Here is a 134,233-nt window from a genome sequence, read left to right on the forward strand (position 1 = left end):
AAGAAAAAACTGCATTATCAGCTTCACGGGCTGGAGTGATGGGGCAATGTTTCTATTGACCAATTCTTGCAAACGGGTCGTTCAATTGTATTATTGCACTGATTAACTTTATTCAATGCTCTGGGCGTGAGGAATAAAAAACTCTGCATTGTCAGCTTCACAGGCTGGAGTGATGGGGCAATGTTTCTATTGACCAATTCTTGCGAACGGGTCGTTCTATTGTATTATTGCACTGATTAACTTCTTCTTCTTCAATGTTGATTTAAAGGGTTCCTTCTACCGGGCACTTCCCGATTTGAAGTGCTTGGGTTCTCTGGTTTTCGCTTTCTGAAGACGAAGTTGCTCCTGGCTTTCCAAACTTGCCAAACGGTACTGGCCAGAAAATCGAAGCTTACTGAGGTATGACTGAAATTAAGCAACCAATCTTCCATTCGGGTCGGGCCTTTGAGGTATATATAATTCGAATCTTCAGTGCAGGGTCCGTCCATACTCGACTGGTCCAGGGGCAGAGCAAGTTTCTACAAATCGCAGGTAACATCTCCGACTATGTTTATCTTTAGTAAAACTCCCTTAGTGGGTAGTGCATTTTGACAAATACCCCAAGAGAAAATTTTGATTTTTTGGGTCTTGTATTAGTCCTCCAGATCCGTTTTCCATAACTCTCGGGGAATGATCTGGTAGGGCGTAGAGGCTGAGATTCTACTTTGCTGTTCAATCTCCTCCCTGATTTTGATGTACCCGCCCGTGACTGTGGACTCCCCTGACTTGGTGTTGGTCCAAACCAACTTGCCCTCTTTTATCTGTGAATCCCGTGGGATTGTGAGGATTTCATTGGTAATCTGCTCAGGTTCGTTAGAGGCTGTTCATTCCAGCTGATGTTTCTCTATCGGTAAAATCAGAGACCTTTTTCGGTTCATCTCTGTTTGCCGGATCCCCAATTACTCCTCTAGGGCAGCCACCTTACTTCCTTGATACTGAATTTTTTTTCTATTTCCTACTGTGCATCTCAAAGAAGGATTGATTGCTTCTCTACCTATCAGATGACTTTGCCAACCCCACGAAGATTGATGTCCCTTTCCAGCAGCCCTTAAATCACCATGAGGAAAATAAAGGCCTTTTGCTAATTGGCACAATGCATAACCCACGCTTGTTTTCCCAACATCCCCTCGTTGAAGGAAATTAAATGCCGAAAACCGAAATCAATATCGCCCTTTGCTAGTTTAGGAATCTCCAATCGTTTCCAATGCAAACCAGGTTTTTGTTCACTGCTTCTCCCCCAGAAATCTGCTATCCTTTTTTGCGATGTTCCATCAAATAGAAACTGGATTTTTAAAAACTGACATGGCATATTGAGGAAGTGCTTAATGAGAACTTCTTGGTACTTGGTGGTTACCTGGCCCTGTACTTGTAGACACCACAGTTTTCGTGAAATGTCAAAATTTTGACACGAGGCTTAACTTTTCCTGCCAGTCCCTATTGGTTTATTAGTTGTCTTGTTATCTTTGTGGAGAAATTTAACTGTCCTGTAAGGCGTTTTTACATTGCATTTATGCATGTCCGGTGACTTTCAGCTTCATAGAGCTCAGAAATCTGCTTTTACTGAATCGGTGCGAGTCTGGTGCTTCATTTTCTCTGCGACTGGTTGCAATGGAAGGGTGCGACTATGAAGTGTTTTTGAACTTTAGAGGACTGGACACGCGCAAGGGCATCACCGATTATCTCTACACCCGTCTCAGAGAAGCAGGGGTCCGTACATATAGAGACAATGAAAATCTCCACACCGGTGAAGAGATCGGCCCGGATCTCTTGGGAGCGATTGAGCAATCGAAGATCTCCATACCCATCTTGTCCAAAAGTTATGCTTCCAGTAAATGGTGTCTTATGGAGCTGACTAAGATGGTGGAGTGTAGGAAAAGGAAGGGGCAGATAATCATGCCCATTTTCTACTATGTCGAACCATCCGAGCTTCGATACCAAACCGGGTGTTGTGGCGAGGCCTTGCTTGTGCACAAAAATAGGAAGCGAGTGGACGATGAGACCATCGGAAAGTGGAGAGCTGCTCTCAATGTGGTCGGAGGGTTAAAGGGATGGAACATAGAAAACGTGGCTAACAGGTTCCTAATTATCTTATCGTGTCTCTCTTTCTTATCAACCTAACAACAATCCGTTGCAGTTGTGTGATTGTGTCATTGAAATGAGCAGACATATTATCATTCGTCAGAATTAACTTATGTGGTGTGCTGCAAATGAATGGATCACGGTTCAAATCACTTGAGACGTGTACTATATGCTAATGATAAAGTTTTTCTTGAGAAGGAGAAGCTTGTTTACACATCAAAAGTACCCCTAGACCTCATCAGCCCCCTTTTTCTTATTCGCAAGATGTAGTGATCACCTACTATACTTTGATGGTTGCATCACTGTTCGAGTACTGCACAAGGTTTGAGCACTGCCTAGCAAGTCCAAAATTTTGTTCCTTCTGTTGAATGAATTTAGTATTTATCATTAGCATTTCCTGTTGCATCCTCTGGCTTCCAGAGACTGCTATCAATTCCTGATGTCATATATTTCGACTTGTCTATTCTAACTTACTTTTCTACTTTGCCTTGGCCTTTCTCATTGTTTTTTGGGTAGGCACGAAGGACAACTAGTTACACAGGTCGTTACCATGGTTTTAAGTGAGCTGAAGAAGGCTTATTTGGAGGTCTGTGACTTCTTTGTTGGTATTGACGAGAGTGAAAGAGGTGTTGGGGAAGATAGACAGCGGTGGGGATGATGTAAAGACTGTGGGAATCCACGGAATGGGTGGCATCGGAAAAACTATTCTTGCCAAGGTAGTCTACAACCAGCTTTCTCAGGAGTTTGCTTACACTTGTTTCCTTGGTGGTGTTAGAGATATTTCAAACTCGAAAGGACTTGTGTATTTGCAAAACCGACTAATTTCAGATCTCTCAAATCAGACACTTCCAAGTGTTGATGACGTTGAGAAGGGAATGAGGACAATCAAAGAGAGGTTTTCTAGTAAGAAAGTTCTTATTCTTCTTGACGACGTTGATAACGAGAGTCAACTAATTGCACTTTTGGGGAGGCGATGTTGCTTTGGTCATGGAAGTCGGATACTTATAACCACAAGAGATGCAATGGTTCTCCGTGCATGCGAAGTAAAATTGACTTATTTAGTTGAGGGAATGGATTTCTATAGATCCCTTCAGCTATTTAGCAAGCATGCTTTCGGAAGAGATCACCCTCCAATTGAAAAATTGGAACAATCCAGAGAAATTGTGAAGATTGCCCAAGGTCTTCCGTTGCTTCTTGAGGTTATGGGTTCTACTTTATATTCACGTGGACAAACAAAAGAAATGTGGGATGATTACTTGAGGAAGTTGAAAAAAGGAGACATCAAGGGAGTCAGAAGTAAATTGATGATAAGTTATGAAGGACTAGATCCTAGTCGGAGGTAAATATTCCTTGATATAGCTTGTTTTTTTTATGGATATGATAAGAGTACGGTAATGTACATGTGGGAAGACTGTGGTTTATGCCCAACGGAAGGTCTTGAAACTCTTGAGTTGATGTCTTTGATTAAAATTGGAGAAGATAATAAGTTGTGGATGCATGATCAGTTGAAAGAACTTGGTATAGAAATAGTTCTTCAAGAAAGTCATGGGGAATTAGATAAGCGTAGTAGGTTGTGGAATCACAGCGAAGCATTGGACATTCTACGAAGGGAAAAGGTAAATCTTGGGTCCGATTTCCTTTGTGCACGATAAACCACATTTTAGTAATCGCGGGCACTCTCCCCTCAATGAAAACAATCACAATTTTTCCTACATACACGGTTTTAAAATCTCCACATATCTCACAAACATTTCTTAGATTTCTAAATTTAAATTTTCAAAACCGATGTGAGAGCAAACTTAAACATCTTTAGATACGCCAAATTATCTTCATACTAACTTTGCCTTAAATTCGAAGGAGAACCCACATTTTTCTCTTAATTAGCTAACCGCCTCCTTCTTTTTCATTAATTTTCTTGTTTGCTCATTTAGAGAAATGAGAAGCTCGAAGCCCTTTGTTTGAAGTTTGAGGATCGGTCGGAGTATCGTTTCACTCTTGAAGGATTTGCGGTGCTACCAAATGTAAGGTTCCTTGGTGTTGATAGCGAACCCCTTGCTTATGACGAAGTCGACCGTATTCGCTCCCAAGCTACACTTCTTTGGCATAACTTGACCACGTCGCCCAAGGACTTTTTATTGCGCGACCAACTCCTTCCAAATTTAAGATGGCTCTCTTGGCATAATTTCCCCCGGCGAGTACTCAAGATAAGAAAATTTTCAGCATTTAATTTAGTCATTCTTGATTTTTCAAGGAGTAAAATCACTCACGATTGGGACGGGTGGAAACATATCGAGGTACCCTCGGCTCTAGATAAGTTTTCTTATTGGTGTATGTGTTTCTTGGTGTGAAAAATTTGCTGACGTTTGTCTTACCGTGTTGCAGAGAGCAGAAAGATTGAAAGTTCTTAACCTTTCGGGGTGTAATCACTTGATCAAGACTCCCGATTTCTCCGGATTCTTAAAGTTGGAGAGATTGATTCTCGAAAAGTGTGAAAGATTGGCTGAAATCGACTCGTCAATTGGTCTATTGGAGCACTTGGTTTTCTTGAACTTGAACTTCTGTAGTGAGCTCCGCCTTCTACCACAAGCGTTGGGTGGACTGCCGGCTCTCACAGAACTTCTCCTCGATGGGACTTCCATACGAGAAATTCCTGATTGGTGGGGCATGGAGAACCCGGAGAATCCTCATGTTCGGATTTCGTCATCAACAAGAGCTGGGGATTCACTCAATTGTCTAACTTCATTGTTGACGCTTTCATTGGATCGTACAGAAATTACTCACCTACCCAACTCCATTGGAGCGCCGACAAACCTTGAAAGCTTATCTTTGAATGAATGCTCGAAAATGGGCGGACTTCCCCACTCCATTAATGAATTACGATCATTGACTCGGTTGGATCTATTGGAAACCGGAATCACAGAGCTCCCCGACTCTATGGTAAGTCTAGAGAATGCGAAAGAGTTGAAATTATCGTGGTTCTCGATCGAAGCGTCATGGTGTCTCTCCGCCCTGCCTAAACTTCCCGTAAGCTTGACTTCTCTGACAATCATGCATCCAAATTTGACAACAATTCCCGATCTTTCAAGCCCGATCAATCTGAAACGACTGTTATTGGCGACGGACTTACCTGTTATCTCTAGCCCATCTGAGTTGGTGCCACCGCAAGATCCCATGCTTTGGTGGATTGGGAGGCTATACAAATTGGAAGTCTTGACGCCGATGATCCCACGCATGACTAACCTGTCTCCCGAGCTAAGTGCACTTCCTCACTTGAAGTCTCTTCATCTTTATAGATGCGAGGCTGCGGGATGTATTCCGCAGATTCCCTCGAGCGTCTCAAAGTTTCATGTCGTAAAGTGTCCGTCGCTCACCACACTTGATATCTCCAATTTGAGGAACCTGTCGGAACTCTATGTCATTGCTACACCTATGGTGGATCTCTTTGGGCGTGAAATTTTAGACAATCTGCTTGCATGGAAGATACAAACAAGTGAGGACTACATTGACCCGGAAATGGAAGATAGTTTGGGGCGAATGTTGGCTGAACAGCACGGGTTCGCAAAATTTTTGGCCCGGTTCTAGATTTGCCTCTGTCAAGCCGAAAGATTATGAGTTTGATCTCAAGGATACAATTCGAAAATTGTATTAGAAGATATCCTACATGCCTGGATTTTTCGATACACTTGAAAGATTTTCTCTCTCTATTCTCTTTGACGAACCATGCAAATGAACAAGTGAAGATAAATTACATGATGCGTTAAGTAAGTAAAGAGCGCGCGAGATTGAGCCACGTGAAATTGGACCTAACAATAATCCAATAGTTATAAACTCATCTGGAAATTTTGTCGAAACGTAAGATATTCTGCATAGTTTTAATAGACATTACAATTTACATACATAATGGCAGGTAAATACAACTAAATGCAACTTAGAGTCTCATCGGTTTTCCATTTATGAGATTTGTTTAAGATCTTCAATTTTGTATGTATTAATTGCATTCTCTAAAGATAAATATTTCAATTGGTTTTTCGCCGGACCAAAAGATATACCCGTCCATACGTGTTCGTCTATGCAACGTACAAACATATCTCTGGTAGATACATAAAAGTGAGTAAAGCTCTCGTGATGTTACACCACATGGTGTATGTTCACGTCCGAGCTTTACCCCATGCTTTGGTTTTGAAGGTCACTTCAACATATGGCTCGTGATTTTTCAATAATAAGGAACAAATTGAGGGATTGACGAGTTTTATGATTAAAAAATTGTTTGTCGTTCAATTGCAATTTCTTATATACGAACTTAGCCGATAACAATCTTAAGACAAAATTCTCTACCTTTTTCTTGAAATAATATTCTGTTTCAATTACGTTCGGTTCTGTTCGTATAATGATCTGAATTCGGTGCGTATTCTTATGCGTTGTTCTTTGAGCTGTCTATCAAATATTTATCACGCCGTTCGGAAATCTTGTATATTCCATAGTCGAAATTCTGTGACTTTGTTCATATAGTTATTTCATAGTATATACATTCTGTTTTATAGATTTTGTGATAGAAATGGCATCAACATCGATAGCGCCTACACATATTCCGTCGGTTTCGACTCATGGAGAAAAGCCGGAAAAGTTCAATGGAACTGATTTCAAGAGATGGCAACGGAAGATGTTGTTCTATCTCACGACTTTGAATCTGGCAAGGTTCCTCAATGAGGATGCTCCTAAGTTGGATGAAGGAGAGGTAGACAAGGAAAGGTTTGCTGCAGTAGATGCGTGGAAGCATTCTGACTTTACGTGTCGTAACTACATCCTTAATGGTCTCGACAATTCCCTCTACAATGTATATAGTCCGCTGAAAACGGCTAAGGAATTATGGGAAAGTCTTGACAAGAAGTACAAGACAGAAGACTTTGGATTGAAGAAATTCATCGTCGGTAAATTTCTGGACTTCAAGATGGTAGATCATAAAACCCTCTTAAGTCAAGTTCGGGAACTTCAAGTGATCATGCATGACATTCATCTTTGAAGGTATGATTTTAAGTGAATCATTTCAAGTGGCCGCTTTCATTGAAAAAGCGCCACCGTCTTGGAGAGATTTCAAAAATTATCTCAAACACAAGAGAAAGGAATTGTCACTTGAAGACTTGATTGTTCGATTGAGGATTGAGGAAGACAATAGACTCTCTCGAGAAGAAAGTTGGCAAGAATCTGGAGAATTCAAGGGCCAATGTTGTTGAAGAAGGATCAAAACCCAACAAGAAGAGAAAAATGCCTAGCAAGTACGGAGAGGGATTCACCCAAGGCCTGAAGAAGTTCGTTGGCAAGTGCTTTAAGCGTGGAAAGTCCGGACATCGAGCCAAAGATCGCAGAGCCAAGAAAAGACAGAAAACTCGGGCGAATGTGATGGAACAGATTTCCAATGGCGTTGATGATATCAATCTTACTGCCATGATATCCGAATGCAACATGGTGGGAAACCCCAAGGAGTGGTGGATTGATCTTGGAGCAACTCGTCATATCTATGCAAACGGATCGATGTTCTCGTCCCCACACTACTTGTCGGGGGTGATGAAAAACTCTATATGGGTAATTCGTCAACCTCTAAGGTTGAAGGTGTCGGAAAGATTGCTCGAAGATGACATCTGGAAAGATTGTGACACTAAATAATGTTCTGCATGTGCCGGATGTTCGCAAGAATTTAGTGTCCGGATCTCTCCTTAGTAAGAATGGCTTCAAGTTGGTTTTTGTATCTGATAAGTTTGTACTCTCTAAAAATGAGATGTATGTAGGAAAGGGTTATCTGAGTGATGGTTTGTTCAAGCTGAATGTAATGATTGTTGTATCCAAGGATGATATGAATAAAGTTGCTTCTACTTATGTGCTTGAGTCTCCTAATATCTAGCATGCTAGACTAGGACATGTTAATTATAAATCAATAAAGAAATTAATGAGTATGGGACTATTGCCGAAGTTTGACTGTCCAAGTGAAAAGTGCCAAGTGTGTGTTGAATCTAAATTTTCTAAACCTCCTTTTCATTACGTAGACAATAGAATCACGGAACCTTTAGATTTAATACACACGGATATATGTGATATGAAATCAATACCGTCAAGGGGTGGTAATAAGTACTTTATCATATTTATAGATGATTGTTCAAGGTATTGCTATGCTTATTTGCTTAGTAGCAAAGATGAGACAGTTAATGCTTTTAGAACTTATAAATCTGAAGTTGAAACTCAGCTAAATAAGAAAATTAAAATGATAAGAAGTGATAGCGGAGGTGAATATGAATTTCCTTTTGAGGAAATATGCTCTGAGTTTGGCATCATTCACCAATTCACCGCTCCTTATACACCGCAATCGAACGGTGTGGCGGAAAGGAAAAATCGATCTTTAAAAGAAACAATGAATGCATTGTTGAATAGTTACAGTTTACCGCAGAATTTGTGGGGGGAAGCTGTTTTGACATCAAATTTTATTTTAAATAGAGTACCCTTTAAAAGGACACAACAAACTCCCTATGAGAAGTGGAAAGGTAGAATGCCTAACTTGAATTATCTCAAAGTGTGGGGGTGTTTGGCTAAGGTTGCGGTTCCTAAGCCTAAAAAGGTTAAGATAGGACCAAAGACTGTTGATTGTGTTTTTATCGGATATGCTCAGAATAGCAATGCATATCGATTTCTTGTTCATAAGTCAGAAATCCCAGATATACATGTTAATACGATCATTGAATCAAGAGACGCTTCGTTCTTTGAAAATATATTTCCGTATAACATAGTATATGAACCAATTGATAATAATAAGAGGTCTCGAGATACTATAACTAGAAGTGATCCAATGGAGGATGAACCTAGACGTAGTAAAAGACAAAGGACTTCCACATCTTTTGGACCTGATTTTTTAACGTATCTCTTAGAAAATGAGCCTCGGACATTCAAAGAAGCCGTGACATCGCCAGAAGCCCCATTCTGGAAAGAAGCTATCAATAGTGAAGTCGAATCCATATTATCAAATTATACTTGGGAATTGGTTGACCTTCCTCCCGGTAATAAACCACTACAAAGCAAGTGGATTTTCAAGAGGAAAATGAAAGCAGATGGTACTATTGATAAGTATAGGGCTAGGCTTGTGGTAAAAGGCTATAAGCAACGAGAAGGCCTTGATTATTTTGACACTTATTCACCTGTCACGAAAATTACATCTATACGGATGTTAATTGCTATAGCAGTTGTGTACAGGCTTGAAATCCATCAAATGGATGTCAAAACAGCCTTTCTAAATGGGGATTTAGAAGAAGAAATATATCTAGAACAACCGGAAGGGTTCGTTGTTCAAGGACAAGAGAAGAAAGTATGTCGGCTTATCAAGTCACTCTATGGGTTGAAACAAGCACCAAAACAATGGCATGCTAAATTTGACCAAGTAATGTTGTCAAATAGTTTTAAAATTAATGAGTGCGATAAATGTGTATATGTCAAGAGCACTCATAATAGTTTTGTCATTTTATGTCTCTATGTAGACGACATCCTTATAATGGGCAGCAACAGTGAAGTTGTTAAGGCAACCAAACGCATGCTCACAAGTAAATTTGATATGAAAGATATGGGGGCCGCAGATGTTATTTTGGGAATTAAAATCCATAAAACATCTGAAGGATTAGCACTCTCACGATCTCACTATATAGAAAACATTCTTGAAAAGTGCAAGAATCTAGACATTGTACCGATAAAGACCCCGATTGATGTTAATTTACATCTTTCAAAGAATACTGGTGAAAGCAAGACTCAAAATGAGTATGCTAGTATACTAGGCAGCTTAATGCATGTCATGAACTGTACTAGGCCGGACATAGCTTGTCTTGTGAGCAAGCTAAGTCGATTTACAATTAGTCCAAATGAAAATCATTGAAAAGCTATGAAACGTGTATTGGGCTATTTGAAACATACTCAAAACTATGCTTTGCACTACACAAAGTATCCAGCGATACTTGAAGGATACTGTGATGCAAATTGGATAACCGGCACAAAAGACACAAAATCAACAAGTGGATATGTGTTCACACTTGGTGGGGGAGCAGTGTCTTGGAAATCATCCAAACAAACTTGTATAGCAAGATCTACTATGGAAGCAGAATTTATTGCTTTGGATAAAGCTGGTGAAGAAGCAGAGTGGCTTCGGAATTTTCTGGAAGATATTCCTAATTGGCCCAAACCAGTGCCGGCCGTGTGTATACATTGTGATAGTCAAGCGGCAATAGGAAGGGCAAGGAATGTCATGTATAACGGTAAGTCTCGACATATACGTCGAAGACATGATCTTGTAAGACAACTTTTTTCTAGTGGAATTATCACAATTGACTATGTAAAGTCAAAAGATAATATTGCGGATCCATTAACGAAAGGCCTAACTAGAGAGATGGTTGTGAAAACATCAAGCGGAATGGGGTTAAGGCCGATAAATAAGTCGTCATCGCGGAAACCCTACATTGTTGATTGGAGATCCCAAGATCTAGGTTCAAAGGGACAACCAAGTTATGATGACGGTGTAAAATCTTGTAAATTTTTACTCATTCCCGAATAAAGACAGTACTAAAATATGAAGGCTAAGCGAAAGCTTTTAATGATTCTGAATTGAGAGTGCAATATATTATACATTCAGAAATCACCTATGTGAGTGTGAAGTGAGGGCCGCTTCTGTGAGAATTGAAAAAGCCGAATTCTCTAAAACACTCATGAGACCGGGCGGTGTTCATGGCCAAAACGAACACAACGGTGAGAACCAATTTTGTTTGAGGGATAGTTGTGTGATCTCTATTGTCTAGGTTTACACCAAAGGTCGACAGTTCAAAGACATCAAGTCTCTTGATTGACCAAGTAAGTCCGATAGATTTCACTAAGGAAAGTTCAAAGTCTCGGACTACTTATCCCGATACAACGTTCTCTCATGAAATAATCGCACATTGCATCTCATGCATAAACGAAGAGTCATGATATTTGAATATCTCATTCATGTGGGGGATTGTTGGGATTTGGTTGCAAGAAATCCCATAATAAGTGAATGAGAATGAAGGATGAATAGTCCCACATGGGAAAAAAAGTAGATGGAAGATGGGTTTAAATATTGAAACCTCACAAATGGGTTTGGGCCCCAAGGGGCACCCCACTTTTGTGGAAGGGAGAGGACCTACGCAAAGCTAGGTCGGCCCACACGCGCGCGCCGCCGCCGCCCGCTCGGCTCGGTTCGGTTCGGGCCGGGCCCGGGTCCACGCGTTCCATTATTTTTTATTTTGCTCTACTCTTTTTAAACCGAATGGACATAATTCAAACAGACACTATTGAAAATTTCTAAACACTTCTTTCGTCCGAACGGATGTGTTTGTTCGGGAACTTTTCTTTGAACGAATATGTTTGTTTGAAAGGAGGTGTTTCGGTTCGTAATCCTTCATAGGCGAAACCGTACGGTTTCGTGACTTTCGTGACTCTTCATCTATTTGATTTACTCGTGACTCTTCAATTGTTTGTGACTATATATATAAGCGTCGGTTTTTCCGAAAACATACTTCATCATCATTTCTCTTCGCTCTCTTTCATTACATTCATTTGCTGCGATTATTTCCGCAAAATTGCGTTCGGTGGAATCCTGCGAACACGTACCACTTCGGAGGAGCGAGATCCGTTCTATCCTGGGAGACAATCGTCCAATTTCCTCGGGTACTAATTGAGGGGGCGAATTTTGTCTTAAGGACACAACGACAATACGTTGGGCTCGGATCAACTTTCTGCATACTCATCTACATTGGCTTCGGGTTAGTTGTTCGTCGTTCAATTGCAATTTCTTATATACGAACTTAGCCGATAACATATCTTGCTGTCGATGGTAGTAGAATTAACTAGAAACACAATCCTACAGTGCATTTCGGGTGGCTTCCACTGCCGGTTGACTGGTGGAAATAAATCACCATGGTGCGGTGGGTATAGCCTTCGGATGTGCTGGAGGAGGAGGCCAGATCTGAGACAATCGCGGCCATCGGAAAATTGGGTTTGCGTGTCATTTTGGTATCTAAAACCCAGGCGAGGCTGAGTGTGGGGCACTAGAAAATGGCATTCAACTTGCTCGGGCGGTAAAATGTGCAAAAGCTTGAGATTCGGATTGATGATGCGGATCTTGTGAAAGCTTTCTGAACTGGATTATGGAAAACCCTTTAATTAAAACGAGTCTTTGATGTTTGCAGGCAACTTTTGGGACAAGCTGCCACGGTTTCGGATCACTCGCATATTCCCCGAGGCCAACAGAAGTGCTAATGCAATTGCTGCAATTAGGAAGCCAAAGAAAGAAAGTCCGAGTACTTACAAACATTCCCGATGATGATGTTATGAAGCTTTTTAAAGGAGATTGGATTCCTAGAAGTATATCTGTTGCTAGTTTGCTTTCCTAGGCTCCGTCGAACTCCTATGTTTATGTTTCTACAGCCTTCCATTACCAATTTACGCTTTGTTGAGCTCCTATGTTTATGCTTTGTTGAACTCATATTTTTAAATCCCCCATGCAGAGCCAAATTAACGATGAGTGGGGAGGATGGAAACGTATGAAGGGATTCATATTTCTTAAGTTGGCTAAAACTAGTATAACCCTTAATGCCATCTCATTGGCTATTTTCTCTTGTACATATATAGTAGTGTGCACAAAAGCTGAAAGGTTTGAACCTCACAAGATGCTACCAGTTGACCAAAACTCCCGATTTCTCCCGGAATCTATCACTAGAGATATTGATTCTTCAAGGCTGTCGGCGATAGGCTGAAATCAACCCGGAAGAATGGGGTGGCTTGCATGCTTTGATGGAACTTCCGTATGTACAAAATCCCTCAATGGCGGTGTAAGAACGATCTCGGACTACTTGGATCACTCATCAGCAGAGGCGCCTGGTTCTATGAGTTGTCTAGTTTGGACATTGAATTTATCATTGAACGACCCAAGAATTACTCAACTATCTGACTCCTCCGACACATTAGTCAACCTTGAGTACTCATCTTCATAAAAACTGCTTATTGATGAAGAAACCTCCCTACTTCGTCGGAAAATGTAGGTCCCAGGTCGAGCTAAATATATCCTATAAGAAAATCTGGGAAATAGCTTATTCCATTGGAAGCATGGAGAGCCTAGAAGTTTTACGAGCGTGTTCCCTTTCAAATGACGGCGTACTTGCACTCTTGAAACTTCCAGTAAGCTAGGAATGTCTCCGGATCTTTCGGGTAATGAGAGTGTAGGAAAAATGTTAGATAACATGAAAAATAACAATTGTAGGAAATATATTGGAAAAGATGAGAAAAGTAAGATCAATTATCTGATGCGTGCAAATACTATCCTTAGGGATAATTCTGCCCCTCGGAGTACGAAACTCTATGCGTAAGGCTTCTAGCAGCTATTCTTCAAAGATACAACAGACCTTCTTCTATGTCCCGCACTGAATATTAGATAGAACATGAACATCATTATGTGTATAACCCAGCAAATAAGATAATGAAAGAAGGGAAAAACTCTCTTATGTAATGCAAAGTCCTAAGAAGATTGTTTCTTGAAATTCAATTTATATTGAACCAAAATAGAGACGTTGAGAAACCGTTATGAAGCCGTTGTAAAATAATGGAGGGTATGTAAAGAGATAAATTAGCTTGTACACGGTCGTTATAAAGCCATTAGAAAACCGTTACATGACCGTTGCAAGACCATTATAGAATCATTATATATTAATGGAGGACAGAGAACGTTGCTTATGAGACTCTCTCAGAGTCTAAGCTCGTCGGCTCCCGAGCTCGCCAACGTCCGAGCTTGTCATTAGAAAACCGTTACAAAATGAAAACTTTATAGGCAATTATAACTATTATCAAAACTTTTAGAAATACTTCAAAACTACTAAAATATCCAACAATCCCCCCACATATTTCAAAAGTTTTGAAAAGTAAAAAATATAATGTTGGGTTGTTAGAGCACAATGCATCGAAATTGGTGCTTAGTATGCTATGAACCAGCCCTAGAAAGAATGAAAAATAATCCACAAAATCATTGGTGAAGTCCGGAAATTCTATGAACCAAGAATTTTTTTTTGTGAATTATAGTTTTCACCAATCACATAACACTCCCACAAAGTTTGTTGTTTAATGTGGTTTTGCGCTAATAGGCCATGCGCATGCTTGGTTTATTCATATATGTTCAAGAGATTATTGCCAATAATTCTCATAGGAGCGGCCCCACTCCATATTTATATAGGTAATTCAATTAAGTATATTTTGCAGCTAAATACACCACTAAAAATAGCTATGGAATTCATTAAGAGCTTAGGTCAACCTCTTTTTCCTTGCGGTCTTGCACTATTCTCACCTTAGAAGGGACATAAATTTTTATAATGCATCACTAGATGAACAAGTGACTTGTTATTACCCATATGAACCTAATTCATGAGATTGCTAATCGGATAGGTTGGGTTACCATCACCGTTGATTTTCTTCAACTGGCTTGTCCTATTCCCCTCAATGCATAATAAGAGGATTGGCCAAAATTGCTTTTGACTTTACATAGTTGATAGACACAATTCCACCTTTAAGTAGTTACTTTACCACATCACGTTTTAACCGGACATCTCTTTTTATCATTGAAAGCTTTACTCTTATTGCCGCTTTGCAATAGTTATTGCCACTTAGCAATCACAATGCAGACACGCAAGGTGTCGGTTTCAATCCCAAAGGAACATATGCTAAGAAATTTCTCAATTACTCAACCTCATTTTCAAATCTGAGTTTGAGAAACATTTTCCGTTTCCCGAGAATTTGATCAATTCTCGAATCATCAGTATAAGTATTTTCTTTTCTCTTGCCCCTACTAGAATGTCGGAGGATAAAGCACTATGTTTTCACATATATGCTTGGTAGAACATGAGTCTACCACCTATTCTTTCGTATTTGCCACAATATTAGCTTGAGAAATGACCACAACAATAATTTCATCATAATCATCTGCTTCCACCAAGTCAATTTTTGGTTTAGCAGGATTGTCATTTCCCCCACGGTGTTGATTACGTTGAGAAGGGAATGAGGACAATCGAAGAGAGGTTTTCTAGTAAGAAAGTTGTTATTCTTCTTGACGACGTCGATGACAAGAGTCAACAAACTGGACTTTTGGGGCGACGTTGCTTTGCTCCTGGAAGACGGATACTTATAACCACGAGAAATGCAATGGTCCTCCATGCATTCGAAGTAAAATTGACTTATTTTGTTGATGGAATGGATTCCCATAAATCCCTTTAGCTATTTAGCAGACATGCTTTCGGAAGAGATTACCCTCCAATTGAAATATTAGAACAATCCAGGGAAATTGTGAAGATCACCCAAAGTCTCCCATTGCTTCTTGAGGTTATGGGTTCGACTTTATCATTAAGTGGACAAAGAAAAGAAATATGGGATGATTACTTGATGAAGTTGAAAAAAGGAGACATCAAGAGAATCAGAAGCACGTTGATTATAAGTTATGAAGCACTAGATCCTAGTCAGAGACATATATTCCTTGATATAGCTTGTCTTTTCGATGGATATGATAAGAGTACGGTAATGTACATGTGGGAAGATTGTGGTTTATGCCCAACAGAAGGTCTTGAAACTCTTGAGTTGATGTCATTGATTAAAATTAGAGAAGATAATAAGTTGTGGATACATGATCAACTGAAAGACCTGGTAGAGAAATTGTTTTTCGAGAAAGTCATGGGGAATTAGATAAGCGAAGTAGGTTGTGGAATCACAATGACGTGTTGGACATGCTACGAAGGGAGAAGGTAAATCCTGGGTCCGATTTCTTTTGTGCACGAGATATTCTACATCTTAGTAATCAAGGGCACTCTCCCCTCAATGAAAACAATCACAATTTATTCTACATACACGGTTTTAAAATCTCCACATATTTCACAAACATTTTTTAGAATAATAAATTTTGAAAACCGATGTGAGAGCAAACTTAAACATCTTTAGATATGCCAAATTATCTTCATACAAACTTTGCCTTAATTTCAAAGAAGACCCTACATTTTTCTCTTACTTAGCTACCCACCTCCTTCTTTTTCATTAATTTTCTTGTTTGCTCATTTAGAGAAATGAGAAGCTCGAAGCCCTTTGTTTGAAGTTCGAGGATTGGTCAGAATATCGTTCCACTCTTGAAGGATTTGTAGCGCTGCCAAATGTAAGGTTCCTTGGTGTTGATAGCGCTTATGACGATGCCGACAATTTTCTCTCCCAAGCTACACTTCCTTGGCATAACTTGACCATGTTGCCTAAGGACTTTTTCTTGTACGACCAACTCCTTCCAAATTTGAGGTGGCTCTCTTTTCATAATTTTCCTCAGCGAATACTCAAGATAAGAAAATTTTCAGTGTGTAATTTAATCATTCTTGATTTTTCAAGGAGTAAAATCACTCATGATTGGCATGGATGGAGACATATCAAGGTACCCTCAGCTCTAGAGAGGTTTTCCTCTCGTTGTATTCTATTTTCTTGGGGTAACAAATTTATTGACAATTATCTGTGTTGCGTAGAACGGAGAAATTAAAAGTTCTTAACCTTTCGGGGTGTGAGCACTTGATCAAGACTCCTGATTTCTCCGGATTCTTAAAGTTGGAGAGATTGATTCTCAAAAAGTGTGAAAGATTAGCTAAAATCGACTTGTCAATTGGTCTATTAAAGCACTTGGTTTTCTTGAACTTGAACTTCCGTAGTAATCTCCTCGGCTTAAGTACACCCCAAGTGCCATAAGTTGTGTACGGCGCTCACTTTAGTGCCAAAACTTTCAAATCGATCACTTTAGTACTAAGTTTTTGTAACTTCGATCACTTCAGTGCCAAAACTTTCAAAATGATCACTTTAGTGCTAAGTTTTTGTAACTTCGATCACTTAAGTACCAATATTTTTAAAAAACAATCACTTTAGTGTCAAATTCACCGAGTCACGTCATCTCAAATATTAATAAAAAATAGCACATGTCGAATTTTCGGCAAGCCACGTTAAGTGGTCGTTTTTAAAAGAAGTTAGCACTGAAGTGATCGAAGTTACAAAAACTTAGCACTAAAGTGATCGATTTGGAAGTTTTGGCACTAAAGTGAGCGCCGTACACAACTTATGGCACTTGGGGTATACTTAAGCCTAATCTCCTCTATCTACCGGAAGCGTTGCGTAGACTAAATTCTTTGTTAAAGCTTTCATTGGACAAGACAGGAATTACTCACCTACCCAACTCCGGTGGCATTTCATTTGCAAGTAAATATTGACATCTTTCCACAGATAAATAAAATCACTTGTATAAGAAAGTTGTAGTTTTGGTTTGTCCATATATGGTGAATTGGTGGTGATAAAGATGGCATTAGAGAAGAAATCTCCTAAATATTTTTATATCATGCACCTTTTCTTTCTAGCGCGAGGCTGGGTACAAGACAAATTTAGATATAGAATGCTTTACTATACCTCCAAATCACATTTTTCAAAATCTCATTACAATTTATGGTACTTCTTCTATGGATTGATCTTGTGAGGGATCCGGTTGATCGTTCAAAAAGGTTTCGACTTGAAGCGAATCCTCGGACAGCTTGATCGGGGGAGGGGTTCTAACGGTGACTGGGGGCTGGTTGGCTGACGGCGCAAGGAGGTCAGAACCAGTCTTTTTCCACTTCGGTCGGCTAGTAGAACCTTCCCTTGATTGATCCTGGCATTGATTGGGTTTGTGGAACGCGGGACGGCCTACACTAGGATAAACACCAAGATCTGTGTAAGACTTAGTTACCAAAGCCCGAAAAAAAAAAAAAAACAGAAAGATCAGAACTTGCTTGGTGGCGTTCTCCTCTTTGGCGTTCTCGGGGACCCGGTCAGGAAAGCTTCATCAGAATGGTTTCTCGAGTGTTTGGAAAGTAAGGAGTAGCTTTTGGCAGCACCATGAGGAACGGGAAATATAGTCTAGCCCAATCCTGAAGTATCCAGAATGGGCCATAGAAGGTACCACAGGTATTCTCACGTATAGAAAAAGATAACAATGATGAAAATCCCGACCATAGAGGCAACGGTTGTATTGGGATAGGAAGGCGGAACAATTGTCAGAAAGAGGTGGCTGACAGGATGGTACAAAGTTCAAAACAAACCCGCTTGCCGATAAGTTTAAAAGAATTCATACCTTGATTCATTTAAAAGGGGCATCCACTGACACGCAATATTAACTTGGGCTGTGACAAGCAGAAAGGCTCAGGGGACGATGTTAACTTGAAAGCCCACTGCGCTTGGAGCACGTCAGCGTCTAAAAAGTAGGTTGTCCCTATTGAGCGGGTAGGATAGGAAATACTGGTGACGTTGGATGGTCAGCACGCGACATCATGGGATAATGAGAAAAAAGCTAATAGGCTGACCTCTCGAGGGATAAGAGGAAAGGTTGCTAAAGTACATCCAAGAATTTAGGCATAGACTGACATCCTAGAAAGTTGCGGCCACTAGTGATTATTCTTTGTAAGCGACAATAGTCAGAGAAAACACTTTGTAAATGATCCGCAATCAATAATACTTGTAAGTTTTTTCCTACAATTTATTCTATCAGCTCTTTGGTCCTGCCTATCGTACTTTATTTCTTTTATTTGTTTACTTCATATTTTATCGAATCGGCACATAATCCGAATCACTCTAAAAGCCGAAGACCAGAACCTTCGGTGACTTTCGTCGTGGACCACTTCCGGCGAAACAGAACATAATGGGAGGAATGGAATGGTAATCGAATGAAATGAAGTGGAATGGAATGAGAATTATGATTACTCTGTTTGATTGAAGGAAAAATCGTGTGAACAGAATGGCATGAAGATGCTTTTGCTTGGTTTTGCAATATGGATTCTAATGACTTCAATATTCCCTCAAAATTGTAATTTTATCGCACTATAGTATAATTGTTTTTCATAGTTAATTTGCAAAAGAAATATATTTTATCACACTATAGTATAATTGTTTTTCATAGTTATAATGATTTTCCCAAAGTTGATTTTGTTGATGCTACTGCATGCTCTTTTGGAACCCCGCCCGCCTATTGAGACGGTTTAGACTTAATATGAATGTAGCCACTAAAGGCAATCCGGGAATGGTGGGCGTAGGCGATCTTATTCCATAACGATGGAGACTGGTGTTTGTTCTTCAGTACAAGCAGAGCTTTGGACAATGATGAAATTGGCTCGATTCATTTCTCTCGACAAGAACTTACTTAGTACTGCAGAAACCTGGACCATGCTTATAATGGTTCTCCTATGATCTCCCAGCTTCTCACAAAGAATCTTGCAAGCAGTCTATCAAGGTCGGGCGCCTCATATGGGTGTGTATTGTTCAGTGTCATCAAAATCTCATCTTTTGTAGGAAAGCATTGGCTGTGGGGGATACTAGTTTTCCAAGAACGCATCAAATTTTTTATTGACTCTGAGTCTAATATCAGTTTGTGGAATCCAAATTGGAATGGTCTTGATGTGCTTCGCAGCCTTATTGAAGGCCCTCTTGCTAGGGAGGAGGAGGAATTATGAGTCAAGGGTTGAGTAGGGGATGCGTACTTTACAAGAATTGCCTTTGATATCACTGATTACCTGAAGAAACTTGTCACTGGTGTTCCTATTTGCCGCAGGGAAAATCAAGAATATTAGGTTTGTTGGAACTTGGTGTTCTAGAGGCATATTCTGAGAAATTGTGTGGTTATCAAAAAATTCTGCAATGAGCTTGGTGTCCTAAGGGCATGTCTTGCTCATTTGAGCTGCCTATCAAAGGTTGGATTAAATCAGATGTCTGATCGAAGCAATTGTGTGAAAATCCTCGTATCCCGTGGTGTATTCTATTCCCTATGGGACCATGGTCTCTATGAATTGCAAGAAAAAAAACCATGCTTTTGCCAAAGACAGATCATCAATGAAGCCTGTAATGATAAATCTATCAAAAGCTGCTAATATCTTGCTGTCAATGGTAGTAGAATTAAGCAGAAACATGATACTACAGTGCATTTCAGGTGGCTTCCCCTACTGGTTGACTGGTGGAAGTAAATCACCAATGTTGTGGTGGGTGAAGCCTACGGCTGTGCTGGACAAGGAGGCCTGATTTGAGATTAATCACGGCCATCAAAAAATAGGTTTTGCATGTCATTTTGGTACAGAAAACCCAGCTAAGGATGAGTGTAGGGCACTAAAAGATGGCCTTCAACTTGCTCCAGCGTCAAACGTTCAAAAGCTTGAGATTCAGATTGATGATGCAGATCTTGCAAAAGCTTTGTGAACCTGATTGTGGAAAATCCTTCACTAAAACAAGTCTTCGATTTTCGCAGGCAATTTTTGGGACAACTGTAGCAGTTTCGAATCACGCAGATACTCCCGGGAGGCCGACAGATGTGCTAATGCACTTGCTGAAATTGGGAAGCCACAGAAAGGAAGTCTTGTGAGTACTTACAGGCATTCCTGATGATGCTGTTGGGAAGCTTATTTGTCTCATGGAAAAAGGAGAATGGATTCCTAGAACTGTGTGTGTTGCTAGTTAGTTTGCTGTCCTAGGTTTTGTTGAGCTCCTATATGTTCATGTTTTAACAGCATTGTATTACCTAAAAACAAAAAAAGCCCATGCAGAACCAAAATTATCGATGACAGGGGAGGATGGAAACATATGAAGGCAGCACATAACTTAAGTAGGTTAAAACTGGTACAACTACTAAGTCATCTTCATTAGCTACATTCTTTTGAAGAGCTTAGTTTTCTTAGACTTGTGATTTTGTGAACTGCTCTACTGCTTGCCAGAAGGAGACAGATGGTGTCCCCGAGGGCGTCCTCAAAGTCATGGTAAAGAGGGTTTGAGTTAGACATGGCCAAATGGGTTCGGCGGCCCGGAACCGGCTCGAAATCGGCCCGTTGACTAGGCCCACGGTTTTTGGCTGGAATTGGAATCGGCCCTCAAGGGCCGGTTTCGACCCGTTTATTTGAAAAAAAACATAACTGGGGGTGGGCCTGGTGGGGAAAGAGCCCAACGGGCTCTTTGCCCGCTACTCCTCGGCCTGCGGGCCCCCTCAAAGAGCCGTTGCAAATTTTTTTTAAAATAATAATAATAATAATAATAATAATAATAATAATGAATTTTTTTTAGTTCTTCTCTATAAATACCTATCCTCCTCCTTTCATTTTTCTCACAAATCCTCTCAATCCTCCCAAATTCTCTCAATCCGCTCAATTCTCTCAATCCCACCTCAATTCTCTCAATCTGATTTTCGATCAATTCTTTGAAAAATGACAAGTGGAAGCCGAAATACTGAAAATGCTAAGATCGCGATGGGAGATTCCAAATATCTTATTCCTAGATATGATCATTGTGAGTATGCATGTTGGGAAGACGACGATGATAATATCAACGTTGTTCGTATTCCAAATGTCAAGCACGTACCAACATAAGAAAGTCTTCATCCTCCTACTAGCGTCGAAGAAATGTCGACGGCAAATGAGCAGAAACGGAAGGGCCGAGAGAGTACATTCGACTTGTGGCTGCACTTTGACAAAGTACATGATGAAAGCGAAGGTAAGTATAATATAAATTGTAAATATTGTTCGCAAACATACAAATTTACGAAAGAAGGCGGTTAGGGAACATTCCGTCGCCTTCTGATGAAAAAATATCCAACGCAAGCGGGGATCGACGTTACATAACAGCAAATTTCTGCGTACACCAATTCTAATCCTCATCATTTATTCTATTACACAAATGCACTTTATAAACAAACATTAGCTGAATATGTTGCCCTAGATCATGCTCCGTTTATCGCTTGTGAAAATTTTAATTTGAAATATTTGATAAATACTATGTTGGTTCCGCAAGCACCAACTATTCCAAAAAGTATTCTTAAACACGAACTTTTGCATTTTTATAAAAAACAAAGGAAAACTTTTGTAAAATTTTTTGATGAATTCAATGGATGTGTGCATTTAGGTAGCGATATTTGGAGTGATCCTTGGCAAATTCATTCTAATATGGGTGTCATGTGTCATTGGATATGTGACGACTGGACTATTCAAAAAAGACTTATTGTATTTCGAGTTTTTGATAAAAACATTTGGCTCATAATATTTATAGAATAATTAGGCAAGTTTTAGAATAATATAATTTGATAAATAAAGTATTTTCAATTGGTTTTGATAATGCCGCCACAAATACCGCTTCCATTTTAGAATTAGAAAGTATTTGCAAACCCTCTTTTGGCGGACAATTTTTTCACATTAGATGTGTTTGTTATGTTTTAAATTTATGTGTACAAGATGGTTTACGAACTCTTGACACTTCTTTCGCCCCAATAAAAGATGCAATTAAATTTTTATGGAGTCGTGCCCATTTTATGAAAGCATGGGAAAAATTTTGTAAACAACGTGGAAGAATGGCAAAAAAGTTTCCAAAAGATATTCCGACTCCTTGAAATTTTACCTACGAGTTATTTCGTCAAACTTTTCATTACAAAGATTTATTATGTACGCTTATTTCGCAAAATATTTCCGAAATTACTTTATTTCCGCAACATTAGGACGTTTGCAAAAAAAATTTAGATTTGTTAAAAAATTTTAATGATGCTACTAATACTTTATCTGGTATTTATTATCATACTACGCATTTATTTTTAATAGAGTGTGTTAATGTTGGTAGTATTTTTAGTGAATATGAAAAAGATATTGAATTAGATCGGACTATTTTAGTAATGCGAGAAAAATGGTTGCATTATTATTTCTATTTAGTTGGTATTGTTTTTGATCCACGTATTAAATTAGACGGTTTACTATATTATCCGAATGTGTATTATCATGATTGTTTATATTTAGAAGATTCAATAGATATTTCAAATATACAAGGAGATGTTAAAGAATTTATAGTAATATTATATGGAGAATTTTGTAGTAGATATGGTTTAAGTGATTGTGGATCTTTACAATCTATTGTCTCACGAAGCGAAGCTGGTAGTTTACTTAGTAGAGGGTACAATATGCTCAAGAGTAGACAAAAAAAAAGGGGGGGCAACATGTATTACTTCTGAATTAGAAAAATATTTAACCACTCAATTTGAGTTTCGAGATGCAGAACATAGTATAGATTTCAAAATCTTAGAGTGGTGAAAGAGTCACTTAATCGATTACCCAGTTCTCGTCCTCATCGCTCGTGAGATATTAGCAACTCTTTCTTCAACAGTTGCAATTGAACAAGCATTTAGCGTTGAAGAATTAGTTTTGGACTCTCGCCGTTCAAAATTAAGTGCGGAGTCCGTGGAAGCTCAAGCTTGTGTCGATGATTAGACGAAGGCTAGATTTCGACACTAAGAGGAACACGAATTTTTTAGTGAGGATATTGGAGATACCAGCGCCACGGGTACCACAACGGGTAGCGACGATTGACGATAAGGTAAATTGAGGTTATCAAAGGTAAAAGAACTACATGAGTTTTGATTCTTCTATCCCCAAGAAGATATGTATGCGCTTAATGATAATTCATTAAGTTCAAGCCCATTTCTCGTCTTTTTTTTTCCCCACATTTTATTACAATGTATAATTTGATTATAATTTATAATGTATAATTTATAATTTATAATGTTTATTTTATTATTTATTGTTTTAAAATTTAAATTTAAAAAAGGGAACCGGAATCGGCTCGGAATCGGAACCGGCCATGTCTAGTTTGAGTTATTTTCAAGGTTTATTTTTAATTTTAATCATGCAAAACAAACATGTACTTGGAATCGTGGATAATATTTATTTGAATCCATTTTATATCGGAACATCAACAAACATTGCAAGGGATATTTAGAATCATGTTGGGTCATTTCATCACCTACCTGTTAAGATGCATGTGCGAATTGCGCTAAGTTCCGCGTCGGAGAATTGACGTGGTGTGCAACAGTTAATATTTCTCTGTTGGCTCATAACTCATTAACTTAAACTTTGAGTAAATGTCCAAATAGATATGTTGACGGATATTTAGGTTTTGGATTCAAGATGAAAAAAAAAATTGAACCTTCCACAAAAAAGGATCACATATTTTAGGAAACTATTCTTTTTTATTTTCATCATTAGTCTGGATATAATAAAATAATTCTATTTGATTGAATAAGTACCTTATATAAATTGCTTGAATATTTAGTATTCTCTTATTTATTATCAGTAATTACTATTTAAATAGAATACCGTCGTTCGGATTTGAGCGACCTCTCATAGGGTGGGCGTAGAAGATTGGACAACTGCGGTGGCTTAGACAGTCAATTGTCAGGCACGAATCCCAAATGTTTTCGTTGACTTGTATTTTGGACCGATGAACCTTATTCAATGCATTACGTGTGAACGAAAAAGAAAAAAAAAAACTGCATTATCAGCTTTACAGGCTGGAGTGATGGGGCAGGAACGTCTTTTTTGACCAATTCTCGCAAACGGGTCGTTCGATTGTATTGTTGCACTGATTGACTTATTCTTCTTCGACCAAAGCCGAAGCTTCCACAGAGGAGGCGTCAATGTTGAATTAAAGGGTTCCTTGGACCGGGCACTTCCAGATTTGAGGTAAGTGAGTCTCGCCGCCAGATTTTTTTCCTTCTTCTGAGCCCAGTGGACAATGAGTTGATTCTCTCTGCCATGGCTGTTCTAATGAGGTGCGTGGGTTCTCTGGTTTTCGCTTTCTGAAGACGAAGTTGCTCCTGGCTTTCCAAACTTGCCAAAGGGTACTGGCCAGAAAATCGAAGCTTACTGAGGTATGACTGAAATTAAGCAACCAATCTTCCATTCGGGTCGGGCCTTTGAGGTATATATAATTCGAATCTTCAGTGCAGGGTCCGTCCATACTCGACTGGTCCAGGGGCAGTGCAAGTTTCTACAAATCGCAGGTAACATCTCCGACTATGTTTATCTTTAGCAAAATTCCCTTAGTGGGTAGTGCATTTTGACAAATATCCCTCAAGAAAATTTTGATTTTTTGGGGCTTGTATTAGTCCTCCGGATCCTGCGACTGGTTTTGCTGAATCGGTGCGAGTCTGGTGCTTCATTTTCTCTGCGACTGGTTGCAATGGAAGGGCGCGACTATGAAGTGTTTTTGAGCTTTAGAGGACTGGACACGCGCAAGGGCATCACCGATCATCTCTACACCCGTCTCCGAGAAGCAGGGGTCCGTGCATATAGAGACGATGAAGATCTCCACACCGGTGAAGAGATCGGCCCGGATCTCTTGGGAGCGATTGAGCAATCGAAGATCTCCATACCCATCTTGTCCAAAAGTTATGCTTCCAGTAAATGGTGTCTTATGGAGCTGACTAAGATGGTGGAGTGTAGGAAAAGGAAGGGGCAGATAATCATGCCCATTTTCTACTATGTCGAACCATCCGAGCTTCGATACCAAACCGGGTGTTGTGGCGAGGCCTTGCTTGTGCACGAAAATAGGAAGCGAGTGGACGATGAGACCATCGGAAAGTGGAGAGCTGCTCTCAATGTGGTCGGAGGGTTAAAGGGATGGAACATAGAAAACGTGGCTAACAGGTTCCTAATTATCTTATCGTGTCTCTCTTTCTTATCAACCTAACAACAATCCGTTGCAGTTGTGTGATTGTGTCATTGAAATGAGCAGACATATTATCATTCGTCAGAATTAACTTATGTGGTGTGCTGCAAATGATTGGATCACGGTTCGAAGCACTTGAGACGTGTACTATATGCTAATGATAAAGTTTTTCTTGAGAAGGAGAAGCCTGTTTACACATCTAAAGCACCCGTAGACATCATCAGCCCTTTTTTTCTTATTCGCAAGATGTAGTGATCACCTACTATACTTTGATGGTTGCATCACTGTTCGTCAGAATTAACTTATGTGGTGTGCTGCAAATGATTGGATCACGGTTCGAAGCACTTGAGACGTGTACTATATGCTAATGATAAAGTTTTTCTTGAGAAGGAGAAGCCTGTTTACACATCTAAAGCACCCGTAGACATCATCGGCCCTTTTTTTCTTATTCGCAAGATGTAGTGATCACCTACTATACTTTGATGGTTGCATCACTGTTCGAGTACTGCACAAGGTTTGAGCACTGGCTAGCAAGTCCAAAATTTTGTTCCTTCTGTTGAATGAATTTAGTATTTTCCGTTAGCATTTCCTGTTGCATCCACTGGCTTCCAGAGACTGCTATCCATTCCTGATGTCATATATTTCGACTTGTCTATTCTAACTTCCTTTTCTACTTTGCCTTGGTCTTTCTCATTGTTTTTTGGTTAGGCACGAAGGACAACTAGTTACAAAGGTCGTTACCACGGTTTTAAGTGAGCTGAAGAAGGCTTATTTGGAGGTTTTTGACTTCTTGGTTGGTATTGACGACAGTGTGAAAGAGGTGTTGGGGATGATAGACAGTGATAAGGATGATGTAAAGATTGTGGGAATCCACGGAATGGGTGGCATCGGAAAAACTATTCTTGCCAAGGTAGTCTACAACCAGCTTTCTCAGGAGTTTGCTTACACTTGTTTCCTTGGTGATGTTAGAGATACTTCAAACTCGAAAGGACTTGTGTATTTGCAAAACCGACTAATTTCAAATCTCTCAAAGCAGACACTTCCAAGTGTTGATTACGTAGAGAAGGGAATGAGGACAATCGAAGAGAGGTTTTCTAGTAAGAAAGTTCTTATTCTTCTTGACGACATCAATGACAAGAGTCAACTAGTTGCACTTTTGGGGAGGCGATGTTGCTTTGGTCACGGAAGCCGGATACTTATAACCACGAGAGATGCAATGGTTCTCCGTGCATGCAAAGTAAAATTGACTTATTTAGTTGAGGGAATGGATTTCCATAGATCCCTTCAGCTATTTAGCAAGCATGCTTTGGGAAGAGATCACCCTCCAATTGAAAAATTGGAACAATCGAGAGAAATTGTGAAGATCGCCCAAGGTCTTCCGTTGCTTCTTGAGGTTATGGGTTCTACTTTATATTCACGTGGACAAAGCAAAGAAATGTGGGACGATTACTTGACGAAGTTGAAAAAAGGAGACATCGAGAGAATCATAAGTAATTTGATGATAAGTTATCAAGGACTAGATCCTAGTCAGAGGCAAATATTCCTTGATATAGCTTGTTTTTTTTCTGGATATGATAAGAGTACGGTAATGTACATGTGGGAAGACTGTGGTTTATGCCCAACTGAAGGTATTGAAACTCTTGAGTTGATGTCATTGATTAAAATTGGAGAAGATAATAAGTTGTGGATGCATGATCAGGTGAAAGACCTTGGTATAGAAATTGTTCGTCAAGAAAGTCATGGGGAATTAGATAAGCGTAGTAGGTTGTGGAATCACGGTGAAGCGTTGGACATTCTACGAAGGGAAAAGGTAAATCCTGGGTTCGATTTCCTCTGCGCACGAGAAACCGCATTTTAGTAATCGTGGGCACTCTCCCCTCAATGAAAACAATCACAATTTTTCGTACGTACACAGTTTTAAAATCTCCACATATTTCACAAACATTTCTTAGATTTCTAAATTTAAAGTTTCAAAACCGATGTGAGAGCAAACTTAAACATCTTTGGATACGCCAAATTATCCTCATACTAACTTTGCCTTAAATTCGAAGGAGACCCCACATTTTTCTCTTAATTAGCTAACCGCCTCCTTCTTTTTCATTAATTTTCTTGTTTGCTCATTTAGAGAAATGAGAAGCTTGAAGCTCTCTGTTTGAAGTTTGAGGATCGGTCAGAGTATCGTTTCACTCTTGAAGGATTTGCGGCGCTACCAAATGTAAGGTTCCTTGGTGTTGATAGCGAACCCCTTGCTTATGACGAAGTCGACCGTATTCGCTCCCAAGCTACACTTCTTTGGCATAACTTGACCAAGTCGCCCAAGGACTTTTTATTGTGCGACCGACTCCTTCCAAATTTAAGATGGCTCTCTTGGCATAATTTCCCTCGGCGAGTACTCAAGATAAGAAAATTTTCGGTGTGTAATTTAGTCATTCTTGATTTTTCAAGGAGTAAAATCACTCACGATTGGGACGGATGGAAACATATCGAGGTACCCTCGGCTCTAGATAAGTTTCTTATTGGTGTATATGTTTTCTTCTTGTGAAAAATTTAGCGACATTTGTCTTACCGTGTTGCAGAGAGCAGAGAGATTGAAAGTTCTTAACCTTTCGGGGTGTAATCACTTGGTCAAGACTCCCGATTTCTCCGGATTCTTAAAGTTGGAGAGATTGATTCTTGAAAAGTGTGAAAGATTGGGTGAAATCGACTCGTCAATTGGTCTATTGGAGCACTTGGTTTTCTTGAACTTGAACTTCTGTAGTGAGCTCCGCCTTCTACCACAAGCGTTGGGTGGACTGCCGCCTCTCAGAGAACTTCTCCTCGATGGGACTTCCATACGAGAAATTCCCGATTGGTGGGGTATGGAGAACCCGGAGAATCCTCATGTTCAGATTTCACCATCGGTAAGAGCCGGGGATTCACTCAATTGTCTAACCTCATTGTTGAAGCTTTCGTTGGCCGATGCAGAAATTACTCACCTACCCGACTCCATTAGAGCGCCGACAAACCTTGAAAGCTTATCTTTGAATGAATGCTCGAAAATGGGCGGACTTCCCCACTCCATTAATGAATTACGATCATTGACTCGGTTGGATCTATTGGAAACCGGAATCACAGAGCTCCCCGACTCTATGGTAAGTCTAGAGAATCTGGAAGAGTTGAAATTATCGTGGATGGAAGCGTCATGGTGTCTCTCTCGCCCGCCCGAACTTCCCGTAAGCTTGACTTCTCCGACAATCATGCATCCAAATTTGACAACAATTCCCGATCTTTCAAGCCTGATCAATCTGAAACGGTCGTTACTAGCGACGGAATTGCCCGATATCTCTAGCCCATCCGAGTTGGTGCAACTACAAGATCCCATGCTTTGGTGGATTGGGAGGCTATCCAAATTGGAAGTCTTGACGCCGATGATCCCACGCATGACTAACCTGTCTCCCGAGCTAAGTGCGCTTCCTCACTTGAAGTCTCTTCATCTTAATAGATGCGAGGCTCTGGGATGCATTCCGCAGATTCCCTCGAGCGTCTCAAAGCTTTATGTCGTAAAGTGTCCGTCTCTCACCACACTTGATATCTCCAATTTGAGGAACCCGTCGGAACTCTATGTCATTGCTACACCCGTGGTGGATCTCTTTGGGCGTGAAATTTTAGACAATCTGCTTGCATGGAAGATAGAAACAAGTGAGGACTACAATGACCAAGAACTGGAAGATAGTTTGGGGCGAATGGTGTTTGAACAGCATGGGTTCGCAAAACTTTTGCCCCCGCTCTAGATTTGCCTCCGTCAAGCCGAAAGATTATGAGTTTGATCTCAAGGATACAATTTGAAAATTGTATTAGAAGATATCCTACATGTCTGGATTTTTTGATACACTTGAAAGATTTTCTCTCTCTACTTTCTTTGACGAACCATGTAAATGAACAAGTGAAGATGATTACATGATGCGTCAAGTAAGTAAAGAGCGCGCGAGATTGAGCCACGTGAAACTGGACCTAACAAAAGTCCAATAGTTATAAACTCATCTAGAAATTTTGTTGAAACATAAGATATTCTTCATAGTTTTAATAGACATTACAATATGCATACATAATGGCAGGTAAATACAACTAAATGCAACTTAGAGTCTCATCAGTTTTCCATTTATGAGATTTCTTTAAGATCTTCAATTTTGTATGTATTAACCGCATTCTCTAAAGATAAATATTTCAATTGGTTTTTTGCCGGACCAAAAGATATACCCGTCCATACGTGTCCATCCGTGCAACGTACAAACATCTCTCTGGTAAATACATAAAAGTGAGTAAAGCTCGCGTGATGTTACACCACATGGTGTATGTTCATGTCCGAGCTTTACCCCATGCTTTGGTTTTGAAGGTCACTTCAACATATGGCTCGTGATTTTTCAAAAATAAGGAACAAATTGAGGGATTGACGAGTTTTATGATTAAAAAACTGTATATATGCTCGTCATGACACAATATTTTTTATGTATAACAAAGTAATTGATGGCCTTTATGTTTAAAGTGTTACATGGATACAAATTATGAAAAAATATTTTATAATATTTCACTAGTAAAAAATATCTAACGATAATAATAAATAACTTCACATTCACATTTGTAACAAACAAACTAGATAAATAGTACTTAAATCAGCAAGATACTTACTGGGAGTAGAACAATATAGAAAAGCCTTTTGTCGCTACTAGACCATGGTTTTGGAGGATTAATGAAATTAAAACGATGAAATATCCGAATACAATAAAAATAAAACGTACTAATGGTAAATAAGGGAATAAAAATTATCTACCGATGAAATATTTCATCAGCACTTTGGTTTGTTGGGATTTTTGAAAAGTGGTTGTCTTTGTTTGAATTCTACACATGGAATTGCAAAGAGCGGGAATCCCCTTCCGGGTAGTAATGAAAATTGGACGTGGTCGTGGAAGGCCGATACTACGTACTACTAGAACTAAGCATTTTATGTGGCTTGTTATTAATCGTAACAGCGAAGAGAAAGATCCTAAGCATATTCTGAGAAACTGCGAGGTTGCCAAAAGATTCTGGAATGAACTTCTTGTCCTAGAGCCATGTCTTGCTCCTTTGAGCTGCCCATCTAAGATTGGACCAATCTAAGCAATTGCATGAAAATCATCTATAGCGCGGCGTATTCTATTCCACGTGGACCGTGGTCTCTATGGATTGTTAGAAGCAACCACGCTTTCGGCAATGACGGATCATCAACGAAACCCGTAATGACATGTCTGTCAAAAGCGGCTGAATATCTTGTTGTCGATGGTAATAGAATTAACCAGAAACACAATCCTACAGTGCATTTCAGGTGGCTTCCACCGCCGGTTGACCGGTGGAAATAAATCACCGATGGTGCGGTGGGTATAGCCTTCGGATGTCTTGAAGGAGGAGGCCCGATCTGAGACAATCACGGCCATCGGAAAATTGGGTTTGCGTGTCATTTTGGTATCTAAAACCCAGCCGAGGCCGAGTGTGGGGTACTAGAAGACGGCATTCAACTTGCACTCGGGGTCAAATGTACAAAAGCTTGAGATTCGGATTGATGGTGCGGATTTTGTGAAAGCTTTCTGAACCGGATTATGGAAAATCCTTTAATTAAAACGAGTCTTTGATGTTTGCAGGCAACTTTTGGGACCAGCTGCCACGGTTTTGGATCTTGCGCATATTCCCCGAGGCCAACAGACGTGCTAATGCAATTGCTGCAATTAGGAAGCTAAAGAAAGAAAGTCCGAGTACTTACAAACATTCCCGACGATCTTGTTATGAAGCTTTTTAAAGGAGATTGGATTCCTAGAATCGTATCTGTCGCTAGTTTGCTTTCCTAGGCTCTGTCGAACTCCTATGTTTATGTTTCTACAGCCTTCCATTACCAATTTACGCTTTGTTGAGCTCCCGTGTTTATGCTTTGTTGAACACATATGTTTAAATCCCCCATGCGGGGCCAAATTAACGATGACCGGGGAGGATGGAAACGTATGAAGGAATTCATATTTCTTAAGTTGGCTAAAACTAGTATAACTCTTAATGCCATCTCATTGGCTATTTTCCCTTGTACACATATAGCACTGTGCACAAAAATTGAAAGGTTTGAACCTCACAAGATGCTACTGGTTGACCAAAACTCCCGATTTCTCCCCGAATCTATCACTAGAGATATTGATTCTTCAAGGCTCACAACAATAGGCTGAAATCGACCCATCAACTGCTCAATTGAAGAGCCTAGTACTCGTAGACTTGTGGTTTGGTCATCTGCTCTACTACTTGCCGGAAGAACGGGGTGGCTTGCATTCTTTGACAGAACTTCCGTATGTACAAAATGTTGGGACTTTGGTTTTAAAGACCCATAAAAAGCTGAATGAGAAATGAAGGTTCGTAACCCTTCATCAGAGTTGTTCGATTCGTATCCCTTCATGAAGGTTCGTAACCCTTCATCGGAGTTGTTCGGTTCGTGTCCCTTCATGAAAGTTCGTAACCGTTCATCAGAGTTGTTCGGTTCGTGTCCCTTCATGAAGGTTCGTAACCCTTCATCAACCGTACAAATTTGTGACTCTTCGTCGACGTTCACAACCTTTCGTTCATGACTCTTCGCATCATTGTTTATAAATAGAGCATTGACCGTCGCATTAGAAAGTACCGCCATTTTTTCGTCATTCTCATTTCACTTTCATCATTTGTGCGATTATTCTACGAAGTGCGTTCGAAGGTTTCCCCCGAAGAAGTACCGCTTCAAAGGAAAGGCGATTCGTTCTATCCTGGGAGGCAATTGTCCAACAACCTTGGGTACCGATTGAGGGGGCAAATTTGTCTTAAGAACACAACGCTATTTCGTTGGGCTCGGATCATTCATCTACATTCAAATTACTCACTTGTGTTTGGATTCGGGTTTGTCGATTAACCTTATTTTACATATACGGACATATATAGGCGACAACAATCTTAAGACAAATTTTTGTTTATATTCTCGGTATTTGTTGCTTTGTTCGTATAGTTGCTTTCTTTTGAATAAATTCTGCTTTCGTATTAGAAATGGCATCAACATCGATAACTCCTACGCATATTCCGTCCGTTCCGACTCATGGAGAAAAGCCAGAAAAGTTCAATGGAACTGATTTCAAGAGATGGCAAATGAAGATGTTGTTCTATCTCACGACTTTGAAATCGGCTAGGTTCCTCAATGAGGATGCTCTTAAGTTGGCTGAAGGAGAGGTAGACAAGGAAAGGTTTGTTGCAGTAGATGCGTGGAAGCATTCTGACTTTACGTGTTGTAACTACATCCTTAATAGTCTCGACAATTCCCTCTACAATATTTATAGTCCACTGAAAACGGCTAAAGAATTATGGGAAAGTCTTGATAAGAAGTACAAAACAGAAGATGCTGGATTGAAGAAATTCATCGTCGGTAAATTTCTGGACTTCAAGATGGTAGATCATAAAACCCTCTTAAGTCAAGTTCGGGAACTTCAAGTAATCATGCATGACATTCATGCTGAAGGTATGATTTTAAGCGAATCATTTCAAGTGGCTGCTTTCATTGAAAACTCGCCACCGTCTTGGAGAGACTTCAAAAATTATCTCAAACACAAGAGAAAGGAATTGTCACTTGAAGACTTGATTGTTTGATTGAGAATTGAGGAAGACAATAGGCTCTCTGAAAAGAAAGTTGGCAAGAATCTGGAGGTTTCAAGGGCCAATGTTGTTGAAGAAGGCTCAAAACCCAACAAGAAGAGAAAAATGCCTAACAAGTCCGGAGAGGGATTCACCCAAGGCCTGAAGAAGTTCGTTGGCAAGTGCTTTAAGCGTGGAAAGTCCGGACATCGAGCCAAAGACTGCAGAGCCAAGAAAAGACAGAAAACTCGGGCGAATGTGGTGGAACAGATTTCCAATGACGTTGATGATATCAATCTTACTGCTATGATATCCGAATGCAACATGGTGGGAAACCCTAAGGAGTGGTGGATTAATACTGGAGCAACTCGTCATATTTGTGCAAACGGATCGATGTTCTCGTCCTACACTACTGTGGGGGGTGATGAAAAACTCTATATGGGTAATTCATCAACCTCTAAGGTTGAAGGTGTTGGAAAGATTGGTCTGAAAATGACATCTGGAAAAATTGTGACACTAAATAATGTTCTGCATGTGCCGGATGTTCGCAAGAATTTAGTGTCCGGATCTCTCCTAAGTAAGAATGGCTTTAAGTTGATTTTTGTATCTTATAAGTTTGTACTCTCCAAGAATGAGATGTATGTAGGAAAGGGTTATCTGAGTGATGGTTTGTTCAAGATGAATGTAATAACTGTTGTATCCGAGGATGATATGAATAAAGTTGCTTCTACTTATGTGCTTGAGTCTCCTAATATTTGGCATGCTAGACTAGGACATGTTAATTATAAATTCATAAAGAAATTAATGAGTATGGGACTATTGCCGAAGTCCGATCGTCCAAGTGAAAAGTGCCAAGTGTGTGTTGAATCTAAATTTTCTAAGCCTCCTTTTCATTCTATAGATAATAGAATCACAGAACCTTTAGATTTAATACACACAGATATATGTGATATGAAATCAATACCGTCAAGGGGTGGTAATAAGTACTTTATCACATTTATAGATGATTGCTCAAGGTATTGTTATGTTTATTTGCTTAGTAGCAAAGATGAGACAGTTAATGCTTTTAGAACTTATAAATCTGAAGTTGAAACTCAGTTAAATAAGAAAATTAAAATGATAAGAATGATAGAGGAGGTGAATATGAATTTCCTTTTGAGGAAATATGCTTTGAGTTTGGCATCATTCACCAATTCACCGCTCCTTATACACCGCAATCGAATGGTGTGGCAGAAAGGAAAAATCGATCTTTAAAAGAAACAATGAATGCATTGTTGAATAGTTCTAGTTTACCGCAGAATTTGTGGGGGGAAGCTATTTTGACAGCAAATTTTATTTTAAATAGAGTACCCCACAAAAAGGACACAACAAACTCCTTATGAGAAGTGGAAAGGCGGAATGCCTAACTTGAATTATCTTAAGTGTGGGGGTGTTTAGCTAAGGTTGCTATTCCTAATCCTAAAAAGGTTAAGATAGGACCAAAAACTATTGACTATATTTTTATCGGATGTGCTTAGAATAGCAATGCATATCGGTTTCTTGTTCATAAGTCGGAGATCCTAGATATACATGTTAATACAATCATTGAATCAAGGGACGCTTCGTTCTTTGAAAATATATTTCCGTATAACATAGTATATGAACCAATTGAGAATAATAAGAGGTCTCGAGATACTATATCTAGAAGTGATCCAATGGAGGATGAACCTAGACGTAGTAAAAGACAAAGGACTTCCACGTCTTTTAGACCTGATTTTTTAACGTATCTCTTAGAAAATGAGCCTCGGACATTCAAAGAAGGCGTGACATCGCCAGAAGCCCCATTCTGGAAAGAAGTCGTCAATAGTGAAGTCGAATCCATCTTGTCAAATCATACTTGGGAATTGGTTGACCTTCCTCCCGGTAATAAACCACTACAAAGCAAGTGGATTTTCAAAAGGAAAATGAAAGCAGATGGTACTATTGATAAGTATAAGGCTAAGCTTGTGACAAAAGGCTATAAGCAACGAGAAGGCCTTGATTATTTTGACACTTATTCACCTGTCACGAAAATTACATCTATACGAATGTTAATTGCTATAGCAGCTATGTACGGGTTTGAAATCCATCAAATGGATGTCAAAATAGCTTTTCTAAATGGGGATCTAGAAGAAGAAATATATCTAGAACAACCAGAAGGGTTCGTTGTTCCAGGACAAGAGAAGAAAATATGTCGGCTTATCAAGTCACTCTATGGGTTGAAACAAGCACCAAAACAATGACATGCTAAATTCGATCAAGTAATGTTGTCGAATGGTTTTAAAATTAATGAGTGCGGTAAATGTGTATATGTTAAGAGCACTTATAATAGCTTTGTCATTTTATGTCTCTATGTAGACGACATGCTTATAATGGGCAGCGATAGCGAGGTCGTCAAGGCAACCAAACGCATGCTTACAAGCAAATTTGATATGAAAGACATGGGGGCTGCATATGTTATTTTAGGAATTAAAATCCTCAAAACATTTGAAGGATTAGCACTATCACAGTCTCACTATATAAAAAATATTCTTGAAAAGTGCAAGAATCTAGATATCGTACCAGTAAAAACTCCGATAGATATTAATCTACATCTTTCAAAGAATACCGGTGAAAGCAAGGCTCAAAATGAGTATGCTAGTATACTAGGCAGTTTAATGTATGTCATAAACTGTACTAGGCCGGACATATCTTGTCTTGTGAGCAAGCTAAGTCGATTTACTGTTAGTCCAAATGAAAATCATTGGAGAGCTATGAAACGTGTATTGGGCTATTTGAAACATACTGAAAATTATGCTTTACATTACACAGAGTATCCTGCGGTACTTGAAGGATACTGTGATGCAAATTGAATAACCGGCACAAGGGACACAAAATCCACAAGTGGGTATGTGTTTACACTTGGTGGGGGAGCAGTGTCTTGGAAATCGTCCAAACAAACTTGTATTGCGAGGTCTACTATGGAAGCAGAATTTATTGCTTTGGACAAAGCCGGTGAAGAAGCAGAGTGGCTTCGAAATTTCTTAGAAGACATTCCTAATTGGCCTAAACCTGTGCCGGTTGTGTGTATTCATTGTGATAGTCAAGCGGCAATAGGTAGGGCAAGGAATGTCATGTATAACGGTAAGTCTCGACATATACGTCGAAGGCATGATACTGTAAGACAACTACTCTCTAGTGGAATTATTACAATTGATTATGTGAAGTCAAAAGATAATATAGCGGATCCATTAACAAAAGGCCTAACTAGAAATACGGTTGTGAAAACATCAAGGGAAATGGGTTTAAGGCCTATAAAATAAGGCATCATAGTAGAAACCTTACCTAGTTGATTGGAGATCCCAAGATCTAGGTTCAAAGGGACAACCAAGTTATGCAGGCGGTGTAGAGTCTTGTTAATTTTTACTCATTCCCGTATGAAGACAGTACTAATATATGGAGGTTAAGCGTAAGCTTTTAATGATTCTGAATCGGGTATGTGATATACCACATATTCAGAAATCACCTATGTGAGTGTGAAGTGAGGGCCGCTTTTGTGAGAATTTGAAAGGCCGAATTCTTTAAAGCACTTATGAAACCAGGTGGTGTTCATGGCCAAAATGAACATAACAGTGAGAACCAACTTTGTTCGAGAGATAATTGTGTGATTTCTATTGTCTAGGCTTACATCAAAGGTCGACGGTTCAAGGACATCAAGTCTCTTGATTGACCAAGTAAGTCCGATAGGTCTCACTAGGGAAAGTTCAAAGTTTCAGACTACTTATCCCGATGCAATCATCTCTCATTGAATAATCGCATACTGCATCTCATGCATTTACGAAGAGTCGTGACAACTGAATTTCTCATTCATGTGGGGGATTGTTGGGACTTTGGTTTTAAAGACCCATAAAAAGTTGAATGAGAAATGAAGGTTCATAACCCTTCATCAGAGTTGTTCGGTTCATGTCCCTTCATGAAGGTTCGTAACCCTTCATCAACCGTACGGATTTGTGACTCTTCGTCGACGTTCACAACCTTTCGTTCATGACTCTTCGCATCATTGTCTATAAATAGAGCATTGACCGTCACATTAGAAAGTACTGCCATTTTTTCGTCATTTTCATTTCACTTTCATCATTTGTACGATTATTCTACAAAGTGCGTTCGAAGGTTTCCTCCGAAGAAGTACCGCTTCAAAGGAAAGGCGATCCGTTCTATCCTGGGAGGCAATTGTCCAACAACCTTGGGTACCGATTGAGGGGGCAAATTTGTCTTAAGGACACAACGCTATTTCGTTGGGCTCGGATCATTCATCTACATTCGGATTACTCACTTGTGTTTGGATTCGGGTTTGTCGATTAACCTTATTTTACATATACGGACATATATAGGCGACAACACAAAATTCCTCAATGGTGGTGTAAGAACGATCTCGGACTACTTGGATGACTCATTAGCAGGGGCGCTTGGTTATATGAGTTGTCTAGTTTCGACATTGAATTTATCATTGAATGACACAAGAATTACTCAACTATCTGACTCCCCCGACACATTGGTCAACCTTGAGTACTCATCTTCTTAAAAACTGCTTATTGATGAAGAAACTTCCCTACTTTGTCAGAAAATGCAGGTCCCGGACTGAGCTAAATATATCCTATATGAAAATCTGGGAAATAACTTATTCCATTGGAAGCATTGAGAGCCTAGAAGTTTTACGAGCGTGTTCCCTTTCGGATGACGGCGTACTTGCACTCTTGAAACTTCCAATAAGCTAGGAATGTCTCCGGATCTTTCAAGTATTGAGAGTCTAGGAAAAATGTTAGATAACATGAAAAATAACAATTGTAGAAAATATATTGGAAAAGATGAGAAAAGTAAGATCAATTGTCCGATGCGTGCAAGCACTTCCTTAATGATAATTCCGCCCCTGGGAGTACAAAACGCGATGCGCAAGGCTCCTAGCAGCTATCCTTCAAAGATATAACAGACCTTCTTCTATGTCCCGTACTAAATATTAGATAGAGCACGAACAACATTATATGTATAACCCAACAAATAAGATAATGAAAGAAGGGAAAAACGCTCCTATGTAATCCAAAGTCCTAAGAAGATTGTTTCTTAAAATTCAATTTATATTCAACCAAAATAGAGGCGTTGAGAAACCGTTATAAAGCCGTTGTAAAATAATGGAGGTATATAAAGAGATAAATCACCTTGTATATGGTCGTTATAAAGTCGTTAGAAAACTGTTACATGACGGTTGCAAGACCATTATACAACCGTTATATATTAATGGAGGACAGAGAACGCTGCCTATGAGACTCTCTCAAAGTCTAAGCTCGTCGGCTTCCGAGCTCGCCAACGCCCGAGCTTGTCCTTAGAAAACCGTTACAAAATGAAAATTTTATAGGCGATCATAACTATTATCAAAGGTTTTAGAAATACTTCAAAACTACTCAAATATCCAACAATCCCCCACATATTTCAAAAAGTTTTGAAAAGTATAAAAAATAAAAAACAATGCTGAGTTATTAGAGCACAATGCATTGAAACTAGTGCTTATTAGGCTATGAACCAGCCCTAGAAAGAATGAAAAATAATCCACGAAATCATTGATGAAGTCCAAGCATTCGATGAACCAAGAATTCCTTTTTGTGAATTATAGTTTTCACCAATCACATTCCACTCCCACAAAGTTTGTTGTTTAACGCGGTTTGCGCTAGTAGGCCATGCGCGTACTTGGTTTATTCATAAATGTTCTAGAGATTATTGTCAATAATTCTCATAGGAGCGGCCCTACTCCATACTTATATAGGTGATTCAATTAAGTATATTCTGCGGCTAAATACACCACCAATAATAGCTATGGAATTCATTAAAAGCTTAGGTCAACCTCTTTTTTCTTGTAGTCTTGCACTATTCTCACCTTAGAAGGGACATAAATTTTTATAATGCATCACTAGATCAACAAGTGACTTGTTATTACCCATATGAACCTAATTCATGAGATTGTTAATCACATAAGTTGGGTTACCATCACCATTGATTTTCTTCAACTGGCTTGTCCTATTCCCCTCATTGCATAATAAGAGGATTGGCCAAAATCACTTCTAACTTTACATAGTTGATAGACACAATTCCATCTTTAAGTGGCTACTTTACCACATCACGTCTTAACCGAACGTCTCTTTCTATCATCAAAAGCTTTACTCTTATTGCCGCTTTACAATAGTTATTGCCACTTGGCAATCACAATGCAGACACATAGGGTGTTGATTTCATTCTCAAAGGAACATATGCTAAGAAATTTCTCAATTACTCAGCCTCATTTTCAAATCTGAGTTTGAGAAACGTTTTCCTTTTCCCGATAATTTGATCGGTTCTCAAATCACCAATATAAGTATTTTCTTTTCTCTTGCCCCTACTAGAATGTTAGAGGATAAAGCACTATGTACCACCTATTCTTTCGTATTTGCCACAATATTGGCTTGGGAAATGACGTAACAATAATTTCATCATAATCATCTGCTTCCACCAAGTCGAGTTTTGGTTTAGTAGGATTGTCATTTCCCCCACAGTGTTGATTACGTTGAGAAGGGAATGAGGACGATCGAAGAAAGGTTTTCTAGTAAGAAAGCTCTTATTCTTCTTGACGACGTCGATGACAAGAGTCAACTAACTAGACTTTTGGGGCGATGTTGCTTTGCCCCTGGAACTGGATACTTATAACCAGGACAAATGAAATGGTTCTCCATGCATTCGAAGTAAAATGGACTTATTTAGTTGATGGAATGGATTCCCATAGATCCCTTCAGCTATTTAGCAAACATGATTTCAGACGAGACTACCCTCCAATTGAAAAATTGGAACAACCTAGGGAAATTGTGAAGATCGCCCAAGGTCTCCCGTTGCTTCTTGAGGTTATGGGTTCCACTTTATCATTACGTGGACAAAGAAAAGAAATATGGGATGATTACTTGATGAAGTTGAAAAAAGGAGACATCAAGAGAATTAGAAGCACGTTGATGATAAGTTATGAAACATTAGATCCTAGTCAAAGACAAATATTTCTTGATATAGCTTGTCTTTTCGATGGATATGATAAGAGTACGGTAATGTACATGGGGGAAGACTGTGGTTTATGCCCAACGGAAGGTCTTAAAACACTTCAGTTGATGTCATTGATTAAAATTAGAGAAGATAATAAATTGTGGATGTATGATCAACTAAAAGATCTTGGTAGAGAAATTGTTTTCGAGAAAGTCATGGGGAATTAGATGAGAGAAGTAGGTTGTGGAATCACAATGACGTGTTGGACATACTACGAAGGGAGAAGGTAAATCCTAGGTCCGATTTCTTTTGTGCACAAGATATTCTACATCTTAGTAATCAGGGGCACTCTCCCCTCAATGAAAACAATCACAATTTATTCTACATACACGGTTTTAAAATCTCCACATATTTCACAAACATTTCTTAGGATACTAAATTTTCAAAACCGATGTGAGAGCAAACTTAAACATCTTTAGATACGCCAAATTATCTTCATACAAACTTTGCCATAAATTCAAAGAAGACCCTACATTTTTCTCTTAATTAGCTACCCGCCTCCTTCTTTTTCATTAATTTTCTTGTTTGCTCATTTAGAGAAATGAGAAGCTTGAAGCCCTTTGTTTGAAGTTTGAGGATCGGTCGGTGTATCGTTTCACTCTTGAAGGATTTGCAGCGCTACCAAATGTAATTTTCCTTGGTGTTGATAGCGAACCCCTTGCTTATGACGAAGCCGACCGTGTTCGCTCCCAAGCTACACTTCTTTTGTATAACTTGACCACGTCGCCTAAGGACTTTTTACTGTGTGACTAACTCCTTCCAAATTTAAGATGGCTCTCTTGGCATAATTTCCCTCGGCGAGTACTCAAGATAAGAAAATTTTTGGTGTGTAATTTAGTCATTCTTGATTTTTCGAGGAGTAAAATCACTCATGATTGGCACGGATGGAAACATATCAAGGTACCCTCAGCTCTAGATAGGTTTTCTAATTAGTGTATATGTTTTCTTGGTGTGACAAATTTACCGACATTTATCTTACTGTGTTGCCGAGAGCAGAAAAATTGAAATTTCTTAACCTTTCGGGGCGTAATCACTTGATCAAGACTCCTGATTTCTCCGGATTCTTAAAGTTGGAGAGATTGATTCTTGATCGGTGTGAAAAATTGACTGAAATCGACCAGTCAATTGGTCTGTTGGAGCACTTGGTTTTCTTGAACGTGAACTTCCGTAGTGAGGTCCGCCTTCTACCACAAGCGTTGGGTAGACTAACTTCTTTGTTGAAGCTTTCTTTGGACGGTACAAAAATTACTCACCTACCCAACTCCATTGGAGCGCGGACAAACCTTGAAAGCTTATCGTGGACTGGATGCTGGGGAATGGGCGGACTTCCGCACTCCATTACCGAATTACAATCATTGACTCGGTTGGATCTATGGGATGCGATAATCATGGAGTTCCCCGACTCTATGGAAAGTCTAGAGAATCTTGCATATGTACAATGGACAACAATTCCTGATCTTTCAAGCTCGATCAATCTGAAACTGCTGTTACCGTGGATGGTAGTGCCCTTTATCTCTAGTCCGTCCGGGTTGGTACAACTGCAAGATCCCATGCCTTGGTGGATTGGGAGGCTATCCAAATTGGAAGTCTTGACGCTGAGGATCCCAGGCATGACTAACCTATCTCCCGAGTTTAAGTGCGCTCCCTCGCTTGAAGTCTCTTCATCTTTATAAATGCGATGCTCTGGTATGCATTCCGCAGATTCCCTCTAGTGTCTCGGAGCTTCATGTCAAATATTGTCCGTCTCTTACCACACTTGATATCTCCAATTTGAAGAACCTGTCGGAACTATATGTCCTTGGTACCCCCGTGGTGGATCTCTTTGGGCGGGAAGTGTTAGACAATGTGCTAGCATGGAAGACGGATACAAGTGAGGACCACTCGACCCCCGGAATGGAAGATAATTTGATGCAAAAGGTGTTTGAAGTGCACGGAGCAAGACTCTTGCCGACAATCTAGATTTGCCTCTGTTAAGTTGAAACACTATGTGTTTGATTTCAAGGACACAATCCGAAAATTGTATTAGAAGATATCCCACGTACCTGGATTTTTCGATAAACAAGAAAGATATTTGTTGTCTCTCTCTTCTCTCTTTCGCAAACCATGTAAATGAACAAGTTAAGCTAATTGCATGATGCATCATGTAAGTAAAGAGCACGCGAGGTTGAGCCGCGTGGATCACGAAATAGGACAACTATACGTCTTTTGGCGACAAATGACAATAATTAGATATGTATATATAGATCGTATCGGATGAATGATCAAACATCTCTGGCGGGTAATATTCTATATTGTTCTCAAAATTCTTTTCTCTGAATTTAAGTTACATTACCTGGTTACAATTTTACCAATTCAATACTAAACCTTTTAAATTAGCCGATTCAGTCTTAAACATTTTCACCTTTTGTCAATTCAGTCTTATTTGCTGAAAATTGCTGACGTGAATGTCGCTCTACGTGACACCACCGGCGCTTAATATTTTTGTAAAAAAAAATTGAATTTTTTCAATTTTTTTAACTCTAGCTTGAAAGCCGACGGCCCCGCCAATTTGGAACTAGCAAATTTAAAAGGTTTAAGACTAAATTGGCAAATATACGAAAGATTTAAGGCTTTTTTGATAATTTTCCCTTTTAACGTATGGCTCGTGATTTTTCAAAACTAAGGAACAAATTGAATGATTGATGAGTTTTATGATTATATAAATACCAATTATGACACAATGTTTTTCAGGTATAAGAGAGTAATAGATGACCTTTATGTTTAAAGCGTTACATGGATATAAATTATGAAAAAAGTATTTTATCATATCTCACAAGTAGCAAATTTCTAATGATTATATTAAATAACTTCACATCCCATTTGTGACAAACAAATTATATAAATAGTACTTTAAGTTAAATCAGCACGATACTTACTAGGAGTTGAACAATCTAGAAAAATCTTTTGTCGCTACTAGCACACTGATTTAATTAACCAAAGATTATCCATCATCACAAAATAGAATTATGTTACAAATGTATGAATACAATAAAATCAAGACATAATAATAGTAAGTAAATAAGTAAATGAAAATCATCCACTATTACTGAAAGTCTATAGATCGAAAACAATAAATTTTTAAAAAGGTTATAATCCACGGTTGCTCACATATCACAAGTAAATATTCCAAAGTGCGGATTCATTGGTAAATCTTATTATTGAAATCCTAAATCTGATCTGCAATTATTTTATAATCGACGAGAACAAAGTTCGACATTTGGTGTTACACATACGACTATATAGTTGATAACAACATAGTAAATTTGCACAACATACGTAAAACCGCACGACAAAGTATGTTGCCATATTTCACAAATAAACTGCTAAAATACCCGAAAAAACATTACATAACAGGATAGCTCATATTTGACAAACAAGTAACATAAATATGATCTAAATTAGATGATAACACATGTTTTACATGCAAATTGACTGATATGGCTCATGTGAAGTGAGCTAACTAAGCTAAAAGTGCCCGAAAATAGCTCGATTCTAAGAGGAAAGAGTTATAAAGGGAAAGTCTTTTGGCGATGCAGTTGACCAATTAGATGATCACTAAAATCGATTCTAATCATATCTCCAGCAGAGACAACTGCCCGATCTATGCCCAAGAAGGTTTATGGCAATCCGCCATCACATGCATTCTACAATCTTCAGAAATAGATTACAATGAAATAGTCTTTCCGGAAGAACACAAACAGAGCAACAAAGTAAAGGCCATAAAGTAGTGACTCCTCCTCCTGCAGTTTAGATTACTGGAGGCAAGTGCCGAAGATGATGTGCCTAAAATGGCATTGCATTTCATGTTTCTTTCCTTTCAGACAGAGACGAGAGAAAAAATTCTTAACAAGATTCGGTGTTTACATCAATGCGGAAGACACAAACCAAACATCGTCAATTTAACACGTAACTCTCCAAAATCCCACATTTGAGCTGCATTAATATAGGTACAGATAGGCATATTCATGCTCGTTGTACATTCCGAGTAGACAAGTACAAACTTCTGCAGATGGAAAAACCAGCCACGCAGCAACAACCCACTATGTAACATCTTCAAGATGGACAATCTCTTCAAACAGAGAAAAGAGGAGCGAGAAATCTTTATTTGCATGTAGGAAGCTAGCATTTGCCCGGGAACAACTAATCCGCCCTTGTTGGATCTCAGAGGCGCAGCACTCTGATACCAAAAGTTTGAAGAAGGAGATTTGGAAATGAAGTTTATTCACTCATACTAAAATGATTACAAAACACATCTATTTATAACCTTAAGATATGATTCTACGTCTACTCTAGACACACGAACGTACACGTCTAGATACATAACATTCAAAGCTATATTGAAAGACTAGAAACAATAAATAGACATAATTTCTAGGTAATAACTCCCTAGATTCCAAGAATCAAGATGAACTTGGATTACGAAGGGTCTCCTTGAGACCCGAAAAATCTTTTGACGTTTCCAACAGCCTCCCTTAAACCGAGCTCATCTTGACCATGCCTATCATCCTCTTGAATTTAAGGAAGGAGTCTGTCTTCAACGGCTTCGTGAACATGTCAGCCACTTGGTCTTCCGACTTGCAATACTGTAGCACAATCTCCTCAGACTTCACTAGATCTCGAATGAAATGATACTTTATATCAATGTGCTTGCTTCTTCCATGAAAGACCGGATTCTTTGCAAGGGCTATGGCTGACTTATTATCACAATAAATCACCGTCGAATGCTCCTGCTTATGACGTAGCTCAACGAGCATCGAACGTAGCCTGATCGCTTGAGTAGCACAATAACCCGCTGCTATGTATTCTGCTTCTGCACTAGACAAAGCAACCACCCGTTGCTTCTTTGAGGACCAAGAAAAAATTCCATTTCCTAAGGAGAAAACATAACCGGAAGTACTTTTCCTTTCTCCAACATCGCCTCCCCAATCACCGTCTGTATATCCCACAAGCTGAAAATCATTAGAAGAATTATAGAATATACCATCATCCATAGTACCTTTAATGTACCGAAGAATCCTTTTTGCCGCCTGCAAGTGTGATTGTCTAGGAGTCTCCATAAATCTGCTTACCATCCCAACACTATAAACAAGATCCGGCCGAGTAGAAGTCAAATATCGTAGACTCCCAACTAACCTCTTGAAATAAGTGGGATCAACTTCGGAACCACTTCCGTCTTTTGTCAACTTCAATCTTTCCTCCATTGGAGTGCTAATTGGTTTACAAGTAGCCATCTTGAAACGATCAAGAATATCCTTGGCATACTTTTGTTGACAAACAAAGATACCATCCTCCGATTGTGTGACTTCAAGGCCAAGAAAATAATACATGAGACCCATGTCTGCCATCTCGAACTCACGAGTCATGGCCTCCCCGAAGTTACAAATCATCTCTTGACAATCTCCAGTAAATATGAGATCATCAACATATAAGCAAACAATGAGCAATTCACCATTCAAACCAACCTTGACATATAAGGTATGCTCATATGGACAGCGAATAAAGCCATGATGCATGAAATAAGAATCTATTCTGGTATACCGGACTCGTGATGCTTGTTTGAGGCCATAGAGAGCTTTCTTCAATTTATAGACTAAGCCCTCCTGTCCTTCCTTGACATAGCCCTCCGGTTGATCCACATATACCTCTTCCTCAAGTACGCCATTGAGAAATGCGGACTTGACATCCATTTGGTGGATTTTCCAATGCTTCTGAGCAGCCAAAGCAAAAATCATGCGAATAGTATCCATTCTTGCAACCGGAGCAAATACCTCAAAATAGTCAATCCCGGGTTTCTGTTTGTAACCCTTGACTACAAGGCGAGCCTTCAACCGATCAACATCGCCATTAGGCTTATACTTGGTCTTATAGACCCATTTCACGCCGATGGACTTCTTGCCTTCTGGAAGAGACATGAGTTCCCACGTATCATTCTTCTCGATCGCATGTATCTCATCATCCATAGCAGTAACCCAACCATCATCTTGGGAAGCCTCCTTGAAGTGTGTCGGATCACAATCCGCAAAGAGAGCAAAATTGATAATTTCTTCATCGGAGGAATCATCATCTTTCAACAAAGCACAATCCCTCAAACGAGCAGGTAACACTCGTTCTCGCCGTGGACGTGAGGATGTTTCGACGATATTTTCGACAAGATTGTCGACAGGATTTTCGACTGAAGTCGATTGAGTCTCTGCTGTCGAATTAGGTTGCATCAAACCCATTGCTGGTTTAGATTGACTATCTGAATTGGGTTGAACTGACTCCTCCTCATCGAGGATAAAGTGAAACTACCTTTTTTCTTCCGTGTTCCACGTCCATTCAGCTTCCTCATCAAAAGTGACATCTCGATTGATAACCACTTTCTTTGTTACGGGATTATACAACCGATAACCCTTTGTGTCATTACCGTAACCGAGAAAGATGCACTTCTCACTCTTCTCATCAAGCTTCTTGCGAAGCTCATTTGGAACATGGGCATAAGCAATACACCCAAACACGCGAAGATGCTGAACCGAAGGGATTCGACCACTCCACACCTCCGCCGGAGTCTTGAACTCAAGACCTTTAGTAGGACATCGATTCAACAAGTAAATAGCACAGGCAACCGCCTCCGCCCGGAAATGTTTAGGCAAATTTTTGGAATGGAGCATGGTACGTACCATATCGACAATAGTGCGGTTTTTTCTTTCCGCTACTCCGTTACGTTGAGGAGTATACCGTGCTGTTAATTGATGCTTAATGCCGCACCGCTTGAAGAAACCATCTCCAACCAAGTATTACGTGCCACGATCGGTTCGAAGAATTCGAATTTTATGCCCACTTTGTTTTTCTACATAGGTTTTGAACTCCTTGAAAGCATCGATGGTATCTGATTTTTGCTTCAAGAAATAAACCCATGTTTTTCGACTAAAGTCATCGATAAAGGTAATAAAATACCTGTACCCCTGATTCGACGACTCACCGAGCGGTCCACAGAGGTCAGAGTGCACTAGCTCCAACGGCCTTGAAGCTTTCCATGATTTTCCCGAAGGGAAGCTTTCTCTGCACTTCTTCCCAATAACACATGGTTCACATATCTCCTTCGGAGAAGAAATTTCGGGTAGTCTACGTACCATCTTCTTTTGAGATAACAGCTTCAAGCTGTCGAAATTCACATGTCCGAACCGCTTATGCCAAAGCCATGTCGAATCTTGCACCGAGGCACTAAAGCATGACGTAGCATAATTAATATACAAAGGAAAAAGTCGATTTCGAGCCATTTTTACCTTTGCAATCAGCCCTCCTTTGCCATCATGAACCGTGCAAAGTTCATCCTTAATGGTCATGAGATAGCCTCGCTCGGACAACTGTCCCATGCTTAGGAGATTTTCTCGAAGACCGAGAACATAATGGACGTCGGAAATGCTTTGAACCGACCCATCTTTTGCCTTGATTTTAATTGTCCCCTTTCCCATAATAGGAACTTTGGTATTATTTCCGAACCTCACCTCTGAACGAAAGGTGTCATCGAATTTCGAGAACAATTCCTTCTCGCCGCACATGTGATTGTTGTATCCGGTGTCTAAGTACCAAACATTCTTCTGGTTCTCCACCGCAGAATTACATGTGAATAAAAGAGCATTATCTTGCTCACCGTCACCATCGACATGTCTATTGACAGATCTTGCTACGTTTGCATGAAACTTTTGACCGCCGGTCTTCCCGCTTCGACATTCAGATTTATAGTGCCCATATTTTTTACAATTAAAACACTGAATAAGGGACTTATCTTTTCGTTGTCCGGCATACTTCTCGTGCCGCTTTGGATCTTTCCTTTGATTAGAAAGATTCTTCTTTTCACCGAGCAACACCAAGCGGCTTTGCAAAGCTTCCTCCACCATCTTGGATTTCTCCTTGAGTCGCTGCTCGTGCATTTGTAGAGAGCCCACCAACTCATCGACGGACAAGATGGAGAGATCCCGTGACTCTTCGATGGAAGTCACAATATATTCGAACCGCAAAGTTAGAGTCCGAAGAATCTTCTCAACGATCTGTTGATCAACAATAGTCTCACCATTGGCCTTCATTTGATTGACAAGAGCCAAAGTCCGTGAGAAATAGTCGGAAATGGACTTTGACTTTTCCATCTGAAGGAGCTCGAATTGTCGACGAAGAGTCCGAAGCCGAACCTTCTGGACCTTCTCAACGCCTTTGTATATGTTGGTGAGAGTGTCCCAAGCTTCTTTTGCCGTCTTGGAATTCGCCACTTTTTCAAAAATTGACGAATCTATTGCTTGAAAGATGTAAAAGAGAGCCTTACGATCTTTCTTACGATTTTCTTTTTGCGCCCTCTGCTCCTCCGTTGTCAAATCTGCCGGCCCTTCCGGCTCCACGAATCCTTCTTCTATAATCCGGGTCAGCTCCCGAAACCCGAATAGCACCTCCATCTGGATCTTCCAATGCTCAAAATTCTTCCCATCGAACCTTGGGATTTGAGGTTGGACCATCCCGGCACCACTCACAGAAGCCATCTCACTCGAGAGTAGATTTCACAAAAACTTAGCCAAATCGGCTAAACTCGCCAAACCGGCTCTGATACCAAATGTTGGATCTCGGAGGCGCAGCACTCCGATACCAAAAGTTTGAAGAAGGAGATTTGGAAATGAAGTTTATTCACTCATACTAAAATGATTACAAAACACATCTATTTATAACCTTAAGATATGACTCTACGTCTACTCTAGACACACGAATAGACACGTCTAGATACATAACATTCAAAGCTATATTGAAAGACTAGAAACAATAAATAGACATAATTTCTAGGTAATAACTCCCTAGATTCCAAGTATCAAGATGAACTTGGGTTACGAAGGGTCTCCTTGAGACCCGAAAAGTCTTTTGACGTTTCCAACAGCCCTTGAAAAAAAAGAGGACCGCCTTACCCAATCTTCAGTCGCACTGTCAATGCAAAGCAAGACGTGCATTTTGTCGCTATTTTTGAGTCTGCAAAGTCAAAATGAAAACAAGTCATAATTTGGCACATGGTTGTTCAATGATATCAGGAACCAACAACAATCCTGTTGCTTGGAAATCGTAAAGCTTAAGGACAATATGGAAATCTTATTGATGCACCAGGTCTGAATTTCTTTTTCCGCACCATGGCTCTCTAAATAATCACAAGAACTTAATAATCTACCTGAAAGAGATGCACCATTAATGTCTAAGCCAATCACGCATTTGTAAAGTATGGTGCCACAACATGCTTCATATATATCAACTGCCGAGTAACGTGGTATTTTTACAAAATAATGTAGATGTAAACGACAGTGGCACAGTGTTAAAAAAAAAATGACAGTGGCACCATTGGTCCAATAGTAGATTGTTATATTATCTGTGCAAATGAAAAGGGAAAATTCCTTTAAGCAGAGGCATACCTTATGTCAATTTATGACATAACTAATAGGAAAGATGGAAGAGTTTCCCAATTCTTTTACTCTACCTCGCCTTCAACTAATTCACAGACAACAGAATTTTACTGTCAAATGTTTTTTAAACTTTGTCCTCCAGAAAAGTAACAAGTGGAGGGTATATGGAACCCAACCCCCCCCCCGGCACAATTTACTAGCCATTTTCTCGCAGGGCTGAATTGTATGGAAAACTGAACAGGCGGTCGACCATCGAGAAAGACATTAGCTCGGAAGCCCATCACTACGACACTATTAAAATATTAACAGTTAGAAAGACTATGCATGTCATAGTCAGATAATCCAATACCAATTGTTCAAAAATTCGCTCACAGCATAAATTAAACTCGCAATCTCACGAATGCAAGATAACCCTATTGTTATCCAATCAATCACCTTTATGATCACAACATATGAGGGAACATTTCGGATGTATCGTTTGTACCGAATGTTACAAAATTAGGCTGATTCTTCGCAAGAATTTCAAATACAAATGAAAAATTAATTATCGATTTTTCTCATTTCTATGAGCACAATGTTATTAGTCCTTTACTATGGTTTGAAGTGAAACCGTATGGATTTGCTTCGTAGAACAATGGGCTTTGAGCTATAATGAAGTGGCATTTCATTTGCAAGTAAATATTGACATCTTCCCACAGATAAATAAAATCACTTGTATAAGAAAGTTGCAGTTTTGGTTTGTCTATATATGGTGAATTGGTGGTGATAAAGATGGCATTAGAGAAGAAATCTCCTAAATATTTTTATATCATGCACCTTTTCTTTCTAGGGGGAGGTTGGGTACAAGACAAATTTAGACATAGAATGTTTGACTATACCTCCAAATCACATTTTTCAAAATCTCATTACAATTTATGGTACTTCTTCTATGGATTGATCTTGTGAGGGGTCTGGTTGATCGTACAAAAAGGTTTCGACTTGAAGCAAATCCTCGGACAGCTCGATCAGGGGAGGCGTTCTAACGGTGACCAGGGGTTGGTTGGCTGACGGTGCGAGGAGGTCAGAACCAGTCTTTTTCCACTTTGGTCGGCTAGTAGAACCTTCCCTGGATTGATCCTGGCGTTGATAGGGTTTGTGGAGCGCGGGACGGCCTACACCAGGATAAACACCAAGATCTGTGTAAGACTTAGTCACCAAAGCCCCAAAGGAAAGAAAAAAAAAAACAAAAGGATCAGAACTCGCTTGGTGGCGTTCTCGGGACCCGGTCAGGAAAGCTTCATCAGAATGGTTTCTCGGGTGTTTGGAAAGTAAGGTGTAGCTTTTGGCAGCACCATGAGGAACGGGAAATATAGTCTAGCCCAATCCTGAAGTATCCAGAATGGGCCATAGAAGGTACCACAGGTATTCTCACGTATAGAAAAAGATAACAATGATGAAAATCCCTACCATAGAGGAACGGTTGTTTTGGGATAGGAAGGCCGAACAATTGTCAGAAAGAGGTGGCTGCTAGGATGGTACAAAGTTCGACCAAAAAAAAAAAAAAGGATGGTACAAAGTTCAAAACAAACCCGCTTGCCGATAAGTTTAAAAGAATTCATACCTTGATCCATTTAAAAGGGGCATCCACTGACACGCAACATTAACTTGGGCTGTGACAAGCAGAAAGGCCCAGAGGATGATGTTAACTTGAAAGCCCATTGCACTTGGAGCACGTTAGCGTCTAAAGAGTAGGTTGTCCCTAATGAGTGGGTAGGATCGGAAATACCGGTGACGCTAGATGGTCGGCACGCGACATCATGCGATAAGGAGAAAAAAGCTAATACGCCGACCTCTCGAGGGATAAGTGGAAAGGTTGCTAAAGTACATCCAAGAATTGAGGCATAGACTGACATCCTAGAAAGTTGCGGCCACTAATGATTATTCTTTGTAAGCGGCAATAGTCGGAGAAAACACTTTGTAAATGATCCGCAATCAATAATACTTGTAAGTTTTTTCCTACAATTTATTCTATCAGCTCTTTAGTCCTGCCTATCGTACTTTGTTTCCTTTATTTGTTTACTTCATATTTTAGCGAATCGCCACATAATCCGAATCATTCTAAAAGCCGAAGACCAGAACCTTCGGTGACTTTCGTCGTGGACCACTTCTGGCGAAACAGAACATAATGGGAGGAATGGAATGGTAATCGAATGAAATGAAGTGGAATGGAATGGAATGAGAATTATGATCACTCCGTTCGATTGAAGGAAGAAAAAATCATGCGAACGGAATGGCATGAAGATTCTTTTGCTTGGTTTTTCAGTATGGATTCCAATGACTTCAATATTCCCTCAAAATTGTAATTTTATTGCACTACAGTATAATTGTTTTTCATAGTTAATTTGCAAAAGAAATATATTTTATGACACTACAGTATAATTGTTTTTCATAGTTATAATGATTTTCACAAAGTTGATTTTGTTGATGCTACTGCATGCTCTTTTGGGAACCCCGCCCGCCTGTTGAGACGGTTTAGAAACACGAATGTAGGCACTAAAGGCAATCCGGGAATGGCGGGCGCAGGCGGTCTTATTCCATAACGATGGAGATTAGTGTTTGTTCTTCAGTACAAGCAGAGCTTTGGGACAATGGTGAAATTGGCTAGATTCATTTCTCTCGACAGGAACTTAGTACTGTAGAAACTCTGGACCATGCTTATAATGGTTCTCCTATGATCTCCCAGCTTCTCACAAAGAATCTTGCAAGCAGTCTATCAGGGCCGGGCGCCTCATATGGGTGTGTATTGTTCAGTGTCATCAAATTCTCATCTTTTGTCGGAAAAGTATTGGCTGTGGGGGATACTAGTTTTCCAAGAAGGCATCAGATTTTTTATTGACTCTGAGTCTGATATCAGTCTGTGGAATCCGAATTGGAATGGTCTTGGTGTGCTTCGCAGCCTTATTGAAGGCCCTCTTGCTAGGGAGGAGGAATTATGAGTCAAGGGTTGAGTAGGGGATGCGTACTTTACAAGAATTGCCTTTGGTATTACTGATTACCTGAAGAAACTTGTCACTGGTGTTCCTATTTGCCACAGGGAAAATCAAGAACATTGGGTTTGTTGGAACTTGGTGTTCTAGAGGCATATTCTGAGAAATTGTGTGGTTACCAAAAAATTCTGGAATGAGCTTGGTGTCCTAAGGGCACGTCTTGCTCATTTGAGCTGCCTATCAAAGGTTGGATTAAATCAGATGTCCGATCGAAGCAATTGTGTGAAAATCCTGGTATCCCGTGGTGTATTCTATTCCCTATGGGACTGTGGTCTCTACGAATTGCAAGAAAAAAACCATGCTTTTGGCAAAGACAGATCATCAATGAAACCTGTAATGATAAATCTATCAAAAGCGGCTAATATCTTGCTGTCAATGGCAGTAGAATTAAGCAGAAACACGATACTACAGTGCATTTCAGGTGGCTTCCGCTACTGGTTGACTGGTGGAAGTAAATCACCGATATTGTGGTGGGTGAAGCCTACGGATGTGCTGGAGGAGGAGGCCTGATCTGAGATTAATCACGGCCATCAAAAACTTGGTTTTGCATGTCATTTTGGTACACAAAACCCAGCAAAGGATGAGTGTAGGGCACTAAAAGATGGCCTTCAACTTGCTCCAGCGTCAAATGTGCAAAAGCTTGAGATTCAGATTGACGATGCAGATCTTGCGAAAGCTTTTTGAACATGATTGTGGAAAATCCTTCACTAAAACGAGTCTTTGATGTTCGCAGGCAATTTTTGGGATAGCTGCAGTAGTTTCGAATCACGCAGATATTCCCAGGAGGCCGACAGATGTGTAATGCACTTGCCGAAATTGGGAAGCCACAGAAAGGAATTCTTGTAAGTACTTACAGGAATTCCTGATGATGTTGTTGGGAAGCTTATTTTGTCTCATGGAAAAAGGAGAATGGATTCCTAGAACTGTGTCTGTTGCTAGTTAGCTTGCTTTCCTAGGTTTTGTTGAGCTCCCATATGTTCATGTTTTAACCGCATTGTATTACCAAAAAACAAAAAACCAAAAAGCCCATGCAGAACCAAAATTACTGACGACAGGGGAGGATGGAAACATATAAAGGCAGTGCATAACTTAAGTAGGTTAAAACTAGTACAACTACGGAGTCATCTTCATTAGCTACATTCTTTTGAAGAGCCTCGTTTTCTTAGACTTGTGATTTTGTCAATTGCTCTACTGCTAGCCGGAAGTAGACAGACGGTGTCCACGAGGGCATCCTCACAGTCATGGTAAAGAGGGTTTGAGTTATTTTCAAGGTTTATTTTTAATTTTAATCATGAAAAACAAAAATGTATTTGGAATCGTGGATAATATTTATTTGAATTCACGTTATATCCGAACGTCAACAAACATTGCAAGGGATATTTAGAATCGTGTTGGGCCACTTCACCACCTACCTGTTAGGATATATGTGTGAATTGTGTTAAGTTCCGCGTCAGAGAATTGACGGGATGTGCAGCAGTTAGTATTTCTCTAATGGCCCATAACTCATTAGCTTCAACTTTGAGTGAAAGTCCAGATGGATATGTTGACTGGTATCTAGGTTTAGGATTCGAGATGAAAAAGAAAAATTGACCTTTCCACGAAAAAGGACCATATATTTTAGGCAAGTATTCTTTTTTTATTTTCATCATTAGCCTGGATACAACAAAATAATTCTATTCTATCGAATAAGTACCTTGTGTCACTTGCTCGAATATTTAGTATTCTCTTATTTATTACATATATTTACTATTTAGGCAGAATACCGCCATTTGAATTTGAGCTCTCTTTTAGCGGTCCCTTAGTAGATGGCCATAGAAGATTAGACAATCCCAGTGGGTGGGCATAGGGGATTAGATAACAATTGTGAGGCACGAATCCCAAATGTTTTCGTTGACTTGTATTATTGCACTGATGAACCTTATTCAATGCTCTAGGTGTGAGGAAAAGAAAAAACTGCATTATCAGCTTCACAGACTGGAGTGATGGGGCAATGTTTCTATTGACCAATTCTTGCAAACGGGTCGTTCAATTGTATTATTGCACTGATTAACTTTATTCAATGCTCTAGGCGTGGGGAAAAAAAAAACTCTGCATTATCAGCTTCACAGGCTGGAGTGATGGGGCAATGTTTCTATTGATCAATTCTTGCAAACGGGTCGTTCAATTGTATTATTACACTGATTAACTTTATTCAATGCTCTAGGCGTGAGGAATAAAAAACTCTGCATTATCAGCTTCACAGGCTGGAGTGATGGGGCAATGTTTCTATTGACTTCTTCTTCTTCAAAGTTGATTTAAAGGGTTCCTTCTACCGGGCACATCCAGATTTGAGGTGCTTGGGTTCTCTGGTTTTCGCTTTCTGAAGACGAAGTTGCTCCTGGCTTTCCAAACTTGCCAAAGGGTACTGGCCAGAAAATCGAAGCTTACTGAGGTATGACTGAAATTAAGCAACCAATCTTCCATTCGGGTCGGGCCTTTGAGGTATATATAATTCGAATATTCAGTGCAGGATCCGTCCATACTTGACTGGTCCCGGGGCAGAGCAAGTTTCTACAAATCGCAGGTAACATCTCCGACTATGTTTTTCTTTAGTAAAATTCCCTTAGTGGGTAGCGCATTTTGTCAAGTACCCCACAAGAAAATTTTGATTTTTTGGGGCTTGTATTAGTCCTCCAGATCCTTTTTCCATGACTCTCGGGGAATCTGGTAGGACGTAGAGGCTGAGATTCTACTTTGCCATTCAATCTCCTCCCTGATTTTGATGTACCCACCCGTGACCGTGGACTCCCCTGACTTGGTGTTGGTCCAAACCAACTTGCCCTCTTTTATCTGTGAATCCAGTGGGATTGTGAGGATTTCATTGGTAATCTGCTCAGGTTCGTTAGAGGCTGTTCATTCCAAGCTGATGTTTCTCGAACGGTAAAATCAGAGACCTTTTTCGGTTCATCTCTGTTTGCCGGATCCCCAATTACTCCTCTAGGCAGCCACCTTACTTCCTTGATACTGATATTTTCTCCATTTCCTACCGTGCATCTCAAAGAAGGATTGATTGCTTCTCTACCTATCAGATGACTTTGCCAACCCACGAAGATTGATGTCCCTTTCCAGCAGCCCATAAATCACCATGAGGAAAATAAAGGCCTTTTGCTAATTGGCACCATATAGAGGGGGGAGATTCTATCATACCCCACGCTTGTTTTCCCAACATCCCCTCGTTGAAGGAAATTAAATGCCGAAAACTGAAATCAATATCGCCCTTTGCAAGTTTAAGAATCTCCAATCGTTTCCAATGCAAACCAGGTTTTTGTTCACTGCTTCTCCACCAGAAATCTGCTATCCTTTTTTCTATGTTCCATCAAATAGAAACTGGATTTTTAAAAACCCACATGGCATATTGAGGAAATGCTTAATGAGAACTTCTTGGTACTTGGTGGTTACCCGGTCCTGTACATGTAGACACCACAGTTTTCGTGAAATGTCAAAATTTTGACACGAGGCTTAACTTTTCCTACCAGTCACTATTGGTTTATTAGTTATCTTATTATCTTTGTGGAGAAATTCAACTGTCCCGTAAGGCCTTTTTACATTGCATTTATGCATGTCCGGTGACTTTCAGCTTCGTAGAGCTCAGAAATCTGCTTTTACTGAATCGGTGCGAGTCAGGTGCTTCATTTTCTCTGCGACTGGTTGCAATGGAAGGGTGTGACTATGAAGTGTTTTTGAGCTTTAGAGGACTGGACACGCGCAAGGGCATCACCGATCATCTCTACACCCGTCTCGGAGAAGCAGGGGTCCGTACATATAGAGACGATGAAGATCTCCACACCGGTGAAGAGATCGGCCCGGATCTCCTGGGAGCGATTGAGCAATCGAAGATCTCCATACCCATCTTGTCCAAAAGTTATGCTTCCAGTAAGTGGTGTCTTATGGAGCTGACTAAGATGGTGGAGTGTAGGAAAAGGAAGGGGCAGATAATCATGCCCATTTTCTACTATGTCGAACCATCCGAGCTTCGATACCAAACCGGGTGTTGTGGCGAGGCCTTGCTTGTGCACAAAAACAAGAAGCGAGTGGACGATGAGACCATCGGAAAGTGGAGAGATGCTCTCAGTGTGGTTGGAGGGTTAAAGGGATGGAACATAGAGAACGTGGCTAACAGGTTCCTAATTATCTTATCGTATCTCTCTTTCTTATCAACCTATACAACAATCCGTTGCACTTGTGTGATTGTGTCATTGAAATAAGCAGACATATTATCATTCGTCAGAATTAACTTATGTGTTGTGCTGCAAATGAATGGATCACGGTTCAAAGCACTTGAGACGTGTACTATATGCTAATGATAAAGTTTTCTTGAGAAGGAGAAGCTTGTTTACACATCAAAAGCACCCGTAGACATCATCAGCCCTTTTTTTCTTATTCGCAAGATGTAGTGATCACCTACTATACTTTGATGGTTGCATCACTGTTCGAGTACTGCACAAGGTTTGAGCACTGCCTAGCAAGTCCAAAATTTTGTTCCTTCTGTTGAACGAATTTAGTATTTTCCGTTAGCATTTCCTGTTGCATCCTCTGGCTTCCAGAGACTGCTATCAATTCCTGATGTCATATATTTCGACTTGTCTATTCTAACTTACTTTTCTACTTTGCCTTGGCCTTTCTCGTTGTTTTTTGGTTAGGCACGAAGGACAACTAGTTAAACAGGTCGTTACCACGGTTTTAAGTGAGCTGAAGAAGGCTTATTTGGAGGTTTGTGACTTCTTGGTTGGTATTGACGACAGTGTGAAAGAGGTGTTGGGGATGATAGACAGCGATAAGGACAATGTAAAGACTGTGGGAATCCACGGAATGGGTGGCATCGGAAAAACTATTCTTGCCAAGGTAGTCTACAACCAGCTTTCTCAGGAGTTTGCTTACACTTGTTTCCTTGGTGGTGTTAGAGATACTTCAAACTCGAAAGGACTTGTGTATTTGCAAAACCGACTAATTTCAGATCTCTCAAATCAGACACTTCCAAGTGTTGATGACGTTGAGAAGGGAAGGGGGACAATCAAAGAGAGGTTTTCTAGTAAGAAAGTTCTTGTTCTTCTTGACGACGTCGATGACGAGAGTCAACTAATTGCACTTTTGGGGAGGCGGTGTTGCTTTGGTCACGGAAGCCGGATACTTATAACCACAAGAGATGCAATGGTTCTCCGTGCATACAAAGTAAATTCGACTTATTTAGTTGAGGGAATGGATTTCCCTAGATCCCTTCAGCTATTTAGCAAGCATGCTTTCAGAAGAGATCACCCTCCAATTGAAAAATTGGAACAATCCAGAGAAATTGTGAAGTTCGCCCAAGGTCTTCCGTTGCTTCTTGAGGTTATGGGTTCTACTTTATATTCACGTGGACAAACAAAAGAAGAGTGGAAGGAGTACTTGACAAAGTTGAGAAAAGGAGACATCAAGAGAATCACAAGTAAGTTGATGATAAGTTATGAAGGACTAGATCCTAGTCGGAGGCAAATATTCCTTGATATAGCTTGTCTTTTTTATGGATATGATAAGAGTATGGTAATGTACATGTGGGAAGACTGTGATTTATGCCCGATAGAAGGTCTTGAAACTCTTCAGTTGATGTCTTTGATTAAAATTGGAGAGGATAATACGTTGTGGATGCATGATCACCTGAAAGACCTTGGTAGAGAAATTGTTCTTCAAGAAAGTCATGGGGAATTAGATAAGCGTAGTAGGTTGTGGAATCACAGTGAAGCGTTGGACATTCTACGAAGGGAAAAGGTAAATCCTGGGTCCGATTTCTTTTGCCCACGAGAAACCACATTTTAGTAATCACGGGCACTCTCCCCTCAATGAAAGCAATCACAATTTTTCCTACGTACACGGTTTTAACATCTCCATATATTTCACGAACATTTCTTAGATTTCTAAATTTAAAGTTTCAAAACTGATGTGAGACCAAACTTAAAAATCTTTAGATACGCCAAATTATCTTCATACTAACTTTGCCTTAAATTCGAAGGAGAACCCACATTTTTCTCTTAATTAGCTAACCGCCTCCTTCTTTTTCATTAATTTTCTTGTTTGCTCACTTAGAGAAATGAGAAGCTCGAAGCCCTCTATTTGAAGTTTGAGGATCGGTCAGAGTATCGTTTCACTCTTGAAGGATTTGCAGCGCTACCAAATGTAAGGTTCCTTGGTGTTGATAGCGAACCCCTTGCTTATGATGAAGTCGACCGTATTCGCTCCCAAGCTACACTTCTTTGGCATAACTTGACCACGTCGCCCAAGGACTTTTTATTGTGTGACCAACTCCTTCCAAATTTAAGATGGCTCTCTTGGCATAATTTCCCCCGGCGAGTGCTGAAGATAAGAAAATTTTCGGTGTTTAATTTAGTCATTCTTGATTTTTCAAGGAGTAAAATCACTCACGATTGGGACGGGTGGAAACATATCGAGGTACCCTCAGCTCTAGATAAGTTTTCTTATTGGTGTATATGTTTTCTTGGTGTGAAAAATTTACTGACATTTGTCTTACCGTGTTGCAGAGAGCGGCGAGATTGAAAGTTCTTAACCTTTCGGGGTGCAATCACTTGATCAAGACCCCTGATTTCTCCGGATTCTTAAAGTTGGAGAGATTGATTCTCGAAAAGTGTGAAAGATTAGCTGAAATCGACTCGTCAATTGGTCTATTGGAGCACTTGGTTTTCTTGAACTTGAACTTCTGTAGTGAGCTCCGCCTTCTACCACAAGCATTGGGTGGACTACCAGCACTCACAGAACTTCTCCTGGATGGGACTTCCATACAAGAAATTCCTGATTGGTGGGGTATGGAGAACCTGGAGAATCCTCATGTTCAGATTTCACCATCAACAAGAGCTGGGGATTCACTCAATTGTCTGACCTCATTGTTGAAGCTTTCGTTGGACCGTACAGAAATTGCTCACCTACCCGACTCCATTGGAGCGCCGACAAACCTTGAAAGCTTATCTTTGAATGAATGCTCGAAAATGGGCAGACTTCCCCACTCCATTAATGAATTACGATCATTGACTCAGTTGGATCTACCGGAAACGGGAATCACAGAGCTCCCCGACTCTATGGTAAGTCTAGAGAATCTGAAAGAGTTGAAATTATCGTGGATCGAAGCGTCATGGTGTCTCTCTGCCCTGCCTAAACTTCCTGTAAGCTTGACTTCTCCGACAATCATGCATCCAAATTTGACAACAATTCCCAATCTTTCAAGCCTGATCAATCTGAAACGACTGTTATTGGCGACGGAATTGCTCGATATCTCTAGCCCATCCGAGTTGGTGCAACCGCAAGATCCCATGCTTTGGTGGATTGGGAGGCTATCCAAATTGGAAGTCTTGACGCCGATGATCCCACGCATGACTAACCTGTCTCCCGAGCTAAGTGCGCTTCCTCACTTGAAGTCTCTTCATCTTTATAGATGTGAGGCTCTGGGATGCATTCCGCAGATTCCCTCGAGCGTCTCAAAGCTTCATGTCGTAAAGTGTCCGTCGCTCACCACACTTGATATCTCCAATTTGAGGAACCTGTCGGAACTCTATGTCATCGCCACACCTATGGTGGATCTCTTTGGGCGTGAAATTTTAGACAATCTGCTTGCATGGAAGATAGAAACAAGTGAGGACTACAATGACCCGGAAATGGAAGATAGTTTGGGGCGAATGTTGTTTGAACAGCACGGGTTCGCAAAACTTTTGCCCCCGCTCTAGATTTGCCTCTGTCAAGCCGAAAGATTATGAGTTTGATCTCAAGGATACAATCTGAAAATTGTATTAGAAGATATCCTACATGCCTGGATTTTTCGATACACTTGAAAGATTTTCTCTCTCTACTCTCTTTGACGAACCATGTAAATGAACAAGTGAAGATAATTACATGATGCGTTAAATAAGTAAAGAGCGCGAGAGATTGAGCCACGTGAAACTGGACCTAACAAAAGTCCAATAGTTATAAACTCATCTAGAAATTTTGTCGAAACGTAAGATATTCTTCATAGTTTTAATAGGCATTACAATATACATACATAATGGCAGGTAAATACAACTAAATGCAACTTAGAGTCTCATCTGTTTTCCATTTATGAGATTTCTTTAAGATCTTCGATTATGTATGTATTAATTGCATTCTCTAAAGATAAATATTTCAATTGGTTTTTCGCCAGACCAAAAGATATACCCGTTCATACGTGTCCATCTGTGTAACGTACGAACATATCTCTGGTAGATACATAAAAGTGAGTAAAGCTCGCGTGATGTTACACCACATGGTGTATGTTTCACGTCCGAGCTTTACCCCATGCTTTGGTTTTGAAGGTCACTTCAACATATGGCTCGTGATTTTTCAAAACTAAGGAAAAAATTGAGGGATTGACGAGTTTTATGATTAAAAAATTGTATATATACTCATCATGACACAATATTTTTGAGGTATAACAAAGTAATTGATGGCCTTTATGTTTAAAGTGTTACATGGATACAAATTATGAAAATATATTTTATAATATTTCACTAGTAAAAAATCTCTAACGATAATAATAAATAACTTCACATTCACATTTGTAACAAACAAACTAGATAAATAGTACTTAAATCAGTACGATACTTACTGGGAGTTGAACAATATAGAAAAGCCTTTTGTCGCTACTAGACCACTGTTTTGGAGGATTAATGAAAACTTATCGATCATCACAAAAAGAATCATCTTACATGCTTTTACAAATGCCCGAATACAATAAAATTGGGAAAAGTGTCCAAAAAGTCCTAAACCTATTGCATTAGTGCCAATTCAGTCCTAAACCTTTTTTTGGTTCCAATTCGGTCTTAAACCTTTTGTATTTGTGCCAATTAAGTCCTAAACCTTTTATTAGTGCCAATTCAGTCCTAAACTTTTTACAATAGTGCCAATTTAGTCCTAAAATTTTTGGATTTATGTTAATTGAGTCAATTCGGCCAATTTTGATTGGAAATCAACGACATAGACGTCAATTATCCTACGTGGCACGGTTGGCGCTAACGTGAATATTTTTTAAATATTTTTTTTGATATTTTAAATAATTTTTAAAAATAATTTTGAAAAAAACTAAAAAAATGCTTAAAAATTATTTAAAATATCAAAAAAAATATTTAAAAAATATTCACGTTAGCGCCAACCGTGCCACGTAGGATAATTGGCGTCCATGTCGGTGATTTCCAATCAAAATTGGCCGAATTGACTCAATTAACATAAATACAAAATTTTTAGGACTAAATTAGCACTATTGTAAAAAGTTTAGGACTGAATTGACACTAATAAAAGGTTTAGGACTTAATTGGCACAAATACAAAAGGTTTAGGACTGAATTGGCACAAAAAAAAGTTTAGGACTGAATTGGCACTATTGCAATAGGTTTAGGACGTTTTTTTATCATGCATCACTAGATCAACAAGTGACTTGTTATTGCTCATATGAACTTAATTCATAGGATTGCTCATCACATAGGTTGGGTTACCATCACCATTGATTTTCTTCAGCTGGCTTGTCCTATTCCCCTCGATGCATAATAAGAGGATTGGCCAAAATCACTTCTGATTTTACATAGTTGATAGACACAATTCCATCTTTAAGTAGCTACTATACCACATCACGTCTTTGTCGCGACCTAAAAATTGATTTTTCAGGTTAACGGATTATTAGGTTAATTAGATTAACTAACCTAATTCGGACTCTCTCAAGTCCTACCGAATCGCAACTTAGGTTCAATTACATGCCAACATTTTAAATTAGAGCCGCCACTAATCTTTTGTGGTAGGTAGATCAGAAACCTAAATAAAGTATTCGAGAGAAAATACTTTATTTCATACGAACTAGAGATTAAATGGATTCGGGGACTTGGTAACATTAACTTTTCAATTAAATGCCCTTTCGGTACCCGATTTTCATGAAAAATCCTTAGTTTGATGATTTGGATTAATTTTTTTGGGGGGTTTTCTTTTATTAAATGTAATGCTAATGCAATCTACCTATATGACATGTGAGATGTAATGATATGGAAAAAATGCGTGACATGGCATAATGACGTGGCAAATATGCATGACATGGAAAATATGATAATGCAAACTAAACTATAATGCTATGCAACGTGAATGGTATTTTTTGGTATATTTTTGTGTATTTTCGGATTTATGAAAAAATAAAGGTAAAAACTACCCTAACGTGAAGTAACATCTAAGTTAATTTAAGGAATTGATTTCTCAAAGTCTAATTTTATTAGACGTTATTTTCATGCAAAAAATGAAGAGAAATGTGATTTAGCTTAAGAAAACAAGACATCTTTTTTGAAATTTTTTTTAGGAATTTAATTAAACGAGAAAAGTATGAAATTTGAACAAAAATAAACAATTTTGCCCGTAATCCACCTTTAATTCCGAAAATCCAATTTTAATTCACAACATTCCCCGAGATTAGGGCCAGCACGTGAATATATTATAGAATTACCTTCGTCCCTATGTACATAGGGCAAACCTTGAAATTCTATTTAGGAATTAGCAATCCGCTCCTCGAGATCGAGGATTTGATATCTAATTCACACGTACGGGCACAATCGTACTTCGTGATCGAAGTCATATGTTGCCTTTATGTACGTTTTCCGAGGGACAATGCACTTTGGGGGAGCATGAATTATGGACATGATTGCTTATTTAAGTGCAAATTTGGGAAAAGTACACCGAAGTGTCATAACTTTTTGTACGGCGTTCACTTGAGTGCCATAACTTTTAAAAATCGTTCACTTGAGTGCCATGTTGACGTGGCAGCCGGAAAGTTACTGTAGACACCGGAAAAGTTACTGTAGCACGCCGAAAAAGTTACTATAGACGCCGGAAATCTGACATGGCACGCTGGAAAGCCGACGTGGCACGTCGGAAAAGTTACTATAGCACTCAAGTGAACGATTTTGCTCCGACGTAGCACTCAAGTGAACGATTTTGCTCCGACGTAGCATTCAAATGAACGATTTTTGAAAGTTATGGCACTTAAGTGAACGTTTTGAAAGTTATGGCACTCAAGTAAACGCCGTACACAAGTTATGGCACTTCTAGTGTACGTTTCCCGTGCAAATTTTAACAGACAAACAACCACATGAATAAATAAATATGCATAAGGACATAAAATGCAAAAGCCAAGGTTGATCGAAGGTGATACACCAAAGCAATGTCTCAAAAGTCCTTTCGCAGTCAATTAAAAGTTCATTCTTTTATGATCAAACGGGTTTGCTCTATCAATTTTTAATTACAAATTGATGCACGTTTAGCAAGATACAATAGTATAGGTGCAAGTTATCAACTCAATAAGCATAAATCCACAATCTAAAGTTTCAACATGTTGCCTTTTCCAAGCTAAAAATCTGCGCTGCGTAATCCGTCCAAAATAGCCGCTTTTTAGCTCAAATTTTCAACAAATCAAGCTCCTAAATAGCCAAGACTCCACCACCAGAGGTAACTTTGTTAGATCTCAAGTAACGACAAAAGAACGAGCTGTTTTACCACCCAAATAAGGCTAATTTGTGCGCAGACAGAGTGTTGATGACTTCGAGCGTGCGGATGAACCTTAGATGTCGACAAGGCTGCACGAGCTAAGTTGGGATGACGCAAGGCTGGACGATGGGGCTGGGACGCTGCACTTGATGGCAGAAGGTGGCAGCGTCTCGGTGTATGGCGGACGACAAGACGGCGTCGGAATGATATGCCGCGGGGGAAGATTTTCGACCAAAGCTTGCTTGGACCTGAACACCTCTTGCCTTTTGCCTCTCTAAGCTCACGTGTATTTTTTTATGACAGCCTCCCCCTCCAATGGTCTGGTGGTCTCTCCTTTTATATTAGGAAAAATGTGCATCTTGAGAGATGGTCTATCCTTTTTGTAAATATTCATGCATATCTTCTTGATTTTTATTTCTTTTTGCTCCTTCAGCTAATATATGAATATATTCGGCTTGATTTCCCCACGCCCAGACCATGATTCTTTCTCTCTTTATTGACTTATTTTTTTTTAATGAAAATCTCACGTGAATGATTGGCTTTTCTCCGCAAAGATTCTTGTCTAATGCCACGACGTCAGAATACTCCACATGTGAAGCGCATGGAATTTTTAGACATGAGCCTAAACGAACTTACTGAAAACTCACGTGTATCAATCCAAATATTTCAATTGAGCTTCAAATATTCCACCGTCACCTTTGGTCCACAATAACGCAAATACAATATATGTTAAACTAAATTAAATATGCTAGGCATGAAAACTTATTTTTTGTGAGAATTAAAACTACCTTTTTTTTTTAATGCATGATAATTGATTTAAAGAAAAATCAAAATTTAGGTGTCAACAGTCTTAACTGGATGTCTCTTTCTATCATTGAAAGCTTTACTCTTATTGCCGCTTTGCAATAGTTATTGCCACTTGGCAATCACAATGCAGACACGCAAGGTGTCGGTTTCATTCCCAAAGGAACATATGCTAATAAATTTCTCAATTACTCAACCTCGTTTTCAAATCTGAGTTTTAGAAACATTTTCCTTTTCCCGAGAATTTGATCTGCTCTCGAATCACCAATATAAGTATTTTCTTTTCTCTTGCCCCTACTAGAATGTCAAAGGATAAAGCACAATGTTTTCACATATGTGCTTGGTAGAACCTGAGTCTACCACCTATTTTTTGTATTTGCCACAATATTGGCTTGAGAAATGACCGCAACAATAATTTTTTCATAATCATCTGCTACCACCAAGTCCATTTTTGGTTTAGCAGGATTGTCATTCCCCCACAGTGTTGATTACGTTGAGAAGGGAATGAGGACAATCGAAGAGAGGTTTTCTAGTAAGAAAGTTCTTATTCTTCTTGGCGACGTCGATGACGAGAGTCAACTAACTGGACTTTTGGGGCGATGTTGCTTTGCTCCTGGAAGCCGGATACTTATAACCATGAGAAATGCAATGGTTCTCCGTGCACTCGAAGTAAAATGGACTTATTTAGTTGATGGAATGGATTCCCATAGATCCCTTCAGCTATTTAGCAGACATGCTTTCGGAAGAGATTACCCTCCAATTGAAAAATTAGAACAATCCAGGGAAATTGTGAAGATCGCCCAATGTCTCCTGTTGCTTCTTGAGGTTATGGGTTTGACTTTATCATTACGTGGACAAAGAAAAGAAATATGGGATGATTACTTGATGAAGTTGAAAAAGGGAGTCATCAAAAGAATCAGAAGCACGTTGATGATAAGTTATGAAGCACTAGATCCTAATCAGAGACAAATATTTCTTGATATAGCTTGTCTTTTCGATGGATATGATAAGAGTACGGTAATGTACATGTGGGAAGACTGTGGTTTATGCCCAACATAAGGTCTTGAAACTCTTCAGTTGATGTCATTGATTAAAATTAGAGAAGATAATAAGTTGTGGATGTATGATCAAATAAAAGATTTTGGTAGAGAAATTGTTTTCAAGAAAGTCATGGGGAATTAGATAAGCGAAGTAGGTTGTGGAATCACAATGACGCGTTGGACATACTACGAAGGGAGAAGGTAAATTCTGGGTCCGATTTCTTTTGTGCACGAGATATTCTACATCTTAGTAATCGGGGGCAATCTCCCCTCAATGAAAACAATCACAATTTATTCTACATACACGGTTTTAAAATCTCCACATATTTCACAAACATTTCTTAGAATACTAAATTTTCAAAACCGATGTGAGAGCAAACTTAAACATTTTTAGATACGCCAAATTATCTTCATACAAACTTTGCCTTAAATTTGAAGAAGACCCTACATTTTTCTCTTAATTAGCTACCCACCTCCTTCTTTTTCATTAATTTTCTTGTTTGCTCATTTAGAGAAATGAGAAGCTCGAAGCCCTTTGTTTGTAGTTCGAGGATTGATCAGAATATCGTTCCACTCTCGAAGGATTTGCAGCGCCGCCAAATGTAAGGTTCCTTGGTATTGATAGCGCTTATGATGATGCCGACTGCCGACCATTTTCTCTCCCAATCTACACCTCTTTGGCATAACTTGACCACATTGCCTAAGGACTTTTTCTGTGCGACCAACTCCTTCCAAATTTGAGATGGCTCTCTTGGCATAATTTCCCTCGGCGGCGAATACTCAAGATAAGAAAATTTTCGGTGTGTAATTTAGTCATTCTTGATATTTCAAGGAGTAAAATCACTCATGATTATTTTTACCAAAAAAGAAAAAATCACTCATGATTGGCATGAATGGAGACATATCAAGGTACCCTCAGCTCTAGGGAGGTTTTCCTCTCGTATTCTATTTTCTTGGGGTAACAAATTTATCGACAATTATCTGTGTTGCAGAGAGCGGAGAAATTAAAAGTTCTTAACCTTTCGGGGTGTGAGCACTTGATCAAGACTCCTAATTTCTCTGGATTCTTAAAGTTGGAGAGATTGATTCTCGAAAAGCGTGAAAGATTGGCTGAAATCGACTCGTCAATTGGTCTATTGAAGCACTTGGTTTTCTTGAACTTGAACTTTTGTAGTAATCTCCGCTGTCTACCAGAAGCGTTGGGTAGACTAACTTCTTTGTTGAAGCTTCCATTGGACAAGACAGGAATTACTCACCTACCCAACTCCATTGGAGCGCCGACAAACCTTGAAAGCTTATCTTTGAATCGATGCTGGGGAATGGGCAGGCTTCCGCACTCCATTAATGAACTACAATCATTGACTCGGTTGGATAGATGGGATACGGGAATCACAGAGTTCCCCGGCTCTGTGGAAAGTCTAGAGAATCTGAAAGAGTTGAGCTTATTGTGTTCCCGAGGTGTCTATACCCCGCCTAAACTTCCCGTAAGCTTGACTTCTCCGACAATCACATATCTAAAATTGACGACAGTTCCCGATCTTTCAAGCCCGATCAATCTGAAACAACTGTTACTATGGATGGAAGCGCCCGATATCTCTAGCCCATCCGGGTTGGTACAACCGCAAGATCCCATGCCTTGGTGGATTGGGAGGCTATCCAAATTGGAAGTCTTGACGCTGAGGATCCCACACATGACTAACCTATTTCCTGACTTAAGTGCGCTTCCTCACTTGAAGTCTCTTCATCTTTACAGATGCGATGCTTTGGTATGCATTCCACAGATTCCCTCGAGTGTCTCAGAGCTTCATGTTGTATATTGTTTGTCGCTTACCACACTTGATATCTCCAATTTGAAGAACCTGTCGGAACTATATGTCCTTGGTACCCCCGTGGTGGATCTCTTTGGGCGTGAAATTTTGGACAAGCTGCTAGCATGGAAGATAGACACCAGTGAGGACTACTATGAGTTCGAAATGCTAGATAATTTGTTGCAAATCGTGTTTGAACTGCACGGACACGCAAAACTCTTGCAGCCACTCTAGATTTGCCTCTGTTAAGCTGAAACATTATGAGTTTCATTTCAAGGATACAATACGAAAATTGTATTAGAAGATATCCCACGTACCTGGATTTTTTGATAAACAGTAAAGATTTTTTTGTATCTCTACTCTCTTTCGCAAACCATGTAAATGAACAAGTTAAGCTAATTCCATGATGCGTCAAGTAAGTAGAGTGCACGCGAGGTTGAGCCACGTGTAGCGCGAAATAGTACAACTATGCGTCTTTTGGTGACAAATGAAAATAATTAGATATGTCTATATAGATCTCATTAGATGAATGATCAAACATCTCTGGCTGGTAATATTCTATCTTGTTCTCAATTTGTAAGAAATGAATGACAAAAATATTGTAAATGCTTAATAGGGATTGGACAACGTAGAAATATCTTTTGTCGCTACTAGACTACTGATTTAGAGCTTTAATAAAACTAGTCCGTCGCCACAAAAGGAAATCGTATCGCAAAAAGAGTTATAAAGAGCAAGTTTTTCCGCGATGCAGTTGACCGGCCTGATCTATGTCCATAAAGGTTTACGGCAGACCGCCATCACATGCCTACAACAATCTTCAGAAACAGATTACAATGAAACGGTCATGCCATAAGAACACGAACAGAGCAATAAAGGCCAAAAAGTAGTGCCGAATCCCGCAGTTTAAATAATAGGAGGCAAGTGCCGAAGAACTGATGTGCCTAAAGTCATTGCATTTCATGTTTCTTTCCTTTCAGACAAAGAAACGCACTCATCAAGATTCAGTGTTTACGTCGATGCGGAAGAGTTGCAACAGGTTTGATCAACCGAAACATCATCAATTTAACACAACTCTTAAAATTCCACACACAAAATCGCTACAAACATGTTAGGCTGCGTTAATATGGGTAGAGATAAGCATATTCATACTCACTGTAGATTTCGAGTAGACAGGCACAAAACTTCTGCAGATTGAAAAACCAGCCACGCAGCAATAACCCATTTAAGTAACATCTTCAAGATGGACAATCTCTTCAAACAGAGAAACAGAGGAGCAGAAATCTTCATTTCCAAATTGGAAGCCAGGATTTGTCGAGGAAAAACATATCCGCCCTCGAGAAAAAGAGTACCGCCTTACCAAAGCTTCAATCGCTCTGTCAACTGCCGAGTAACGTGGTATTTTTGCAAAATAATGTAGATGCAAATAACAGTGGCACCATTGAGCCAATAGTGGATTGTTATATTATTTATGCAAATGAAAAGGGCAAATTCCTTCAAGGGGAGGCGCACCTTATTTCACTTTAGGACATAACTAATAGGAAAGATGGAAGAGTTTCTCCGTTCTTTTTCTCTACCTCGCCTTCAACTAATTCACCGACAACAGAATTTTACCGTCAAATATTTTTTGAACTTTGTCCTCCAAATAAGTAATAAATAGAGGGTATCCGGAAACCCCCCCCCATCCTTTATGCAATTTAGGATGCGTTTGGTAACGTTGTTGTTCTCGGGAATAATTTCCGTTCAGAAATGATTTTTTCTATTTCTATTCTCCAGACGAGTTTCTAAGCAAAAGAACGTGTTTGGCAACTGCATAAAATTTCTATTTCCGGAATAGAAAAAGAACAAAAATGCATTTGGTACGACCCTAAAAATTTATATTCCTAATTTTTTTCATTTAATTATAAAATGTTCGTGGAAATGTGGAGATGTGGAGACTTAACATTTATGTTTGGATAAAAATTGACTTTTGTAAGGAATTAACTAATCAAGATATCCTAAGATGGCTTAGAAAATCCAACGTGATAGTTGGTAGGGGTGTCAAAAATATCGTAGCCAGCCTAACCAGACTCGAAATTTTCGGGGTTGTTTGGTTTGGGTTGTTCAAGTAAAGAGTAAACGATTTCAGGTAATTTGATGGTTCAGGTCGAGTTTGGCCAGTTTGGTTCGGTTCATTCCCTCCCCCGCCACCGCCCCCCCGGTCTTTTTTTTCTTGCCCTTCTTTTTCTTCATCCTCCCTTTTCACCTACGTTCCGAATAATTCTAAAAAAGCACTAGATTTAATCAACATATAATTTTAAGATTCAATTAGAAAAATTGATAATATATAATTCTGCCTTCCTCTTCGACTCGCACCACACCCACCTTCAATATAAAAAAAAAGGACTTAATAAAACTCAATTGTTAACATAATTCATATATGTAGACACAAAGCATTTAAATACAAATTTAGATGTTCTTCCTTTGTTGTCAATTCTTTCATGATGGATATGGATATGTTAATGCTTCTTTTGTAAAATGTATCCGACGGTGCTGAAAGAAAACTCTTAATGTGGAAATTAAAAAAAAAATCGATTATTTTGATTGTATGTTGACATTATTTTGATGACGAATCTACTCTACATGCAAAGATGTCACATAGCTGTACAACGTGCCGAAATTCTCTTTTTTTTTATAGAAATGACGTATTGGCATATCGTGTTGTGTCATGTGGTGTCTCATGTCACGTGTTGGTGTCGGTGCTACTTAGCTCATCACTCCAACACTATTAAAATATTAAAGTTGGAAAGACTATGCATGTCCTAGTTAGATAATCTACCACGAGCCGCTCAAAAATTCACTCACGACATAAATTGCACTCGCAATCTCGTGAAAACAAGATGATCTTATTGTTACTCGATCGATCATCTTAATGATCACATATGAAGGAACATTTCAGATATATCATCTGTATCAGACGATATTGAATTAAGCTAACTCTTTGCCCTATTTTTAAATGCAAATACAAAATTAATTATCGTGTAAAATACACAGCGTGCAGGCAAAAACATCATTCTACCGCATCAGATCATGTCATGTCAATCATCAGACGAATAGATGGAACTGTTTTCTCGTTTCCATGAGCCAAAATGGTATTATTAGGCCTTTTAGTATGGTTTGAAGTTGAAACCGTATGGATTTGCTCTGTAGAACATTGGGTCTAGATCTGTAATGAAGTGGCATTGGAAGTAAAATTGACTTATTTAGTTGATGGAATGGATTCCCATAGATCCCTTCAGCTATTTAGCAAACATGCTTTCAGAAGAGATTACCATCCAATTGAAAAATTAGAGCAATCCAGGGAAATTATGAAGATCGCCCAAGGTCTCCCATTGCTTCTTGAGGTTATGGGTTCAACTTTATCATTACGTGGACAAAGAAAAGAAACATGGGATGATTACTTGATGAAGTTGAAAAAAGGAGACATCAAGAGAATCAGAAGCACGTTGATGATAAGTTATGAAGGACTAGATCCTAGTCAAAGACAAATATTTATTGATATAGCTTGTCTTTTCGATGGATATGATAAGAGTACGGTAATGTACATGTGGGAAGACTGTGGTTTATGCCCAACAGAAGGTCTTGAAACTCTTCAATTGATGTCATTGATTAAAATTAGAGAAGATAATAAGTAGTGGATGCATGATCAGCTGAAAGACCTTGGTAGAGAAATTATTTTTCAAGAACGTCGGGGAGAATTAGATAAGCGAAGTAGGTTGTGGAATCACAATGACGCGTTGGACATACTGCGAAGGGAGAAGGTAAATCCTGGGTCCGATTTCCTCTGTGCACGAGATATTTTACATTTTAGTAATCGGGGGCACTCTCCCCTCAATGAAAACAATCACAATTTATTCTACATGCACGGTTTTAAAATCTCCACATGTTTCACAAACATTTCTTAGATTACTAATTTTCAAAACCAATGTGAGAGAAAACTTAAACATCTTTAGATACGCCAAATTATCTTCATATTAACTTTGCCATAAATTCGAAGAAGACCCCACATTTTTCTCTTAATTAGCTAACCGCCTCCTTCTTTTTCGTTAATTTTCTCGTTTGCTCATATAGAGAAATGAGAAGCTTGAAGCCCTTTGTTTGAAGTTTGAGGATCGGTCAGAGTATCGTTTCACTCTTGAAGGATTGGCAGCGCTACCAAATGTAAGTGTTGATAGCGAACCCCTTGCTTATGACGAAGCCGACGGTGTTCGCTCCCAAGCTACACTTCTTTTGTATAACCCGACCACGTCGCCTAAGGACCTTTTATTGTGCGACCAACTCCTTCCAAATTTAAGATGGCTCTCTTGGCATAATTTCCCTTGGCGAGTACTCAAGATAAGAAAATTTTCACTGTGTAATTTAGTCATTCTTGATTTTTCAAGGAGTAAAATCACTCACGATTGGGATGGATGGAAACATATCAAGGTACCCTCAGCTCTAGATAGGTTTTCTTATTGGTGTATATGTTTTCTTGGTGTGACAAATTTACTGACATTTATCTTCTTGTGTTGCAGAGAGCAGATAAATTGAAAGTTCTTAACCTTTCGAGGTGTAATCACTTGATCAAGACTCCCGATTTCTCTGGATTCTTAAAGTTGGAGAGATTGATTCTCTATCGGTGTGAAAAATTGACTGAAATCGACCGGTCAATTGGTCTATTGGAGCACTTGGTTTTCTTGAACTTGAACTTCTGTAGTGAGCCCCGCCTTCTACCATAAGCGTTGGTTAGACTACCTTCTTTGTCGAAGCTTTCTTTGGACGGTACAAAAATTACTCACTTGCCCAACTCCATTAGAGCGCCGACAAACCTTGAAAGCTTATCGTGGACTGGATGCTGGGGAATGGGCGGACTTCCGCACTCCATTACCGAATTACAATCATTGACTCGGTTGGATCTTTGGGATACGATAATCATGGAGTTCCCCGACTCTATGGAAAGTCCAGAGAATCTGAAAAAGTTGAAATTATTTTCTACCCGAGATATAGCCCCGCCTGAACTTCCCGTAAGCTTGACTTCTCTGGCAATCGCATATGTACAATGGACAACAATTCCCGATCTTTCAAGCCTGATCAATCCGAAACATATTCTATCGTGGATGGTAGTGCCCTTTATCTCTAGTCCGTCCGGGTTGGTACAACTGCAAGATCCCATGCCTTGGTGGATTGGGAGGCTATCCAAATTGGAAGTCTTGACGCTAAGGATCCCGGGCATGACTAACCTATCTCCCGAGTTAAGTGCGCTCCCTCACTTGAAGTCTCTTCATCTTTATAAGTGCGATGCTCTGGTATGCATTCTGCAGATTCCCTCTAGTATCTCAGAGCTTCATGTCAAATATTGTCCGTCGCTTACCACACTTGATATCTCCAATTTGAAGAACCCGTCGGAACTATATGTCCTTGGTACCCCCGTGGTGGATCTCTTTGGGTGGGAAGTGTTAGACAATGTGCTAGCATGGAAGACAGATACAAGTGAGGACCACTGTGACCCCGGAATGGAAGATAATTTCATGCAAAAGGTGATTGAGGTGCACGGAGCAAGACTCTTGCCGACAATCTAGATTTGCCTCTGTTAAGCTGAAACATTATGTGTTTGATTTCAAGGATACAATCCGAAAATTGAATTAGAAGATATCCCACGTACCTGGATTTTTCGATAAACAAGAAAGATTTTTTTTTCTCTCTCCACTCTCTTTCGCAAACTGTGTAAATGAACAAGTTAAGCTAATTGCATGATGCGTCAAGTAAGTAAAGAGCACGCGAGGTTCAGCCACGTGGATCACGAAATAGTACAACTATACGTCTTTTGGTGACAAATGACAATAATTAGATATGTATATGTAGATCTTATCGGATGAATGATCAAACATCTCTAGCGGGTAATATTCTATCTTGTTCTCAAAATTCTTTTCTCTGAATTTAAGTCACATTACCCGATTGCAATTTTACCAATTCAATATTAAACCTTTTAAGTTAGCCGATTCGGTCTTAAATATTTTCACCTTTTGTCGATTTAGTCCTATTTGCCGAAAATCGCTGACGTGAATGTCATTCTACGTGACGCCACAGGCGCTTAATATTTTTATAAAAAATTTTGAATTTTTTCAATTTTTTTAACGCTAGCTTCAAAGCCGACAGCCCCGCCAATTTGGAACCGGCAAATTTAAAAGGTTTAAGACTAAATTGGCAAAAATATGAAAGATTTAAGACTTTTTTGATAATTTTCCCTTTTAACGTATGGCTCGTGATTTTTCAAAACTAAAGAACAAATTGAATGATTGACGAATTTTGTTATTATATATATGCCGATTATGACACGATGTTTTTCAGGTATAAGAAAGTAACAGATGACCTTTATGTTTAAAGAGTTACATGGATACACATTATGAAAAAAGTATTTTATCATATCTCACAAGTAGCAAATTTCTAATGATTATATTAAATAACTTCACATCCCATTTGTGACAAACAAATTATATAAATAGTACTTAAGTTAAATCAGCACGATACTTACCAGGAGTTGAACAATCTAAAAAAATCTTTTGTCGCTACTAGCACACTGATTTAATTAACCAAAGATTATCCATCATCACAAAAGAGAATTATATTACAAATGTATGAATACAATAAAATTAAGACATAATAATAGTATGTAAATAAGTAAATGAAAATCATCCACTATTACTGAAAGTCTATAGATCGAAAACAATAAATTTTTAAAAAGGTTATAATCCACGGTTGCTCACATATCACAAGTAAATATTCCAAAGTGCAGATTTATTGGTAAATCTTATTATTGAAATCCTAAATCTGATCTGCAATTATTTTATAATCGACAAGAACAAAGTTCGACATTTGGTGTTATACATACGACTATATAGTTGATAACAACATAGTAAATTTGCACAACATACAGAAAACCGCACGACCAAGCATTTTGCCATATTTCACAAATAAACTGCTAAAACACTCGAAAAAACATTAAATAACATGATAGCTCATATTTGGCAAACAAGTAATATAAATATGATCTAAATTAGATGATAACGCATGTTTTACATGCAAATTGACTGATATGGCTCATGTGAAGTGAGCTAACTAAGCTAAAAGTGCCCGAAAATAGCTCGAACGAAGGGAAGAAAGGAAAGCTTCCAAGAGGGAAGAGTTATAAAGGGAAAGTCTTTTGGCGATGCAGTTGACCAATAAGATGATCACTAAAACCGATCCTAATCATATCTCCAGCAGAGACAACTGCCTGATCTATGTCCAAGAAGGTTTGGCAGACCGCCATCACATGCATTCTACAAACTTCAGAAATAGATTACAATGAAATAGTCTTTCCAGAAGAACACAAACAGAGCAATAAAGCAAAGGCCATAAAGTAGTGGCGACTCCTGCAGTTTAGATTACTGGAGGCAAGTGCCGAAGATGATGTGCCTAAAATGGCATTGCATTTCATGTTTCTTTCCTTTCGGACACAGACAAAGGAAAAACTCTTACAAGATTCAGTGTTTACATCAATGCGGAAGACACAAACCAAACATCGTCAATTTAACACAGAACTCTCCAAAATCCCACATTTCAGCTGCGTTAATATAGGTAGAGATAGGCATATTCTCACTCATTCTCCGAGTTCTTACGGACCGATTTCTCTCCTCTTTTCCCATGCCCTTCTATAGTAGAATATGTACCATCTGAGCATGAGATATTTTCTCATTTTTTTAATGCATTCACATCACAGCCACGCTTCCTATCATGGGATATGCCTTCATCATCTACACATCCTACTCATCCGGAACCACATCCTCGCTCTCGGTACAATTATAGACCCGCCGAGCAACGGAAAATATAATTGGGGTTGAGGATTGTTATCTATTATTACAATTTTGATTTGCTGGATTTTTTTAGCTCATGGATTGTTATCCATGTTCTTTTAATTTGGATATGTCATCTTCATATATCTTACCAATTTTATTTTATGAATATTTTTTTATTAATTATTTACATACTAAATAAATAAATTACATAAATACTAAATTATTTATTAATTATATATCTTAATAAAATTTTCAATTAATTATTGATAATTATGTTATAAAAATAAGCTTTAAAAGAAAAAAAAATTATGTTTACAAATTTATATAAATATACATGTTATAAATATAAAATAATTTAAAAAAACTTAAAATATACGAAATTGGAAAAAAAAAAAAAAAGTGACCCGTGCGGCGGGGCCATTTCTGTAAATAAAAAATTTTTAGCCCCGATTTCGTAAAAAAAATTTAGCCATTTTCGAAAAAAGCCCCACTTCACCACCTACCTGTTAGGATGCAAGTGCGAATTGTATTAAGTCCCGCGTTGGAGAATTGACATGGTGTGCAATAGTTAATATTTCTCTGTTGGCCCATAACTCATTAGCTTAAACTTTAAGTGGAGGTCCAAAGGGATATGTTGACTGGTATTTAGGTTTAGGATTCGAGATGAAAAAAAAATTAAACCTTCCACGAAAAAAGGACCACATATTTTAGGCAAGTATTCTTTCTTATTTTCATCATTAGTCCGGATACAACAAAATAATTCTATTCGATCGAATAAGTACCTTGTGTAAATTGCTTGAATCATTAGTATTCTCTTATTTATTATATGTATTTACTATTTAGGTACAATACTGTGGTTCGAATTTGAGCACTCTTTTAGCGATCTTACAATGGATGGGCATAGAAGATTAGACAACCCCAGAGGGTGGGCATAGGAGATTAGACAACCAATTGTGAGGCACGAATCCCAAATGTTTTCGTTGACTTGTGTTATTGCACTGATGAACCTTATTCAATGCATTAGGTGTGAAAAAAAAAACTGCATTATCAGCTTCACAGGCTGGAGTGATGGGGAAATGTTTTTGTTGACCAATTCTTGCAAACGGGTCGTTCAATTGTATTATTGCACTGATTAACTTCTTCTTCTTCTTCGACCCAAAAAAAAAAAAAAAGACTTCTTCTTCTTCTTCTTCAATGTTGATTTAAAGGGTTCCTTCTACCGGGCACTTCCAGATTTGAGGTAGGTGAGTCTCGCCTCCAGATTTTTTCCCTTCTTCTTAGCCCAGTGGACAATGAATTGATTCTCTCTGCCATGGCTGTTCTAATGAGGTGCTTGGGTTCTCTGGTTTTCGCTTTCTGAAGACGAAGTTGCTCCTGGCTTTCCAAACTTGCCAAAGGGTACTGGCCAGAAAATCGAAGCTTACTGAGGTATGACTGAAATTAAGCAACCAATCTTCCATTCGGGTCGGGCCTTTGAGGTATATATAATTCGAATCTTCAGTGCAGGGTCCGTCCATACTCGACTGGTCCAGGGGCAGAGCAAGTTTCTACAAATCGCAGGTAACATCTCCGACTATGTTTATCTTTAGTAAAACTCCCTTAGTGGGTAGTGCATTTTGACAAATACCCCAAGAGAAAATTTTGATTTTTTGGGTCTTGCATTAGTCCTCCAGATCCGTTTTCCATAACTCTCGGGGAATGATCTGGTAGGGCGTAGAGGCTGAGATTCTACTTTGCTGTTCAATCTCGTCCCTGATTTTGATGTACCCGCCCGTGACCGTGGACTCCCCTGACTTGGTGTTGGTCCAAACCAACTTGCCCTCTTTTATCTGTGAATCCCGTGGGATTGTGAGGATTTCATTGGTAATCTGCTCAGGTTCGTTAGAGGCTGTTCATTCCAGCTGATGTTTCTCTATCGGTAAAATCAGAGACCTTTTTCGGTTCATCTCTGTTTGCCAGATCCCCAATTACTCCTCTAGGGCAGCCACCTTACTTCCTTGATACTGAATTTTTTTTCTTTTTCCTACTGTGCATCTCAAAGAAGGATTGATTGCTGCTCTACATATCAGATGACTTTGCCAACCCCACGAAGATCGATGTCCCTTTCCAGCAGCCCATAAATCACCATGAGGAAAATAAAGGCCTTTTGCTAATTGGCACCATACATACCCCACGCTCGTTTTCCCAACATCCCCTCGTTGAAGGAAATTAAATGCCGAAAACCGAAATCAATATTGCCCTTTGCAAGTTTAAGAATCTCCAATCGTTTCCAATGCAAACCAGGTTCTTGTTCACTGCTTCTCCACCAGAAATCTGCTATCCTTTTTTCCATGTTCCGTCAAATAGAAACTGGATTTTTAAAAACTGACATGGCATATTGAGGAAGTGCTTAATGAGAACCTCTTGGTGGTTACCCGGTCCTGTACATGTAGACACCACAGTTTTCGTGAAATGTCAAAATTTTGACACGAGGCTCAACTTTTCCTACCAGTCACTATTGGTTTATTAGTTGTCTTATTATCTTTGTGGAGAAATTTAACTGTCCCGTAAGGCCTTTTTACATTGCATTTATGCATGTCCGGTGACTTTCAGCTTCATAGAGCTCAGAAATCTGCTTTTACTGAATCGGTGCGAATCTGGTGCTTCATTTTCTCTGCGACTGGTTGCAATGCAAGGGTGTGACTATGAAGTGTTTTTGAGCTTTAGAGGACTGGACACGCGCAAGGGCATCACCGATTATCTCTACACCCGTCTCGGAGAAGCAGGGGTCCGTACATATAGAGACGATGAAGATCTCCACACCGGTGAAGAGATCGGCCCGGATCTCCTGGGAGCGATTGAGCAATCGAAGATCTCCATACCCATCTTGTCCAAAAGTTATGCTTCCAGTAAATGGTGTCTTATGGAGCTGACTAAGATGGTGGAGTGTAGGAAAAGGAAGGGGCAGATAATCATGCCCATTTTCTACTATGTCGAACCATCCGAGCTTCAATACCAAACCGGGTGTTGTGGCGAGGCCTTGCTTGTGCACGAAAACAAGAAGCGAGTGGACGATGAGACCATCGGAAAGTGGAGAGCTGCTCTCAATGTGGTTGGAAGGTTAAAGGGATGGAACATAGAAAACGTGGCTAACAGGTTCCTAATTATCTTATCATATCTCTCTTTCTTATCAACCTATACAACAATCCGTTGCACTTGTGTGATTGTGTCATTGAAATGAGCAGGCATATTATCATTCGTCAGAATTAACTTATGTGGTGTGCTGCAAATGAATGAATCACGGTTCAAAGCACTTGAGATGTGTACTATATGCTAATGATAAAGTTTTTCTTGAGAGGGAGAAGCTTGTTTACACATCAAAAGTACCCGTAGACATCATCAGCCCTTTTTTTCTTCTTCGCAAGATGTAGTGATCACCTACTATACTTTGATGGTTGCATCACTGCTCGAGTACTGCACAAGGTTTGAGCACTGCCTAGCAAGTCCAAAATTTTGTTCCTTCTGTTGAATGAATTTACTATTTTCCGTTAGCATTTCCTGTTGCATCCTCTGGCTTCCAGAGACTGCTATCGATTCCTGATGTCATATATTTCGACTTGTCTATTCTAACTTACTTTTCTACTTTGCCTTGGCCTTTCTCATTGTTTTTTGGTTAGGCACGAAGGACAACTAGTTACACAGATCGTTACCACGGTTTTAAGTGAGCTGAAGAAGGCTTATTTGGAGGTTTGTGACTTCTTTGTTGGTATTGACGACAGAGTGAAAGAGGTGTTGGGGAAGATAGACAGCGGTGAGGATGATGTAAAGACTCTGGGAATCCACGGAATGGGTGGCATCGGAAAAACTATTCTTGCCAAGGTAGCCTACAACCAGCTTTCTCAGGAGTTTGCTTACTCTTGTTTCCTTGGTGGTGTTAGAGATACTTCAAACTCGAAAGGACTTGTGCATTTGCAAAACCGACTAATTTCGGATCTCTCAAATCAGACACTTCCAAGTGTTGATGACGTTGAGAAGGGAATGAGGACAATCAAAGAGAGGTTTTCTAGTAAGAAAGTTCTTATTCTTCTTGACGACGTTGATAACGAGAGTCAACTAATTGCACTTTTGGGGAGGCGATGTTGCTTTGGTCATGGAAGTCGGATACTAATAACCACAAGAGATGCAATGGTTCTCCGTGCATGCGAAGTAAAATTGACTTATTTAGTTGAGGGAATGGATTTCTATAGATCCCTTCAGCTATTTAGCAAGCATGCTTTCAGAAGAGATCACCCTCCAATTGAAAAATTGGAACAATCGAGAGAAATTGTGAAGATCGCCCAAGGACTTCCGTTGCTTCTTGAGGTTATGGGTTCTACTTTATATTCACGTGGACAAACAAAAGAAATGTGGGATGATTACTTGAGGAAGTTGAAAAAAGGAGACATCAAGGGAGTCAGAAATAAGTTGATGATAAGTTATGAAGGACTAGATCCTAGTCAAAGGCAAATATTCCTTGATATAGCTTGTCTTTTTTATGGATATGATAAGAGTACGGTAATGTACATGTGGGAAGACTGTGGTTTATGCCCAACTGAAGGTCCGGAAACTCTTCGGTTGATGTCTTTGATTAAAATTGGAGAAGATAATAAGTTGTGGATGCATGAAGTCATGGGGAATTAGATAAGCGTAGTAGGTTGTGGAATCACAGTGAAGCGTTGGACATTCTAAGAAGGGAAAAGGTAAATCTTGGGTCCGATTTCCTTGGTGCACGATAAACCACATTTTAGTAATCGCGGGCACTCTCCCCTCAATGAAAACAATCACAATTTTTCCTACATACACGGTTTTAAAATCTCCACATATTTCACAAACATTTCTTAGATTGCTAAATTTAAAGTTTCAAAACCTATGTGAGAGCAAACTTAAACATCTTTAGATACGCCAAATTATCTTCATACTAACTTTGCCTTAAATTCGAAGGAGACCCCACATTTTTCTCTTAATTAGCTAACCGCCTCCTTCTTTTTCATTAATTTTCTTGTTTGCTCATTTAGAGAAATGAGAAGCTCGAAGCTCTCTATTTGAAGTTTGAGGATCGGTCAGAGTATCGTTTCACTCTCGAAGGATTTGCGGCGCTACCAAATGTAAGGTTCCTTGGTGTTGATAGCGACCCCCTTGCTTATGACGAAGTCGACCGTATTCGCTCCCAAGCTACACTTCTTTGGCATAACTTGACCACGTCGCCCAAGGACTTTTTACTATGCGACCAACTCCTTCCAAATTTAAGATGGCTCTCTTGGCATAATTTCCCCCGGCGAGTACTCAAGATAAGAAAATTTACGGCGTTTAATTTAGTCATTCTTGATTTTTCAAGGAGTAAAATGACTCACGATTGGGACGGGTGGAAACATATCGAGGTACCCTCAGCTCTAGATAAGTTTCCTTATTGGTGTATGTGTTTTCTTGGTTTGAAAAATTTATCGACATTTGTCCTACCGTGTTGCAGAGAGCAGAGAGATTGAAAGTTCTTAACCTTTCGGGGTGTAATCACTTGATCAAGACTCCCGATTTCTCCGGATTCTTAAAGTTGGAGAGATTGATTCTCGAAAAGTGTGAAAGATTGGCTGAAATCGACTCGTCAATTGGTCTATTGGAGCGCTTGGTTTTCTTGAACTTGAACTTCTGTAGTGAGCTCCGCCTTCTACCACAAGCGTTAGGTGGATCGCCAGCTCTCACAGAACTTCTCCTCGATGGGACTTCCATACGAGAAATTCCTGATTGGTGGGGTATGGAGAACCCGGAGAATCCTCACGTTCAGATTTCACCATCAACAAAAGCAAGGGATTCACTCAATTGTCTAACTTCGTTGTCGAGGCTTTCATTGGACCGTACGGAAATTACTCACCGACCCAACTCCATTGGAGCGCCGACAAACCTTGAAAGCTTATCTTTGAATAAATGCTCGAAAATGGGCAGACTTCCACAATCCGTTAGTGAATTACGATCATTGACTAAGTTGGATCTATGGGAAACGGGAATCACAGAGTTCCCCAACTCTATGCAAAGTCCGGAGAATCTGAAAGAGTTGAAATTATCGTGGTCCACAACGTCACGGAGTCTCTCTGCCCCGCCTAAACTTCCCGTGAGCTTGACTTCTCCGAGTGTCGCACACCCAAATTGGACAACAACTCCCGATCTTTCAAGCCCGATCAATCTGAAACGATTGTTACTGTGGATGGGAGTGCCTGATATCTCTAGCCCATCTCAGTTGGTGCAACTGCAAGGTCCCATGCCTTGGTGGATTGGGAGGCTATCCAAATTGGAAGTCTTGACGCTGTCGATCCCACGCATGACTAACCTATCTCCCGAGTTAGGTGCGCTTCCCCACTTGAAGTCTCTTCATCTTCGGAGCTGCGATGCGCTGGGATGCATTCCGCAGATTCCCACATAGCGTCTCAAAGCTTCATGTCGTGAATTGCCCGTCGCTCACCGGACTTGATATCTCCAATTTGAAGAACCTGTCGGAACTATATGTCGTCGCCACACCCGTGGTGGATCTCTTTGGGCGTGAAATTTTAGACAATCTGCAATCATGGAAGATAGAAACAAGTGAGGACTACTGGGACCGCGAAGTGGTATCCAATTTGCTCCGAATGGCGCTTGAACGGCACGGATACGCAAAACTTTTGTCCCTTCTCTAGATTTGCCTCTGTCAAGCCGAAAGATTATGAGTGTGATTTCGAGGATACAATTTGAAAATTGTATTAGAAGATATCCTACATGCCTGAATTTTCGATACACGCGAAAGATTTTTGTTCTGTCTCTCTACTCCCTTTTACGAACCGTGTAAATGAACAAGTTAAGATAATTACATGATGCATAAAGTATTTAAAGAGCGCACAAGATTGAACCACGTCCAACGCTCGCGTACAAGAAATACTTAAGAGTTTGCTGACAAATGAAAATAATTAGATATGCACATATAGATTTTATTAGATGAATGATCAGACATCTCTGGCAGGTAATATTCTATCTTGTCCTCAAATTTCTCTTCTCTGAATTTAAGTTATATTACCTGATTGCACATATTTCAAAATTAAATAAGCAAAAACGTAAATTGTTTAGCTTGCCCGACCAGACTCGAAATTTTCAAGGTTGTTCGATTCGAGCCCGGTCGGTTCGAATAAAGAGTAAATGATTTGGGGTAATTTGACGGTTCAGGTGGAGTCGAGATAGTTTGGTTCAATTCAGTTTTTTTCCCTTTTTTTTGTTTTGCACTTCTTCTTCTTCTTCCTCCCTTCTCAACTGCATTCCGAATAATTCTAAAAAAACACTATAATTAATCATTCAGACAATTTTAAGATTAAAATAGAAAAATTAATAATATATAACTCCACCTTCCTCGTCGACTCCCACCACACCCACCTTCAATAAACAAAATATAGGATTTAATAAAACTCAAGTGTTGACATAATTCATATATGTAGATACAAAGCATTTAAATACGAATTGAGATGTTCTTCCTTTGTTGTCAATTCTTTCATGATCAATATGGATTTATCAATGCGTCTTCTGTAAATTGTATCCGAAAGTGCTGAAAGACAACTCTTAACATAGAAATAAAATAAAAAAAATCGATTATTTTGATTGTATGTTGGCATTATTTTGATGACGAATCTACTCTACATGCAAAGATGTCACAAAGTTGTACAACGCGCCGGAATTCTCTATTTTTTTAGAAATGACGTGTCGGCATATCGTGTCGTGTCATGCGGCGTCTAATTTCGCGTGTTGGTGTCGGTGCTACTTAACTCATCACTCCAACACTAATAAAATATTAAAGTTGGAAAGACTATGCATGTCCTAGTTAGATAATCTACCATGAGCCGTTCAAAAATTCACTCATGGCATAAATTGAATTCGCAATCTCGTGAAAACAGGATGATCTTATTGTTACTCGATCGATCATCTTAATGATCACATACCAGGGAACATTTCAGACGTATCATCTGTATCATACAATATTGAATTAAGCTAACTCTTTGCCATATTTTTAAATGCAAATACAAAATTAATTATCGTGTAAAATACACAGCGTGCGGGCAAAAACACCATTCTACCGCATCAGATCATGTCATGTCAATCATCAGACCAATAGACGGAAGTGTTTTCTCGTTTCCAAGGGCCAAAATGGTATTATTAGGCCTTTTAGTATGGCTTGAAGTTGAAACCGCATGGATTTGCTCTGTAGAACATTGGGTCTTGAGCTGTAATGAAGTGGCATTTCATTTGCAACTAAACATTGACATCTTCCCACAGACAAATAACATTCTAAAAAGTTAAAATGGTGTGGTGGTGCAAGTGTCCATGAAAATCAATGCATAAAGAAAGTTGCAGTTTCGGTTTGTCCATGTTTGGTGAATCGGTGGAGATAAAGATGGCATTAGAGAAGAAATCTCTTGAGTACTTTGATATCAGGTACCTTTTTATTTTTCTAGTAGGCGGCTGGAGACAAGACAAGTTTAGACATAGAATGTTCTACTATACTTACAAATCTCATTACAATTTGTGTTGTATTTGCTAGGGCAGAAGGAACATAACGAGAGGAGTGGAAAGATGGAGTGGAATGGGATGAGAATGACAATCGCTTTTTTCGATTGAAGGGGAAAAAAAAAAAGTTGCGGGAACGGAACGGGATGAAGATTCTTTGGTTTGGCCTTGCGATACAGATTCGAATGAACTTAAAATAAGAAATTACAAACAACAGCAGCATTTCTTCGAAAATCGTAATTATATCATATTGTAGAAACTCTTGGACCATGCTTACAATGTGGGTCTCCTATGATCTCCCAGCTTCTCACAAAAGATCCCATGCCTTGGTGGATTGGGAGGCTATCCAAATTGGAAGTCTTGACGCTGAGGATCCCACTCATGACTGACCTATCTCCTCAGTTAAGTGCGCTCCCTCGCTTGAAGTCTCTTCATATTTATAAATGCGATGATCTGGTATGCGTTCCACAGATTCCCTCGAGTGTCTCGGAGCTTCATGTCATATATTGTCCGTCACCTACCACAATTGATATCTCCAATTTGAAGAACCTGTCGGAACTATATGTCCGTCGTACACCTGGGGCGGATCCCTTTGGGCGTGAAATTTTGGACGATGTGCAAGCATGGAAGATAGATACTAGTGAGGACAGCTGTGAGTTTGGAATGGTAGATAATTTGATGCAAAAGGCGTTTGAAGCGCACGGAGCAAGACTCTTGCCGACACTCTAGATTACCTCTGTTAAGCTGAAACATTATGAGTTTGATTTTAAGGATACAATCCGAAAATTGTATTAGAAGATATCCCACATACCTGGATTTTTCGATAAACAGGAAAGATTTTTTCGTCTCTCTACTCTCTTTCGCGAACCATGTAAATGAACAAGTTGAGCTAATTGCATGATGCATTGAGTAAGTAAAGAGCACGTGAGGTTGAGCCACGTGGATCGTGAAATAGTACAACTACATGTCTTTTGGTGACAAATGAAAGTAATTAGATATATGTATATATAGATCTTGTTAGATGGATGATCAAACATCTCTGGTAGGTAATATTCTATCTTGTTCTCAAATTTCTTTTCTCTGAATTTAAGTTACATTACCTGGCTGCACATATTTCAAAAATACATATGTAATATAATTGTTCGTGTAGTGGATGGAGAACATAATTGTTTACGAGTGATACGTGGGTTTCGAGTTTGTTTTGCAATTACATTGTACTGTATGTCAAGGTGAATGTGCAAATAATTAATATGTTTTAAAAAAGTTCAATAGGGGTAAAAGTTACCTGGATATTTTGCGGCATTTACAATAACAACATATGGAACATAAGATATACATACGCAATGGCAGGTAAATACAACTAAATGCAACTTAGAATGTCATCAGTTTTCCACTTATGACAACAATTACGTTTAGAGTAAAATATGCTTTTTTTCAGGATCTTCAACTCTGTATGGATTAACTGAATTCTTTAACGATAAATATTTCGATTAATTTTTTGTAGGACCGAAAGGTATACTCGTCCACCGTGCAACAATCTAACATCTCTCTAGTATATATATGATCGTGAGTAAAGCTTGCTGCTTGCGTGATGTTGTGCCACATGATATGCTCACGTGCAAGCTTTACCAAATACTAGTTTTCAAGGTCACTTTAACATACGGAAAATTATCAAAAAAGTCCTAATTTTTTTGCAATTTTGCAATTCAATACTAAACCTTTTAAGTTAGCCGATTCAGTCTAAAACATTTTCACCTTTTGTCGATTCAGTCCTATTTGCCGAAAATCGCCGACGTGAATGTCGTTTTACATGACACTGCCGACGCTTAATATTTTTATAAAAAAATATGAATTTTTTCAATTTTTTTTTTTACTCTAGCTTCGAAGCCAGCGATCCCACCAATTTGGAGCTGGCAAACTTAAAAGGTTTAAGACTAAATTGGCAAAAATACGAAAGATTTAAGGCTTTTTTGATAATTTTCCCTTTTAAAGTACGGCTCGTGATTTTTGAAAAATAAGGAACAAATTGAATGATTGACGAGTTTTATGATTATATATATACCAATTATGACACAATGTTTTTCAGGTATAAGAAAGTAATAGATGACCTTTATGTTTAAAGAGTTACATGGATACAAATTATGAAAAAAGTATTTTATCATATCTCACAAGTAGCAAATTTCTAATGATTATATTAAATAACTTCACATCCCATTTGTGACAAACAAATTATATAAATAGTACTTAAGTTAAATCAGCACGATACTTACCAGGAGTTGAACAATCTAGAAAAATCTTTTGTCGATACTAGCACACTGATTTAATTAATCAAAGATTATCCATCATCACAAAAGAGAATTATATTACAAATGTATGAATACAATAAAATTAAGACATAATAATAGTATGTAAATAAGTAAATGAAAATCATCCACTATTACTGAAAGTCTATAGATCAAAAACAATAAATTTTTAAAAAGGTTATAATCCTCGGTTGCTCACATATCACAAGTAAATATTCCAAAGTGCAGATTTATTGGTAAATCTCATTATTGAAATCCTAAATCAGATCTGCAATTATTTTATAATCGACGAGAACAAAGTTCGACATTGGGTGTTATTCATACGACTATATAGTTGCTAACAACATAGTAAATTTGCACAACATACAGAAAACCGCACGACGAAGCATTCTGCCATAATTCACAAATAAACTGCTAAAACACCCGAAAAAACATTGAATAACATGATAGCTCATATTTGGCAAACAAGTAATATAAATATGATCTAAATTAGATGATGACACATGTTTTACATGCAAATTGACTGATATGGCTCATGTGAAGTGAGCTAACTAAGCTAAAAGTGCCCTAAGATAGCTCGAACGAAGGGAAGAAAGGAAAGCTTCCAAGAGGGAAGAGTTATAAAGGGAAAGTCTTTTGGCGATGCAGTTGACCAATAAGATGATCACTAAAATCGATTCTAATCATATCTCCAGCAGAGACAACTGCCTGATCTATGCCCAAGAAGGTTTATGGCAATCCGCCATCACATGCATTCTACAATCTTCAGAAATAGATTACAATGAAATAGTCTTTCCAGAAGAACACAAACAGAGCAATAAAGTAAAGGCCATAAAGTAGTAACGACTCCTCCTGCAGTTTAGATTACTGGAGGCAAGTGCCGAAGATGATGTGCCTAAAATGGCATTGCATTTCATGTTTCTTTCCTTTCAGACACAGACAGAGAAAAAACATCTTAACAAGATTCAGCGTTTACATCAACGCGGAAGACACAAACCAAACATCGTCAATTTAACACAGAACTCTCCAAAATCCCACATTTCAGCTGAGTTAATATAGGTAGAGATAGGCATATTCATACTCGCTGTACATTCCAAGTAGACAGGTACAAACTTCTGCAGATTGAAAAACCAGCCACGCAGCAACAACCCACTATGTAACATCTTCAAGATGGACGATCTCTTCAAACAGAGAAACAGAGGAGCAGAAATCTTTATTTGCATGTAGGAAGCTAGGATTTGTCCAGGAACAACTAATCCGCCCTTGAAAAAAAGAGGACCGCCTTGCCCTATCTTCAGTCGCACTGTCACTGCAAAGCAAGACAGAGCATTTTGTCGCTATTTTTGAGTCTGCAAAGTCAAAATGAAAACAAAAGTCATAATTTGGCCCATGGTTGTTCAATGATATCAGGAACCGACAACAATCCTGCTGCTTGGAAACTGTAAAGCTTAAGGACAATATGGAAATCTTATTGATGCACCAGGTCTGAATTTCTTTTTCCACACCACAGCTCTCTAAATAATCACAAGAACTTAATAATCTATCTGAAAGAGATGCACCATTAATGTCTATGCCAATCACACGTTTGTAAAGTATGGTGCCACAACATGCTTCATATATATCAACTGCCGAGTAACGTGGTATTTTTGCAAAACAATGTAGATGTAAATGACAGAGGCACAGTGTCAAAAAAAAAAAATGACAGTGGCACCATTGGTCCAATAGTAGATTGTTATATTATCTGTGCAAATGAAAAGGGAAAATTCCTTTAAGGAGAGGCATACCTTATGTCAATTTAGGACATAAATAATAGGAAAGATGGAAGAGTTTCTCAATTCTTTTACTCTACCTCGCCTTCAACTAATTCACTGACCACAGAATTTTATTGTGAAATGTTTTTTTAACTTTGTCCTCCAGATAAGTAACAAATAGAGGGTATACGGACCCGTCCTTGCACAATTTACTGGCCATTTTCTCACAGGGCTGAATTGTATGGAAAAACTGAACTTCCAAAGCTAAAAAAGAGTCAACTACACAAAAGTTTGAATTTTCAGCATGCCCAAAGACGCTACCTATAGAAGTAATGCAATTCAGGACGACCGATTCACATTTTTCTGAATTATCAGTCATGCTAAGGTAATTTGAGAATATCAACGTTGTTTCTTGCTAAATTATACAAAAACACAAGCTGGAAAACATCTCAGAGAAAAATCTATGGCTACAACCGGAAAGAAATTTCCAAATATTGCAGGCGGCCCATTCGAAAATATGTCAATGATGTCCAGGAGAATCCACTAGAAGATGTCTCCTAAATGGGTTGAAGATGGAAGTTTTGGGTGGACATCAATGGATAAAAAGCCTGGAAATGGCAGGCGATATCTCGAGGAACTACGATGTCAGCGATTACAGCGTTTACCCCTTATATGGTGCGATGTGGGTTATCTTCTTTGTGTCAATGACGCAGTGCTCCAACAAAGAAAATACTCAGAACAAAGAGGCCTCAACAGACCAATGAAACATCGGACATGACACTGAGCAAAATACTCATAGTCTTCAAAAAGAGAGGCATTGCATTCTAAGAGCTAGCGCTCGAACCAGCCGAGGAACCGGCCAGTAAAGGCTACAAACCTGATACGGACTTGGCATCGTGACGGATGGAGAAGGCTCTCTCTGGAGTTCCCTGACGACCGCCGCGAGTGCCTCAGGGTTCACGCCCAGGTCGCAGAGGGCAATGAGGACGGAGAGGGTGTGGCGATCGAGTCCGGTTTCGAGAATGTTGGACATGTGGAACGCGAGGTCCAGAGATTCCCGGGCTGTTCGGGCAGCTTCCTGGTCCATCGCCGCCGATCGACACCGTCCTGACGAAACCTGCCCGCACCACCGAAATCGAAATAGCCTAATCGTTACAGGCCAAGCCCTCAAAAGCATTGCATCGACGAATTTTTGGAAGACAATTCGTCCGCGACAAAAAGTAGAAAAGCCATAGCGGCAGAGCGAATTCGACTGTGAATCAGGGTTTACCAGGATCGCTCGTCAGCCTGCGTCCGCCGTCGATCTGGATGGCCCGGGCGCGGCGCTCCCCGGCGACCCGGTTATTGAAAGGAGGAGGAGGAGGAGCAGGAGGAAGAAGACGGAAAGAGGGTGGAGGAAACTGATTGAAAACCTAGCTGAAGAAAGAGGAAGGCTACTTCACTTGTTTGGGCAGGAAGAGGAACGCTAGCTCACCCCGCCTGGGTTTTGTGGAGATTTCAGGTACATCATTAAAACGTGGGAAACCTCATTTTTTTCAAATAAATTTTTGAAATGAACCTTATTTTAAATAAGAGATTGCCTCTGCCCAAATATTTTCATCTAAAGATAATTTAAACATAAATTTTAATTGAATTAGGTTAAAATTTTCAAAACTAAAATTTTGAAAAAAAAAATAAACATACTGTTTGGAGGACTAACTGCCCAACGCTTTGGTGAGAGCTTGCAACCCTTGCCCGGATCTAGAAGAGAGTTGCGACCCTCTATCGGTTACGGCAAGGGCAGGCTCTTGCCGAGGCATTGATGACTTGACCGACCATAGCCATAGCCTCATCGGCGAAGGGGCGATGCCAGAGGTGATTTTTCTTCTTCTTTTTTTTGTGTTTTCCTTTTAAGGTTTTATCTTCTTTTTTTCTTTTTTTGCATTTAAAAATCTTAGTAGTTACATCCAATTACAAACTACACGAAAGTTGTCCCATTTTATGAGGATGTACCCATCATAAAGGAACATAACAAACTTCATAGAAAAAGAAAAAAGTAAAGGACGAAATTGTCCTTGATCACCCGGTGATGTCGGAACCTTTTTTGAGATTGATATGGTCACTTCGGACTTTTATTTTGATACGAAATTCACTTCATGCATTTATTTACGAAAATAAAAATACTTTAGATATTTATTTGAAATTTTTCCTTAAAACGTAATGCTTTTAACTCCTCTTTGATCTGACCCCCCCCCACCCACCCACAAAAAAAAAATATTGTCCTTTGATGTATAGATCGAAAAAAAAAAAAAAAACCTTCTTTGATATCCATTTTCATAGTTCAACTTTAATTTTGATCAATTTAATCTTGATATGGTCTCCAAGGAGCTTTCAGCCTCCCAGTCGAATTGGCCAGCTTAACATCCGACGCACCAATCCAACTTATGAGTTGCCAATGGGCGTGCTGGCCTGAGCACAGCACGTTCCCCGACGGACCAAACTGGTCTTCATAATAAAAAGATATTTGGCGATAAACCCATATGCTTAGTTGGGGAACATCGTCATTATTCATGAGCTTAAGCCGGTCCCCATCCGTTGGCCTCAATGGGGCGATCCAAATATGAAATTATTCTCGTCTTACTTTCGACCAGTGGGTGAGTTGGTGCATCTTCTTTCCACGGTTAATTTTCGGGTATTTCTAATTTGTTGAGGAAGCCTGCCGGTCACGAGTGTTGTGTCATCACAGGTAGAGGTGACCATCGGAATCGGACCGGACTGGTCATTTTTCAGTTCCTAAAATTTGGAACCGGTGACGAATTCATGATTCCTGGTGTGGACTGAACCGCCTTTGACCGGACAGAGATTTCTATAATTCTCATCATTCTTCAGATGGAGAGCAAGTTAGACTCGTTAATGTCATGATATAAGCAAAATAAAGCTGATGGAAAGCCGAAACGGAGGAAAAAATGTATTGCCTTCTCATATTAAAACTGTACGAGTACAACCTTATTTATAGTACACAAAGCATAATTAACAAAAGGAAAAAATTGGTTCCCTTATACACATTATTCTAATAAATCAATTAGAGACAATCATATCAAATATACAACGTCAATCAATGCCAATGGTATCTTCATCATACCAATCAGTATGTCAATCAGTGCCAATGATATCTTCATCAGTATCTCCAACACTCCCCCTCAAGCCGGTGGTCTATATATATCAAGAACGCCAAGCTTGCTTAGTAAATACGTATGTTGCCTCTGACACAAAAGTTTGGTGAAGATATTCGCCAGTTTCTCTATTACCCTTATTCCCTTTGTCTTGATCATTCCATCCGTCATTTTATCTCCGATAAAATGACAGTCAACTTCTATATGCTTTGTTCTTTCATTACAAACTAGATTCACTGCGAGTTTGAGCGCAGCATCATTATCACAAAACAGAATTGTTGGTTCACTTACACATACACCAAGGTCTACGAACAATCCTCTTATCTAGACAATTTCACTACTAGTCTTTGCCATTATTCGATATTCTGCCTCGGGGGATGATAATGAAACGGTCGATTGTTTTTTCATTTTCCACGAGAGTAGTGAGTTTTCCAACGTGACACGGAATCCCGTAACTAATTTTCTACTCATAAGGCAAGTAGCATAATTTGTGTCGCAATATGCTGTCATTTCCATGCTATTATCTCAAGATGGTAGTATTCCCAATCCCGAACATCCTTTCAACTACTTCACAACTTTCAATGCAGCATTCATATGGGACTATTTTGGTTCATGCATGAACCGACCGAGAATTTGTAATGCATAACATATATCGGGTCCGGTCATGGCGAGATAGATAAGCTTTCCAACAAGTCTTTGATATGCGGAGGGATCTTTGAGTAGAGGATCCTAACCCTTATCATATTTAGCGGTCGTTAACTTAGCATTCTATTCAATTGGAATGATAGCTGGTTTGACACCCCATAATCCCGCTTCCGATACGATTTATAGGACAAATTTACGTTGACTTAGAGAAATTCCTTTATCCGATCGTGCAATTTCAATCCCAAAAAAATACTTGGGTTGTCCCAAATCTTTAATATGAAAAGTGGAATGCATGTACCTTTTAAATTCTTGATGGCTTATTCATCATTCCGCATAATGAGTATATATCATCAACATACATTAGCAAATAAATGGATGATGTACCTTGACTCCATGTGATTAAGGCGTAATCGTGTTTTGATTGCTTGAATTTTTCAGTTTTTAGTGCACTGGTAAATTTAGCATACCACCGACAAGAAGCCTGTTTGAGTCCATATAGGAATTTACGGAGACGACATACTCGATTCTTCCCCTGTCCGCATAAACCCAACGGAAGATCCGTATAGATTTCTTTTTCTAAATCTCCATGAAGAAAGGCATTGTGAACATCACTCGATTCAAAGGCCAATCACGAAGAGCAGCAATGGAGAGAAAAAAATGGACAGTGACTTCATTTGCTACTGGGGAAAATGTCTCATGATATTCAAAACCTTCCCGCTACGTAAACCTCTTGGTTACAAGTCTAGCCTTGTAGCATTCAATGGAACCATATGCCATGTACTTGATTTTATACACCCACTTACACCCAATGGGCCGTCGATTAAGAGTGTGCAACCGGACTGGGTTTACTCGATACTCGGATCGGCCCACCCGAAAAACAGGGTCGGGAATCGGTTCCTATTCAAACCAATCTAAGAACAGGTTCCAATTTTTGGGAACCGGTTGAAATCGGTCCAGTTTCCGATTCTAGGTGAAGACCCACCCAAACCGGTTTTTGAATCGGTTTGTAGCTTCTATTTTGAAAACAAAAAAAGAAACCTTATCTCGCTTGCCAACCTTACCTCACATCCTCTATTTCGCGTTTTCCAAGGCCATCGCGTCGAGCTCTCTCTCTCTCTCTCTCTCTCTCTCTCTCTCTCTCTCTCTCTCTCTCTCTCTCTCTCTCTCTCTCTCTCTCTCTCTCTCTCCACAGTCGGCTCTCTCTTGTTATCGGCACAATCGGATCATTTCATCGATACTAATATTATTTCGATGGAAAAAATGAAATTAAAAAAAAAAAAAAAAAACAAAGGGAAAACAGGTTCTTGGGTAGACCCTAGAACCGGACCGAAAAATAGGATCGGTTCCAAAACAGGTTCAAGGACAAATAGGGTAGGTTCTCGGTTCCAAAAACTGGAAACCGGTTATAATAGAGTTAGTTTTAGGGTTTAGGTCCGGACCTTACCCACCCGGCCCATACTCATCCCTACCGCCGATGGGGTGGTAAAGGAATTAAATCCTAGGTTTTATTCTCTGTTAGAGCTTGTACCTCGCCTGCAATGGCTTGTTGCCAATGAGGATCTTTGATAGCTTCATTGTGCGAGGATGGTTCATGTTCCTCATATATTTTGCTAATGCAGCACATATGTTATGGTGATAGACGAGCAAAGCTAACATAACAAGAGATTGGACAGTATGTACCGGATGAGTTCAAGGTAGAACAAATATAGTCCTTCGTCCATGTGGGTGGTCGTGTTGCACGACCTAAACGTCAAGGAGGAGAGGGTTTAGATTTATTAGCATCGAGTGGCCCATGAGAGGTATCATCTGAAGGGCATGATGAAGAAGCCAAAGAATCCTCCGATATTGGTGCTTTGCTGTCCATTTCCAATGACAAACTGGAATTAATTCCAGATGTATGAGGTGCCATATGAGGAACCATAACAAGCTGCATAGGTGATAAATCTTCTTTACTCAAGAACGAACGGTGATTCGCAGTTTTTTCCAGTTGTTCCTCTGAAGATTTTTCGTCTTGGAAAGGGAAAATATCTTCATAAAAAATAACATCCCAACTAACGAAAAATCATCCAGTCGATGGATCAAGAACCAAGTATCCCTTCGAAAGAGTAAGATATCCCATAAAAATACTCTTAAGGGCATAGGGACCCAATTTGTCCCAAGGGCCCACAGTAGATACATAGCATAAGCATTCAAAGACACACAGGTAACGGATATGGAGCTTTACCAAAGAGAAGTTCAAAAGGAGTTTGCCCTTTTAGGATCCGAGTCATCATCCGATTGATCAAGTAGGCTCTTGTGACCACACAGTCTCCCCAGAATGTTTCATGAATAGAAGCTTGGTATTTGATGGCACGAGCTACAACCCTGTTTTGCTGGGGTGTGTAGACATAGGAACTTTCATGAAGAATTCCATTCAAGGTGAAAAAAGAGGAACATTCATGATTAAAAAACTCACGGGCATTATCAATACGAATTCACTGAACAGATTTATGAAACTCGTTTTTTTATCAAGATAAGAAAATTATTAAGATGGGAAAGGGTTTGAGCTTTGAATTGCATGAGGAAAACCCAAGTTGCACGTGTGTAATTATCCACAATTGTGAGAAAAAAACCGAGACGCATCACGATGTGGAAGGTGATATGGTCCCCAAATGTCCATATGTAAAAGGACAAAAGCATCATGGGCACGTGATGTGCTTCGATAGAAAGGGAGTCGCGATTGTTTAGCCAATGGACAAATAAAGCACTTGGGATGAGGAAAGTTAGCACTGTGACCCAAACATTGATGAGATAAAGAATTATTGTTACTAACATTGTAATTACACAAGGTGCCCTTATTTTAGGGGAAATACGAAAAATTAAGTTCTTTGGGTAGTGCAGCCCAAAAATAAAGTCCATCATGATTTTTACCCAAGCCCATTAGTTCCCCAATCGAAAGGGCCTGAAAAGAACAGATTTCAGAATAAAAAAGAATCTGACAGGAATTATCCTTACAAAGTTTGGATATGGAAATGAGATTGAATTTGAATTCTAGAATGAGAAGGACATTGTTCAGTGTGATGGATGGACTGAGATGGACGTTTCCAATTTTAGTGACGAAAGTGTCACTCCCATTTGGAAGGCAAACTGAAGTGTGATTAGAGGCCTTATAAATATGAGAAAAGAGACGTTCATCGCAGACTATATGATCACTAGCACCGGAATCAGTAATCCATGCTTAAGTTGAAATAGAGCTCACTAAGCAATGGGATATAACTGCATAGTTGGCCAATTTGTCTTGGGTGCCCAGTTGGCTTAGAGCTCTCATGATTTGCTGAAATTGATCGTGATTGATGGGCTGGTTAACTTTAGCATTTGCTGCGAATGAACAATCTCGTGTGTTTTCTTTGTCTGCCGGCTTCCCATGCAATTTCGAACAATTTTCCTTAGTATGATAAGGACATTTGCAATAATCGCAAAATTTACCTCTTCCTTTATTGGAATTTGGGCCATTAGATTTAGATGAGGTGGCCGAATCTCGACCATTGGATGCCTTCTATGCGGGTGCTAATGTGGCATGATATGTGCCTTCTGATTTGGGCGCGGCAAGGATGAAAGATGAGTCATTGGCTCGCGCCGCGTATCCTAAGCCGTCGAATCCTGTCTGTACTAAGCCTCAAGTGCACCCTGAACCGTCTAATCGGGATGACACGATTAAACATGTCCTTCGATTTTTAGAGAAGTGAGGTCGTCTTCCTCACTGGAGAACTCTGGCTCCGAAAAGGTAAATAACTTTCGTTTAGTATGAGTAGAAACCTCGTTACCTTCTCTCGTTCCTTGATTGCTTGGTATTGCGCTAGTGTAGCTTCGGATCCTTCAAGTTTTTACTCTGCTATTTCCAGTTCATTCCAAAGGGCTAACAATCTGTTGAAGGTGGTGGTGACAGAGGTTACCCTGTTTTAGCTCTAATAAGGCCCGAGTTACCCCAAAAATTTTGGCCCTATCTAACTTACCGTACATTTCTCGAATATTTTCCCAGATTTTCTTTGCGTCTTCAGTTGGAGGAAGTCCGGCGGCGACCTCCAGGGTGAGGCAATTGCCAATCCACGTTCGGACGAGTTAGTTGCACTTCCTCCAGTGTCGTGCAAGTCGCTCGTCGGATGGTATCGGTATGGTCCCATCAATAAAACCATGTTTATCCTTTGTGATTAGGGCACGTCGGAGTTCTTGGGACCAAACGGAGTAGCTCTCCGGTCCTGAGAGTTGTTGCGCAATAAGGCGCAGTTCTAGTTCGTCAATTGCGGAGGTGTAGAGAGGGTCACCTGATTTCAGCCGGCCACCGGTGGTACCAGCAAAGGGAAAGAAACTATGGATGTAAACTGGAGCCGGGTTTGCCCCAAAACCCGGCGGAACCGAATCGATTTGGTTCGAAAATTGCCAACCCGGTCCATGAACCAGGTTGGATTCAATAGCGAGATGTGAACCTCCTCCTGGCCCATTATTTTCCACAAAACCCATTTGAATTGAGCTCGGTGGATTTGTCTGACCCTGAGTGGGTCGACCTTGTATGGGAACGCATTGGACATATGGTCCCGGGAAGAACTGCCCTGTAATAGGCTGAATCGGCTCTGGTCGTCTATGTTGACCTTTCTCCATTTGGTTTTCTTCTGTTATGTTGGATGTATCTAGGCATGGATCTGAAGGTGATGGTGGATCATTTCATGTGCCAGAGTTTGAATTCTGATTCTTTGTCATTTTTTCTTTGCAGGCTAAAGAACAATGTGTGAATGCTGAAGAACTGTTTGCAAAAGCTAGAGAACGATGTGCGAATACTCTGATACCATGTCACGATATAAGCAAAATGAAGCTGATGGAAAGTTGAAATGGAGGAAAAAATGTGTTGCTTTCTCATATTAATACTGTATGGGTACAACCCTATTTATAGTACATAGAGCCTAATTAACAAAAGGAAAAAATCGATTCCCTTATACACATTATTCTAATAAATCAGTTAGAGACAATCATATCAAATATACGACGTCAATCAACGCCAATGACATCTTCATCATATCAATGAGCATGTCAATTAGCGCCAATGATATTTTCATCAGTATCTCCAACAGTTAAGTGTGATCTTTTTGGCGATATGCCATTGTTTTCAGTCCAAAACAACCGGACCAAAAACAGGAAGCAAACTTTTGTTTTTTAATGAAAGCAAATCACCCTCTAGCGGCCTTCTTTCTTGATGTTTTATTGAAAAAATACAAGGGAAATTTTTTAATCACCCTACATTTGCAGACAGATATTGAAGTACATGTAGCCAACCGAAATTTACATATTGAAGCGCATGATGAAGCCAACACCCATCCTACAAGAATTTTTCCTCCAAGAGACTTGTCAAGAAAATTGTCTAAAAAAACGTAAATCTATTGTACTTTTGCCAATTCAGTTCTAAACTTTTTAATTTTGTCAATTTTGGCCGGAAATCAATGATGTCCACGCCGACCGTCCTACGTGGCATGACCGGCCGATGCTAAACTGGATAATTCTTAGTAATATTTTAGTTTTTTTCAAGTTTTTCATTTTAGAATTTTGACTTTTTTCCTCTCTTTTTTTTCTTTTTTCTGTGCTTTTTCTGTGGCCAGCAAGGGTCACCGGCAGCAACAGTGATGGGGAAAAATAATACCTTAATGACAGTAATCGTCATCTCGCATCAAAGCATCATAGATCTTTAACCACTGCTCTATCTTCGTCAGCCCAATGCGATGATGTTCAGCCGAATCCGAAGAATGATCAGGGATACGAAGGTCATCAGGAAGCCAAATCCGAAAAAGTCTTTAATCCCACTCCATCACCCACCCATCAAATTCATATCTAGTAGGAGTAAACTGGCATATGAAACATTTGCAAATCCTCCTTATTAGGGGTGAGCAAGAGCCGGGTGGGTAGATTCCGGACTTAGACCTTGAAACCGACCCTATTATACCCGGCTCCAAATTTTTGGTACCTAGAACCTATCATGTTTGTCATGTATCCTTTTTTTCTTTTTCTTTTTCTTTTCAATAAAATAATGTGAGTTGCAATGAAACGATTTAAAGTAAAAGATGAATAACAAAACTCACTATCTACCAAAAGCAACAATCCCTAATATGAGCAATAGAAATTACAATCCAAAAAAAATAGAGAAGGTGAGGCGAGCGAGACTAGGTTTTTTTTTTTTACAGTAGCTAAAAACCGATTCCAAAACCAGTCCGGTTCCTAGGTACTTGAAACCGAGAATCATCCGATTCCTAGGTACGTGGAACCGAGAACCGTCCCGGTTTTAACCGATTCCCAAAATTTAGAACCCGTTCCTGGACCGATTTGAATGGAAGCCGATTTCCGGACTTGTTTTTCGGGTGGTCCGATATGGGTTCTGGGTAAATCCGGCTCGATTGCACACCCCAACTCCTGACATCAAATCTCTCAATCCCCTAATATCATGAGACCAAGTTGGTTGTTGTACATAGAGGGAGGGACAGCTTGATTCCTTTAGTTAAATATCCCAAATTGAGAACCGAACTGGATAGACAAACAGAAACTGTTGGAAGGGCAATGAAAAAGTAGAACCCTTGCTGATAGTTTCACAGCACCAATAACCATGGAAACCATTGCGCCATGCAAGAAAATTTACAGCATGATGGCAGCTAACCTTTCTGCAGAAGACAAGATGACCGCGTTTTTACTGCACCAAACGCACGAACCAAATGAGCAGAAGTTCAGCACCTTAAGAGTTGAAGAATTCACAGCTGATACTTTCGCTGTGTAGCGAGATCATGACACATTAGCCCGTTACCGCATCGAACAAGCGACCTTCCCGTGCATCCACCGGCCAGGACAATGTTGGCGGTGAAGAGAAAAATTATAATTGAGGGCTTTTTTGTCTTTTATTATAATAATTTTTTTCCTTCCGGGTTAAAAGCTATACCTAGCGATGTAGAGGTAGTACCCGTCAATAGTAGAAAAAAGAAGTGCGAAGTAGTGAAGCGCAGTATAGCGAATCGCAAAGTAGTGACTAGAGAAAAACATAAAAACAGAGGCCGTGACGGCTTTATGAATGCTCTCAATCTCTTTGTGCCATGATCTCGAAGACTAGTAAATTTGCAGAGTGTTTCTGCGCAGATGCATAGCCCAAGTTTGGGTGAACTTCGATAACACATTCTCTGACGTGTTCTTCTGATTCTGTTCTTTTTTATTATTATATTTTTCCAATGTAAATTGTTTGCTCAGATTATTTTTCTGGAATCGGTGCACGATTCTCCTAACAGACAATGCCCCTATTGTGCACTTATGAAGAAAAAACGAAGGTCGTGGCCGGAAAAGATTGGCTCTTTCCTTCATTAGTTCGGGGGTACTATTTGCTTCATGCACTTTGCACTTCTTTAAATTCATCTCACGGCATCATCAGGTCTTGGGTCAATGATGTTTTCCTGCCTCTTCGGTTATCTTTTGACAGCAACCTGTGCTTGGTGAGAGGTCTCCCTCTGTGCCAAACATGATTTAAAGACATGTGGGCACCCTGAAAGGTTTGTGGGAGACTTATCAGATTATACAACATTTGTCATAACTGAACTCTCTTAAATTTCTTATAATTGCATATGTGTTTTCTTCTTCATGTCCTCTTTCAATATGAAACATTCAACCAAGGTGAAGAAGCGATTATATGACTTGGGGGAAAAGTGTCAAAAAAGTCATAAACCTTTTTCTGGTGCCAATTCAGTCCTAAACCTTTTGTATTGGTGTCAATTAAGTCCTAAACCTTTTATTAGTGCCAATTCAGTCCTAAACATTTTACAATAATGCCAATTTAGTCCTAAAAATTTTGCATTTATATCAATTGAGTCAATTCGGTTAATTTTGATTGCAAATCTCCAGCATAGACGTCAACTATCCTACGTGGCACGGTTGGCACTAATGTGGATATTTTTTTAATATTTTTTTGATATTTTAAATAATTTTTAAAAAAACCAAAAAAATGCTTAAAAATTATTTAAAATATTAAAATAATATTTAAAAAATATCCAAGTTAGCCCTAGCAGTGTCATGTAGGAGAATCGATGTTCACGTCGGTGATTTTCGGTCAAAATTGACCGGATTAACTCAATTGGTATAAATATAAAAGATTTAAGACTGAATTGACAACAATACCGAAGGTTTACGACTAAATTAGCACAAATAAAAGGTTTAGAACTTAATTGGTATCAATGCAAAATGTTTAGGACTGAATAGGTACCAAAAAAAGGTTTAGGACTGAATTGGCACTAATGTAATAAATTTAGGACTTTTTTGACACTTCTCCCTATGACTTGGGCGTTGCCGAAGGGCCGGTAGTTGACTCGGGCATCCCTTTAAATTTGTTGTAGATCACTAGACTTGGCTTGCTCCCCTATCCCAGTGCCCTTATGAGATTACATCAGAAATTAATTTAGAGTTGACCCCTGAAGGATCATTTCGCCAGTCAATTCTCTGGTATAGATACGAAAAATTCATTGTTCGGAGCACATCATTACCCTTTAATGTACTAGCAATGGCCATGTGGATCGCTCTATGGGTGGCGTGTTGCCTAATATTCGTAGATATGACGGTTTGCATACATTTGCAAAGATCAGTCAAATCGAAAGGTTCGGATATCCTGTATGATTACGACAAATCAGAGTGAATATAATTGAGAGGCAATGCATAGATAGCTCGATTGAAGTATTAGACCATACAGATTTGGAACACACGTTATGCACTTGTGCAAAATTGAATAAATAAGTAAAAGCCAAATTAAAAAATTATTGAGAGTCCCTCAATAGAAAATCGGGCGGTTATTTCATGAGCGGAGGAAGTGGGCAGCGGATGAAAACAGCATGAAGATGACCCAAAGATGGTGTTTTCACTTAAGAGCGTAGAAGATACAACTTAACATGAACCATGTTCATTTTCAAAGTCTATGAATAGAGAAACCGCCTTCAACTATAGTCATATATAAACTTGATCCCGTTAACTCGGTAAAAGGACGATATCGGTGTACGGTGCTTTCTTTTGGTGTCGAAATTACTCAATCGATCATTCCAAGTGTCACAAATTTTTAAAAATAAAACTTGAAGTGACTCCGCCATAGGAAAACTTGACGTGGTGTTATTTTAATAATGAAAGCTCATCGGACTGATTTAAAAAGTGTTGACACTAAAGTGATATTCATGAATTAATTTATAGTTTATGGTATTGAAATCCACAGATTGAATTGATTGAAGCCTCCCTGCAGTTGGGGATAAGAGGGAAACTCGAGTATTTAAGTAGCGAAGAGCCGTTTCCAGGCTTAGCTCAATCTGTGGTAAACTAGAGCGCAACGCGGCTGTCTTTCGTACATGAACTTTTAGTGTACAACATACAATTTGATCTCTAAATTTTTAATTTGTTCAATGTGATTCATGATCTTTAATCCATTGTATAATGTAATCCTTAAACTTTTAATTTATTCAATGTGGTTGTTAAACTGTTAGTACATATTCAATCTAGCTCTTGTACTACATAAAAATATCTATTGTTGTCCTTCCAGTAATTCAAATTCATAAACAACATTGAACATTTTCATATAATTCGGAAACTAGATTAAACATGTATCGAAAGTTCAGGGAACACACTGAACAAATTAGAAGTTTATGGATGGCATTGCATATTGAGTTAAAGTTTAAAGACCACATTGCACATTAGCCCAAAGTCCATTGATCAATTGTGTAATTATGCCTTCATCCATTGAGTTTGGCCAAGGTTTTTTTTTTTTTTTTTGGAGCTTCTGCAATCCTAGGAAACCCTGTTTCACACTTCGAGAGGCGATCCGCAAGCGAAGAAGGCTAGATTTGTTAGGTTTGCTTTAAGCTTAACTCGTGGGAAATCAAGAGAACAACCGTCGAGGGCGCTTTAGAGAGAAATGCTTGAATCATTCTTGTGAGGATCTTGGATGTAACGAGGGTTGAGGGGCACCTGAACATTAATGTAATATCCCATCTCATCGATCTCTTCCCTTGAAATAATCACACCGCGAGACTACTATTATGTGTCCATCTTCTTCCGTATGCACTCTACCTTTCTTTTCGGAAAAATCATCCAAGAAGTCATAAACTTATTGTACGACGATCAATTCAGTCTCAAAACCTTTAAATCGAGCTAATTTAATCTTATACCTTTAAAGAAATTGTCAATATAACCAGTTCTACTAATTATCTAAATAAAATATTTATGCTTAAATTGACAAAACTTTAAAAGGTTTAGAGTTAAATTAATAAATCGTCAAAATATTTAAAATTAAATTGACATAATTAAAAATTTTATGATTAAATTGTTCACTGTATATTAAATTTAGGATTTTTTAGAAAATTATTTTCTTGCTTTCTTTATGGAGGGCACCAAAGTCGACGAGCAACATCCAAATTATCGAGAGACAGCTTTGCCTGGACAAAGTGCTGATTAGACCGCCCCTCATGAACCAAATAATTTCGACAACCCCACAACAACAGCTGACCAATAAAATTCCCATCACATCACCTCGGGGGCACACCTCAAATCAAGCTTTTCAACCTTGTATTATTGTATTAATTAAACCTTATTATCTTTGTCACGCCATCCCCACAACCATACAATTTCTCCGTAACTTCCACCCTAATCTTGATGAAACTCCTATTTTCTTTTATTTTATCGAAAAACAAATTTTCATTTCATTCAAAAGAATACATAATTTTAGGATAAAAAGGCAAGAGTTTAGTGCGTAAATACCGTTCGAATTGACGCCAAAATTCACTCATTACGTAAACAGTGCCAGATGTATATAATCTAAGACAATTAGCCACCAAGTCCTATTATTATTGACTATTTCATGTGGACATCTATGTTCCAATGATGAAAGAGGCAAGAGTTTTGACCGTGTGGGCGTGGGAAGAAATAAAGGTGACAGGAGAAGAAAAATGATGGGAGTTTCAGCCCTAGTAGCTTGCAAGGCAATATTTTCTTTGTTCTAATAATTCATTCAAAGCAATCATGGCGATACCGCCCACGACAAGGATTCGATCCATCCTTCTTTTTCTTGTTCACTTACTTCATTGCTTTGACCATTTCCCCTTAATCGTGCAATCAAGAACTTTCTTTAAAACCCTAACCCTGATTTGAATATGTGAAATAATGGGTCGCTGAATTTCGCTGAGATTTTTCATTGACGATGTCGAACCGTACCTTTCGCTTCAATGGCGAACTAGGGTTCACAAATTGAACTTCAAACTAGGGTTGGACTTCAAAGGAAGTCGAGTCACAATCAACATGTGATTACAAAAATAAGATATCTCGATTACCCTTTTAAAGTTAATATGTAACCTGGAAGCAACTAGACAGATCGGCTCAAAATGAGTCTTGAATGGTGTAAATTGAACAATGATTTCAGATTGGCTAAGGGGGGTTGCTAACAAATAACTTAATTGAGGCTGAAAAAGGAAGACAATAAATTGATGAGTGAGGTCAGAAATTACTTTGGCTTCTTTTATATTTTGTCAGGGAGCACAAAATTCATCAAAGTGTCTCTGACTTTCACAAAATAAAAAAGTAGTTGGCAGAAAAATAAAACAAAAGAAAGAAAGGTGAAAAAACATCATCATTTCGTGCAAGAAAGCGACCACTTCATTCACACTAATCTTTCTTGGCCCACGCTTTGTCCTGTTTATTTCTTTCTTTTGCTCCATTTTTCAACGGAATGTGTTTTCATGAAGAGCGTTGTGCGTCTGTTCCTCTCGTGAACAAGACTAAATCGAACTATCGACAAGCCAAGTTTCTTATTCTATTCGAGAGCCACAGCACCATCAACATCGTGTAATCATGGAGCTTATAAGACACAATAAGGCTGATTTATTATCACCCGATAGCGTATGTTGATGTCCTAATGCCGATTGAAAACGAAAAATGGCCCCCGAAAATCCTGCCAGATTTGGATTTGATTGGTATGATTGACTGCTAGTCTACCGCAGTAAAATAAGAAGGCAAACTATCACCTTAACACAAAGATTGACCTTTGTGGAATATGTTAATAATAATTCATGTCCGAATATGAAATTTCATCTTAATTGTGAAATTACTTGAAGCGAGGAACAAGGTTAGATGTTTGGCTGTTAGGTGATCCAAGCTCTTGGGAGATTGAGTGAGCACTTACCTTCCCAAAGTGAGGAAAATTTGGTGCGTCGATCTCAGGCCAAGTGTCGGATGAAAACAGGGTGCTAGGGTTTATCAATCCAATCTCTTGATAGATCAAGTAAACTCCCGGAGATGGCTAGCTTTGATGACGAAGGATTGGGGTTGAGGCTCCTTTACCCTTAACAGGCGCACGCCCATCACCTATAGTCTCTCTCTCTCTCTCTCTCTCTCCCAATAGAACCATAGGCGATCGTCGAATCTTGATCTGAGATCACGGCATCCTGCTCATGACGAAATCGAGCTCCATTCGGCTCAAAACCATTGTTGGCCATCTTCAACTTTATTTGCCCTCTATGTGTACACGAACACGAGAGAGAGAGAGAGAGAGAGAGAGAGAGAGAGAGAGAGATGGATTGTTACGGTATGGGTTTTGATTAGCGTGATAAAAGGACAATAAAAGATCTACGTTCAAAGAATAAACATATCTACATGTGGATTAGGCCACGGCACAAATTTGATTCTCGAGGCCTTCAAGTTGAATGATCTCGTGTTTTGACTATTCGTCCACTTTTGCCTTGCGTTGTACTTGCCTAAAGTGAAGTTGCTCACTTAGAAACAATAGGTGCTTTGATTTGGAAAGGAGACAGAGAAAAATCAACACAACACATGGTGTTTGATGGCTTGTAGGGGTTCAACCTCCATATTAAGATTCGGTGCACAATTAAAACGAAATAAAGCGTAAAAGCGAGAAAGAGAAAATGAGATAGGAGGTTTATCCTGGTTCAATCTTAAATTAAGGCTACGTCTAGCAGATGATTTTATTATAATTAGCACATCGCACCTTTCTATTACAATAGTCAATTACAAACAAAAAAGATACTGCGTAGAGGTAATTATTCATTGGCCCAAACACAAGCTATCAATAAAATATGGACTCAAATTATAAAGGTCATCTAGTGTTCAGGGAGTGCTATCCCCTTAAGACCCGGCCGGGACGGCTCCTTGAGACCCCCGCCTGCTCATCGGGGAACAGGACCTCCATGCTTTACTATAGATGAGGAGTATGAGCCACACCCCAATACTCCGCACATGCACCTATTTGAAAATATTGAAAAGGATTTGCATAACCAAGGACTCTTCATTGTGTACTCCAGTTGATAAACAGTCTTAAGTCTTTGTAAGCAAAATTCTATATAGACTGCTCATACTCTAAAATTCCAAAAGGAATCGATGTTAGAATAGGCAGGGCCCTTCTTATGTTTCTTATCGGCAAAGGGCCTTTTATGCCAAACCCTAGATTATTAGGTTAACCAAGACATTACACAGGACTTACAAAAAGGAACTCTAGGCATCAAATGACAGAAAGGCTTCCAAACAGAGAGCATTCAAAAGTTTATGTTTGTGTGTGCATGAATAGTAAAAACTAGGTTAATTGTGAATTATCTATTCTTTCTTCTTCTTCTTCTTCTTCTTTTGTCAAAGGAAAATAAGACAGCTCCAACTCCAATGCACTTTGACTTCCAACCCTTGCATTAAACTCCACCCTTACTCTCTTCTTCAAACCCCTAGTCTTCTAAAAACACGCCCGCGCACAAAGACAAATAGTCCCTATTATAAAAAAGAAAGAAGGAATCCAACTTTGTCTCCAAGACATCTCCAAACTTCTGCTTCTTGTCTGAGAGAGAGAGAGCGAGAGAGATTCAGAGAAGAAGTTCCGATGCTATGGAGTGGCCTGTGAGCAAGAAACTGCAAGTGGTTGGAGGAAGAAGAAAGCTCGCTTGTCTGTCCCTTCTCCTGCTGATGCTTCTGCACTTGGAGCCTCGATGTTATGCAGATAGACACGGAAGGTTCTTGTCCAGAGTAAGAGGGGAGTCCTCATCCTCCAACAAGCTAAACAGTAAAGCTCACTTCCATGGCAGCTCGAGAGGAGATGCGGAGAAAAGAGACGGTGGCGATCGAGCGTTTGGGGACGAGAAGAGGCGGGTCTACACGGGTCCCAATCCTCTTCACAACAGATAGTGCAGGAAAAGTTTCGATTAACTCCTCCATTTCTTGGTAGTTTAAAATTTTTATCCAAGATCTCCTTCAGTTCTTTTTTTTTTTTTTACCCTTCTTCTTCCTCATGGGTTCTTGCCATTGCCAAGCAAAGATGTGCATTTCCTCAATGCTTGATTGAGACAGAGATTCCATGGACTCCCTCAAACACTCATGGTCAGTCCTTTCAAAGGTTGTTTGAATATGTTTATACTAGAATATAGGTTTGCAGATTTTGTAAGCGAAGAAGATTAAGTGTATGTAGTTAAATGTATGTTCATGAGGCTTATTTTTCTCATCTTTTCGTTTTCATTTTCTTTTTCTTTTCTCTTCTTTTCTTGGAAAATGATATTGTTCAAGAGATATTAATGCTTAAGTGTGGGGGTTGGTGGTGATATGAATGTTGCGTCTGCTTTTTTATCTGGAGGGGTTGGTGATGGTGTGTTTAAAGTTTTGGACTTGTGTTCCTGTTTAGAGCATGAAGGGAGTAAAATTCAAAAGTCGCTTTCTCCAGCATGTGCCTAAAAACTGTTCTCTTCTTCTTTCTCTTCTATGTAACTCCATAAATTCTCCAGGAGATTTCACTAGGGACAATTCTGAAGTTCATAAGTTCAAAAAATCGCGCAGCTCTTTAATATTATCATCATAAGTGAAGGTCTATATCAATTTGAATACTCCAAAGTTTCAAATCAATTCAGCTCGCATGGGGAAGGTTTCTAATGTCTAACAGTTGTAAGGCTGCCTCAATGATGATCTGGCATGCATTCATGCAATGCGAGCCGTGAAGAGTAAGACACTGAAAAACAACTTTTTTGACATGCACCACGTGTGGAAGGAAAATATTCTTCCTGCAGCATTATTACCATGACAATTAGATGCTGTGCATACTGTAGTCTATTAAATTGGGAACATAAAGTCAAAAAGTTAAATGTGTAGTGGAGTATACAAGGTCAAGGTCTCTCCATGCTTTAGACAACATAATGTTAACACTACCTGCTTATGGCTTGTATATAGGAAAATTGTTCATTCTACCCACTCAAATACACATATTAGTGATCTTGAATTTATCTTATCAATTTCAAAACAGTCATAGAATATTTTCTCAACTCGACCACTTTATTGATTATTGTAGAAGTTTAAGCCATTGGAACATTGGCATGTCACATATTTTGTACAGCGACTTGTCAACATGGAAAACTAATGAGACGATGACAACATAAAGCTAAGGATGCACAAGGGGAATCCATGCCCCAGCTTCTAACCGGACGTATTCTCCTCATGAAAATTGCACGTCGGGGTATCTGGCGGGGTACGAGGCGGGGACGGAATTAGCCCCGCCCCTCTCCATTTATATTTGTCAAAGAACATACGTTAACACCCGTATTACTAATGCTATATTAAAATTAAAGAGTACGATATCATTTAGCTCATTGAAGATTAGGCACACCAGTCTCAATCCTACCTTTTGGTTCTTAGCTTATGCGCTCTTGCATATGGTTACCAACGAGGAAGCTCAAGCTGGGAGGACCAAAGGCACAGAGCTTCACAACAACTGTCCTGAATTGCCACATTTGCTTTCAAGGATGGATTGCAGAGGTTGTGGCAGAGACAACTCTGCTTTATTCAATGGGGAATTGTGAAGTTGATGGGGAACGAGAACAAAGAGGAGGAGGATGCAGTAGAAATGGAGGAATGAATTAACAGAGTGCCCACAAAATGGACGGAAAAAATATCAAAAGAGTCCTAATTTTGTTGCACTTGTGCTAATCCAATTTTAAACATTTCAATTTTATCAATGCCTTTTAACTATTTTCCATTACAGTCCATCTAGCCAATTTTAATCGGAAATCGCTGATGTGGAAAGAGACGGTTGATTTCGAAGTTGATAGTCTTATTTAATATTTTCTGATTCTTTCCTCATTTCTTTTCCTATTTTCTTTTATGTTTCTCAATTGTTTCTCAACCGTGGGCCGTTGTCCTCGCTTGTGGCAAGCGAGGGAAAGCGACCCTCACCCAGATCCAGGCGAGGGTAGCGATGCCCTTGCTGGCCATAGCTGAGGGGCTCTGGGCCCTCCCTAGCCAACACATAAGGGTCACCCAAGCCTCGTTGGCCCACAATTGGGGCCCAAAAAAAAAAGGATAGAAAAAAAATTGTCCATGTCAGCAATGGTCATGCCACGTAAAACAGTCGGTGTCCATGTTGACGATTTCCAGTCAAAATTGGTCAAGAGGACTATATTGGCAAATCGTCAAAAGGTTTAGGACTTAATTGGTATAATTAAAAATAGGGGTCGATCTGCAGGTGTTCCCTTTGTCCGATTCCTTATCAGTCGTGGCTTGTGTCCTGGGCCAGGACAAAAGCCTATGGGCTGTTTGGTAAATAATGATGGACTGCCAAGTGCTACTGGCCAGTTTGAAAGGTTTCTCGTTAGCCCACTGCTCTAGAGATGCCGATCAAGTTGCTGATTGGGTGGCGATCTCACTTTGGTCTTTACCATGTTTTGATGTTGAACACTTATGTGTCTCAAACTCTAGCTAATAATGAAAGTTATGATCGTTAATGACAAAAAAAAAAGGCACAATTGAAAAGTTTACGACTGAATTGACACAAGTATCATAGGTTTATGAACTTTTTTTTTTTTATAATTCTTCCCAAAATAGAGAATCGGGCTTCAAAGATCCGATTCTCTATTGCGATATGACGCTCTACTAAGCTTGCTCCGACGATCTGCTGTATCTGTAGGTTTTATTTCATGGGAAGATCATAGCATTCAAGCCTCGTTGGGTTCCATGGATGAGTAATTGAACCACGGGATCTTATTCCAAGTAATCATACTACAAAAGCATTGTTATCCCTTTCTAGTTTTTTTGACAAATTGGAGAATACACCTGGGATCCCCAACGGCGAGGTCTCAAAGGCGCCAATGTCTCGAGCGGCAGCAAGTGGCGGCGGTGGGACTAGCTATTCCATGATTGAGGTGGCGATGGAGTATAATCATGGCAATAGCGCAATCTCGACACAGGTGATGCTAGGCAGTCCAATTCTACGTTTTTTGAGACATTCTACCGACATAGATGTGACTGCAAAGTCTTTCGGGAGAGTCCGGACGAGCGAAAATGCCCTCGGCCGACGGGAGGTTTGGGTGAGGGTCGCCTCGCTCATGACCAGCGGAGCCACGAAGGCCCTCATCCAGATCTGGCGAGGCCATGACATTCTACCGCATCGTGGCCCCACCAGCCGAGGGCCAGGAGGCCCTCACCCTTGGGCAAGGGTTTTATGGGCGAGGTCGTGGCCGGTGAGGGTTGCTAGTGACCCTCGTCAACCAAGGGGGAAAAATATAAAAAAATCCCCAAAAAAAAATCAAAAAAGTAGAAAAGAATTTTGGTGGCACCACTTCAAATTTTCCAGCGTCCATGTAGGAATTCCGGCGAGACAAATCGCCGATAGTACTCAAGTAATCGATTTTTTATTCGTGGCACTCAAATAAGCGAAAAAAAAAAATCACGACATTCAAGTGAGCGCCGTACATAAATTATGGTACTCCCGGCGTAGTTATCTTCGTGATCAAGAGATTGAAGTATGAAGGCTATCCAGGAAATTCCCATTGCGGAGGAAGAGTGCCAAAGGAAAGAAAGTGGCAATCTTCCTGATCAAATGTACTGGGCTTATTCAGCCCACTTGATTTTGATGAAAACTCGAAGTCACTGTGGAGAGAACAAATCCAAAGGCCCAGCTACAATGTCATTGCAAGGCGTTCTGTTGTCCACTCTCTTTTTTTTTTAACCTAATGTCACGCGCTTGGAATGGCTTTGTTCAGTTTCATTTCGAGATACGGGAATCGATAAAACTTAGGGCTCCACTTGTTTTGCGAAAATTGAATGATTTAAAAAATATTTTCCTAAGAACGTTCGCTTGTATCGCTTAAAATAATTAACCGGTGAAAAATATCGCCATCGTCGATAATAATTTATGCGTAAACATTTTTGTACGGATGATGAAAGTAATTTTTTTTATATACTCATTTTTTGTAACTGATCAAACAACCGTTTTTAGAAAAATATTTTTCATATCATTCATTTCTCAAGAAACAAATGGAGTTAGAGATGCTTTTTGGTGCAAAAAGTGAATATCATTTAAACATTATCCGAAGATTCTAGACTAGAGCATACTTGAGTAAGAAGGTATCGGGGTTAAAATATTTGTTTTCACGTGTGAGAAACAGTATCCAGTTTTGTAAATTACTCAAGAACGGGTGATGGATAAGATGCATTGATTTGATTATTCAGCTAAGAACAGTACTTATTCACGGCTCAAACCGTAGTTATGAATAACTAAGGACTATAATCAATAACGAGGTTGTTATTAGTATCGAAGATGAGATTGGAGGACATCGATTATGCCCATAATCACCTCTACTTTAAAATGCTCTTAGCCCCCATGTACATCACAAAATCATGATATAAACTTTATCCGAATCATTCGAAGAGATTAAAAGGATTCAGTTTTCTCTCTTTTTTCTGCTTAAAATGATTAGTTTAAATCAAAATATTCTATTGTAAAAGATGTAAATAATGATAAATTGCGAAAAAGCAGTAATCAATTGTAAAATGTCCATTCGATTTGTCGGTTAAAGTTTATACATATGCATAAAAAAATAATTGGAGCTTTTCTAGTTGCACAAATTGTTCCAACACCTTTTTTTTTTTAGCAACTCATTCATTTTTGTATTAGGGTTTTGGAAACTTTTGGTGTAAGAGAAGCATCGCAATAAGGTAAGGTGATTCCTCCAATCTCTCAATCAATCCTCAAGGATGGGCCTACCCCCATTACCTTTACCAACAAGATGCTGCCTTGCCTTGCACAATCAAGCAATGTCTTTATTCTTATTTAATTTATTTTTTTGTTTTTCTTTCCTCTGATAAATAAAAAATAAAAAGAAAGGGCAAGACAAAAAAAAAAATAGAGAATTCGATATCAAAATAAATAAAAAAAGGTGACCAACAAATTTGCATTTTGGTAGGGCTGTCAGAGAATCTCTAATCCCTATGCATGTCCACCCAAGAATAATCATACAAGTCTTTCTAATCAAAGGGGAGAATAGTCAGAGATTCAACCCCTTCTGATGAACGGACAACCGGCCACGTGTCGGCTGATGTCTTTTTTCCTCTTAAAGAAAATAAAAATAAATTAAGAATTAGACAGAAGGTTTTAGACCGGCACAAGCTGCCATTTTCAAGGCGCCGGTCCAAGTTTGGCCCCAAAAGCAGGAAAATATTATAAAGAACAACGTTGAGTGTACAAAAATTCATACATTAAGTGATATGGTGATCTTTCATCGAAAGTTGAATATGAGCCATCTAAGTTATTTACATAGCCAGTACGAAAATCGGTATGTTTATCATTATCCATATACCAAAGCGCCAAAATGAAAACTCTGTAAGATTGTGCTTTTTCGAACTAAATCTTAAGACAAACTAGATTGGATTCGAAGAGGAATTCAAAGATACGGCCACCGATACAAGTCATGAATCACGACTTTCGAAATGGGACAATACATCTTAGAGGTGACAACTCACGATGCTTCTGTACTTGTATGTGTACTTCGACTTCATAGCGAATTATCAATTTAAGCTATATTTGCTTGATGCAGCTACCCCCATTTTTGAATAGAACCATTCAATGTGTATATAAAGCATGTTTGGTTTTATCTTTGCACAACCCCTATAAAACTCTAAGCTACAATTTTCAACTTGATCCTGCAAGGTAATTAGGCAACCTTTCATAGTTGCGCAGCACCTGACATCAACCTCGAGAAAGCTACTTCATCTAACTTTGAAATAATTTCACTTCTACTTCATCTAACTTTGAACTGATTTCACTTCAAACTACTCGTGACCAAACAGGCAAATTACAACGCATCAACGCACGAACGGCGACGTTACTACGTCCATTACTAAACAGGCTCTGAAAAGGTTCAAGAAACACTTTCTCACACCATATATGTCTCAACAATTTAGGGCTAGTCAATCCACATTCATAATGTCCGACTTTAATCCTTTTATCTCGACAAAAACTTGGGTGGTATCAACATTGCTTACCGGCTAGGTGCCCTCCATATAGAATTCTCACGTAATTAGTATCAAATTAAGAAAAATCGTGCATGTTCAAACTCTTTACATGCTACAAACAATACATTCATCTTGTTTTTTGTTTTCCAAAGAATTGAGTGCTCAAAAGAACTATATATCGAAGGCCGCACTTAATATTAAGTAGTCTTCACACTACCATTTTTTTTTTCTCTTTTACCTTTCGTTCTCTCTAGACATTTTGTGTGGTCAGAAGTATCAAAATAAGATGAAGACTTAAGGATTATCGGTGGGTCACTGGTCACCTAACAACATCATAACGCAGATAAAGTGGGGGTTATATCCTACTTACAACACTATGTCCATAATAATGACACTTCTCCAAGACAATCAAGTGCAAGCAAAACGAAAATTATTTTTTTAATCCATATTTCCCAATTTTCAACATGTTGTTTAACTTTTCTTTAATTGTGGACTTTTGTGCATGGAGCAAACCCTTTTTCTTCACAAACACAGAGAACTCGAAGAGAGAGAGGGAGAGAGCGCAAGTGGCTTTTTTTCTCGTCGTGATTGGCGCTCTCATTGCCCTTTGGATTCCCATTTAGGCAAAAATATGTTTAACAAAAGAGTTGACCACAAATGATGGGAACCTAAGCGGAATTCCTAGGTCTGCATGGAGAACATCTGTACCCCATGTTCTTGCATGTTCCCCAGCAACTTGTTTAGTCACAACCCGCTCAAAGTCCTAAGCTATAGAAAACCCTATTAAATGTCCCAAACGTTCTTGTTCGCCGGATATCAACCGATGCACGTCCTAGTATCGAAGGACACTTGATTGGTTGGCGATATTAAGTTAGAACATAAAAAATAAAAAATAAAATCCTCCGAGCATGCCCGTTGCTCCCTCACCAACCCAATGAATGTCGATCTTTCTTTCCTCTTTTTTTGTTTTTGTTTGTTTGTGCGTGTATGTGAGTAGATTCTTGGACAAAGAAAAGGAAGGTTGTAATTCTCCATGGAAAAGGAGGGTGATAAATTCTCCGTGGGCATATATAGCAACTTTATTCCCTTCGTAAAGAAGAAGGAAAAAGAGAGAGATAAGAGGAGGAGGGCATCAAAGAATAAGAATACATTCTCTCTTTTTTATGGGCACAAAACTCCACTCACCAACAAAAGGGCATCATCCGTATCTCCTCCTCCTCCTCACCACTCCTTTTACATTTTTCTTCCCAATATACTGAACATCATTGTCGTTCTGGTCACTTTGTTGCCCAAACATGATGAACTTTGCTAGTTTTCTTAGTACAATAACCACTTAATAACATGATCTAGGGTTAGGGTTTTTGTTCAACGCAAAGTGTGCCACCATTCAGAGGGCACATCGATTTGGATAATGACCCGAGCTTTTGTCTTTGATTAAGCTCTTGAAAAGGATAAAATACTGAGACGACCATGGAACACACACCCCTCTCAACAACCTCCACTCTCATTTTCTTCACCTGCTGCACATGGAAAAGGCCAAGACCAGAGCTCATGTCGTGAATGTGATCCAGTTTTTTTTTTTTTTTTTAATTTCAACTGTCAATTCATCTGCACATTCATGGAGGGTTTGAATCTGGTGAGTTCATGTTGTGGCTTCATATCAAATCGGTTGGGGATTTAGACTGGAGGCACGAGATTTGCGAGAATAGGTAAGAAGGGCAATTGTCAATGACAAGAAAGATTCAGTTGTTTGTCATATTTCTCCAGCCGCTGAATTTCGTTGATGGAGGGAAATTGGAAAGTCAAGAAGGTTCTGAAAAGCGGAGAGGATGAGTCAGAAAAATCGATTTTATTCCGCGGAAAGTGCCACGGAATCATGGAGAGATTGGGCTTTTTTAATGGCTATTTTTAGGACAAATCATGTTTCACCCACCTTAATTTCTGTGGTAAAAGCATCTGTTAAGAGAAAAACATTATAATTTTTCTAATTTAAGACACGCAAGGCCCTAGGCCTTTTGATCTATCTATGCTAATGAGTTAAGCTAGGTTAACATGAGTCCAGACCGAAGAAATTCTACATGCAATTTAAGATTTTTATAAGATTGTGTAAGTGGGGCGTGAGATTTACATCGATGTGCTTCCTCAATTGATGTAAATCTGGACCTCCCAATAATTTATCGAAATTAAGGTGGAGATCGAATCTCAAACCAATGTTAATCTCTCAAGATTAAATGGCTAACAAGAGTGAACATATCAGCATTTGATATAGTGAATATTCAATGAGCGTGATAATTGTCCAAATAGTCCTAAACCTATTGGAGGACGGTTAATTCAGTCCTAGACCTTTTGAAAGTTTGCCACTTCGATCCTAAACCTATTATTTAGATAATTAGATGAAAGGATTATATTTATAAATCGTCAATTTAGGTCTTAATTGTCAAAATATTTAGGACTAGGTTAACACGGTTAAAAGGCTTAGAATTGAATTAGCAAGTTGTAAAAAGGTTTATGACTAAATTGGCACGGTTAAAAGGTTTAGGATAATTGTCCAAAAAGTCATAAACCTATTGTATAGCGGCTAATTCAATCTCAAACCTTTAAATTGTGCAAATTTAGTGCTAAAACTTTTAACAAGTTATCAATTCAGTCCTAAACATTTCAATTGTGTCAATTTAGTCTTAAACTTGTTTAAATTTGCAACTTCAATCCTAAACCTATCGGAAAGGCTACATTGACAAATCGTCAAAAGTTTTAGGTCTTAATCTGTACATCACCAAAAGGTTTTGGATTGAATTGACCGTCATACAATAAATTTATAATTTTTTGGACGATCATGAGCGTTCATCCTTTCAATTCCATCTTGCATATACATGTGGAGGCACAGTGAACGTGATACGTTGGTTTTCTGTGTCCTGTTTGGACGCGCTTTGCATCGCAAAACATGATTAGAATACATAGTTGCCGCCTCCAAACATTCTAACGCATGCTTTAGTAGCAATCTAAAAATGTCAGAAGGGGTCTTGCCTATGAATTTACAACATTCATCTTTCTTATTGAAGCATGTCTTTGCACTTGGAAAAATTTATCGCAAGTATATATTGTACGTTTAGAATATTTAGCTTTTTAACCCATGCAATTTGACTTAAAAAGAGCACAAAAGACATGCTCTCTTGAGCTTCCGAAAAATATTTATACAAGGGATTTTCGGCTCCGCGAGCTGATTTCAAAATATCGAAAAATGAAATCCGATACTTGCTATTCAAAAGAAAACTTTTAAAATATCAAAATGACGCTTGCTTTCTTAGAAAAAAAAGTTATTATCGACGACAAACATCACGAAACCCTAATCATCCCTTTTTTCACACATAAGATGATGAATTAATTTTGATCACCGTTCAAGCAGACAGAGCTTGATATTCCTCATCCAACATAAGCCAAACTCGTCTTGGGTCGTGGGTTTTATTTAATGGCATAAATCATTATCGTTGTTATTCTTTAATAATCGTACTGCTACGATAATTGTCATTATTGGGAGCCAACTAGTCTTCTTTTCTTATAATCATGTTTCGACCACACGACTTTCTCATCATTGGTCCAGACAGTCGTTCTCACCATTATTATCACTGTCATCGCTGTTTCTTCCGTGACAAGAATTGATGGCAATGTTGCATTTGGCAAATAACTCCACAGGAATGATGGGGGATTCTCTAGGTCTTACCTCTAAGGTATCCACAATTAGAGATCCTAACAGACATGGTAAAATGGGTTAAGTACCCGATGTGATGTGGCAAAGAGTGAGTGGTTATTCGAGTTACTAGGCCCCTAAATTCACACCGAGTTAGTATACGAGTCTTAGTGTGTGAAGCATGATTCATCGAATTAACATTGTGGCATTTGCGGAGACATTTAGGGCCCGAATGATAATCATTTTATTTTTTATTTTTTTTATTTCTCTGTTATCGAAAGCAGGTTTGGAACATAAATTCATTTGGTAAAATAATTTTATTTTTCTATTTTTGGTACAAATTTGTAGCCCGAAAATAGATTTGGAACATAAATGAGAAGTATAATTTTTCTGCTTTTTTATTTCTGAAACAGAACAGAAATAAAAATCCCTCTTGGCGCTCACTCCCCCTCTCTCTCTCTCTCTTGCATGTTGTCTTCCTTTCTCTCGCGTCTCCGTTGTCGGTAACCAGGTGACAACCGTAGAAATTTTATGTTGTTATCGGACGAATTTCTATTTTGAGAATAGAAATTTTGTATCATTATTAAATACATTTCTCTGCTCACAATCCCGTTTAGGGAATAGAAATTGATTTTTGTATTTCTAGCCGGAAATAGCTATCGGGAACAGAATGGTTATCATTTGCTCCCTTAGAGTCCATGTGATATATAATTAGAATGGCCTTCTTAAAGGGAAAGTTACCTCTTCAATTCAAAATTTATCTTACATATGTTAATTCGGTTGTAAGCTTTTCAATTTTGTCAATATAATCCTAAATCTTTTGGCAAAATTTCAATATAGTACCACCGGTCAATTATCACCGGATATCACCGACGTAACAACACATGAGTGGTCTACATTAGCGTGCCGCGTGGGACAACCGGTGATAATTAGACGTCGCATCGTTGATTTTCGATGGTAATTGGCCAGAAGGTTTTTGCGCCACGTCACTACATTATAATTTTGAGCAACAGTTTAGGACGACATGGGAAAAATTAAAAATTCGCACAACAAATTTAGGATTGACTCGCTAATTATCACATCTTTTTGAATGAAATATGTATGCGGATAAATCGAATCTAGCCATGCTACTTAATTGAATCATGACGCATTCCTTATTCGGATCAACCTTTTAAATGTGTCTATTACTTAACATGCGCGTGTCTTAGCCAAGTTCCATGCAGAAGAAGAAAGAAAAGAAAATGGAGGAAACCTTAAGATGAAAACGTCATATACCTATTGTAATTCTGTCAATTTAATTATAAACTCTTTTTTTTTTATCAATTCAGTCCTAAACCTTTTGTAGTTATGGCAATTCAGTTTATCCGGTTAATTTTGGTAGGAAATCGCTAACACGGATAATTTTTAACAAAGTTTTGATATTAAAAAAAATTCTTTACTTTTTTTTCTCTCTAAACTTAGGGCTAGCAAAGGCTGCAGTGCCCTTGCCTGGCTAGATTTGGCGAGGGTGTCCCGACCCTCGCATGCCCTATGTTTAGATGAAAAAAGAAAAAAATATATAAAAATTAAAAAATACCATTAAAAATTATCTATGTCAAGATCGGTCGCGCCATATCAATGTCTGTCGTGTCACATCAGTAATTTTTTGTCAAAATTGATTGGATGGACTGAATTGACATGAATATAAAAATTTTATTACTGAATTGGCAAAAAAAAAATTATAATTGAATTTGATATAATTCTAATATGGAATTTTTTAGGTAATTTTTCTTGAAAATGAGGTGAACTTTTGAAAGGTTTGGGGTTGCTTTCATCCATCGATTGATACTCAGAAAACGGCCTATTATGTCTATTCAACTTCGCATGTTACGTATGGGCCACGAGATTATGCGAAAGCCTTTCCAATTTCTCACGATTGATCTTCTCTTTTTAGGGATGATGCAAAAATTGGTTCACGTAATCTTGGAGTCGTGCGGTTCATAGTTTCCAACTTGTGCAGTCACATCAACTTCCCTTAGAAGGGAAAAGAACGGATGATGGCCCGGAGGGGATGAGACGGGGCCGCACCACCATTCTTCTTTCGCCCATGGGGCGTCAGCCAGCCGGCCGCCGTCTTCGATATCCGCCCCTCTTTCTTTCTCTCTCAAATCTTTTTCTCCAATTTTTTATTATGGAATTTTGCTTATTTGGAAAGCAAGAATCACATTAATAAAGGGCGTTCCAACATTAGAATTGAAACACCATTGGATTGGTGATATTTCAATTGGGTGTTCCAACTTGGGTTTCTTTTTCTCCGCAATCCTTTTGGAATTTGCTTTGTTTCGATGCTCCTTCGTTGGCCTCTCCGTGTAAGAACCCTTAGCATTTCAATAATGCATCTCCTTTTTCGACCACAAAAAAAAAAAAACATTAGAATTGAAATGTCGGATCGAAAAATAACAATATGAAAGTATTTACAAAGATAAAGTCAGGTAAATGTAATAAGTAGACTAAATTGAATAAAATCAAAAGAAAATAAGAACCTAATTGAATCGTCGCTAAGAGTATAAGCACATTTTGTAGCACTATCATTATTTTAATTTGGACAATAAAATCTCAAGCATCTTTATTTTTCCTTTTTTTTCCATGAAGAACCTAAACCTTTTATTCAATTGCGTACCTCAACTTTTTTAATCGCATTAAACGTCAGGTCGTCCGACCAAAACAAAAAAAAACGTCAGGTCGTCATTGATTTGAGTGTTCCGTCAGATGATTTCTTGTTAACATGGCCTACATAATTAGGTCAATAAATAATGACATGGACAACCAACGAACCACGTATTCGACCCAAAAAAAAAAAACCAAGTAATTTTTTTTCTTTTTTCACCAAGTGAGCATATAATATTTATTTTCCTTTTCTTGTTTCTTTGCTTTTTCTTATTTTCTCCAGCTTCCTCCCCGGTACGCCCAAGGCCGTGTCGCCGTTGTCCTCATTCCGGTGGCAAAGAGAGGGTTTCAAAGGAGGTCGGATCTCTCGGACATCGTATGATCTCCAGAAAATAAATCTAGACTGGCTGCGGCCTTCGGGTAGAAGGAACGACCTCCGATGACCGGTCTGCAGCCTCTGCGTGGAGGTCGCGCGACGAATCGGGGTCGCATGGGACCTTTGTTTGAGGTTGCGGGAATAGACCCGAGCCAACTGCGACTGCGGCGTGGAGGTCGCACGCGGTTACTTTATACCCGATGGATTTGGGCTGAGGGTGATCGATTTCAAAGGTTTTTTTTAGTCCACCATGGTGGTTTTTAAGGGTGGTGGTGGCAAGGGCAGGCTCGGGTGGCTGACGAACATGGTGGTGGTAGAAATTATGGTCAATGGCGTTCTTGTTGCTGGTGGTGACGGCAGCGATCGTGTTGGTGGTTGGCTTGGCTAGGTTTAGGTGGAATTTGGTTTTTGGTGGCGGTCATAATTAATAGATTTGCACGACTCTTGACTTAAATCAGACGATTCGATTAACTCGAGATCATAAGCGGTAAGTACGTATATATTAAGCGGATCGCTAATTACCTAAATCTCAAATAAACCAATCGATTCACTAACGAATCTCCATTTCGAGGCGCTTGCATTTGGGTTTTTTTATATGTTTATCGATCCAAATGATGTATGTTTGTCATATCTATTATAATAGTCATAGGTTAACTAAGAATAGAATTTTGCACTTTATGATGCAGTTACAAATGAAATGACGCATAAAGATTTGTTGTTAGCTGTGGATGTAATCTTTATTTTAATAGACAATGAGAAAACAATGTTTTCATGCATAGGGCTCATTACATGAATTCGAAAGGGCCGTGCTTCTTCCACTCCCACCATAGCTAAACACTCCCACTAATAGTATCTTGACAATATTAACCTTTGTGGGTCCATCTTTTTTTAAGTATCTTTTTGTTTGGTTACGATGTCTTATTTGTTTTCTTCTATCTTTTCTCGTGGGTCCCATTTTCCTCCTTTCTTTTTATTTCTCTCTATCCCTCTTAATCTGATCATGGTTCAAAACTTAGTAGTTCTGTCAAAAAAAAAAAAAAGGAAAAAGAATACTCTCCTTTGTGTTTTGCCTTTATCACTTGTCATCCAGGCCACGTCCTACACATTAGTTTTTCAATCTTTAACTGGAGTTTGATACCTAGGAACGCAATTGACCTAATGGGTATTGCATTGAACTTCTTAATGGCGATCAGAGCATGGAGATTCAAACAATTGACGGACAACGGAGCCTCCTCAAGGGCTTGGACATAAGGATCGAGTTAGCAATCACCTTGTCAGCCCTCTCGATTGCCTGTGATGGTTGCTCGATGTCCAAGATTGGCACAAAAGAAGTAGAGACCACTGGGGCGAGGATGGCCAAATCCTCGCCGGTCTAAAGGACTATCATTCTTGAAGGTGGCATTTATAGTTTGCGTAAACAACTTGGTGAGAGTCGGGGCGAATCGACGGTGACGGTGACAATAAGGACCTTGAAAACGAAGATGATGGTGACGATAAGGACCATGAAAACGAAGATGGAGAAGTAGACATTGCTGATGAGCTTGATGAGGATTTGGGCGAGCGGTTCAACTCATGGATTTGAATCTTCAATGGAGGTTTGTTTTTACTTTTCTTTTTTGTTGTCAAATCAGTCGGGGAGTCAAGAACTTGTGTATTATTGGCATCAGAGGGTTGTTTTAGAAAGAGAGAGAGCAGAGAAATAAATGATAAGAAAGAAAGTGGCATAGAAAAGAACAAGAAGAAAAGCAAATGAAGAATGCTTAAAAAGCGTGGAACCCACAAAGGGTAATAGTGTCAAAACAATGTGCTAATGAGTGTTTTAGCCAGAGTGGGAGTAAAAAAAGCGTCGCCCATTCGAAATTAAGATTTCCTTTTCCACTATCATAATTCTTACTTGGATTTTGTATGTTATAATATTGTGCATAAAATTAATGAATGTCTATAGCACAAAATACTAATTTTAGCATGTATATTCTACGATTAATTATGGCATTAACGTTGCGTCAACATATTTACGTGCTTTTGTTTTGTCCAAAAATTGTCCTCAATTTTTACTTTCCTCTTGTGTCCATGTAATGTCTAACAACCCAGTTCAACAAGGGCGGAGAGTGGGCGTCGGGGGCCAAAGGGTATGGATAAGGAGCGACTCCTAATAAGCTTTTAGGATGGTAAATGGGGCATGAATGAACTGAACAAGGATGGCAATTCTGAGATCTGCGTGTGTGTCAATTGGAATTAACTTACGGAGGTGCTTTTTGATGCAACAACAATGCTTAGTTTTGCACGATCGGGTAGAAGCACTCTCATGATAGATGACCTCTTGAGAAAGCGCCCACTTGTATGTCAAAAAACAAAACCGTAAGGCTTGGTATGAGGCAGGTCAAAGTGATCAATACCTCGAAACCGAACCGGCCAAGGCGTGTTGGTCCGATCCTTGAGGGGGGTGGTCCGGTCCTCGGTCCCAATAAATGGAACCGATGATTGGGCGGTCCGGTCCTCGGTTCCAGGTGGATGGGACCGGCCCGGACCACTCGGGCTGGACCACCCATAATATATATAATTATTTATATATATACAATTAAAAAAATGAAGCTTTTATTTATTTTCAATGTTCATTTCTCGAGCCATTTTTATTATTATGTTGTACATTCTTAAAACTCGAACAACCCTTCAATATTATGAATGCGGTATATCCTATTTATTATGGTCTTTTCTAGTGCATTGTGTGGTGAGTGTATGCTGGCATGCTCTTTCCAGAAAGAAATGATTCAATCGGTTCATTTAATATAGCTGTAGCAATTTCTTAGTGTTTATGCGTTTCGGTTATTCATTTCAATGAGTAATCCTATATTTTGTTTTTGTACATGCTTGGACGTGGAATCCATTTAGTGAACAACATCACTATTAGCATGTCTTCGTCAACTAAGTTTTTTTGATTCTGTCCTTTATATATCTCTATTGTGTCAGCGATTAGACCAATGTCATTGTTAAACCTACCATTATGTGAAGACACGCCGTCATTACGAAGGTGAGCAAACTAGACCAACGTGTTTTTTTATTCGATCGGGGGTGTAGATTGTAAATTAACATGCAATCGAAGCCTATTATATTTCAAGAGTTAGATTTTAATGGTCCCACTAGGCCTGGACCGGGGCCGAACCAGATCGTCGGTCCGGTCCTAGTTCGATCCTTGGTCTTGAAAATTTGGGACCGAGACTACTGGTCCGGTTCTCGGTTCCATATCGAGACCGGATCAGCTCGGACCATGCACACCCTTAGAAATCACCGACGTGGCAATTTTTAATATTCTTTTTGAATTTTTTTCTTTTATTCTTGTTTATTTTCTTTTTCTATTTCTTTTCTTCCCTATCTTCTTCTTCCTCTAGCCAATCACCAAGGTCTGATGACTCGCCAGCCTCAAGCAAAGATTGCCCTTGCCAGATCTGGACGAGGTCGAGCCTTGCTAGATCTAGACAAGGCAGGCCTTACTATTGTCACGACCTAAAATTTGGGCTAACGTCAAATCCTAGGCTAATGGTTGATTGAGTTATTTAATCCGACTCTGAGTCTCCCATATCCCTATCAAGTCATAACTTAGGGTTTAACTCGTTAACATGCAAATCAATTTACTCAGAGTTGCCACTAATCAATTTACAGTGAGCCAATTAGATACCTAAATAAAATAGTGGGAAAACTATTCTATTCCTATGAACTAAAAGTAATAAGTCTGGGGACTTGATTACTTTAGATTTCTCTAACGCTCTTTCGGAACCGTGAAAAAAATGTTTAGCAGGCAACGTGGATTAATTTCAACCTAAGCCATTAACATAGGTTATCACGTGGGTACACAATTAATGAACTAAATACTCAAAGCATGTCAAATAACCTGCAGGGGGCATGCGCCAAGCAATTTATTCTATCTTTATGATTTTTGCTTTTTTAAAGGAGAAATACTAACCTAAAGGTAATGCATCAATTTATATTTAAATGCAATCATATAAATTAAATGGAAGCTATCCGAACCTAATGCATATGTAATTAATTTATTAACTACATGACTAATCTAGATGGCATGCAATTAAATTAAACTACTATGTAATCTATATTATAGTCTAATTAATTCGTCTACATGCTGTACGAATTAATCAAATAACCTAAACATGCAATAAAACCTAACAAGCATACTATATGACGGGGCATTGATATTTTTTGTATTTTCCAAATTCACTAAAGGCCTAATTAAACTATCCAGCAATGACATTATTTAGCCTATGTTATGCATAAAATTAAATATAAACTTATCCTATTACAAGTAGGTTAATTTAAATATGCTAGTATAGCCTAAACATGCAAATATACTCTAAAAATGCAGCAATTACTTAAGCCTGCATATGTTCTAAAATGCAATGATTATAATAGGTAAAAGTACACTACGAGTGTCAATATTTATGTACGGCACTCACTTTAGTGCTAATATTTTTTTTGAATCACTTAATTGCCAATTTTTTTGAAAAATAATTATTTTAGTGCCAACTCCGATGAGTTTCACTGAAAATCTGACATGGCATTTACATGACTTGCCGGAGCATCCTAGTCAGCAAAAAAAAAAAAATCAATAAAAAAATCCACGTAATATTAAAAAAGTAAAAATAAACTAAAAAACTAAAAATAAGCTAAAAAAAAAAGTTAAGTTGCAGTAGCGAGGGCTATGAGCCCTCACCGCCACCCACCATTGCCGGCCGACGATAGGTGGGGGTTGCCCGGGGGGGTCGCCGAGCCCCAAAGGCCCCCCGCCGAGGCCTCGACAGGGGTCGGCGAGGCCTGGCCGTGTGGCCGAGCGAGGCCCGGCCGTGGCCGAGCGAGGCCTGGCCGTGGGCGAGCGAGGCCTCGCGGACCCCACCGCAAGGCTTGATCTCGCCCAGTGTAATTTCAAAAATTGATACAAATGCAAAAATATCTAGAGTTGAATTTAAAAAAAAAATTAACACTAAATTGATATAATTACAATAAATTATGATTTTTTTGATAATTTTTTCGTTAATCCAGGATGCCACGTAATGCGAGTCAATGGTGAATGAATTCAAAGGTCACCGAGCAATGCACAAAATAAAAAATTTCGTTGTACGTCGGTTATGCCTTGGCGATTACGTCTCCCTTTTTCTATCCATCACGTCACATTGGGTAAGCAGCACAACCACTCCCGGTGTGATCACGTTATCTAAATTAACAAGGGACAATTCTGGCCAACAACATAAATTATTTAAAGATAACAAGTGACATCAAATTTTGGTGCTACCTGAGTCGAGCCCCATTGCACCCGCGTGTTGACAAAGTTATACGTATGATAAATTAAATTTGGCTTCCAATTTTGTGTCTCCCGACCTTAGATCGAATTTTGATTAGTGGGGCTGAGCTACTCCTGACGGCATTATAAGGAATTGCGTGTAGAATATTTTGCGGGTTGATGTTGAGTTTTTGACTGATTCGGTCTCGAACTTTTTTTTTTAATCTATTCAATCCTAAACCTTTTATATTTATATCAATTCTGTCTATCTCGCCGGCCGGCGTTGACGTGGCGTCACCGACACCGACGTGGACTTTTTTAATAGTATTTTAGTAATTTTTTTAATATAATGAATTATTTTAGGTTTTCCCTTCCCCATACTTAGGGCTGGTGAGGCCGTTGCGATTCTCATTAGTCTATGTGACAGGCCGCATGCCCTCGCCGGCCTCAAGTGCTGGGAAAATGGAAAACTAAAAGAAAAATGTATTAAAAAACCAACAAGTTATTAAATATTATTTAAAGAGATCTACGTCAACAGGGGCCGGTCAAATGAATTGATTTGATACAAATGCAAAAGCTTTACGACTGAATTGGCACAAATGTAAAATATTTATAATTGAATTAACACAATTATAATAGGATTAGGAGCTTTTTGGTAATTATTTCCTTGTTTTAATCGCGGATGGAAGGTGTATATGATGTAAAAATCATAGAAGCGACAGCGCTTTACCCATCGAATGCTAATGATGTTAAGCAATAAAACGCAAGTTCACGAGGGTAAAATATAAAGTTCAGGGTTTAATGTGCACCAATCCCAATTCGTGAAGGGTAAATTTTTTTTTTTAAAATACAATACTGCTTATGGGGTTCGGCGCTAATTTTTGGGGTCAGCTTTCGCGTACCAAATTAAGATTAAATTCGAATTTTGATAAGATGTAAGTCACTTTAATTCATTTCACTATTAACGGAATCACTTTCTATTGATCTATTTTTGCAAAAAGTTAAAGCCCGAACTAAGGGAATGCTCCTTATGTTCCCGCCACGGGGTACGTCTCTTTGATTCCGTGCTCGCCACATTTCATGATACTTAACATTGTTTTGTCACATGGCCCAATAATCTTACCAAATTTCGATATGTTAAGCTATGCTTCTATGCATTTGATCTCGAGTAATTGATAAAGTAATGGTTTAAACAACTTGAAATGATTGAATTAATGAAAATGGTACATATTTTAACTAGTTTGAATTGATTATTTATCTAAACTTAGATTTTGGTGTTATAGAATAATAGTACAAACTAGATAAAACGTCGCCTTCTTCCTCCGTTAATACACCTTTTTATGTAGGTTATTAGGCCGTCTTCTGCTTTTCTATTTCTTTCGCGTTTAAGGTTATCCATGGATGGCTGCAACGCGTGCATATGGCAATTTTTTTTCGCCTTTTTGAGTAATTTTGTTCATTCATGCTTTTCTGATTTGGAAATCATGCACACCATTGATAGGGCATAACTAATTTGATTCTCTGAATCTATTTCGCTTTATTTTTCTTGAATGAATCCTTATGTCGGCATTACGTAAGGTAAAATCATTATTACGAATCTAGATTAGCTATAAAGATATTCACAATTATAAATACAAACATGCTGGCGCACAGAGTGCGCGGATCAAGTATCCAATTATTATTGGGTGACGAGTAGAAAGATGACCATGCGGTATCCGCGGAAATTCAGTTCAATTTTACTTAATTTTTAAAATTTACTTGGAGTTGCTGGTAATTTAAAAGCTCCACCTTTTAGATTAATATTAGATATTTAATTAACATGGAAGGTCCAATTCTCACTATTTTCTTGGTTTGTGAATTTCAAAAGCAAATCTAAGTACATCTAACCTCTAAGTTAATAGTTAAAAAATCAATTCCACCTTCATCATAACTTCATTTGACAAAAAGGACTTTTTTAATACGATGCATCTAGAAATGTCATTGTTACTAATTTGCTTGGATTCTAACATTTATCTCACCGGTAAAACCGCACAAAGTTTTCCTAATTTATCATGTTCCAAGATAAAGCAATATCTACAAAAAATAAGCCGAACCACTACTTATCGAAATTCTAATCTCGACTCTAAAAAAAGATAAATACACCAGAAATACTAATTCGATTTTTTTGTTAAGTCAATATCATTCATTCTAGTATTTTTCAAAAGGGGGATGGTATAAAAGCATGCTTCTTTTTTCTCTCCTGTCTTTTTTTTTTTTGTTGGTTTTGGCAAATTGAAGTTGATAAGAAACGTGGTGCTTTTATTTGAACCAAGAAATGGATAAAGTGAAGCCAGATAAAGAAGAAGAGGAGGAGGCCGAAAAAACAAGAAATGCAAAAAGACAGGGGCCTCTCTCTCATCTCCAAAGGGCGCGAACAAAAAGCAGGTCAAAGGTCCACACCACAGACAAGCTCTAGTCTAGCTAATCCCCTGTTTATATAATTCATATAACACTTCCAATTCCATGCAATTAAATGCATTCTCCCTTTCTCTTTTCCACAGATCAACAAAAGGACAGGCTGGGAGGATCCAAACCTCCTGCCCCACCTTCCATTATTATTGACAAGGGGAGGGAGAGAGAGAGAGAATCAAAGAAAATGGAGTCAGTTCCCTTGTTACGGTAAAGGGGCTAATTTCTTGCACCACCATTAACGAAAAAGCTTGCATAAAGCAGAAAAAAGGGGACTTGGGTTGGGGGTTCCTCTCTTTTTCTTTTTCCTTGTAGACTCTGCTAAGCATCTTTTACCTTTTTCCCCCTCTGTCTGTCTCTTCTTTGTTATTCTTTCCTTCTTCTTGCATAAGATTTTCCCCTGGAGTTGTTTTCTTGCTCTGTTGGTTTCACCTCTATAACAAGCTTGAGTTTTTGCACCTGTTGAGTTCTTGTTAGTTCTTCCTTCCTGGGTTTTTGTTTTTTTGTCCCCTTTGGTTTAACAGAAAAGAAGAGGGGGGTTGCTGTCCTAATTAGTGTGCTCAGAATTGCTGGCTTGTGGGGGATTTCCGGGAAAAGTTTTGCGAAATCTAGCTCTTTCCGGGAAGATCAGAATGAGAAGCTGCTTGTTTAGAAGAGCTTCAGTTCATCTGCTAGAGCTCTTCTCTTCTGTCCTTCAAATGGTTCATTAGCCAAAATATGTTGATACCTGTGTGAAAAGAGAGGAGCCAAATAAAGAGAAAGAATTGGCAATCTCAAAAAAGTTCCCTCCTTGAAACTCAAAACCCACTGAAATGCTCCCTCTTTTGGTCGTCGTCTTGGGGAATAGGAAATTTTTTTGAAGCTTCCCAGTCCAGTTGGAAGTTTCCTTTTTCTTTCATTTTCATTTGAAATTCTTTCTGGAGACTTTACTGTCGAGATCGATCATAGTTTTCTTACCTTGTTAGTGACTTCTTGGCTTATTGTGTTTGCAAAATTCCATGGGACTCTGTCATGGAAAACCCATCGAAATCCAGCAAAATCAATCCCAACTCACTGCAAATTCCCTTCAACACGACCCCATCTCAGATGAAGCTCCACAGATTCATCAATCTGGTCTCTCAGGAGTGTCTGAGAACAAGCCCCTGAAGATCCCCAAGACACCCAAGTCCTCAAAGTTCCCATTCTACAGCCCAAGCCCTCTTCCAAGCCTCTTCAAGAACTCGCCCGCCGTTGGCCACTCGAGCAGCGTGAATTCCACCCCGCTTCGCATCTTCAAGCGTCCGTTCCCGCCGCCGTCCCCGGCGAAGCACATCAAGGCTTTTCTTGCCAAGAGGTATGGTGCTGTGAAGCCCAATGAGGCCTCCATCCCTGAAGGGGGTGACTCTGAGATTGGTTTGGACAAAAATTTCGGGTTTTCAAAGCAGTTCGGGGCGCAGTATGAGATGGGTGAGGAGATTGGGAGGGGCCATTTTGGGTACACATGCTCGGCCAAGGCCAAGAAGGGCAGCTTGAAGGGCCTTGAAGTTGCTGTCAAAGTCATCCCTAAATCAAAGGTTTCGTTTTCTTTTGTGTTCCCTCTTTGGATCTTGTTCCATTGTTTGTGTTTGCTTGAAAGGATTTTGTATGAACTCTGATTCTCGTTCATTGAGTAGCTTCATTGTGTATCTAAATCTACAAGAAATTTGTGACGACTCTCTTTTCTGTGCGGGTTTCCATCAGAATAGACCTGCTTTAACTTGTGTAGAAACTCCTATTGATTTACAGATGGTGAGTGTATACAATACTGTGATGATTACTTACTGTTTATTGTTGATCTGTTTCGCCAACTGTATGTATTTTGCGTAATTTTCCATGTTATTTGGAGAATTTTTTGTTCGCTCGCTCCCTTGATTTGTGCCCTTGTCTTTACATTTGTCATGTTCGGGAAAAGGACTCTCTCTTTTCTGTTTAGTAAATGGAATCTATCTAGAAGGTCATAAAGAGTCATGTTTTTGGTGGAATGCTCCTTGGATACCATGACTGAACTGTCATAGCTTGTGTACTAAGGTTCTGTTGAGTCACATACGCTTGACTTCCGAGGCCCATTAGTCATATTTTACTTAAGGCAGCAAAAAAGGATGATCAGTGATGTTTTCAAGGAAGTAGGTTCTCTTACCTGCACTAAAGGTGCTCTAAGTTCCCGGGGAATGGAAAGATGATAGGAATGTATGTGTTGGTGTTGCTGCTAAAGGTGCGATGCTTTGGAGCATTTGTCTGTCGGGACCATTGAAGTAATCACGTTTTTGTACTTTGCAGATGACAACGGCAATCGCTATAGAGGATGTAAGAAGAGAAGTGAAGATTTTGCGGGCATTAACTGGACATAAGAATTTAATCCAGTTCTATGACGCTTATGAAGATGAAGACAACATTTACATAGTCATGGAGTATGTCTCAATTGTGTCATTTGCCTATGCTTCTGTTTTTTGTCAAATTATTGTTCCTGGTGTGAAGCTGTGAGCTTGTCCATAAAGAACATTGCATGAGGGGAGGGGAGTTAGCTCAGATCACGGGGGGGAGGGGATGTTACGTGGCAATCATACAAGTAACATATGAGTAGTTAACCTACAAAATACACATTATTCTGTTCATCTGAACTGAGAGACTCCCAACGAATTGGGGGTAAAATTTGTGGTTAATCAGCGCTGAAGAATCAACTGTTCTTCAACGTATTTGACTGTGCTGAGTAACTCAGTAAATTTTTGGTCTATTGTATCGACTTCTGGTGTTCAAAATTTGTCTTAAGCAGAATATTTGTAGATTTGTATTTTGTCATTAAACTTTTGGGGCTTATATAGTGTATTCTCTGTTGTCCAGGTTGTGTCAAGGAGGTGAATTGTTAGACAGAATACTTTCAAGGTAAAGAAGTGTTTCTAAAGCTTAGTTAATCAAGTCCTAAGCTTGTTCTTCCAATGTTTTTAGTTGAGCTTAAGTGCACCTTTCACTTCGTTACGGAATGGAGCAATGTTTATCTTTTATAGGGGTGGAAAATACTCTGAAGAAGATGCAAAGGCTATTATGGTTCAGATATTGAGCGCTGTAGCCTTCTGTCATCTCCAAGGAGTTGTTCACCGCGATCTAAAGCCAGAGGTAATTGATCAATTGCTGATCATACTTCTTCACAGTGTCTTCATGAAACATAAATCATCTTCGAAGTAATATCTTGATCTTCCTGTTGTTTCAGATACATTAGGTTAATTCCCTTCTGAGATAGCCTTATATTTCTGTCTCAAAGTGTGAAATCAGGTTGTTACCTTCAATGAGATTTTGATTTTTAGACATGGTACCGCTTTCCCTGTTTAAGCTCTCTCTAGGGGATTTGAGATTAATACATTATTTTTATGTTGGTTTCTCATTATAGTTAAATATTAGAAAATGATGACCTTGAATGGCAATATACATCATTTTGGATTATGCAGTTGGTACCTTGAGTTCCCTGCCTATCTACTAATGAGTGGTCTAAACCTCAGCAATCCTTTGTACTAATGGTGGCTTGATTTTCTTTCCAGAATTTCCTTTTCACAACAAAAGATGAGAACGCTCCTCTGAAGGCCATTGACTTTGGACTTTCTGACTATGTAAAGCTAGGTTAGAACTACGGATTGAGCTTTAAGTTATTTGAATTGGTTGACAATGTGGAATTGGGCTTAAAGTGTGAAATATCTGCAGATGAAAGGTTGAATGACATTGTGGGAAGCGCGTATTATGTATCTCCTGAGGTTCTACATAGATCCTACGGAACTGAAGCAGACATGTGGAGTATTGGTGTCATTGCCTATATATTACTCTGTGGTAGTCGACCCTTTTGGGCGCGGACTGAATCTGGAATATTCCGAGCAGTTCTTAAGGCAGATCCAAGTTTTGATGAAAGCCCATGGCCTTCACTATCCCCCGAGGCAATTGATTTTGTGAAGAGATTGTTGAACAAGGATTACAGAAAGAGACCAACCGCTGCCCAGGCTTTGTGTAAGTCTATTACAAAATGCAGTTAATCCCACTGCCATTTAAACAATAATAAGATAATAAAGAACAAAAATCAATTTCTAATTGCCAATCTGGTTTTTTTAGTTGCTACTTATCTCTCCTCAAAACCATTAGCATGGGTTGCAGATTGGTATTGCATCTGATTTTCGCATTCCCATATTGTTCACTAGGTCATCCTTGGCTGGCTTCTCACCATGATGTCAAGATTCCGCTAGATATGATTGTGTACCGGCTTGTAAGAGCCTATATATGGTCATCTTCTCTAAGAAAAGAAGCTTTGCGGGTAAGTGGTGATTTTACTGCATTTATCCATCTCCCATTGTCTGCTGTCTCAAAGATTAATTTTGCTTGTATGCTACATCTTGAATTTCATGATTGGAATAATCAGAGGACGGACAGAGCTTGCATGAAAATAATTATGTACTGTGAGATAATTTTTACTTTTCAGTGATTTTCTTTTGCTGCCTTAAAATTGGGTATCATTCTGTGACTGCTCAGATCTCATGTACTGTTCTACAAATGAACTTATGAATGTTTACCACTATGGCAGGCTCTTGCAAAGACATTGACAGTGGCTCAGCTGGCTTACCTCAGGGAACAGTTTGCGATATTAGGGCCAAACAGAAACGGTTTTATTTCCATGCAGAATTTTAAGACGGTCGGTTGTTTTCCTATTACTTGTGGCTTTTGAATGGTTTTACTTTTCTATTGTTTCTTTCAATTGAGAATTCATTGTAACGAGTGTCAATTTACCAGGCGGTGGCAAAGAACTCTACCGATGCTATGAAGCATTCACGGATACTTGATTATGCCCACATGGTAAGGATCCAGAATATCATATCCTGGAGCACTTGTTAAGCAACTAAAAACGGAAATGTCACAATTTTCAATGCACTAGTTCTCATGATATGTACGATTAATGCTTTGAAAATCGAATATTTCGTCATTATGTATGTTTACAAGTGTCCCGGAAACATTGGTTGACAATACCCATATCATTACGTCAATTGAGTCGTGCAAACAAGCAACTCATCGAAAAGAATATTAACCGTAGAAAATATGCCTTCATGCTTGTGTCAGGTTAGTAGTTTTGAATATGGAAAGATTGATTTCGAAGAATTCTGTGCGGCTGCCATAAGTGTCCATCAGCTGGAGGGAACAGCGAGTTGGGAAGAACATGCAAGGAAGGGTTTTGAGCTTTTCGAGAAAGAGGGGAACAGACCCATAATGATAGATGAACTAGCATCAGTACTCTCTCTCTCTCTCTCTATATATATATATATCTCTACCCTCCTGTCTTTCAAGGATAGAGCCTCATATTTGCTTTTGTTTTTGCCGAAATGGACTAATTTTACTTTGATCTGCAGGAACTTGGGCTTAGCACTTCAGTGTCTATCCATGTAGTTCTCCAGGACTGGATACGACCTTCAGATGGGAAGCTAAGTTTCTTCGGATTCATCAGACTTCTTCATGGCGCTTCTTCTCGGACGATTCAAAAGTTTTGACATGAAGTCTGTCTAGAGCTTTCCCAATCTCCTATACTCTCCTTCGAACAAAAAGATCTCAAGGGGACCAAATGCATGCAGAACAATAGACGCATCATAAGCAGCCATTGTCACGATGCTTAGAACCGGTGCAACAAGCTAACTCTGGTCGAAATGCGTCCATTACACAAACGAAGCAGATGTCGGGCACACCGTCTTCGCCGAGTATGTCGTTACTGTTGTCTCTTTGTTTTTCTTCTCTGGGCCTAAATCTCATCGGTTGAGTTATATAGTTTCTCTTTTTAGGGGCGCCTTTTGTGCCTTTTTCCACATGATTGTTGCCTTTGTTCAGAGGGCCTGTACAGATGATGATGATGATGATGGTTGATGGATCCCCCTGAATGCATGTAGGATCATCAAAGCTGCTGAATGCTTATGAGTTTCGAGGGTGTCACACTTTGTTCTCTAGATGGATCTGTTCGATTATAATGTTCGGAATAACTCTCTCTTAGCGCCTATAAATAAGCGTGCCGATGCATGTGCCGGACAGATTTCGGTTGCTTATATGGCACTAATCTCCTCATTAACACAATACTATTCGACTGATAAGTCAAAAAAGGTCAATGCCGAGCGTCGGGATCTTCATAGATACCGGATCAAATTGTTGCGACAGCGCAAACTGACCTTATTAATATCAAATACACCTAGACTTGGTTGGATTCCAGATTCAAGTCACTTAAATCGGTTCATCTGTATACGGCACATGTGCACGTGCACTGGTTCAATTGCCCAAAGGACTTTGAGGAAAATTCAGAAACAAAAGGGCGGTTGTAACCACCGCCTTTTTTTAAATATCAACAGCCCGCTCGAGTGATTGCTCGTTATGACGGCCAGTGCGGACATGATTTGTGCGTTTTCTTCGACTGGTTCCTCAATCATCGACGCGAATCACACCCCGGATCGTTGTTCATGTTGGAGTAGATGAGGGGGCCGAAGATCGGCCGATGAGATGGGAGGAATCATTAGGATGGCTGAAATGTGAACGGAGGCTTCCTTGACTCCACAGGGTAGAACAATTGATTCTGGCCGGCCTAATCCTGTCTCTTTAATCAAGTGGTAGTACAAGAATCACTTATTATCATCATCATCATCATCTGAAAAATAGTGCAATGGACCCCCTTGTCCCCGAGGGAAACACAAAAAAATTTCCCTCATGCTCAAAATGTTAATTTTCTTATTTCGTGTAATTTTCCATGCACACTTCATTTGGCATGATCATGCTTCTCACTTGATTGAGTAAAAATATGGAGCTAAAAGAATCGACATTGCGAAATTTGCTCACAAAGCAAAACGATTTGTTTTTACCTTACTATATGGGTTACTTTAACGCGTAAAATTTGATCATAAAAGCATCTCCTAAGGTTAATTGGGTCATAAAAACAACAACAAATTTTCAATAAAGGCCTGAAGAAGCAAGATCGTCTTAAATGATGGTTTGAAGTGGCTGGATGATCTCACATAAGGGCCTGGTTAAATCTTCTCGGATAAGGATTGGGCGGGCCGGCAAGTATGTAACTATTTTGGCAATTGGAGAACGGTATTTTAGTTAAAAAAAAAATCTAAGAATATTTTTTTAAATACTTTTTTACTTTTTTCTTACTTTTCTTTTTTCTGTTTTCCCA

General features: G+C 39.2%; 3 protein-coding genes and 2 long non-coding RNA genes across 11 annotated transcripts; 2 read left to right on the top strand and 3 right to left on the bottom strand.

The window, feature by feature from the left end:
* The first annotated feature begins 290 nt into the window (after nucleotides 1-290).
* LOC115737698 (disease resistance protein L6-like) lies at nucleotides 291-66,326 on the top strand. Of its 4 annotated transcripts, XM_048283227.1 has the most exons (5): nucleotides 24,746-24,790; nucleotides 55,236-55,333; nucleotides 56,555-57,062; nucleotides 57,583-58,267; nucleotides 66,076-66,326. In XM_048283227.1, the coding sequence occupies exons 3-5, from the start codon at nucleotides 56,596-56,598 to the stop codon at nucleotides 66,307-66,309; spliced, it is 1,386 nt and encodes a 461-aa protein (XP_048139184.1). In that variant the 5' UTR covers nucleotides 24,746-24,790; nucleotides 55,236-55,333; nucleotides 56,555-56,595; the 3' UTR covers nucleotides 66,310-66,326. The 4 variants fall into 4 exon arrangements, with proteins under 4 accessions (XP_048139185.1, XP_048139183.1, XP_048139184.1 ...); XM_048283228.1 differs by lacking the exons at nucleotides 24,746-24,790; nucleotides 55,236-55,333; nucleotides 56,555-57,062 and adding exons at nucleotides 291-398; nucleotides 1,607-2,114; XM_048283226.1 differs by lacking the exons at nucleotides 55,236-55,333; nucleotides 56,555-57,062 and adding an exon at nucleotides 25,160-25,667 and having other exon boundaries at nucleotides 24,719-24,888.
* On the bottom strand, nucleotides 2,309-2,605 carry LOC125316094. The gene is made up of 2 exons (XR_007199415.1): nucleotides 2,451-2,605; nucleotides 2,309-2,403 (listed from the first exon to the last, which is right to left on the bottom strand). It is a non-coding gene; the product is annotated as an uncharacterized LOC125316094 (long non-coding RNA).
* On the bottom strand, nucleotides 44,442-89,995 carry LOC115737700 (mitotic-spindle organizing protein 1A-like). Of its 3 annotated transcripts, XM_048283229.1 has the most exons (4): nucleotides 89,802-89,994; nucleotides 89,409-89,648; nucleotides 49,395-49,455; nucleotides 44,442-44,473 (listed from the first exon to the last, which is right to left on the bottom strand). In XM_048283229.1, the coding sequence occupies exons 2-3, from the start codon at nucleotides 89,616-89,618 to the stop codon at nucleotides 49,444-49,446; spliced, it is 222 nt and encodes a 73-aa protein (XP_048139186.1). In that variant the 5' UTR covers nucleotides 89,619-89,648; nucleotides 89,802-89,994; the 3' UTR covers nucleotides 44,442-44,473; nucleotides 49,395-49,443. The 3 variants fall into 3 exon arrangements, with proteins under 3 accessions (XP_048139186.1, XP_048139187.1, XP_030525844.1); XM_048283230.1 differs by lacking the exons at nucleotides 44,442-44,473; nucleotides 49,395-49,455 and adding an exon at nucleotides 87,673-88,089 and having other exon boundaries at nucleotides 89,802-89,995; XM_030669984.2 differs by lacking the exons at nucleotides 44,442-44,473; nucleotides 49,395-49,455 and adding an exon at nucleotides 87,673-88,129 and having other exon boundaries at nucleotides 89,802-89,992.
* On the bottom strand, nucleotides 57,257-57,553 carry LOC125316093. The gene is made up of 2 exons (XR_007199414.1): nucleotides 57,399-57,553; nucleotides 57,257-57,351 (listed from the first exon to the last, which is right to left on the bottom strand). It is a non-coding gene; the product is annotated as an uncharacterized LOC125316093 (long non-coding RNA).
* Nucleotides 89,996-127,191: 37,196 nt separating the features above from the next.
* Nucleotides 127,192-133,052, top strand: LOC115737665 (CDPK-related kinase 1-like). Of its 2 annotated transcripts, none has more exons than XM_030669912.2 (11): nucleotides 127,192-128,597; nucleotides 129,340-129,470; nucleotides 129,901-129,942; nucleotides 130,065-130,173; nucleotides 130,593-130,671; nucleotides 130,753-131,049; nucleotides 131,238-131,350; nucleotides 131,618-131,725; nucleotides 131,824-131,886; nucleotides 132,148-132,335; nucleotides 132,367-132,442. In XM_030669912.2, the coding sequence occupies exons 1-11, from the start codon at nucleotides 128,043-128,045 to the stop codon at nucleotides 132,425-132,427; spliced, it is 1,746 nt and encodes a 581-aa protein (XP_030525772.1). In that variant the 5' UTR covers nucleotides 127,192-128,042; the 3' UTR covers nucleotides 132,428-132,442. The 2 variants fall into 2 exon arrangements, with proteins under 2 accessions (XP_030525772.1, XP_030525771.1); XM_030669911.2 differs by having other exon boundaries at nucleotides 127,203-128,597; nucleotides 132,148-132,315; nucleotides 132,435-133,052.
* Nucleotides 133,053-134,233: the final 1,181 nt, after the last annotated feature.

This window comes from Rhodamnia argentea, chromosome 7 (genome assembly GCF_020921035.1).
Source record: "Rhodamnia argentea isolate NSW1041297 chromosome 7, ASM2092103v1, whole genome shotgun sequence".
Lineage (NCBI taxonomy): Eukaryota > Viridiplantae > Streptophyta > Magnoliopsida > Myrtales > Myrtaceae > Rhodamnia > Rhodamnia argentea.

What these genes read in the sequence shown, in the direction of transcription:
- LOC115737665 (XM_030669911.2), top strand. Translation starts at nt 128,043, where the DNA reads ATGGGACTCTGTCATGGAAAACCCATCGAAATCCAGCAAAATCAATCC. An exon ending in AAGTCATCCCTAAATCAAAG is followed by an intron (nt 128,598 to 129,339) that starts GTTTCGTTTTCT and finishes TGTACTTTGCAG; the next exon opens with ATGACAACGGCAATCGCTAT. An exon ending in CCATGCAGAATTTTAAGACG is followed by an intron (nt 131,726 to 131,823) that starts GTCGGTTGTTTT and finishes TCAATTTACCAG; the next exon opens with GCGGTGGCAAAGAACTCTAC.
- LOC115737698 (XM_048283225.1), top strand. Translation starts at nt 55,665, where the DNA reads ATGTACCCACCCGTGACCGTGGACTCCCCTGACTTGGTGTTGGTCCAA. An exon ending in ATAGAGAACGTGGCTAACAG is followed by an intron (nt 57,063 to 57,582) that starts GTTCCTAATTAT and finishes TTTTTTGGTTAG; the next exon opens with GCACGAAGGACAACTAGTTA. An exon ending in GTCTTCCGTTGCTTCTTGAG is followed by an intron (nt 58,268 to 66,075) that starts GTTATGGGTTCT and finishes TTGCTTCTTGAG; the next exon opens with GTTATGGGTTTGACTTTATC.
- LOC115737700 (XM_048283229.1), bottom strand. Translation starts at nt 89,618, where the DNA reads ATGGACCAGGAAGCTGCCCGAACAGCCCGGGAATCTCTGGACCTCGCG.